The sequence below is a fragment of the Chelon labrosus genome (genome assembly GCF_963514085.1).
Source record: "Chelon labrosus genome assembly, chromosome: 1".
Taxonomy (NCBI): domain Eukaryota; kingdom Metazoa; phylum Chordata; class Actinopteri; order Mugiliformes; family Mugilidae; genus Chelon; species Chelon labrosus.
The window spans coordinates 12,875,472-13,018,992 of NC_140337.1; the positions used below are offsets into that span (position 1 = coordinate 12,875,472).

General features: G+C 41.9%; 7 protein-coding genes across 10 annotated transcripts; 5 read left to right on the plus strand and 2 right to left on the minus strand.

Annotated features, from left to right (window-relative positions):
- Positions 1 to 205: 205 nt before the first annotated feature.
- mfsd8 (major facilitator superfamily domain containing 8) lies at positions 206 to 4,982 on the plus strand. Its single transcript, XM_084545033.1, has 12 exons — positions 206 to 765; positions 994 to 1,076; positions 1,299 to 1,342; positions 1,573 to 1,813; positions 1,902 to 2,015; positions 2,132 to 2,276; positions 2,542 to 2,600; positions 2,842 to 2,953; positions 3,027 to 3,161; positions 3,241 to 3,344; positions 3,517 to 3,743; positions 3,824 to 4,982. Exons 1-12 carry the CDS (start codon positions 710 to 712, stop codon positions 4,028 to 4,030), a joined length of 1,527 nt encoding a protein of 508 aa, XP_084401159.1. The 5' UTR covers positions 206 to 709; the 3' UTR covers positions 4,031 to 4,982.
- A 50-nt stretch (positions 4,983 to 5,032) lies between these two features.
- Positions 5,033 to 12,370, plus strand: LOC311488359 (uncharacterized protein). 3 transcript variants are annotated; one of them, XM_084545007.1, is made up of 18 exons: positions 5,033 to 5,256; positions 5,433 to 5,455; positions 6,497 to 6,563; positions 6,667 to 6,818; positions 6,910 to 6,990; positions 7,072 to 7,140; positions 7,229 to 7,414; positions 7,528 to 7,695; positions 7,851 to 7,914; positions 8,006 to 8,096; positions 8,182 to 8,323; positions 8,796 to 8,900; positions 8,981 to 9,080; positions 9,204 to 9,429; positions 9,970 to 10,044; positions 10,140 to 10,242; positions 10,446 to 10,556; positions 11,322 to 12,370. In XM_084545007.1, the coding sequence occupies exons 1-18, from the start codon at positions 5,232 to 5,234 to the stop codon at positions 11,337 to 11,339; spliced, it is 1,806 nt and encodes a 601-aa protein (XP_084401133.1). In that variant the 5' UTR covers positions 5,033 to 5,231; the 3' UTR covers positions 11,340 to 12,370. The 3 variants fall into 3 exon arrangements, with proteins under 3 accessions (XP_084401133.1, XP_084401131.1, XP_084401132.1); XM_084545005.1 differs by having other exon boundaries at positions 5,035 to 5,256; positions 10,446 to 10,561; XM_084545006.1 differs by lacking the exon at positions 5,433 to 5,455 and having other exon boundaries at positions 5,035 to 5,256; positions 10,446 to 10,561.
- A 4,978-nt stretch (positions 12,371 to 17,348) lies between these two features.
- Positions 17,349 to 54,961, minus strand: LOC311493734 (zeta-sarcoglycan-like; the record flags this gene model as incomplete). The annotated part of the gene is made up of 8 exons (XM_084552509.1): positions 17,349 to 17,810; positions 19,113 to 19,236; positions 28,063 to 28,135; positions 28,323 to 28,445; positions 29,544 to 29,631; positions 38,872 to 38,973; positions 45,048 to 45,242; positions 54,923 to 54,961. 8 exons carry the CDS (start codon positions 54,959 to 54,961, stop codon positions 17,619 to 17,621), a joined length of 936 nt encoding a protein of 311 aa, XP_084408635.1. The 3' UTR covers positions 17,349 to 17,618.
- A 2,750-nt stretch (positions 54,962 to 57,711) lies between these two features.
- On the plus strand, positions 57,712 to 59,724 carry dctn6 (dynactin subunit 6; the record flags this gene model as incomplete). The annotated part of the gene is made up of 7 exons (XM_084541550.1): positions 57,712 to 57,746; positions 57,989 to 58,053; positions 58,166 to 58,271; positions 58,361 to 58,449; positions 58,795 to 58,842; positions 59,043 to 59,185; positions 59,298 to 59,724. The coding sequence occupies 7 exons, from the start codon at positions 57,712 to 57,714 to the stop codon at positions 59,394 to 59,396; spliced, it is 585 nt and encodes a 194-aa protein (XP_084397676.1). The 3' UTR covers positions 59,397 to 59,724.
- An 8,790-nt stretch (positions 59,725 to 68,514) lies between these two features.
- On the plus strand, positions 68,515 to 102,800 carry rbpms (RNA binding protein, mRNA processing factor). 2 transcript variants are annotated; one of them, XM_084562873.1, is made up of 8 exons: positions 68,515 to 68,900; positions 82,560 to 82,637; positions 83,346 to 83,384; positions 86,168 to 86,230; positions 89,301 to 89,451; positions 91,312 to 91,439; positions 93,455 to 93,524; positions 102,679 to 102,800. In XM_084562873.1, exons 1-7 carry the CDS (start codon positions 68,838 to 68,840, stop codon positions 93,515 to 93,517), a joined length of 585 nt encoding a protein of 194 aa, XP_084418999.1. In that variant the 5' UTR covers positions 68,515 to 68,837; the 3' UTR covers positions 93,518 to 93,524; positions 102,679 to 102,800. The 2 variants fall into 2 exon arrangements, with proteins under 2 accessions (XP_084418999.1, XP_084419000.1); XM_084562874.1 differs by having other exon boundaries at positions 93,455 to 93,518; positions 102,679 to 102,784.
- Positions 102,801 to 112,232: 9,432 nt separating this feature from the next.
- Positions 112,233 to 114,256, minus strand: LOC311493995 (fatty acid-binding protein, intestinal-like). The gene is made up of 4 exons (XM_084552824.1): positions 114,160 to 114,256; positions 113,679 to 113,851; positions 113,293 to 113,400; positions 112,233 to 113,180 (listed from the first exon to the last, which is right to left on the minus strand). Exons 1-4 carry the CDS (start codon positions 114,224 to 114,226, stop codon positions 113,130 to 113,132), a joined length of 399 nt encoding a protein of 132 aa, XP_084408950.1. The 5' UTR covers positions 114,227 to 114,256; the 3' UTR covers positions 112,233 to 113,129.
- A 27,092-nt stretch (positions 114,257 to 141,348) lies between these two features.
- LOC311493860 (doublesex- and mab-3-related transcription factor A1-like) lies at positions 141,349 to 142,926 on the plus strand (the record flags this gene model as incomplete). Its single annotated transcript, XM_084552647.1, has 2 exons — positions 141,349 to 141,829; positions 142,046 to 142,926. 2 exons carry the CDS (start codon positions 141,349 to 141,351, stop codon positions 142,831 to 142,833), a joined length of 1,269 nt encoding a protein of 422 aa, XP_084408773.1. The 3' UTR covers positions 142,834 to 142,926.
- Positions 142,927 to 143,521: the final 595 nt, after the last annotated feature.

Sequence of the window (143,521 nt, forward strand, 5' to 3'; positions counted from 1 at the left end):
ATAATAATAATAATGTTTATTATTATAACAAGATAAATACATTTTATTATTATAAAATTTAACATAAATTGGTCAACGCTTTTGAATAAACTGTGTTTGTGTTTTTGTGGTCTCACGTGAGACCACTGTGTAGCTAACGTCTGCAGTTGCCCGGATGTTTAGGATAACGGCTTCAAAATAAGTGCGAGAGTTGATGACGGTAATAAGAGAAATGAACAAGAGAGACTTAAAACTGTCCTGTTTTCTTGTGATACAATAAACATTTATTGCATGTTCAACCCATGAAAACTCATCAACGAAAACCATAAAAACGGTTTACAATCATCTGAAAATGACCTTATTTTGAAAGCCGAAACAGGAAGCTGTCATTTTGCTACCATTTGATTTGATGTTCAGGTCTACCGCTCTCTCTGGTGTCATAGTCCAAGTTTGTGAGCTTTTGTGGCGCACCGTCATTTATGTACTTCTCCGTCGGTTTGAAATGACCCCGCTCACCGTGGTGGCTGGGAGTAGCTGGGCTAGCTTTCATGGCAGAATGTGAAAATGTTGGTTTGCGTTGCTAACGTCCGTTGTTACTACGGCTAGCCTCCCGGAGCTGCTCGGTTAGCGTTAGCAGTGTAGTTCACTGACCCTCGGCTACATGGCGACTTAGCAGCACCGCGCTGCGTCCTCAAAGTGTCCGTTTAGCTGGGTTACTGTTGTTGTTAAAATGTCTCACACTGACTGTGACGATACCACCCCGCTGCTCAGGGACGATGCAAGCAGGTAAGAGTTCAACAGTGAGGGACAAATTAGGGAGACAGACATTAGGTGGGGTCAACATTCAACAGGGAGCTTTGCAAATGTAATTGTTTACCAAACCGGTTGCACGACGAGTACCAGCCTTGTACTGTGTGTTGACTATTCATTATGCAAGCCAGCAGAGTCACACTGTTGTGGTGACATGTCAGCTGTTCACCAATAACCTGCTCTGTCTTCTTGACCTGTGAGCAGTGATGGCTCGGAGGATGGGGACTGCAGAAGCCGGTGGAGGTCCATCAGAGTCATGTACTTCACCATGTTCCTCAGCAGCGTAGGTGAGGACACCCACAACTCACAGTGACTTTAACACATGCCTCAGACCTAAATGTGCTTTCAACAGGCTGTGTGAGTGTGAAGTTGGCTTAATTATTATCATTAAAGTGACTTAAGCATTTATCAGCATCAAATCACAACTGAAACACTTCCAGTGGTCCTCTTTACATGTTCACGGTCTTTTTCAAACACGTGAGCTTTCTATGTTTTATGTGTCCTCTCAGGTTTCACTATTGTCATCACATCACTGTGGCCCTATTTGCAAAAGGTACGTATTTCTGAGTTAAAGGTTGTTCAGTTATACAAATTAAGTTCTGTTTACGTCTTTAAAAAGGCAGCTGTTGCAGAATAAACAGGAAGTGAAAGAAGGCAGAGAATATATTTCAGTGACTTCGGGGGTTGCGTGTCAGATTTGATCGCATGCATCAGTAGTGTCGAGCTCGGTTAGCTGCGGGGTCTTCTGCAGGACGTGTCTTCCTGACTGTGACTTTCTCACAGATCGACGCAAACGCCGATGCCAGCTTCCTGGGATGGGTGGTGGCGGCCTACAGCGTCGGGCAGATGGTGGCCTCGCCGATGTTTGGCTTGTGGTCTAATTACCGGCCGCGCAGGGAGCCGCTGGTGTGCTCCATCTTCTTCAACCTGTCGGCCAACATCTACTACGCCTACGCGTACCTGCCCAAGAACAATAACAAGTTCCACATCCTCATGGCCAGAGCCTTTGTGGGCTTTGGAGCAGGTGATTTGTGAGAGACGCATAAATGACTATAAACACTAGATCCCTGTTTCATGTCACACTAACATAAGATTTGGTGTGTTGACGACAGGTAATGTTGCAGTGGTGAGGTCCTATGTTGCTGGAGCGACATCACTGAAGGAGAGGACCAGCGCGATGGCCAACATGAGCGCCTGTCAGGCCCTGGGTTTCATCCTTGGCCCAGGTAAACACTCAGTACATAGAACAAAAGCTGCAAGTGTAGTCAGATATGTGTAAATCAACACTGTGGAAAGACTTTTGTATTTCATTTAGAGCATTCTTTCTGTCTTTGTGTGTCAGCTCTGCAGGCTTGTCTGTCGTTCATCGGGGAGAACGGCGTGACGGTGAAGGTCATAGACCTGCAGCTCAACATGTACACCTCCCCGGCTTTACTGGCTGCAGTTTTCGGCCTCATCAACATCCTGCTTGTTGTGCTGGTGTTGAAGTAAGCGTACACAATGAGCACCAAACCAGTTATAGATCACTGAACGTAGCTGTCATTGTCATCGTCTTCATCATGACTTAAGAGACAGAGGTACAATATTTACATAGAAACAGGTTTCTGTTATTCTTCCATTTGCTTTCAATGTAAATCTTTACCTGAAGTTAATATGAGGCTTCTGGTATCTAGTTAAACAGAGCAGGGACATCTGCTCAGCTGGGCTCAAAAATTTAGTCTAAAATGTATTTGTTTTGACCTTTGACACCAGAGAACATCGTGTTGATGATCATGGAAGACACATTCAATCCATTAACTACACATCAGAAGGTATGTATTGTCATTATTGTTTAGGTAGATGTTATACTATAACTACTAGTGACATACTGAAGATAATTGATAAAAAATTGGACTCAAAATGATCTCATTCTAAGTGACATTAGTTCAACAGGAGAGACACCTAAACTTATATTATCGCTGGTCCAAATAATCAGTCGAGATAAATTTGGAAATGTTTTTGTTTAGTCTCACTGGTTCAGGTTCATGATTTCCTTCCCTTTCCTTCCTGTAGATAGAGTTGCTATTATTGAAGAAAGCGAGGAGGAACCAATCGACCAGGTGGCCGTCCTGACTTCCAACGTCCTTTTCTTCATCGTTATGTTCATCTTTGCCGTCTTTGAGACGTAAGTGTAAAACTGCTGTGGCAGCCAAGTTAGACTCTGTTACGTAAGTTTTAAATTGTATGTTTTGGTCCAGGATCGCCACCCCCCTGACCATGGACATGTTCTCCTGGACGAGGGAACAGGCCGTGCTCTACAACGGCATCATTCTCTGCTGCATTGGCTTCGAGTCAATCCTGGTGTTTCTGGTTGTGAAAGTGGCCGCTCAAAGGTAGCCTCCCTTGTGCAATTAAATCAAACAGTATTTCCCTGAGTTAGTCTAGTCAGCAGTAACGTTTATTTCCTTTCAGGTTCGGGGATCGCCCTGTGCTGCTGGCAGGCTTGGCTATTATATTCTGTGGCTTCTTCATCCTGCTTCCGTGGGGAAATCATTACCCTAAAATCCAGTGGGCAGGTATTGATTGCAAATATTAGTCCGTTTCAAGCTGAGATTGGTTATTGTCACAGTCGTATGCCACTTTTGATTAAAGCAATAGAGCGCTGAGATGTCAAACATGTGGCTGAGTATTCAAATATCTGCTCTGATCTTCTCTCACACACTTAACGTTTTCTTTTTAAAATTACAGACCTGAAAAACAACTCGTTGGTCAGTCAGGTGTCTGCAGCCGTGATAGCTTCCAACAGCTCTCTGGAGCCAACAGGGTGCCCGTATGAACAGACCTGGTGTCAGTATACTCCTGCCATACACCTAGCCCAGTACATCTCGTCTGACTTCCTCATCGGCGTGGGATACCCAGCATGCAACGTGATGTCCTACACTCTCTATTCTAAAATCATTGGACCCAAACCTCAGGTAGGAAAACTGTGAACTGATCTAAATAAGTTACTTTATGTTGCGATTTAAAAAGACAATTAAAGTGGTGATTTCTTCAGGGCGTGTACATGGGCTGGTTGACGGCCTCAGGGAGTGGGGCGCGGACACTGGGGCCAGTCTTTGTGTCCCAGGTCTACACCATCCTGGGACCTCGTTGGGCCTTCAGTCTCATCTGCGGCATGGTAATAGGAGCCCTCATCATCCTCACCTCAACCTACCACAGACTCATAGCCTTTTCTGTACGACATGGAAGGACTGTAGAATAACTTTTTTTGTTCGTTTTTTTTGGGGGCACCAATGCTGGCTATGACGACAGCCTTTCGCTGCTGTTACTGACGTTAAACTGTAAGCGATAAGCCTTTAAAAGTTTCTGACTCAGGGTTTATGACCTTTTAAACTCTATAGCAGAGAGATAAGGCCGGGTTATTTCTCATGACTTGACCAAAGATGGCCACGCCGCGAGTTGCAAGGGAGCTTACTACTGCAACTACACCTTCGCTCGCTCGTGAAAAAACAAGAAGGTTCATCAATATCTCTGTGCCATGATTTATAGATGGTAAGAAATGTGTCTCAGGAGGTAAACAGACATGAGTAGTACAAATGAAACATTTCCCCAATTAAGTATTTTTCACAATAGGGAAATATTGATCCTATTTTTCTGATTACTGCTAACGGTTTTACTTGTAGTTGTTTAAAACTACTGAAATGATTTGAAAGTGTCGTCTGGATGTGTGTATGCTAACAATTAACTGCGTGATAAAGGTTTAATGTGATCTTATGTTCTGAATTTTTTACTAATTAAAGTTGCATTATCTTTTACAATTGTTTACATTCAACAATTTCATGATGGTATAAGCTGCGCGTTCATGTATCATGGGCAAAGATATGATAAAAGGTTATGTAAGCAACATGATTTTGTTGATCCAGACTAAACATGTACCAGCAATACAAGACAAAAGATAAAAACAATACTGTGTAAGCTTTGAAATATGTATAATACTTATTATACATTTATTATATGAATGTATGATACAAACGGTGTTGATGGATGTTTTTAAATACAAACTGCTGTTTTACTGGTTTAAATAAAATAAATGAACAATAAATAGACGACTCATTTGATAGTGAACACATCTACAACATTTTATGATATGAAACGAAAACTGAAGTCGTGAGTTTCCATCAAGTATTTTCACAGAGCAGCTGTGCGCCCATGTGTCCAGCAGGGGGCGCGGTGGAGCGGCTTTAATAGTGGGGTCAGAGTGCGCATGCGTTCACCGTGAGGCAACTTCCGTGTGTCACTGTAGCGTCATGCACGCGATAACTAGAGTAGTTGAGAGTGCGCGCGAACATGTAGACAGCAAACGGTAGACGCTGCGAGTATTAGCGATATATTTATGCAATTTATGTGTAATTAACCCCAGATTAAGAGTATATAAAGGCGTGGACGGGTGTGTATTACTAAACATGGATCTATATAATGAAGAGACGGGTGAGGACATGTTTTTTTTTGTCGCTTTTAAAAAGTTAGTTGCTAGTTTAGCTAACAGGCTAGCTTGTTTATATCAGTCTGAGGCGTCTCTGATGACGGATAAACCAGCGGCTTAACATTTTAACTCGACGCTGAAGCAGCTGTACTTAAGACGGTTTGTTTGTCTCCTTTTCCAGAGTTCCCAGATATCAACGCGGTCGTAAGTATCCCCGCTGCTACTTTTGTAAACAAAGGCTGGAGTATTATGTAAGCGCCCACATGTGGACTCCTCTGGGGGTGCGATAAAAGTTGCCGACATGGATATGGGATGCATCGGTCAGAGCAGAGACTGACCTCCACGTAGCGCCGCAGCTGTTTCTGCAACGTGTACTTATAAGGGACTAATCAAGTAATGCGACTTAAAGTGGTGACTTCCTGTTTACATCCGGCACTCATCAGTGCTCTAATAGTGTTCAGTTTCTTCTCCCGGAAAAACGAGTTAAAACACTAAACACAGTGCTAGCTGCTAGCTATGCTACAACCACGTTCACATTGCTGACAGTGGACTCAGTTGTGACACAGCGAGATAGTGAATCAGCAGTGTGGGCACTGAGAAGTTTATGTGGTGTTTGTTTAGCGTGACATTGTTTCCACTGGCAGTAACCGTCTTTCCGCTGACTTGCACGTCGCAGCCTTCCTCGGCTACCTCCCACTTGAGCCACCTGTGCTTGCGGTTGTCACGGCTCGGTGACTTGTGCGCAACAGGAAGAGCAAACGACTGAACGGCTTGCACAGCATGACTAAACAGTATATGTAATCAGAACCTCATTTAATTCAGTTGCATGATTGCGTAACTCCGTTTGTGCAACCTCGGAAAAAAAAGCATTAACTTTTATTGTTTTGCTCATTGTCTAGTTGTGTTTTTCCTTGTCTGCCTAATAATGTCACTGCTGATGACATACTTTGCAGTTGTTACTGTCACGCTGCGTCAGTCCAGAGACTCCAAAGCTTTCTGTCCACAGCGGAAAGTGAAACTTAAGGCTGTCCATTGTTGTCTCACTGTAACTTGGGCAGAGCCGATACTGGCAACGACACACAGCTTCAAGTAGTCGTGGGAACACGGCTGATTGTTTTTCTTATGCTCACACTTGGAGCCTGAATGTAGTTGAACGCGTCAAGGCTGAGGACGCTGAGCTTATCTCATGGTTGGATGAATTCCTCTTTTACTTCATCTCTCTCTCTCTTTCTCTCTCTTGTTCAGCGAAGGGTTGTGGATATGTTTGACAGACGTCCCAATATTCAAAGGATAATACAATGTGGCCTTCTCGGTAAGGGGACATCACACAACAACGCGTCTACAGCACATTTACTGAGGAACTCAGCTTATGAGGTTAGTTGTGCAAATGTGTTAAATCTCATTCTTCTCAACAGGTATTGATTACACTAATGAGGGCGCAGAGGCAGATGTTTATGACAGCTGGGCACGTGGTGGTGGGTCCCTTTATCAGCCTCCGCTGCGCCACTACACCGCTGTTCGCGACCCTTCTTGTCCAGGATCTATAAGATTTGTGCCACAAGGGAACGTGAGTTCACGTTTGTTGTTTTATCGATGACTCGGGTTTTGGTGCGAGGCGTTCAAGCGGCTGATGTTTCTGTTTGTTTTCGCTCCCACAGGATACTGAGAGGCAGGTAAAATTAATACAAGAATCTGTAAAAACCAAAGAAAAGTCTGAGAAGAAGCGGATTAAGAAGCAGGTACGTCCTCCTTCCTCTGACACGAGCCGCTTTGCGTGCGAGCTCGCGTGAATGAAGGTTTTATCGTGTGCGTCCCAACAGAAACAGAAGCAGAGAAAAGAGCTTGAGAAGATGAAGAAGGGAAAACAGAAGCCTATAAAAAGTGAAGAGGTGATGATTCCTCGTGCAGCACCTTTAAATCGAGACGGGGGGGAGAAAAAATAGCCTTTTAACAGGTTTTGTTGTATTTGTTTTTCAGGGAAAAGACGATGCAAAGCAGTCTGAAGCAGAGGAGAGTAAATCAGTTACTGATCACGACAAAGACGATAAGAATTCCAGTGTTAAACCCTCGGCCTCAGCTAAAGATACAGACACCAGTGACAGTAGTGAACATGAGTCCAGTGATGAAGAGGATGACAACCAGAACGACTCCAACGACTCTGAGGTACGTTTATGTTGCACGCATTAAATGTCACCATGTCCACTTTGTAAGCGAGACGCAGATGGACGTCTGGCATCGCTGCTTTATTGTGTGTCTCCGCCTGGCATGTTTTTAAGGAGCTGGATATGACGAGTACTTTCGTAAGCAAAGCTGCTCAAATAGCCAAACGTAAATTGGAGCAGAGGCCCAAAGCTGAGAAGAAGGAGAAGAAGAAGAACCCAAGTAAAGAACAACGTAAAACTGTCCCAGAGAAACCTAATGAAGAGGAGGAGGTTGAAAAAAGGGTGAGCTGTCTTGAATAGAGGTCAGATTCAAAATGGATGAAGGCTTTTCCAGTGACTGCATGTTGTTGACCATAATCTTGTTAAAAAGAATGTTGGATCTTGTCGTCTTAGTTTCTTAAATAAAGTTGCTAATTAGTTTTTGTCTCTTGATACAGGATGTTGTCACCCGTAGCAGCCCGACCTTTGAAGATAATGTAAAAACAAGTACTGAGCTTGCAAGTAAGTTTTGTCCCTAGATGCTCTTAGTAGTAGATTAATTTTTCATATAGCTCTTGAAATCTTAACTGATAATCTCCCTTTCTGTTTTTAGACATTGGCAATAAGTTTGCAAGTGCTGGAGACTTTAATATGGCTGTTAAATATTTCACGGACGCTATTAAGTTCAACCCTACAGAATTTAAGTAAGAACGCGTTTCTCGACTTCGTTTAAAGCGAATTTGCACCATCGCTGGCTTTCGTACGTTTGAGCTGTTTTTCTCTTTCCAGGTTATTTGGCAATCGTTCCTTCTGCTTTGAAAGGCTGCAACAGTACGACAAGGCGCTGATCGACGCAGAGTTGTCCATCGGCATATGTCCAGGCTGGGTTAAAGGACTGTTTAGGAAGGGCAGAGCTCTGGCTGGTCTAAAGGTGAGGTGTTGTAGAAGCAGTGAGTCGTGTGGCACAGAAGACAGAATGATGTAAACTTATACAGCAGTATATGAGTTCAGTATCATGTGAAAGACTTGAGCTGAAGGAGGCATTCGTGTAATACCCTGAAGTCAAATTGTGAATGTTTACGTGTTGAATTTGCACAGCTAGACTGATTTGGATCTATTAATAGTCTCCGTATGACCGAGCTTTCATCAGTGTTGTACACGTGAACAAGTGACTACCGAGTTGAAGTCCTTTTTTTTTTTAGCAATGACATGTGTTCAGGTCGCTGTGACCCTGCTCAGTCTGGCTTTGGCCACTGAAATACTTTCCTCGGGGTCACATTATCCCAGCATGTGACTTCCTGATGCAGTGAACATTAATAGCTGGGCTGATGACTCTTGAACCAAAACTGTGAATAAGTCTAAACTTTTGATTCAGGATGCTGACAGCGATCTTCTTCTTTCAGAGGTATGAAGAGGCTGTTCAGGCCTTCAGGGAAGTCCTCAAACTGGACAGCACATGTGCAGAAGCTGCCCAGGAACTGATGCGGGTGCAAATAATACAACTGATGGTGTGTACCGTAAGAGACGTTGATGAAAAGTGACAATGATCTTTCACTGAAAGTTCCTACCTTTGTGTTTTGTTTTTCAGGTTTATGGTTTCACACGGGAGCAGAGCTCAAATGCTTTAATTATTCATGGGACTGTTAAAAAAGCTTTAGAGGTTTTGTCTAATTTAAACCGTCAACCAGGTGAGTGTCTCTCTGAAAACAACACGCACTTCATTTAACTTTCAAAGCACGCAAATGTTTTCTTGTCGGTGTGTTCTGTTCATTTAATGCTAATCCAATTTAAATACTTGTCTTTGTCTCTAGGAGCTGCCGTCCCATCAGTTCAGGTAGCAAATGTGACCGGGGTGTCTCCAGTCCTCTCAGCCAACGCTGTCCCAGGAGGCGCTGCTGCTGCTGCTGCTGCTTCACCCAGAAAAACCCTCCTGAGTACCCCCTTAGGCCCAGTCCCCAATATGCCCAACGGTCCGAGTCGGCCGAAGCCCCTTTATACTCAGCCCATGAAGAACAGCAATTACAACAATCAGCCACCGTGAGTGTTTGCTCCGTGACACTGACTAAGAGAAGAGAAAAGACTGGATTTTGTCCAATTTACGATCGTGTGAAGTTTATCTGAAGTTAATGAGGCTGCACCGGACTGAGGAAGACAAATGTAGTGAACGTTAAGTCGTCTGAAGTTTAGTCGTTAAGCACAAGGCTTGCTCATTCTGCTGTTATCCCTACACTGTAGCTCCAAGTAAATACATTATGGAGAAGCATAAACATGTACTGAAACTCCTCCTCCTTCATTTCTCTGTTAGACCTTTGTAATATTTTTTTATCTTAGTAGATCAGTATAGTTTGAATTACTATACTTTACTGATAGTCAATTAAAAAGATAATCATCATCAATTCTTTTAATTACGTGCTCAACAGACTATTGGTATTGCTTCACTTTTTATTAGACGGCATTTTCCCACAGAACAGAAATCATTAGACGCTATTGTGCCGTTCACTGACTGTGTGATGAACGATGGTGGTTTTATGTACAAGATTCATTTTAGTTTTAACGGTTCCTTGTTTCTTTTAACAGGGAGCTGTTTCCAGTGTGGGTGGGCAACTTGAATGCTCCAGTAACAGAGTCTGTGATCGCCAACTTGTTTAACAAGTGAGAGACCTGTCGTGTGGTGCAACGTCTGAGGTTCGTTTTCTGAGTTATTCATCATCCAGGTAATGAACTCCCTCTTGTCTCTTGTCCTGCAGGGTTGGGGTTGTCTATAGTGTCAAAGTCCTGATCGAGAGGCGTTGTGCCTTCGTGAACTTTACAAAACAAGAGCATTGCGATGAAGCAATCCGCCGCTTTAATGTAAGTACGCCCTGAACTTTGGGCCTTATGTCAATCACAATATTGACATGGCCTTCTTAAATCTGTTGTGCTGTTTAAACAGTGTCATTTTCCTGACCTCTTGTGGACAGTTGTACTATATATCCAAATCAACTTGTTGCTTCTCCCAGTCATTTTGTTTTTCTTTCTCCTCCTTTAAAACTATTCTTTGTTCACTTTTTCAGGGCTTCCAGCTGAACGGCATTGAGATCGTGGTGAGATACCCAGACAGGGTTCCTCAGGGCATGGGCATTTCAAAGTCTGCCCAGCTAGCTGATGGCCCCCAGGATGAAAATGTGAGGTTAGTGAGTTAAAGTGTTCCTTTTTATCTTTGTAATAACTATAAACTTGCAGCTAGGATATTATTAGCTGAGTTTAGCATAAAGGGAACAGCTAGGAAGTAACTATTCACTAATGCACTGCTACAAAATATTATTTACAATAAAACCAAACATGATCTTGCTAGTTGTTTCCCTCTGTCTCAAGTCTTTATGGGAAATCTGTCTAAACACAAAGACGAGGGACAAGTGAGTGCAGTTAACAGGTGTAGTTGTTACTCATTGTGTGGATTAATGTGAGGCTCTATTTTCACTCTTTGAATCTGTTTCAGTTATGGAAATCTAAGTTATCACTAGAAACATGTAAATGAACCAGAAACTTCTGACATCAGTTTCAGTTTCAAACTAGCGTGGCGGTGGTATTGTCACTATGGCAACATATCCCGTACAGAGGCACACTTTAATGCTGACTAATCATGAAGCTCACAATCCGCCCTCGCTCGTTAGCCAAGCAGGTAGCAAGAGCAGCCGTGTTGAGCTCGTCTTGGAGTCCGTTCACTGTGATGAGATCTGGTAGCACAATTTGAAAAAGGTTTCCTCGGATTTTAAATTGAACCCTGTAACACTGAATTGAGCTTTTGCTGAGCTTTTCATATTTGTTACAGAGCTGGAGCAGTGAGGTTCTAACATTTTTCTTGGAGACTGTGATTTGTGGTGCTGTTAAACTGCACTCAGGGCTGTTGTCCGACCTGTTTGTTTTACATTTAATCTTCTTGCTTACAGACAAAGCGAGTACGTTGACGGGAGGAACGCCGCTGGAGTCCGGAGGTTTGTCCCCCCTAACAAATACGTCCCTGGACGTAAAGGCAACTACTGAGAGGAGCCGGGAAGCCTCGCTTTGACAGTTGTCGTCAATAAAAAAAAAAGCAGAATTTGTATTCAATCCAGGATAATCAGTGTTACCTGCACACCCCTGAGGATTTGTTTCCTGAAGTAATACCTATACTAGCTGGACCACACAGACCTTTTTGGTTATTTTTAAGGAATGTATCAGTCAGTGAAGGTGACTCACACAGATTTAATATTATATTATTTTATATTATCTGACCAAAGATTATAACTGAAGTGATCAGGTGTTATATAAGCTGACGATCCCAGGTGCCACAGGCTTTCAGGGCTGGAGGACCAGGGTCACAAGTATAGTATTTTTAAATGTCGGCATAAAGGAATCCAAAAGAGAGCATGGCTTGTGTTTACAGCACTGCAGAGTAGCCTTAACCGCTGAGATCCTGTCTTCAAAACACAGGAAGTCTTGCGCTAGCTATTATATTATGTTTGTTCAGTTATTGTCTCATAGTATACGCAATGGTCACCAAAATCAAGTGTTAAACCTGCTCCAAAAAAAAAACGGCAGTCCATATTTTAATTATTATTACTATTTTACAGTTCATATGGGCCGAAAAGCAGAAACCATCGCTGGTATATGTTTTAGTAATGTGAATCTTAAATATAAGTGCCTCACACGTACGTTTTATATTATCTATATATTCATTTATTCAGATAAAGCTACTTTTAATACATTTGAATCCAGCCCTGCTATGATCACTTCTTATAACCCTCTATAATACGGCGACATGTCCTCGCATCATGACTGTTTATCTGCTGGTGGCTCGTTTTCTTCCACAATACAACTTTATTACTCTTTTTTTTAATTTTTTTTTTCTCCATCTGTTTATCGGTTTATCACGAGCTGGCACATTTTATGTTTATTCAGATGCACTCATCAATTATGTAGTTCCTCATTTAAAATTAAAGACTCTTTCATACCCTGACCACGGTCTGGTGACTCTGTGCTAAGTGTAAAGTAGCGGTCCGTCTCCTCATCTGCATTTATCACAAAAAGGACACACGGCAGCGCTTTATAATATTTAGACTCGAGTACAAGTTGATATCTAAAAACAACCTGGTTGTGATAATCGGACACTTCATAACTTTGAGCTGTTAATCAGTTTACTCAGTACTGGATGATGCACCTTGTTGAGCATATTTCCTCCAGTAGGTGGCAGCACAAGCACAGTGTTGGATCCGCAGTGAGAAGTCAATCACAAATCATTCCTGGATGGTCGACACTTTCCGTCAGCACAAACTCCTAATGCATTAGATTTTATCCACATACCATTATGATGGATGGAGATAAAGTCCCAAACTGCAAACTTCTTCTGCAGCACCTGGAACAACAGCACAAGCAATTTTAACGTTATATATTCGCTGTAACACGATGTACGCGGTTTGTTCAGCTTAAAAAAAAACAGCAGCTCTGATAAATACACAGCAAGTTTTTGTAAATGCCATTGACATTTCCGTGCAGCTTCAGTTATGAAGTTCACTTTGATACGTGGGCGACTGAACATGCAGCAGTCTGTACTTGCTCTTACCGTTGAGCTTTTAACGTGCCTGATAATGCCAAATACTTTTCGTGAAAGCACAGGAGGAAAAACGTTAAACGCTTGTAAAGATAAGCTGCATCCAATACTTTTGTACCCTCGGCATCTTAAAGCTTACCTGTTTGTACAGAGCTTGATCAGCCACGAGGCAGCGTGTGGACTGAGGCCGATTCTGAAGTATAAAAGCCAAACACAAACATCTGATCGCCTCATCTCACCAACATGTTCAGTCTTAACCCCAAATGAGGGCCTGAAGGCTTGGTGTTGTTTTATTCACATGAATCATTTCAGGGACAGGATCTAAAACTGGCAATTGTGGGAAAGATTTGCACCGAAGCGCAGGTCGAAGATAAAAACGGCGCATTTTCTGGATGAGGTCCAATGAGCCATTCATCCTCTACGTATGATCTGAGCCACAGAGCATCATGTCAAACTCGTAGGAAGCTGTGCTTCAACTCTTCGAGCGCTTTCGATGCTTATTCGAGCTCCGGCCCGAGCTTTATTCCAGGAATCGGGAGCGAATGCCCTCCACATTCAGCTTTTAGGCTGATATGCATATGAAGGCGTGAATTCAAAAGCAGCCAAAAAAGAACTGTGAGGTCTTAAGCATCTGGCGCCCGCTGGAACCCGAATGAATGTTTCAGCACGATCAGAAATGCAAAATGGAAGGTCTTTAGCCGGCAGCAATAACACTCAGCTCCCTAATGTGAACTGATTATTGCATCTCTGCAGGTTTACACCACGTTTCACCTGTCATCCTTCTCTCTTCATGTGAGGGTTGTGTCTTCTTACCAGTGTAGCAGAGTGAATTATTAGTTTGGAGATGTACAGGCCCAACCTACAAGCCATGCAAATATGTGTTAATTATGTTCTTTGACAAGGCAAACAAGTCGCTCGAAATACCTGCTGCTGCTGCTGCTGCTGCTGAGCCAACCTGCGCAGCAGCTACAGAGGTCCTTGCGACACCGACCCGTTTTTGTGACGGTAACTTTGGGCTTAATTAGAGCCAGAAAACCTGTAACACGCACCCAGCTGTGACCGTGTGGCAGCGGGCTATGATAATAACGCTTCTTAACTCTTTAAGCACTCTCCTCAGGCCTCTTCTGCTCAGACTGCCCGTGGCTAAGGAAAAGCCTCTCTGCCAGGTGAGCTCCTGAGGCATTTGTGTAAAACGCGCATAAACGTTACAGGGAAAGAGGGGATAATAAGCAGGTGACACAGCTGTAGAAAGAAGAACGGCTGAGTTTCTTCTTTTCTTTTTCTCCAGGCTGTAATATTCACATGTCCTACTACTCTCAGTTTGGAAGAATAACACTCAGACTGGCCTCTTCATAAACACTATTGATTCATATTACTTTTTGAGTAGTGAAAACTCATTCCACCTTGAATTTATAATCGCTTTCAGCCGCTTTATTGGAATCGTTTTTTCAATAAAGCTGCAGCTCTCTTCTCGTGTTGCGTCCGCTCCGCGTACAGTAATGGTTTAACTTTGCTACGCAGCGCCAACGCTTCAACAGCCAGCACCTATTATGGTAATCACTTTATGGCTCCTGAGCCTCCAATGTCAATATTAGACGGGCTTCAACATCTTCTATTATAATAACTAAATATTGCTGGGTTTTCTAATGTTGGTCAAACAGAGCGAGTTGTTTAAATATTGGCTGCGGGGACTGTTAATGTTAAGAATGCCAATCTGTGGCTACTGTGTCTATATAAAAAAAAGTTTGCCCCTTTTATTGCTTTTATAAACAGAATCACGGTCAATGTAGTTTGGTTTTATTGACAAGAATTTATTAAAAAAAAAAAAAAAAACATACCGTGAAAGTGAAAACAGACTTCTACAAAGTAATGTCAGCCAGTTAAAGATATATAATGTAAAAGATTCACCTCCTTTAAAGTGACTGACCTAATTCAGTGGATGTAATAAATTGGTGTTCATGGCTAAAATTTCACCATGAAGACCAAAAAAAAAAAAAAAAACATCCTGAGGAACTCTTGAGGAAAGGTTATTTAAAATGTTTAATCATCATTAAGAAATGGAAGACGCATGGGACGCGTGCAAATCTGCCTCAGACCGTCAGGCCGTCCTCACATCCTGAGTGAGCGTGCAGGGGAAAGACGCCTATGATGACTACTCTGAAGGAGTTAAAAGCTTCATCGACTGAGATGGGAGAGACTTTAATTAATTGGCATTACCTTGTCGACATCTGTTTTCCCTTTGACGTGGAAGGACGAGTTCTTGTCAACAACCCTAATTATTCTGACCGTTATTCCATTTATAAAAGCAGCAAAAATTGACAACATGTGCAGCAAATGATGCATTTTTGTGTCAGCTGATGTGTGCGTGTAGTTCTATGAAAGTTTTTCTGAGCTTTATCACCTCGGTCAAACACTGCAAGAAAACCTGATTAACGTCCAGTTTCATGCATCAGCCATCCCTTGTGCCTCCGTAACAGTTGTGACTCATCAGAGAATGGACGTGGGTCTTCTGAGGGTGTCCTGTGGTGTCTGGCAACAGGATGTTGTTAGTGGGGGCCTTTGGGTCCTATGGGTTGAGGGGAGGGGCCTCTGTGGATCAGGCTTGTTCCAGTGCATCCCACAGATACTTGATCAGTTTAGGATCTAGTGAATCTGGAGGCCAGGTCAACACCTTGTGCTGTTCTTCATTTATTTTTATTTTTTTTAGTTGTTCCCAAAGCGTTTTTGTGTGTGTGCCTGTGTCAAGGAGTGTCATTGCTATGGGGTGGGAGGTACCTGGTCTGGTCTAGGTGGATGCTACATGTCTAAGTAACATCCACATGAATGCCAGGTCCAAAAGTTTCCCAGCAGAACATTGAATTGTCACAAGATGGTCAATGATATTTACTTCTCCTGTCAGTGGTCATAATGTTACGCCTGATTGGTGTATGTTACCGACATATATTTTTACTGACTGAGGCAGGCTGTCTGTGCAGCAGTGAAGGAAAGGACTGTTGTGATGACATACTGGGTGCAGACTTTCTTGGGGCTTGCGTCATATGAGGAATGACGCACATTACAAACATTAAACTAAATAATCTATACCTTAATTCATGTGATAACCTAGCGGCTATATTTTCAACCTCAATCACAGTGTGCATAAAAAAAAAAAATCAGCACAGTGCCGCTTAAGTTAAACAGAGTGAGTGGGTTTCCTGCAGGGCTGTTGGAGCGCCATCATGGCTCTTACCAAAGCAGCTGCTCTCTGCCGGAGGCCGATGGGTGGTTGATGACGGGGAGGCGGGGCGGAGCGGAGCTTCGGGCTCCTCACTCCAGCGGGCCTGCTGACACATGGCCGGCCGCCCGCCTCGCTCTCCGCCGCAGTGCCAAGGTCAGCCAGCCTCTCATGTCAGGCTCCACGGTGAGCCGCCGCCGCCGTCTCTGCCGCTTCAGAGAGCACACACTGAGCGGAGGTTGACACGGGAGAGTTACCAGCGAGGCAATTAAAGGAGAACTTTTAGTGCGCAGAGAGCGTTAAAACAAACAGGCACGAGATCAAGAATCTACTGTGATCATTTCCTGCGAGATTATCCTCTTATGAGACACAACATGTACTCTTGATCTTAAGAATACTGAAAGGTAAATTAAGTAGCTGTTCAGTTCACAAGTTTAATGGAAAGAAGTGTTTGATACTAAGGCGTGAATAAGGGCTAGTGGCCAGAGAGGAGAACACTCAAGGTGGGGGGTTCGGTCATGAAAAAAGGAAAGAGAGGATGTTAATTGGGATTGGGTGTGGGTAAGGAAGGAGGATGGATGAGAGTGAGGGATGGAAGGGCATCCTTTAGAGAATGAAGACAAACTGGAGTTAACTGGGTATGAGTGCGCTTGACGGGAATTGGGGGATGGTTGAGGCGCTTCCGAAACCTTAGTTAGCTCCATATCTCCAGCTTGAAGTTACTATATGTAATGTAAAAATGCAGAGTAGCTACTGAATGGACCCTCTGAGGACAAATTCATCATTGTGTAGCATCAGCACCATAAAGAATAAAAGGTATAGTTACCTTAGGTTTAGAGTCTCCACTCGAACCCTCCAGTCAATATGTCACAACACACAATCAAGCTCAAAGTGCGCTGTGTGCCACATAAAAACAGGTTTAATTTCAAACTCTTAACATAAAAAAACAACATATCTATTAATGTAACTCAAAGAAAATCTGTATTTTTGGGGTAAAAACAATTGTGCTTCCTTTACTTTCTGCCATCACAGCTGACCCCCCAACAGTTTCAATATGACACCATTTAAAGCTGAAGGCACCTGATTTTCATCTGTTCCCGTCTAACGCGACGACCGCGTGTCTGCAATAAACCTAGAGTAGAAAAATAAAAGTTGTGTCCTCTGACTCTAATAAGGTAGTGGAAATTCTCCTGTACACGTGATATTCCTGATTTCAGACAGCTCGCCGTGACTCTCCCTTCCTCAGACACCGTCAGTGGAAGAGTCCTGACCTCCATTAATCCACCGCAGGCAGCAGCTTGCTTCTGGACGCAGAGAGCGAAGCGTCTAAGTACCAGCTCTCAGCGCATTTCCACTTCCTGTCATATAAAGGGTCCCTTCTGAGACACTCCAGCTCCGGAGCAGGTGTGCAAAACGTCCTCGCTCGCAGACACTGCTCCCAGGTCAGCTCCAGAGGCAGATGTTGCTCATGGCCTGGCAGGTGGAGCTGGTCTCTGCAGGAGAGAGGTAGATCTTGCCGCTGGGGCAAACACACACCTCGTACACCGCCTGTTCCTGGGAGGCCTCACTGGGAGACGGCGCGTATGTGCCAAGCGGGAGGTTTCCAAGATGAATGCTGTTGGCGTCTAAGAGTATCTGGAGGGAGAAACATCAGAGACATGCTGGAAGTCGTTCAAATGCTGGCGTCAGAGGCGCCCTGAAGTGATGCATCACCAACTGGAACTGACAAATGACTTTGATGCAATCTGAAAATACGGTGTGAGAGGTGAGGTGAAATACAGCAGCACAGATGTGGCGAGTTAGGACAAGCAAAGGTGTTTTTAGAAGACAGTTTTAGCCACACTATGACGTCAACTTTATATAAAGATGAACAAACACTGGCGTCATTCAAGTTTCCTGAAAAGCAGTTTTAAAGCTAAGTTGGCTGGACGTCGCCATCTTGGCAGAGCCCGACTCCACCTAGCTCCTGGCTAATTTGAAAATGGTCAAAGAGGTAGCGCGTAAATGGAAGAAACTACAAACCACGACTGCCACGCCCTTAACTATGTATAACCTTAATACAGTTTAAATTTAAATGCGAACTTTGTGAGCCAACCCCCAAGTGGCCAGTTGAGGAACTGCAGCTGTTTTTGCCCGTCTTCAATCAACTACTAGCATCGTCATCAGATTAAAATTAATATTTGTCCATTTTTATGACCAAAATATTGATCAGACTCAGCCGCACTTTGTCTTTAGTGTGTGTGAAGAAGCAAAAGACACTAAAACGCACAGCGAAGCATGATACGCATTATAGCTGCCGAACGTGGAGGATTTCAAATTTCAAAACCATAATTTATGAGAAGGGAAACGCAGCCAACACATTTGTTAGACCACACCGGTATACACCATATGCTTTGTGAGAAACTGTGAATTTAAATGTTCCATAAGGAAGGAGGTTGCTAAGAAATGCCAAGAACAAACGTCTCGCGCTGCACGCCACCTCCAGAGATGTAAAATAAACTTGAATTACTGCCTCGCTGTTGTTTCCTTTGCCAGTGAGTCAAGCTGCAGTTTCATCCAGGCTCCTATAGTAGCATACTGTGTGTAGAGGAGACTTTGAAGGATGTTGGTAAAAGTGGCTCCGCAGAAATTTTGAAGCCACGGTGAGGCTGATTTTCATCATCCCTTCATTTTTATCTTATCCTTTGTCACAATTATTGTATGAATACCTGAGTTGTGGCCAGTGACATGAGTCCAAGTGAACGTTTGAGCCAAGTTCAAAAAAATTCCCTGAAAGCATTCGTGATATCTCGCTCACAAAAAATTAAATCGGAAAAAATAATAAAAATAAAACATTATGCCCCTGGCAATAATCCGTCGCCAGCACAGTGGCATAAATATGCAATAACAAAGATACCAGTAAAAAAAGGCAGAGAAGAGTAACTGTTCCATCCTCACCTCTCCCTCTGTGGACTCCAGCTGTAGGTCCTTGCGACCGTTGACCTTCAGCGTGCCCTTGGCAGCGTTCACCTCCACGCCTCTGGGAGCCTCCATGGTCAGCGTTCGCGTCGGAGACTCCAGCCTGACAGGAAAATAAAATCTGAGAGATTCAGCAGATGAACCCATTGATTTATTCTGCTTATACTGTCAGGACGCTTACATTATTAAAACGTTGCCGTTCAGTTTAATTTAACAGCTGAGGATACGGGATTCACTCAAGGTTACATTGATTGTTATTCAGTCCACAGTTTACGATCTTTGTGTAATTACTTGTTTAGGGCCGGTTGATGGAATTCACTCATAATATTTGTTTCATAACAAACCAAAGGCAGCGATGCAATTAAAAATGCATTGAGAATATCTAATATTTAAACAAAACAAACCAGTTTATTGATATTTGAGGTTAACCCGTGCTGCATAGGTGTGATACTGCCGTTAGCCACGGCGATGACTTTTCCACCTGTGGAATATTAAAGCCGCTGCTCAGGTTTAAGTAGCTCCCCTCATTATTCTGCAGCAGCATGGCCATCTTAAACTGCCCATTATTGTATCAGCTGATTTTGACCTTCAGCAACACTGAGGCTAATGCAATTTGCATTTTCCTCCCGTCGACTATTTGTTTACACAGGGAAAGATAAGTGTGGCAGCCAATCAATGTGGAATTTGTTTTCATAACTCATAACCGTTTCAAATGGATTTTCTCCGCCACCCCCCCATCTTCCCCAAATCTGTTTTCAATGAATTTAAATGGAAGACTTTAAGGCGCCGCCTTTAAATCGCTTAAATCTCCATACCCTGAAAGTGACACACATTTCGGATTATGCATAACTGAAATAAGAGGGAAAAGCAAATGAATTTCATCTGCATTTGAAAAGCCTGTCAGGAGACGCAGTTTGAAGAGAATCTGTGAAATGTGCCTTTGACCTGTTTGTGCTCTAGACCTGTAGTAATAAATAAGCTTTCTTTTTTTTCCCTCCCTCCAACAGTGATCACATTATGCCTGGGATCAACACACACTGTTAGGACGTGTTTGTTATGTATTTTGCTTATTTTTAGTTCCACACATTTTATTCTGATCCAAGAAGGCATTCGATGATTTATAAGTGAAAATAAATCAGATTAATTATGTAAAAAAAAAAAAAAAAACATCTCCCGTAGCAACACCACACGCACATTGCATCTCCTGGGCCGCAGCGTTTCATTAGAAGAATCTTTGTCCGAGTGCTTCGCATGTTTTAAGAATTATTTCCCAAGAATCCACTGATTATCCTCGGCTTGGACGGAGCACTCATTAAAAGGCCCATTTAAAACTCTCGGCTCTGAGCTGTGCAGCGGGAACTCAGTAATATATGATGCATGTGTGTGTGATATTTGCACTCCATTCAAAGCCGTTCTATCATCACCGCTGCACACACACAGACTGGGGAATTGTGCCAGAAGACAAAGTGCCCAATTTCCATGAGTGCTTGTTTGAGACACAGTCCAGAATAAAGCATTAAATGAATTAAATTAAATTAAAAATGCCTCTTGGGTTTTGTAACCATTGCAGACTGCTTCCATTTTCATGTATGCTTGCGGTCAACAGAGGAATGAAGTCACATTTCACTTAAGCAGTAACCACTAATGAAAGAAATATCATTTAAAATGCACCGATGGCTAGTCGGAACTATCTTACACATGTTAAATTACACAATTTTAACCCAGATATTAATGATTATTCTACTAAATACGATATTCTGATCCACTGAATATGCTAGTTTTAAAAGCTTTAAAATGATACAGCAAGTAAAATAAGTATTGAACAGGTCGCCATTTTTCTCAGTAAATATATTTCTAAAGGTGCTACTGACTTGAAACTGATGTCGGTAATAACCCATGCAGCCCACACATGCAAAGAAACCAACCCATAAATTAAGTTACATGTTAAAAAATGGAATGACACAAGGAAAAAGTATTGAAAGCATGAAGAAATGGAGCCAAGTCAGCCAGCTGAAATCTATCAGCACATTGGCATGAGTATGTCCTTTGAGTATACAACGTAATCCTGCCCCTTGTCAGTGCAAATTAATATCAGCTGGTTCAGTTCCAACTGATGGCCTATAAAAAGGTGTCTCATTGCCAAGGTGTCACACAAGAAACATCTCATGATTGGTAAAACCAAAGAGCTCTCTCAAGACCTTTGCAACCTTATTGTTGCAAAACATACTGATGACGTTGGTTACGGAAGGATTTCTAAGCTTCTGAATGTTCCAGCGAGCACTGCTGGGGCTATAATCCGGAAGCGGAGACAACACAATTTCACCATAAACCGGCCACGACCAGGTGCTCCTCGCAAGATTTCTGACAGAGGAGTTAAAAGAATTATGGGAAGAGTTGTCCAAGAGCCAAGGACTACTTGTGGAGAGCTTCAGAAAGACCTGGAATTAGCAGGTACAATTGAAAGTAATGCACTCAACAGCCATGGCCTGTATGCACACTCACCACGCAGGACTCTTTGCTGCACAACATTTAGACAAGCCTGTGGAATACTGGGAGAATATAGTCTGGTCAGATGAGAGCAAAATTGAACTCTTTGGATGCCATAAGGCACATCATGTTTGGAGGTCAAATGGTTCTGCACATCACCCCAAAAACACCATACCAACAGTGAAATTTGGAGGTGGGAACATCGTGGTGTGAGGATGTCCTTCAGCATACGACACTGGCAAATGTCATATAACTGAAGGAAGGATGAATGGAAAAATGTACCGAGACATTCTTGATAAAAATCTGCTGCCGTCTGCCAGGATGATGAAGATGAAAGGAGGGTGGACATCTCAACAAGACAATGATCCCAAACACGCAGCCAAGGAAACTCTCACTTGGTTTCAGAGAAAGAAAATAAAGCTGCTAGAATGGCCCAGCCGATCACCTGACTTGAATCCAATAGAAAATCTATGGAAAGACCTAAAGATCAGAGTTGGTAGAAGAGGCCCACGGAACCTTAAAGATTTCAAGACCGTTTAAGCGGAAGAATGGGCCAAAATCACAGTATGAAGATCTTAATAACATCCATGGAAGGGTCCTGAAGGAAGTAGGCTGTTATGGATTTAAGGACATTTGAGGCTGATCTGACGCAGAGCTTTGTTCCTGTAACTGTACGCTAGCTTGTAGACAAGTGTTAGGAACTGTACATGTTCTGTCGACTTACTATCACTTGATTACACAGTCACTGTTAGCCTGCCATTTGAGAGGCATACTTATTTAACTCTAGCTACATTTCCATCCAAATGTGACACAGATTTTCACCAATCCTTTGAGTATACAAGGCAAATCCACTAAAGTTTTGAGGATATCGCAAAACAGCAGGAGGCTTTAATGTGTCTATGCAGAAGAGGAGGAAATCATTAGACGAGTCTGGACACCAAAATGAGTTTTGTTTTGTTTTAAAATGTCGCAATGCCCTAAAACTTTCAGACCATTAGGCGGACTGATGAGGCCATCAGTTACCTGAAAGAATGCTTCACGCTCCTCCGTACCAGAGCTTGTTGTATCCAGGATATTTCAGGGCTCCCGGTTCCATCTACACAACAATAATATGGAAAGCCCTAACAGGAGATAACTTATGTGGTATTTGCAGTCATAAAGGCTGTTTATGACAGGCTCTCCCATTCTCTGAGAAACCTGACCGAGCTTTTTTACTGCATTCGAGCTGACCTTTACATCCACAGAAAGGTCACCGTATCGCAGCGCTATGGAGGAAAAAGCCGCTCTGGACCTAATGTGCTGATGACCGCAGATGATGCCAGAGTGGAAGAGCATGGTTTGAACACTGCACATCTGCTCTGTTTGCTGAGTGGATTCCAAAGGTGAAAGTCAAGTATATTTTTATAGGTCAATATCACATACAGTGTTCCAATGGGCTTTACAGACCAACAGCAGCACTGGCTTTATGATACTATGTGAGACGATACGAGACAAGACGAAACGATGCGATGTAATAAACAGGCCCTTTCAGATGAACTTATACACTGTGGCATCTTACCCATAAGTTAAAAACTAAAGCTATTAATTTCATCTGCGTAACTGCGTTGGTAAATACCACACTATTGCATATTTACTGTTCATATGCCACATGGTTGTACCACCTATACAAAGGCACAACATACATGATAGTTATCATCATCAGCTTCTTCAGTCTTCTGTCAAAGACACATTATCAGCACTACGCATTTAGCAATTTGATGGCATGAGAAAGAAGGACTCAAAACATGTAAATATTTCTAAAACATACTTATCACCAAGGATCTTACTTGCCAATCTGACAGGGTCTGAACCTAAATTTAAACCAATTATTTCCACTGTATGTGGCTGTGTTGTTTTCAGTAGACCAGACATTTCTGTGATGGTGAAACACGAGCGTCGCAATGACAAAGAAACAATATTTCTCTGCCGCCGCCAAAACAAGGGGGGGAAATGTGCTCCTGACCGGTGCTAAGTGGGACCAAGAAGAGCTGTTTTGCTCCGCCTTTATCTTCGTAATGAACCTGTCACTCTTGTGTGGACACAGCTGCTGCAGAGACTCAACTGGGAGGTCAAACATACTCTAAACCCGAAGCCAAAGGAGTAGAAAGTTGCATAGAAAATAAAATGAAAAGCTTTTTATTTGCTCTCCGATGCTGGGCCTGGATATACACCATGTGATGTCTGCGCCATGAGCAACCAGAGCACCTTCAAATCCTCTGCTGCTTACTGTCAGGCTTGTCTCACCACATATTCCTATGTGGCTCTAAGCAGCAGTTTACACCCTCCAAATGCTGGAAAAAGTTTATTCTTGCCACGGCTGAGACCTGGAGACTTTCTTGTCTAACTTCCATCTGTCCTCCATAGATGTCAGAAGAATAGACACGGTCTCCCAGAGTATACAAAACTAGATGACAGAAGTATCACACTGAAATCTGCTTTACCAGGAATAACATCACAGCCTTTATCGCACAGGCTCTGTGCCTTTTCCGATAGATTTGATACGTGTGCATTAGGAATTAGAAGCTTTTTTTGTCAGAATGAAATACAAAATTATGTAACTGACATAAATATTATCATATTCAGGTCTGTCATTTCTGGTTGCAAGCTGCTGCTCGTGCTCGTCAGATTAAGTAGGTAGGTTGCTGAGGAATCAAGGCACAGATGCTCAGAGCCAAATTTTCTGCAATTATCCGTCTTGATTCTTCTTCAAACTTGGCCCCAGACGGTATTTTGAGAAAGGAACTGAACTGAACTGAGCTGCAAAGGTCACGGTGAGGTGAAGGAGCTGATCAGAGCCTTACAAGAGCTATGACAAAAGGTAATGAAGCTGTGAGCCCAGAGCAAGACATGACAAGCTGACACGTCCCTCCAGCCGGACAAGCTCCACTTTATAACTGCACTGCTCTTGTTTGTTGTTGAGAGACTTCAACGTCATGAGTTCTCCTCTTGATAATAGACTGTGTAGAAAAGATGGAAGTAACAACTGTGACCCATTGGTTTGTGGGCTATTGTTTTGAAGCCTTCATTTTGGCATGTGACAGTCAATTATTCTTTTTCTGGAGCCAGAAGTAACAAGGCCAAACCTAAAGGTTGGTTGTATAGTTGTTGCACAGACTAGTTGATTAGTTAACTTCAATGTTGTGCAATGACGCTTTAAGCAGGAAGTTGACTAGTCACCGATCACATTACAATGACAACATGGACGCCTCCGAGAAGACAGGTGAGGAACCCAGTGGGTCATTGCAGCAAACTAGGTTTAGGTTTGCATTTACTTGGTGTTGATATAGTACCTCTTATTTTTGTTCAAGGTTTTTAAAGTTATGTTAATTTTCCTGCAGGCATCAGAAAGGTTTATCTTTCCTTGTAGTGTATTTGTTTTTCCTGAAGTTAGTGCAAGCAAGTCTTACAATTACTTACATGATACTGCCTTAAAAATGTATGAATATTGAGCACTATGCAGGTATCTGCAAGAAGAAAACAAGAATATATGCTGTCTAGTATCATAATCCATGTAGAGTTTGTCTTCTGGGAATAACCCATTCAGAGTACCCCAATGTTCGAATGCCACAACTACAAGAGATGATTGAGGCAAACATGAATGAAATCCTGTAAACACTAAAACATTTATAAGTCACAAATAATATGGAGTTATTGAACTCATTATAGTGAATTATTTAGAGGTGGCATGACAATGAGAAGCAATGATAGACTTGAGCGCCTGTGTACACTGAGAGGAGAGCAGGTGCTTCAAAGAGCAGGAAGATCTCAGGTGGGTTTCTTTGATTTTGTATCCGCTCTGTTGATCTCCCAGATTACTGTTGGCTTGCAGAGAAATAAAAACACTTCACGAACAGAGCGATCTTTCTATAGAGGGGGAAAAGAAGGGCGACGTGGACGCAAGCCAAGCCACGTCGTATTCATCCAGAAAGGTTTGCTGATAGGTGGCACACAATTTGCAAGGAGGGTTGAACTTGTCATGGGGAGAAATGTATTACTATACTACTGATGTAAAGGCTGAGAGCTGCATACATAAACAATGCAAAAGCAACTTGAACACAAATGAAACAATCAGATATTTGAATCCATTGGATGTAATATTGGAAAGGTGGAAATTAATGTGTACACCTTTGTGTTTGAATTTTTTCTTTCATGGATAGCCATTCTTCTCTGATGCTGTCGCCCTAATTATACAGTATGATGTCATCATACTAGATGGGAAATTGGATGTAGTACACGTGTAATCAATCAGTAGCCCGGTTCATAATTTATGGTGAGGGGGTGTTAATGTCAAATCAAATTAAATGGAGGTACAGACTAAGAACTATGCATCTTTATCAATGTCACCACTACAGATCTGGCATGGTCTGAGGGCTGGGTTATTCTAGGAAACAATAGCTGGTCTAAATGAATGCAGCTCCATTGACTGTGAAAGCCACAAATTCATCATTCGTAACTGGAAAACAGCACGTCCAATGGATGACTGTAACTTTTCTGAAAATGAAATGGCATCACTTCTTTTGAAAAAAGCGAAAAATATCTATATTGACATTACTACTACTTTTATACTACATTTCTACAGTGAAGATATAAAAGTCTGTGAAGTAGTAATAATGTGGTAAAAGTGACAAGCCCAGACAACATACTTCCAATTTATGTATTTGACTTGCAAAATTAGTTTACTAATTTAAGGTTTATTTCTTAAAGGTACACTAGTGAAAACAGAAACAGTCCTGCACTAACTTCATTAGCTGGAGGAGCCATTTTCACTATTCACCTGAGTGGCGCTGTGGGGGATAGTGGAAGGACATTTAAGGTGCCCACTAATTGATTCAGGTGTGGCGCACAGGAAGTCTTTTGTTTTTGACTGCAGGCTGGCGGGAGATATTTTGAGTTCTTTGTTAGACCTTTTGTATGTTTTTTTTTTTGTTTACAAATTGTTAAATGGATTGACATATCCAAAAATATTTTTGCCTACAAGAGTATTCTTGCGAAGTCACAGGAACAAAAAAGGAACAAAGAAGAACCTAACAGCCGTGAGTGCATAACGAAGCAAAGTTGCGTCACCATTAGTGTTATAATGTTCAGGTTATGTGGCCATTCAGCTACATGATCATCTACAAATCACAGCCTCCAAATGAAAACATGGTCGAATCAACAGCTCTCAGTAATTTTAAACAAATGCTGAATACCATAACCGTCATGAAGCTAAGATTTAGTGCAGGACTGTAAATCAGAATGCATTTGTTTTCACTAGTGTACCTAATAAACTGGCAAGTGAGTATATAATGTTTGTACGGCTTTCCTAGCAATATGCCAGCACAGTAATGCTATTTACTTTGCTAACACAGACAATTAAGACAATGAATTATAATATAAAACTATTTTAGGTTGGATTTACATTGTTGGTAACCCACACGGTTAGGTTTTCTCTATTTTTCTAATGGTACTGTATGACTCGGTACACAAAAATCTTTCATATGTTTGTTTGGATAGAAAATCAGGTTTAGATAAAAGAAGTTATTTATTTAGTCCTGATGGTACAGTTTGTACATCTGCTTGTTTGGAAATATCTTGGCTTCTTTATCCATGAAGAAAAGAAGCCAAGTCATTCTGAAACAATCTGAAGACACAAACAAAATCAACAACTCGGATAATTTTTTTTTTTCATGAAATAGGCTTTTAAAATAAAATAACATAAGAGTCCTTTTCAAGTAAACGCCACGTTGCTGTTGTTGTTTTTCGGTTTTCTCCAGCTAAGGTTTTGACCACATTGCAGATGGTCACCCCTGAGCTGAGCCTGTGTGTGTGTGTGTGTGCGAGTGCCCTGTGAGTGTGTGTGAGCGTGTGCTTTAAAGTGAAACTCATCAGTATTCATCTCACTGTGGAGGAATTAGCTGCCAGAACACTGCTTTTTCTGCCAACTTTGATCCCAGCTCTCCTTTCAGGACCAGTAAGGTGGACAACAAACCGCACTCGTTATAGCTCACTAATGGAGCGACGCAGGGCTCAGAGCCTCGGGCAGAGTGCAGTGGGGATCACATGCACGAGGGAGTCTTAAGACGTGGCTCAACCTCACCCACTTTCTCCATGCCTTCTCGGTGCTTTCATCAATTCCTGACTGCTTTAGAGAATAACCAATTAGATCACCCCTGGGCTGTGAAATTAATATAATGGTCAAATCTAGTTTTAAATTTGTGTGATAACACGGCGTCAAGTAGGTGCTTGAGTCGACAAGAAGGAGCTTAGGGTAATGATACTGGTGAATAATAGTTTCTATCGACTTTGAAATGACAGGGAACATTTATCATTGTTATTTAAAGATCTTCATTTTAATTTAACAGGATATGAACACATGACATTAAGCTTTAATGAATTTCTGTAAAGTCACTGAATATGAACTTACTTCAGGTCTTCAGAAGCCCTCACCCGGATCAGGGGAGTTTCTACTGAATGTCCAAACATGGCGCCTTCCGAGCCTGCCGATGAAATTCAGTTTTATGATTCAGCCAAAAATGTTGTTTACCCCAAAATACTTTTTAAGTTAAGAACTGAAATCTGTCCAAGTAGTTTAGTCTTAGGAGGAAAAAAACTGGCAAATGTCAAAAGTCAATCCTTATCAGCAGAGAAACGTAAGTATTTGCAAGACATAGCAGGACACCTCACCTGTGACTGTGAACTTCTCTGTTGTCATGATGACCTCCTCCTCATCTGCAGTAAACAGAAGTCTGCCGCCGTCTCTGCTTCGCACCTCCAGCCTCTGACACTGAGCCTCCACAGCCTCGGGTCCTGCAAAAAGAGATGTAAACGTTGGATCTGCAGCAAGGTGCTGGAAATTAATCTGCAAGGTAACAATTTGCATTCATTTGGCTTTACCGCAATGTTCAATATTTTACTAAGACTATGTTTCTGTTTGACAACTAAAAGGTATTAGAAAATAAATTTCCACCTAAAAAGTGATTTTAGTCTGCAGTGCTAACACTTTTTGAAAACAGCGCTGTTAAATAGAGGTTGCTCTATTTGTTTCTGGGCTTGTAAATCAGCTTTGGGAAGCTCCGTTTGGGAATGTACGACTACGGGCAATCTGAAACACTTTGTGAAGTGCTTGCTCTGCAAATGAAAGGCGCCCAACAAAGCTGGATCAGCCATGCTTTTAGAACGAATGAGGACAAATCAGTAATCTGTTCCGCTAGTAAGGAATATTAATTCCTGCTCTCCAGACTTTGGTGTTTTTCCAGATGTGCAGGCACAAATTTCCAACACCTCCCTTTCTCGCACTCCCTTTCATTAATCCACGGGCTGCGGCGGCTGGGGAATTTAATTATTCTCGCCAAGTTTTCATCTCATTTCAGACAAAATGCGCTTTCTACAAAAGCAGGGACCAATTTTGGGAGGAAGGTCAAGCGTGACCAAAAAGTGTCATATCGCCAGTCTTGTCAAATCAGCATCAGCTCTCAACTTATGTTGCCTAAGATCAATAGCTATTAATGTTAATAAGCAGGTCATTTGCTTTCCAGTGGTCATTAATCATGTAAATGACTTTGGTAATTTGGACTGACTGATGGTTGAACCTGATGATAATAAAAAGAATCCATTGGCCTTTCAATAAGTGTGCTAAAGGTTAGTGTCTGAAGGAAACTACAAAGAGTGGAGCGCTGAGACAATTAAGGAGTATTTAAAGATGAACTGATGTGCTAATCTTGATTAAAGTCATTAATCTGGTAATTTTGACAGCCAGGGTCAAATTAATCTAAGATCAGCTTTTTAATAAGCTACACATACACAAACGACACTGCAGAACGACACTCTGTGCCGCTCGGCTACACCTCACACTGCAGGTTATTCCTATCAGCTCTAAGGGGAAAGCGGAAAGCACTGGAAACTCACCCACGGTCAGCTGACCGGTTAGCTGGCCTTGGCTGTTTCTGGCGTTCAGCGTTACGTTCTTTTCTGACCGCAAGACCAACAAGCTGTCCTAGGGGAAGCGGGAATGGAGGGCGGAAGAGACATAAAGAGAAAGCAAGAGAAGGGAAAAGGAAATGTTGTTTGAAACGGTTTAAATCACATTGACATGGGATAAAGTCTTTGGTTTTTCATAACTGTCCTTGTGTCAGTGTTGAAGTTGTAAGGAAGGAGGGAAAGAAGAAAGTTATTCTTTAAATCCACACACAGCAGCCTTGAGACAAAGTTACTGCCTTGTCTTGTCAAGATCACTTTTAAAGAAGATTGTAGTCGACATTTAGAAATGAAGATCTTTCCTGGATATTACCACTGAATTAAAGAAAATTAAGGCTAGAGTGGAACAAATTTAAACTTAATTATCCAATGATGAGTACTGAAGTGAAGCCAGAGTGGTTAGTAGGGTGGCTCAATATGTGTCTTCAGCACCAGTGACAAATGTAGGTGTGTCCAATTCTGTCACACTGCTGACATTTTAACTGTAGACCTGGCAGTTTTGCATTTTGCAAGTTTATGACTGCTTGACATTTGAATGTTGCGTGCGTCGCTGTGTGCATGCCAAAAAGGCTTTGACTCCGTGAATCCGTTTTTACCTCACTTGACTAAAATTGGTCGGTTTCTTTTTCACATACCTATCTATCACATTGTGGATGACTTCTCACCAAAATGATGACATCAACTGTGACGATGCCTCTCTTCGTGCTTCACCAAAATACTGCACTGCGCGACTGTTTTGTTGTTGATAATGTGAGATGAAAAGTCATGAGAGTCAAGAGACATGTGGTTAAACTGTATGATTTGAACTGGTTCTTGAGAACAAAATTAGGCTCTCAGAAGGGTTAGCGGTCTAATTTCATTGTGTAAAATTACTAAGGATAACCTAGAAAAGCTTGGTGTCTAGTGCTGCCTTCACATGGTGATGTGTTTATCGTGTTCACAAGAAAATTTCCACATAAACGCTCCCGTCTTGTGGTATTCTGAACATTTTAGGTGGAAATTGTTGCTAAGGTAAAACTTTCTGAGTTGTGATGTCTTCTAGTTGTATAGCGTATTCTGCGTAATTTTATATGTCCGAGACAAGTGTTGACATCACCAAAGGACCCCTCATTTCATTGTGCCTTTGGATTTTTTCCTACATTAAGTTAACCAGTCATTAGCTTGCTAAACTGATAGCCTTGGCGTCTTAGAGATGGTTAGTTGCCCAGCAGCAGTTGCCCCACCAAGATTCAGCATAAGACAATTGACCTTTGGCTAAGCCCCGCCCCCCTTGGTTACTGTTGCTACGTCCGACATTCTCTTCTGGGCTGTGGTTTTCTGGTTATCTATAAGTTATCTATTAGGCTCTGGGATCAATATCAAGGAGCAACACTGTTCATGCAAAGCTGGGTACGTCTCTATTCACTTCTATAATCGTTATTACGAAGCAAACGGACTAACGTTACGCACGTATAACGTTGTATTTCTTCAGCGTGTGCTAGCGTATCAACAACTATGCAACTTAAGCTGTAACGGTGATGTTTTGGTTAGCTCCACAGGGTTTTGCGCGCACATCATTGGGCTTATCCATACCCTGGATGCTGGATATATACCGACAGTATAGCCTGCCGAGACCGAAAATATGAGACGCCTGCGTTAAAGTCAATGGAGCGCTGTGGAAAAAGTGTCGGACCCCTGTGGGAGCTCTCTTGGCTGTGATTGGTCAATCTACATTCTAGGGCGGGGCTTAGCCAAAGGTCAATTGGAACCCTAGGCTGTAAACTCATGTATGTCGAAGCTGCTTTAATTGATACATGGGCATTTGCAGGCAGCGTAACAAGGCGTAAAAACACTGACTTAGTATCTTAAACCTTTCACAGCGAACTGCTAGCAGTAAGTAGTCATTGGGTTTACAAATCGGTAGAGACAGATTGAAATCAGCATTCATTTGGAGCTGTGTTATACAAGTCTATTACTCTCTTTTTATCTCTGTTTTGGTCTACTTCACCTCCTGAGAAACTCTTGAGGTGATAAATGCTCTGTTGTGTTTGCAAGCTAATCGCACGTTGCTTGTGTTTAGCAGCTATGTATTTTTTTTCTAATGAAATCCGCAGCTTGCTTGAGCTGGAAAAAAGCGCCGATGGGAGCGGTGAAGTAAATCAATACAATTATGAGCTGTAAAAACTCAAAGAATGAGATGGAAGCTGCGTAGGACTGAGGAACACACGTAACACATGGCCATCTGACTACTGTTATATAAAAACAGAAAATATAGCAGCTTTAACAAAGTCAATTAAAGGGAATATACTTTTATTTGTCTTGGTCGTTCCCTTGTGTAGTCGTGTCTTGTATTATTTTGAAAGTGCAGCTTTGCCTCTACCATTTTTTCCTTCTTTGATCGCTTGCTCCATTCATTTCACTTGTGTCTTGTAAGCCCACTAGACATTGTCCATTGTCTTTTGAAAGTTCATCTGTGAAATTCTCCGTGTTCCTCCATAGCATGCTTTATCTATGTTCTATGTGCAGCTTTCTTCCATTGTTTGTTTGCCTTGAAGACGCAACGACGCATCACAGCAACATACTTTAACGATTTGCGTGGAATATGTCGACACGTTGCATTATTTATGTTCATCCCTAACAATGGCCATGCTGCAAAATCACCAAAACGTGGGAATTCTTTTCAGAAAGTCTGACATGAGTCATATTTTCCTAAAGTTAGACTCACATTTACATCACTTCTACTGATGATGCACACAGTTGCTGATTTAAACTACTGGTCCTGTTATATCTCACAGTGTACTTATGTACTTACAATTGTCTTTTTGTAAATACAAGTGACATTTACAAGCATTTAGTTTAGTGTCTCAGGAAATAATTAGGCTGTGCTACAGTCTAATAGGTTTCTCTAAACAGGTGCAAATTATTCTATGAAGGTAGCGCAGGGTGTGTGACTTTGCAGAGGTCACTTGGTTTATTTTCATTCCCTGCTTTGCTCATTTCCATTATTAATGCTCATCATGAACAGAAGTTTACTGGCATCATGAAGAAATTGAAGTTCTTCATCTGAAGCATCCCTTTAAAGAGTTGATAGGTCTTAAACTGCTTCCTGCGGGGCCACCGCTGAGACGTTGTTGCTCGCCTCTACACTTCCCTGGGATCACATAAAAGCCCTTTCAGTCGGCGCGCCCGTTGTAGAAGGTCGAGTGCAGATCAGAGTGAATGCACGTAAATGGAGGCTGTTGTTGTAGGTGCACTGGGCCCCATCAGACTGAAAAATTACCATGGATGCTGTAAGGCAAAAGACGCTTCCCTGCATGCAATGAATAACATCACAGCCACCAGCGAGAGCACGGCGCGCTGCTTCGATAAAATAGTCGAAAACAAAGCAGCCTTATATGATGCTGCTATCTCTCTGTGAGTGAGCAAAATACAATTCAGATGTTTAAGGCCGAGATAAAGAGGGTTTAACTCTAATCCTAAACAAATATTTGCATAAATATGTTTAAATTTTAATTATATTTGAATGTTGTGCCGGCAGCTAATTTGCATAGCGAGCTGAACAAGAAAATATAATGAAGAAAAAAACATTGTGCATTAAAAAGGAATGCTTATTATGTTTTAATTTCCTCAATCATGCAGCGGGGGAGGCACCACCTGTTTCAGAACATGTTTGCAGGCATATTTAATATTTTTACTATTAAAAAGTTCCCTGTATTTCAGTGTAATGCTGTTAACCAAATCAAAGCGGCTCCGGCAAACTCTGGCGAAGGCTCGGCAGTTTAAAATGTCAGCGTTCGGATGGCTTAAGCCGTCTTTTGCAGACTTTAATTCAGAAAGAGTGCTGACAATTATCTCTCTCGTGCTTATCAAATGCAAGTAGGTGAGGTAGAGAGAAGTTTCACTCCAATAAAGATACACCTGCATCTGCTGCTATTTATAGATCAGTCAGGCTCCCCGGAGATGATAACGAGAGCCAACAGTCTGAAAAGCAGAGATTTGATTAACTGTATGTGGGCACCGTGTTGCCTGATACCACGCTGTTTTTTAGATAGCACTTCAGCTTTTAAATTTAAAGCAAAGATACACTCTCAGAGTTTCCACGTCATTTTAAATGACAAATTATGCTTTCTGACGTCTTTAGGGTTCAATGTTGACACCTCTCACTCCTCCCGTAAAAATAATGGCTTCGTCCCAATTTAAAACGTTGCGTTCATTGCCGATTTAATGGTAATTTGGTCGTATTGATTGCGGAAAATGACTGTTAAATAAAGCAGCAGATTTTGAGTGCTCACACGTCCAGAGACAGAGCAGCTGACCTCTGTTGTTCCTGCTGGGGAGAAAGTCTGCAACGTTAAAAGAAGCCTTAAATGGACAGTATTATTTATTTCACTTTAGAAACAGAGACCTTTATTTGCAGATTTGCATCCCTGCTTACTACCTTTCTTCATTCCAGTCATTCAACAATGAAATCAGCTCTTGTAGTTCCCAACATAAATAAAAATTCTTGCGTCTCCATCATCTTCACATCCCAAAAAAAGAGTAATTAGAGTGGACTGAGCACTGCGAATAAGACATCACTGTTGCTTGACAAATCTAATTTGACTTGAGTTTGCCCTAAAGCGGCAGCAGACATTATTAGGCTAATGCATGTGGAAAACAGAAACATTTCCAAGATAAATCACCAAAGCCAAGACTTCTCTTCTTTGTGCGTTCCTTTCAGATGCTGGAAGCAAATTAATTTATTACTTTAACAAGATGAAATACGATTTTTACAAGAAGAATCTGAATCGTTTAACTCTTAACCAAAACAGAAGCACAGGAATGGATGCACAACCAAGCTAGCATTGTTTCAAAGAAATGTTAATTTTCCTTTAAAAAAAAAATCTTTGGAGTTGTACCAATCAACCAATCATTTTCCAGCTTTGCCAAAACCATAATATTCCCCATATGTCTCCAACAGCCACACTAAATGGACACAAACGAGATGTTTGGGTTTCAACAAGCCTTTAGTAGATAGAAGTTTCTATATGAGGAAAGTGACGGGGGTAAGAAATGCCTGCTCAGACGTTTGGTTTCACAAACACTTTAAGTTATGGCTGTAATGTTCCTCTGGCAGGTAAAATTTCATGTGTGACGCAGGCTTCAAAAAAGCCTGAAATTACAGCTGCTTTGTTGCTTTGAGACAGGTAAAAAAAAAATCTGATTTCTCATGCCTGAAATTACAGCAGCACTGTGACTTTCAGAGGAGTAATTGGAGCTGTTGTGTGTCAATCGTATGCTTGATGTTTCAAACACAACTGCATTTCAAATGTTTGATATCAAGGACGTCCTGCAGAATTGTTTTCACTGTCCCTGCATGGTCTTATGTTTGCTATAACAGTTCAATTTGGCATGTGTTATGCCATCTGTAACTCCTGACAGGTGGGCGATTGGGTGAACAGATAGATTGGACAGACAGACATGTATTGAGGAAGCCCTCGGGGCAAGAAAAAATAATAGATAGAGAATATTCCATCCGTCCATCTGCCTGTCAGCCTTGACAGACAGCTCAACTGAAAGCTGCAGCAGCAACCAGCCAATGTTAGTCTCACATTTTGGAACAATCATAACACCGCGTGTCAGCAGTCTAATTTGCACTTACGGTATGCCACACAATGCCCATAATTTTGGAAGTGAAAAGCAACAATGGGCTCTAATTTTCAAGAGTTAGAAATCAACTCTGCACCAGAAATTTTCCTTGCCAGAGACACACTGTTGCCGAATAAGAAGTGTGACATGATCACACACGGCGGTGCACAGAAGGTGGGAAATGTGAAGCATCAGTAACGAGCCACTGAACCCTACACTTTGCCACAACAGTGCAGGAGACACAGGATATGGTCTACATATAGTACAGTGCATGTTTACTACTAAAAATATATATATATATTTTCATCTTATATAAATGACAACTTTCAGTCATTTTGGGTTCCAACTAATTCATTCATTCATTCATCTTCTATAACCGCTTATTCCTGTTAAGGGTCGCGGGGTCTGATGGAGCCTATCCCAGCTGTCATCAGGCGAGAGGCGGGGTACACCCTGGACAGGTCTCCAGTCTATCGCAGGGCTAACGCAGAGAGACAGACAACCATTCACACTCACAAGCACACCTACGGCCAATTTAGAATCACCACTTAACCTAACCAGCATGTCTTTCGACGGTGGGAGGAAGCTGGAATAAACGGAGAGAACCCACGCAGACACAGGGAGAACATGCAAACTCCACACAGAAAGGCCCAGTCGGCCCATCGATTCGAACCCGGGACCTTCTCGCTGTGAGGCATCAGTGCTAACCACCTCGTCACTGTGCCGCCCGGGTTCCAACTAATCTCAAGTGAAATATTTGATTCTAAGTTATGTTGTTATTTTTGAGGTTATTTCTGTCCTTTCCTGTTTTATTTTGAAAGTTATTTGTTGTGTCATGCTCTACTTCCTGTCTTTCCTTCTTCTGTGATTGTCTGATTATTTCCACATGTTCCCTTTTGTTTCCCTCATTGTCAGTTCACCTGCTTACACTCCTTTGTGTCCCTTCTTGTGTTTTTTCCTTTTTTTCTTTAGATTTTTGGTCAAATTTTCCTTGTTGCTTTTTTGGTCTGATTTTTTTGGACTTCTGCCTTCCTGGACTCTGCAGCCATCGTAAGTTTATTAAAGTTAATTTTTGTTATCCATCACGTTCAGTGTCTGGTGTCCTGACGGAGTCGATGGCTATATGAACATGGACACTAGTATTCCACTTACAATTAAAATAATAGTCTCATAGACTCACTGACATGACCGGAAGGTATTTTCAACCTGATTGAGAAGGGTGGTGGAAACCACTGATAAATAATGTTGTCTAGTAGCCATGCAAACACTTTTCTCTCTAGGTGAAAAATCTTTATGTTTTCCTCAAGTGGGGTAAACATTGGGTGACATGTTTCTGAGAGGGACAGAAAAATGGCAACAGCTAAAGAGTTGTTAAAAATAAATGTTTAAGGCGACATTAAAAATGTGCACTCATCTTTGTCTTTAAAATTCAATGTTGTCAATAAAGTTGGGGAAACTCTGAACACACTGAACAGATTTCAGCAAGCAGAACTAGTTTGCGAACCTACTTTGTTTTGGGGCATGTAAACACGTATATCTTATCAGGTCATTTTATTTAGTGTTTATGTGAATAGTTAAATTGGAATTATATCTTTTGGGGTGTTTGGTGTTGGACGGGTAGTATATACAGTGGGTTTATCCAAGCTTTTTACTCAAACAGCTACGTGCAGCTGTGGAGAGTTGCCAGAATGAATTAAAAACGGTAAATACATGAGCCGTGAAACCAAAAAGCTAAAAAAATAAAATAAAATAAAAAGTTAATATAATAAATGGCTATATAGAGGGCAAATTACTTGAATGTGTAATAAAACATTTCAGAATTTCAAGTTCACTCAGAAATTAATGCGACTTATGATGAGATTTACCTTTATAGCATATTTATCTTACATTTTTAAGATTTTTTAATATGTATTTCTATTGATTTATGAATTATTTCCAGGTTGACATAGCTTATAATCTTTGGTTTGACGATTAATTGTGCATTTTCTTCCATTTACTATTTATTGTGAGTATTTAATTGTTGACCTGGATAAATGGTGGCAGCATTTACCTGAATGTAAAGGGAATAAATAAATTTGGCCAAATGGTAACAGTGAAAGAATAATGTATTTGATCATTTCACTAGCAAACGCATCTGCAGACGTTTGACACATTCAACAAATGCATTTTTTGTTTTTGTTGTATGTGGCTAAACTAAATGTGCAAAGTTAAAAGCTCTCATTTCACAACATGCTACTTGGAGCGCTGATTTAAGGGACTACTTAGCTTTTAATTTGCTGCCAGCTACTCAAGCCAAAAACAGTGCGGGAGTATTTCCACATGGCGTTCACAGATTATGGCTTCAGTTATTGATTAAAATTCAAAGCACTGACTGATCCGTGAAAAATAAAACCCAAGCTGCAGCGAGTTCAGCAGCTGCGACTTTAAAACAATCATACTACATTTTGAGATACTTTAGGTGCACTACTGATTTCACTGCTGCTTCCTGGTAATGGCTTATTGATCAGTGGTGGTTATCTGACTGATGAACAGCGCGGTGCACTGTTGTGTAAACTCCATAACCATAATCCCTGCTCTCTCGGTGCTTGACATATTTCCTCAGGTGAGAAATATTGAGTGACCCATCGAGATTTTTTTGTCCTGCAAATATCTCTGGTGCCGGTAGATAAGAGGGCCACAGCACAGCTCTGTCTGTAAAACAAGACAGTAAAAATGTCTGCAGGTGGTATTGCAGCGGGGAGTGAAATATCGCCTTTGTCCAATGTTCAGCTTGGGCTTCTGCTGTGGCCTTGAGGGGTTTTCTATTGCTAAGCATGCAATTGTTACATTTAAATCAACGTTTAGATCCAACTAGGACATCAAAAAGGCAAGAGTGGCCAATTCCAAGTTGATTCTCAATCTGGTGTGTCAAATTGGACCCACTGTCGAGCCACTTCCTCCATGGACATCCCTCAAAAATCGAATTTACATGGAACACTAGCTTCCAGTGCTTGAAATTGCTTTCTGCACCATGCCTAATCATTGAAAAGGGGATGATCCAACTGAGTGTCTGTGATTCGTGTGGGAGAAGGAAATTTGGATCAACTTTGTGCTGGAGCTGTGTTGGTTAATCTACTAAACATCAAAGCAGAAAGAAGGGAGGGAGGAAGTGCGAGGGGGGGAATTTATCGTGTGGGCTTGATTGGAAATCCAGCAGGGAGACTCTGGTCCCCCTGTAATCGTCTGTAATCTCCTGTAGGTTGCAAGAGGCCTGAGAGGAGCCGAGAGGCAGCCTATTACCCATCTACTGCCGATGGGAGGCCCTGATAGTGCACTGTTGGAGGACGACAGGAAATGAGGAAGTGGTGGTGGAGGAGGAGAAGGAGGAGGAGGAGCATCACACAGAAAGAGTTGAGTAAACTCTTATCCAGGTACAAATATAATCTAACAAAGTATTGTTGAGTCTGAGGAAAGTTGGCCTTTGTTGTTGATTAATTGATCATAACTTCCTCAACACTGAACAATCAATATCCGCATGCAAGCTTTGGAGAGATCTTTCTCCCCAAAAGCTTTTCACATGTGTTTCAGTCGATGATGGTTATTCCTAGTTCGTGATTGTATTGATCACTGAGGCATCTTGAAGTTGGTGAGAAAATTAAAGGGAGCAACTTACCCTCCGGGACTGGATCTCATTCACATACAGAGGCAGCAGAAACTCGCTGATTCCCTCCAGGCGTATCCCATCCTGGTTTAGTTGGAGGTTTCCCATTCCAACCTGAAACACAATCATGATCATCAGCCATTATTGTAATCAGGCGCGCCAATTTTCCTGATTTGACTGAACGGATTCCCAAACGTATGAAAAAAAAAAAAAAATATTGAATCCCCGCTGTGGCTGAACTGAATTGGAGAGAGCAGGAGCCGCTGCGCGCCAGACAGGCCAGCGGACAGGCAGCGGCGCTGATTGACAGGGAAGAAGTAGGACATGACATCGAGGTGACAATGCCACAGACACTCAGCGGTGTCGGGGTGACAGGCTGCATGCAGTGGGAGGAAAACTGACGAGGACCAGGCTAATGTGGCAGCTGTGGATGTGAATGTTGAGAAGATTCTTGGAAATGACAGGGGAATTAATCAGATTTGCATGAGTTGGCTTAGGACTGATGTGAACATTATCATATTGATTATCATTACTGGCAGTGATAATAGTAGTAGTTGTAATAGCATTTTTAACGGGGAGATAAAACAGCATGAGAGGAAAAATTAGCAGCCTAATGGTGACGGCACTATAAAGACAGTGAGAAGACATAGTATAAGGATTATGCTGTATATGCACAGGTCCGTGTATTAGGTATACTGATACAGCCTAATGCAATACAACAGAAATGGCTATAAGATCAAAGTACGTGGTGGGATTGTACTGGAGTGTAAAATATTCACGGTTGCTGCTGTTAGCTGTCTTGCCTCCATGTTATTTCTAGACCCTCTTAGCCAGCAGTTGTGGAGGCTATGGTTTCATAATGCAACAGGGACTTTCACAGTTACATGTATAAATGCTAAATGCTACCAATCCATGAGAAAAACAGAGATGCCTTGTTTGCTATTTGTGGATAGGATGGCCAACATGACTGTCACAGGGCAGAACTGCTCGTGTACTGTTGGGTAGGTGGCAAATCAATATTTGAATATGTTGTTATGTACGAACACATGTAGGTATTTTTACCAACAGTGGCAGGGCTGAACTGCCACTGTGGTTGTGCACACAGCCAAATCCAGGCAACATTTTTCAAAATGTATTAGTGGTTTGGGGAAAGGAATAAAAACCTCTCCGGGATTGTGTACTAGATATTGTGAGTGGCTATTACAAGTACCTCCCACCCAATTTTCTGTTTTTAACAATAGTTTACCCAAGTAATCATTTGTCTAACCGGAAGTACATCAACAAGGGCAACCATGGGTAGGTTCCCTTTGGTTGGTGGGTCAGCAACCAATAAAAGGCCAACGGAGGGGCAATTTCACAACTCAAGCAAATTTAGACCTTTGTTTTTTAATCACTTGGCAAGTCACAGTAGGAAATGCAAAGGTGTGATTGATTACATTGAAATTTACAACGTTCAGAGTCTAGCTATTGTACAATGTTGGCTCACCCTCACTGCTCATGGGACACTTGATGGAACCAAGCCATCATTCATTTGTTTCACTTGTGCTTTTCCTGCTATGAGAAGTCAAACAGTCTACTTACAGAGTCCATTAAATGGGGACACTTTCTAGAAAGCGTACATATTTAGACAGGACCTCATGCAGCTATTGCGTGTGCCTATAATCAAATAGAAAGCTGGGATGGGACAGACAGGAGAAAAAAAAAAATCAGGAGAGGAGGAGGTGGATTTGGCACTTTTGTATGTCAGGAGACAGACTTTAAAGTACTGTGCTGATGTAGTGGGTGTGAAGAGTTCACTACAGGCTGCAGTCAGCCAGAGTAGGTTGTACCAGTTCTAACGTGCTGAAGTCCTAGGATAACATAGTGGGGGAAAAAAGAAATGTGATGTTCCAGAGGTGGAGGACTTTGTTTTGTCAGTTTTAAAAAAGAAGTGTAAGGCCAACAAAACAACACCTGAACTTCCCTGTTCCCCTAAGAAGCAAGAAGTGGTTTAGGAGTTGTTTTGTGAAAGCCTTGTCATCTGTAACTTCACAACGCTGCAAAGTGTTACGTTATGAGCCAGTGCGCAGGATGAGGTGTCAAAGATCGAGCAGATACGGATCAGGTTTAATACTTCATCTCGGCAAAAATGAACAAAATGAAAAACGACCCACAAGCTTTTCAGATGAGGGAAGTCAAAAAGGATCGAGTCATGTCTCTTCTTGCATCTACCTTTTCGCTTGGGAAATGTCTAAAGTGTGTATTTTAATTGGTGGAGGCAGCATTTCAAGTACATTAATAAGAATGTCATTAATTACATTTACATTACAAAAGTTATTTGGGTTCTACTCTGCTCTTATTCTTTAAGCCATGCACATATAAGTAGAGACAGATTTGTACATATAAAGGTCATTTCACTAGTTATAGATCAAGGCTAATATTAACCAAATATTAACCTAAAAGCAGTTTTGTTTCAGCTAGACAAGGTATATGAAGTTACAAGAATATAAAACTGAGGGCTTTAAGACTTAATTTGGGTATTTGCTAGACAGGGATTAGGTAGTGCTGAGATGCTTTTAGATGCACTATGTGAGGGCACAAGACAGCCTTTTTGGAATTTAACCTATACTAAGAAATATTCACTCACTGGACACCTTCCTAGGTACACCTCTTCAACTGCTTGACTGCAACTTGAATATCTGATCTGAGAGTCGCACGGCAGAAACTCGTGCCTTTTAGACACACAGACATGGTCAAGACAACCTGATGAAGTTCAAAATGAGCACCAGAACGGGGAAGAAAAATGATTTAAGTGACTTTGAACATGATATGTTTGTTGGTGCCCGGCAGTCTAGTCTGAGTACTTCTGAAACTGCTGATCTATTGGGAATTTCACGTACAATCATGTACTTACAGAGAATTATCTGAAAAAGAGAAAATATCCAGTGTTCGGCAGACGAAAATGCCTTGGGGATGCCATAGGTCAGGGAAAAATGTGGCCTGGTCTGATGAGTCTAGATTTCTGCAGTGACATTCAGGTGGTAGGGTAAGAATGATGTGGTGGTGTGTGGGCACGCTTTGGGCCAAACTGAGTACCACTGATCACTGTTTAAAGTGCCGAAGCCTACCAGAGCATTGTTATTGATAATGTCCGTCACTTTATGACCACTGTGTACCTATCCTCTGATGATTACTACCGGCAGGATAACGTGCCATGTCACAGAGCTAAACTTGAACATAACTATGAGTTTACTGTACTAAAATGTCCTCCAGTCACAAGATCTCAATCCAACAGAGCACCTTTTGGATGTGGTGGAACAAAAAGATTGACATCGTGTATGTGCTGCTCACAAATCTGTAGCAAATGCACAGTGCTGTTATGTCAATATGCACCAGGCAGTCTAAGGAATGTTTCAGCACCTTGTTGAATCCATGCCATCAATAATTAAGGCAATTCTATAAAGCTAGTCTAACCCAGTACCAGCAAGTGGATCCTAATACGGTGCCCAGTGAGTTTAAGTGAATTTGGCTTGACTTTCTGTCTTTTGTTAGCCTACTGTATTTATAGAAATAATTGCTGCTTTGAGAGAAACTTTTTACAATCAATGCTTGGTGCAGTGTGCGTCATCAGATTTTTTTGTGTTATGTCCTCATATAGATGTTAACACACCTGTCTTGCCAGGAATGGTGAGATGGTGACTTTTGATGGGGCAGAAACCCAAGTGTGCGATAGCTGGCAATCTTCTTTATCCTAGTTTAATGTCTGCAGACATTAATAATAAGATAAGAGTCCAAAACCATTTAAAATGTTTCTTAGGAGCGACACTAAACTAGAGAGTCGTTCTCCAGTAGCCTTTTCATATCGGTAAATGTTTATCAGTGACAAGCTATAGCTGAAAACCTATTATTATACCAATAAAATGGGGTGTAGTTGGTTTTCTTGTATAGAGTGAGTCCGGAGAGATTGGGAGCTGCGAGGGGCATTTTCTGAAGCAACGGCAGTGATAAGGTCTTTTACTCATGACACAGACTGATGGGAGGCAAAAGAGTAGAGGAGTGATAGCAGTAGTCAGGAGGCTTGTCCGTCGCACAGAGGGGGGGTGTGCTGCCGTCGGGAGTTTGTTTGGCAAATGGCAAATTGTGTGCATTGTCCCTGAAAATGTCGCAGGAGCCCCACAGCATCTGTGCGTAAGGTTTTGTTTGAGATGAACACATTCTGTGTCAGCCGGCCCTGCTGCAAAGTCTTTTCTAACTGCAGAACAGACAATGCACAGGACATGAGAGATGATGCCTCTAACACATTGCAAATGGCTCTACATGAATACATCCTTTCACTAGACCTTTGTATTAAGGTTAAACAAAGAAAGTGAGAAAGAAAGAAAACTATCTTTCATTGACCTATACATTGTAAACGTTACTAGACAACGTTGGAAAAAGTAAACTATTAAAAGTAATAAGACTGACATCAATATTGGGAGTCATTGGGAATCATTTTCTTTGGTTGTAGATTGTTTTATGTTTTCATTTTCATCATTCTGTATATATTAGAACATGCTTTTTACAGGGGAGACACATTTGTCTTTTCTGGCATAATTTCTTTGATGTTTTATAGACAAATAATAAATTAACTGAAATAAATATTCGGGGGAAAGTGATAATACAAAAAAATCATTACGTCTAACCCTATTAGTTTCAGTAGAGCTCTTCCTACGCTGAATATTTGCAGTGACATAAAAATGGAAACATTTTCAACAGAATGGGAAAAGCTTGACTACACAACTGAAAATAAAGGGCAGTTATTCTGACATTTTTTTGTGAACATGTTGCAGATGAATATTAATCTTAAACGCCAACTCTCCCAACAACCCCAAAGTATAATACAACTGTAAGAAAGAGGAAGTTAACCCTTCGGAAGTACGTTTTTCTGGATGAATTGGTCATAAAATGTGATCGGATATTCCCTAATCGCAATGTCCTTATGGTAATAAGGCACAAACGATCTCAATCTTGTGTTTATTGGACACACCTATTAAATATTGACAGTGCTTAATAAGTGGTCGAACCTCCTTTGGCAGCAATAACCTCAAACAAGCACTTCTTGTAGCTTCAGATTAGGGCAGCACAGCTTTAATGAGGAAGTTTTGGACCACTTGTCCCGTTTGAGCTCAACCACAGTCTCGGGATGTCTAGTGTCAGTGGCTGTCTTGATGTTATTCTTCACCATCTCTATCTGGTGCAGATACAAAATGAGTTTAGTATTTCTCTGACTGGGACACTTCAAAAGGTGTATTTTTTGTTTGAAGTCTTTCTGTAGAAGATTTTTGTTGATGTCTAGGGTCAGTGCCCTGCTGCGTCTCTAAATTATACCGAGCTTCAGCTGGCAGACAGCCACTCTGACATCTATCCTGTAGGATGACGGGTCAATGTGGGAATTCATTTTCCCCTGGATGATGGCAGCTCGTCCAAACCCGGAGGCGAAGAAGCCCGAAATCATGAGGCCATGATGTTCCCTCCAGCAGCATGCAGTGTCCTATTTCCCATCAGTTCATAAAACATTTTGCCATTAGTGTTGTGGCCAAGCGGCAACCTCCTGGGCTGAAAAATGAAGCCAATGCAGAAGTGGCCACTTGAGGTTGGCTCCAAAAGGGAGTCAGTCCTCATAGAACACCATGTTAAAATGCCCAACATTTCCCACATAGAGACAACGGCGCGGGTGTGAATTTTATATTCTAACTTGTTTGTATTATACAGGCCTTAAAGTTTTGCTTAATTAAGGGTGTGGTCACTTTGAGTGACAGGTGGGTGCATCTGACAGCCTCACCTTCGCTTAAACTCCACCTCTTTGTCCATTTTTGGCTTTGAGTCGAAAGGTTTGCAAATATAAAGCCCATTATTGTGGCATGTCAAGCTCCTGAATTATCCTCATACCTCAGATGTTGATGTTTACAACATGGTAACATGTAAGGTCTCTGTCTGATTACCCAATGTGGAGACTGTTGAGGGTTAGGGTTTGGATTAACAATTTAAATCAGCACCATCACACTGCATTAACCTGTGAAGTTTACTGCCAAATGAAATTTAATTATTTTCACTTAAGAAATCAGCAAATCGTGTCATTTGCACCGGAGTGTAAGAACGTTTGCATGGAACTCTAACCTTTCCAGCTCTATTATAATAGCTCAATTTGGACAATGCTGTGCTGTACTCACCACTGAGAAATTCATGACCTTTATGATCCAGACAGTGAGGGCCAGGTTAACTATCATGGTGACCAGGAGCAGCAGCAGGAAGAAATAGAGGCATCTTTTCCTCCAGCCATAAAGACCCACTGGGTACACAGCTTCACAGCCTGGTCGCTGGAGGTGCAGGGACTGGGACGCAAGGATAAACTGCTCCTGGGTAATCTGGAAAACAAATACGCAGAGCGACCTTTATGTTAGCCGGCTGTCAGGGATGTATTCACTCCACACACAGGCAATCACATATTGTAAGTGGATATTGCCTCGCAAACACAACTCTAGGCTGCAGCACGGCTGTGTTAGTTCACAAGGTTGTTTTTTTTTTTAGAAGTGGTGCTACTACATTCAGAATGAATGGTGAAAGCATGGCATAAATGTCAGCTGGGGAGTTGCTACAGCTTGAAACATCCATGCCTGGTAATTATATGGAGTGAGAAGGCGGCGTTTTGAGCTGTAACACGCAATTCTGTTGTTTTACTTGTGTAATGCATACCTGGAAAACAGCAATTTAGAAATTCAACCAGTAGCGGAGTAATCAATCAAGCTCTGTGCCTAAAAGACAGGGTCATTTAGGTGGCTTTATTTTATTAAAAGAGAAACCACATAAGAGTGCCCATTCGTAGGAGGGGACGCCTTTCATTCGGCTCCAGGAGAGGGGGATCATCCGTCAAGATTCATCGATTACAAGTTAACAATCAGTTGAAGGAATAACGTGCCCAGAAGAGAAAAAGCTCCTAAATAGCACACATTTATTTAAGTCAATGAACATAAGTCTGCAGCCAAATCTAGATACTAATGAGCTAATCATAGTGATTAATAGAAGGTGCTGTCGGGGGGGGAAGGGGGGGGGGGGGGAGGTCCTTGACATTTCTGCTTGTGTTTATGTTCTTTACAATGAGAAGTCATTTGTTTGATTCTAATAACATGTCACGGCTTTGTTTGTGATGCTAATTACGTGTTGACTTTTTGTCCTCGCTGTGCTTAAAAAAAGAAAGTCACCATGAGTGACAGCTTCTTGTGGCTGAGTTGTTTACCGCTCCCCTCAGGTTGAGGTCTTTCGAAAGCTGCTGTCAATCAACCTTTCACGGGGAAATATCTTGCATGTAGTGTGCAGTTGATTTTATGGAGCTGCATCCAGAAGACAATGTGAAAATGATTGAGGATGTCTTTACTGCAGGCATCGCTCATTATATAATGTGTTTTTTGTTTTTTTTTCCACTCAACAATAATTTACCTTTGGCTAAGCCCCGCCCTAGAATGTAGATTGACCAATCACAGCCAAGAGAGCTCCCACAGGGGTCCGACACTTTTTCACAGCGCTCCATTGACTTTAACGCAGGCGTCTCATATTTTCGGTCTCGGCAGGCTATACTGTCGGTATATATCCAGCATCCAGGGTATGGATAAGCCCAATGATGTGCGCGCAAAACCCTGTGGAGCTAACCAAAACATCACCGTTACAGCTTAAGTTGCATAGTTGTTGATACGCTAGCACACGCTGAAGAAATACAACGTTATACGTGCGTAACGTTAGTCCGTTTGCTTCGTAATAACGATTATAGAAGTGAATAGAGACGTATCCAGCTTTGCATGAACAGTGTTGCTCCTTGATATTGATACCAGAGCCTTATAGATAACCAGAAAACCACAGCCCAGAAGAGAATGTCGGACGTAGCAACAGTAACCAAGGGGGGCGGGGCTTAGCCAAAGGTCAATTGGTACAAGATCAAGCTGGATACAAAGGGTCAATTTAGTGCAAAATGTTCTCCACTCTGGCTGCGTAAATAAGTGCCTGCCAGCCACCAAGACGCTTCTATGTGGGAGCTCTGATCTCAGATCAGAGATGATGTTTGTCAAGTGCGGTTGTCCAGATGAGGGCGAGCGGTTGCTGTTTTCCTGCAGATCGTGTCCGCGGGCTGACGGCGTGAAACTCCTCATCACAAGTTGCAAGGCTGGCTGAGCTCTAAACTGTTCCGCTCAGCTGTAGTTGGAATGATTTCATACCAAGCTGGCCATCCCATCACTCCCTCACAGAAAAAGCACCTGCTCATACAAACCGAGATAAAAATGTCCAGCGGCGACACAGTGTTTAAAGTCCAATTATGTCGAGAAGTTTTCAAAGATCCTCCCACTTCCACTGGTTTCATTTATCATGGCTGTGTAAACACTTTAATTGCGTGACACACACATCCGTGACTGACACACCTGTGAGCAGTTTTCCCCAGAGGAAGCCTTGGACGTGTGATGCATGAATAACTCAAGTCATGCCACACATGCTTTATTCACACTGTCGTTAGCACAATGATGGCAGGCATCATTAGATTATGTTTGGGGGTTTTTTTTCCTGACAGCCTCTCATTAACTATGCAAGAAAGGACTCGACAAGCTGAAGAATTTTTCCAGGAGGAACTAAACTAATTAACCGAGGTTAAAAGATGTAGTAAGAGCAAATACTGTATATGTCTCAGTCTGGGTATCATCGTAGTTAACGGGCTTAAAGACGGAGCAAAACTACAGAACATCTGTTTTAACAGTCAGGACACAAAATCGCAGACTGTGAAGGTATTGTGTTGTTGCAACAGATCAATATCTCTTACAAGGGTGAGCGGTTGATGAATTCTAGTCATTATGAAGCCAGAGACACTCAAGTTGTTTTTGTAAAATTGTGTAGCAGTATGTGATGTGATGGTAAAAGGCTGGTGCAAGAAACAGAGATTACAGCCTTCAGGCTGCCTGCGGATTTGTAGGCATACCTGCATTTTCAGTCATTTATCAAATGCGAACTCCTTCACTTTGTGGATGATCATTTAGAAGAAGAACGCAGTGTAGTAAAGCCCAAGGTGACACATGATCTAATTTGAATGCTACCTCTGGCTGTGAGGAAAATGGGTGGTTTTCACATTAGCATTTTAGAAACAAAACGATCATTAATTAGAGAAAATCACAGTCGGTGTCGGCTCTAGATCCTTCTGTTAAACGCTGACAGTCAAAATATGACTATGAAGTCTATATCTACAAGGTATTTTCAAGAAACATATTACACAAAACCACCAAAATATTTCAACTCTCTCGATTACCATTACATTTCCCCATCACCGACATTGGCTGAGTTTACATGGACACTAGTGTTTCACCAATAATCGTAATAATAACTGGATCAGAATAAAAATAACCACCTCAATCAGAACAGGTTCATCCAGAAGTAATCTATACATTACTTCTCATCCCGTGCCTTGCGTGGGTTAAACATCAGGTGATGTTGCATGTTTCCAGGAAGGTCAGAAACAGGGTGGTAGCACAACAGATGATGAATGAAGCAGGAACTGATGTGTGTTGAAAATGTGGAGCCATCTAGGTCATCTTCTTCTCTTGAATGAATTCAGTGTTATCTATAAATTTGAGGAAAAAAAACCTTCTCCTTCTTCTGTTATATTTAAAACAGACTGGACCCCCCTTAGCAGCAAAAGCACTTGAAGCATGTCAAAAAATAATCTATCCTGATTGATGTTTTTGGGCTATGTGAACACACATACCTTATCGGATTGTTTTATTTAGTGCCAGACTGCTGGAATAACTAGAATGACTTCTGTGATTATATTGGAGACTGGACACTCTTTATACAAGAGGGATAATAACGCAGGACGCCGCAATGCAAGTGGCGTTTAATAAACCCTAAAGCTTCCGAACAACTTAATCCACTCTTTAAGTGACTGCTTCTCTGGATGAACAGTTTAGGTCGCAACTGCCAGCGGTGGCAGATGTCTCACAAATAGATGTTGTGACTTTGCAGCAAATACAAATGACCCATATCGCTGGCCTAGAAATGTCAGCGATTCCAATTTACCCAGCGACACAGCTGAGGGACGAGCCCGCGATGAGAGGCGCTTACACACTCGCTGAATATAAACTCTGGCTGCTGTGTCAGACAACTTTCCGTGGCGTTGGAAGATGCCTTTCAACTTATAGTAAGACCATAAACTAAGCCATTACTCAAGATTATCATCAGTCGCTGACATCCTTACAATAAACTGGTATCTGGGAAACTGTATAAACATTGATAACAAAAAGAAAAACTGTTTCAAACCAATCTTTTAGCCTACAGGAACAGCCCTGCTGGACAGATTCAGTCTATTTTCAATCCACTGTTGCTAGGGGAAACTTCAGCACTTGTAATTTCTATGGCAACCTAGTGTTCCCAACGCTTGCGGATTCCTGTGATTTCTTTGCAAGAGTTTTAATGCATATATTACCCGGGCTTCCTAAAGCTTGGGTATTCATAGAGCGAATGGAGCAGTGCATAGCGGCTGGCGTTTTGTTAATCTGTCACTTCAGCATGCCGGTCACAGCTGACTCTCACAAACACGCTGGACCGGACTGACGGAGATGTCCAACTGCAGCAGGCGGGAGACACTACTGACTTTAATCAAACAAAATTATTGATTATGCTAAACTACGTCTGTTTATGTCAGTTTTAGAAGATCTGCCAAATAACTATTTATAGTATTATGAAGCAATGCACTATACAATTAATGACTTTGCACTTTTACTGCAGCAAGAAAAGGAGATAATCCTAAGAATAAGAAATGAAGCAGCTGTCAGTTAAAGGTCAAGGAGGGGACAGATGGACACTTAAAGTTGGCAACTATGGTATAATTATGGGCCAATTATGCAACTGTACAAATAAATTGGCTATTTTTTATTTTTTTTTTTGGGGGGGGGTTGTTTTGTTTGGGTATTTTGTAATACGTTTTGTCATTTTATGAATTAACTGCTCTGCCCGTTTTAAAAATACAGCTTGGTGATGTTGGACCACATCGTGGACGTTCTTGTGGCACTGATTTCCGTCTCATCATTAAACAAGCCAGTGACTAAATGACAGGCTGCCGTTGCCCTGGTTGTGAAAAACACTATTCATTCGTTAATCAAATTTTAGACCAGCACCGACCATTTGGTAGCATGTGTTATCCTCACCTGCTTGTTCATTTAGAGCAGGGGTGTCAAACTCATTTTAGTTCAGGGGCAACCCAGTTTGATGTCAAGGGGGCCAGACCAATGACACAATAGCGTATTTACCTATAAATAACGACAACTCCAAATGTTTCCCTTTGTTTTAGTGCAAAGAAGAACATTATGAAAATGTTTGCATTTAATGACTGGACACTTCTTAAGAAAAAGAAATGCAATTTCTGTTTAGTTCTAGGTCTCAGCGTTGCGTTATGTCCACAACTTTTACTAAATCTGTGTGAGCCCTAGGAATAGCAATTACTTTTATTGAAAAAATTGCAGTTAATGTCTTCAGTGTAATTTTCGCAATTCCCAAATTCATCCCGCGGGCCAGATTAGACCCTCTGGCGGGCCAGTTTTTGCCCCCGGGCCGTATGTTTGACACGTATGATTTAGAGGCTTCAAGTGTCAAACAGCTAGTCAACGTGTCTTTATAGCTAATTGCTTATCAAATACCTCAAGTTGACTTAAATCGAAGAAGAGTAGCCTATAGACTGTAATGTTTCAGTATCATTATATTTTCACCGTAATTAAGAGGATAAGGCAAATGCAGATATATTAAGACTGAATAAATATTTGGTCCACTAAAATCATACAATAGTCACAAGACTACTATTGACTGTAATGTAGGTTGGTTCTTAAATAAAGAACTATGAACATAGAATAATAATAACGTTGCTGGTCTGACAGTGGCCGGTAGGACATGTCACACACTAAAAAGGGACTGAGAGTTTTAGTCTACTCTCGGTGAGAAAAGGAAAAAAAATAAAAAATCAAAAAGGTCTCATCTCATGCCAGGCAGAAAGAAATGTCAGCTGGAGTGCTGAATGAAGCCAAGAGTTGGTGAGTCATTTATCACCCTGTATCTTGTATCTGGAATACCGGCTGTCAAATGCAAATGCTCCATTATCATCTTCAACAAAAAAATAAAAAATATAAAATGGAGGTATTCAGTAGCATCAGGAGGAGTCAAACACCATAAGCTTGTCAGGAAGTTCTGAATCTGTGAAGCAGATTTGTTGCTTTTCATCTAAAACGTCCCTACATCCTGTTACATGCTGCGCAGCTCAAAACTTTTTAAGATGAATGGCGCAGCTTCAAAGCAAAGGGCAAATCTGCCTATAAGTAAAATATACTCATGTGTTTTAATAAGTCGTGATTAACACTTATTGACTTAAAGGGGAACTCCGGCGCAAAATGAACCTGGGGTTAATAACACATGTGTACCGAGTTCGACCGTTCTCTGGTATTTGTTTTCATGTATTTGTTTTGTTAGTCAAATGTGACCAGTTTTCTTGCAAACCGCTATTTAGCGTATAACGCTAGCCTTCGGGGCACACCGACACATAAAAAGAAATCGCTATTTCTATACCACTAACAAGGCTCACAATATCACCACACTTACACGGTAGCATAACTAGGGTCTCTACATGTAAACCGAAGCATTGAGAACTTTGCAAGTATACAGGCAGTTTATTAAAAAAGGAATACAGTACCGTTCGCGTCCGGCTCGCATATCCAAGCGGGCGCCATCTTGGGGAAACTGAACACTCTTCGTTCAGTGCTCTCAGTGCTTTCTTCCGGCAACAGACAGTTCAGTTTCCCCAAGATGGTGCCCGCCTGGATATGCGAGCCGGACGCGAACGGTACTGTATTCCTTTTTTAATAAACTGCCTGTATACTTGCAAAGTTCTCAATGCTTCGGTTTACATGTAGAGACCCTAGTTATGCTACCGTGTAAGTGTGGTGATATTGTGAGCCTTGTTAGTGGTATAGAAATAGCGATTTCTTTTTATGTGTCGGTGTGCCCCGAAGGCTAGCGTTATACGCTAAATAGCGGTTTGCAAGAAAACTGGTCACATTTGACTAACAAAACAAATACATGAAAACAAATACCAGAGAACGGTCGAACTCGGTACACATGTGTTATTAACCCCAGGTTCATTTTGCGCCGGAGTTCCCCTTTAATGTTGACAAGAGCCATGTAAATGTGTATTAGAAGTGTCGGACCATATGCTAATATGCTAATTTGTACATTTTTGCTTATACTATTTTTATTTTATTTTACTAAATTTTATTTTACTTATTTTTATTTCTATTTTATTTAATCTTTTTTTTTATCTGAGGTTCTTAAGAGTGTTTTTTACGTACAACTAAGCTACTGTGACCAAGCAATTTCCCTTGTGGATGAATAAAGTTTATCTAAGTCGGACTAAATATTTTAAAGTATCACTTTGTAGAGGGGAGGTTTTCCTCTTCACTCATAATTGCTGGACTGTAAAATGTCCTCTTATCCTGAAAGTCTTGAGTGTTCGCAATCTGGATCCTAGAAGTTGTTAAAACTGATCTATCTGTGTAAACGTATCAAAAAATATGTTCAACAGCGCTCAAGAAGACAAATGATCGACTGATTATCACAAACAGATGGGTCTGAAATCTACTCAGATGGTTTTACCATCTACACCATCTTGTTACATGCCGTTTCTATTCATAGAAACTAAACACCTACGCACTAACTTGCTATTCTAAGGTGCAATAAGCCGTAACAACTGCTATCTCTGTGGATCATGCACTGGAAAGATCCTGGTGGATTTGTTGCACTACCATATTTATCTTTGTCTATGATGCTTCATCAATCCTGTTTAAGTTTGTGCTGAGTTCTGACTCTGTCACTTTGCTTCAAGGGGGGAGGATGGGGATCCTCAGAGCTTTGACTGCAGTCCCTACATCTGGATCCAGCCAAGGCCAGCAATTACCCAGCAGTCCCTTTCTACTGCCAGCGTGCCCTATCTTCGCCAATTAGCGTAGGGGGTGATATTCTACATGCTGCTTTGATCAAACTGTGATGTGCTGCAGAGGCAGCAAAATACAGCTGAGGAGCCCCTAATGAAAGAAAATGAGACGTTATTAATGCTTGATAAAGTTAATCAGCAAATCGGCGAGCACTCTCTCACTCAGCGGCGCCACTGGAGTCCCACAAGGCTGCCTCAGCTGGAGGTAAGAAAACATTTGAGATGCACTAATGACTGCAAAGCCCGTGCTCATCCATCCTGCATATGAACGCCGCGCGATCGCTGAGGCAGCAGAGAGGAAAATAGATGGACACAATCACACTCCGAGTCTGACATACAGTACTAAAGCACCTATTTATTTAGGGTCCGTGGGCTTTTTCTCTTCTGACAGAAAGTCCAATCAAAGAGACGAAGAACACACGCAACTGTATACGGGGAAGCCAATTATGCCGCTCAATGTGCAACTCAGCGCATTGACGTTACCATTTCACATTTTGTTGATGTGACAATCAGGCTAGCGGGTGAGGGTGCCGCTGTCAATAGCCATTCCACTTACACGTGAAATCCAATTTTTGTGGCTCCTTCATCTCTGGCGGAGCTACAATAGCGGCGGGCTTTGTCAATGGCTTCATCTTCGGCAGTCAGGTTGCCCTTTCCGGGTGGATGGACGGGCTGTGCGCTTCCTTCTACTCAAAGCAACAAGGTACTGTAAGCAGGGGAAAGGCGGGGATCAAAGATCTCCAATAAGTCGGGGCCGCAAGAAAAGGTCGCAGCTGTTCAATCAGAGCACGCGGCCAACAAGACTGAACATCACAAGCTGTTTGAAGAAGGTTTTCAGAGAGAATCTTTTTTTTTTTCGCTGCTGCACGCAGCTCTGCTTTTGATGACACTTTCATGAAGAAATATTTGTCTGCACAAAAGTGCACAACAAACCTCGCTGGCATTTTTTATTTTTTTTTTGCACCTCTGACCTTTGCATCTTTTATTAAAGTCAAGGGCTGCTCTGAAGTCCCGAACGCTCGCAGCTTCCGCCGGGCTCCGTGCGCGGCGGTGACGATCACGGCTCTGGCAAGAGGGAAGAGGACGACAAACTGCTGATGTAAACAGACAGACACTTCTCCTCGGTAAACTAGCTTTCCTTGCTAATCCCCAGCAAATCCTTGGAGAGCCAACGGGGCCATTTTGGACAGCACCCCACAGGCGTAATTTGCATTCATCAGTCGAGTGCACAGAGGAAGTGCCAGGCTGAACAAACAAAAAAATAATGTCACAAAGCCCCCCCCTCTACAAAGCCTCTGTTTTAATTAGATAAGACTCAATCACCTTCCCGGAATTAAACAAATGAAAACTTGAAGTGAGAAGTGCCGGGGTCGGCTCGGAGCCAGTGTGAGCCGGTGTGATTTCTTGACCACTAAGCTGCGTGTAGTGGGCCAACACATGAACTTGAGTACAAACACTAGCCCTGCTGTGTGGCTTTTCCAACACTTTTTTATTTTATTTTTTTTGGTCCTTTTTATTCTTTGCGCTGCAGCACAGCACAGAAGAGGAGATGCACATACTGTACCCAGAGGTTACCGCTCCTCTCCAAGACAGGAATGATAATGAGAAAGCATGCAGGCAGAATATTCATAGGCTGTCACATTACTGTGATTCTTGAAAAGGAGAATGCATACAATATGAGGGGCAGCGTGTAAGAGGGATATGTGAGGGACTCCAGACAGCTCTTCGTGAAGTGTTGGTCAGTTCTTATTAATCTCATTCCTGCCTGGAGAGAGAAGCAGGCAGTTTCCATTCATCTTTAATTAGATGGGTTTTTCAAATGGGAAGCCGAAGGGGGTTGCACCTGTTGCAGACGGGACTCATGAGTTAGTTAGGAGTGCTGGATAAAACGAAATAGCTGCATGAATGCATTGACAAATATTTACACATGTTCTCCTATCAAGCAGCTGGTTTCGATATTAAACTATTAGCAATTCCACCTGTCAGTTTCAATTAAATGTACATAAAACAGACTTTTAAAAAAAAAAAAATAATAATAATTTAGCTTACCTTGAGGGTCTCTATGTCCAGAGTAGCAGACTGCTCCATGTTACAGTCTCATGTCTCTCAGTTACATATTTCCACAAAGTTGACACAAGCTAATAAAAGCACGAGCTTCAGCTCTGCAGCGCTTGCTAGCTGTACTTCTCCACTCTCAATCACAAGAAGAAGAAGAAGAAGAAGAAGAAAGCTGATATCCACTCTTTTAGGAAAGTTAATATTATTATTTTTTTTTTTACCTAACTAGCTAACAGTACTTATTTTTATATTTAAGCTGTAATATTTACAGCAGGTAGAGCTCAAACGGGCGGAGGTCTAGTTAAGGTCCGTGGGATCAGAGGCTCCGTCCGCCGCTCACTTTCCCACCGTTGGCTCTCCTTCAAAACTCAACCGCCGTCACAGCAGACACAACGGCTGGAGGCATTTCCGGTGTTGAATTTCAAAATAAGAGTGAGAACTTCAGAAAACATTTATTATATACACTTTTATTTTTAAAGGCTGCACGAGACACAAATGTATTTCCACATTATTATTATTATTATTATTATTATTATTATTATTATTATTATTATTATTATTATTATTGTTGTTGTTGTTGTTGTTGTTGTTGTTATTGTGATAATAGACAGATAGATAGATAGATAGATAGATAGATAGATAGATAGTTTCTTTATTAATCCCAAACTGGGAAATTTCTCTGTTGCAGCAGCAATGTACAGGCATTCAACCATACATAAATATAACAAAAGCTAAAATCAACAATAAAAATAAAATAAGTATACACAATATTAACAAGATTATAAGATAAGTGAATAAGTGAATATTAAAGGTGAATATTAAAAAGAAATGTTAAATTAGATTGCAATGAGGTGTACTGGATATAGGTATAAGATTAAAAATTTACAGCCATTTACCCAAAACAAACATGTGCAAATGTGCAAGAAAAAAACAAAAGTCCAGAGTGTCATCTGTCACACACAGTTGAGGAGTTGTACAGACTGATGGCTTGGGGCAGGAAAGATTTCCTGTAGCGTTCTTTGAGACAACGAAGTTGTCTGAGCCTTCTGGAGAAGGTGCTCCGTTGTCTGTCTGTTGTGTGGTGGAGAGGGTGGTCAGGGTTATCCATGATTGGTAACAGTTTGTTCAGAGTCCTCCTCTCCACCACTGATTCAAAAGTGCAATATAATGATAATAATAATGATAATAGCAGTAGTATTACTTATATTAGTAGTATTATTCATATTACTTATTATATAATTTGTTTTAGAAGAATATTTCTTTGTCCGTCTTCACTATTCATTTATTTATTTAAAACCTCGAGTAAACAAGCAATCCCTTTTTCAGTGGTGCCGATAAAATCATAGCCATGAATGACTGTTGCATTTTTACTAAGTTTATCAAAGCATACCAAGCAATAAAATATATCATTATCGGTACCAGTCCTGCTTAAACAATACAATAGATCTAAAGTACAAAATTAGACTTCCAGCTATTAACTGGCCCATCATGTTATTACAGTATGATTTTGTTGTGGTGGACGTTTCATCTGATTTGTGCTGGGTAGCTAAATCTAAAACATGAAAGGATTCCTATTAGTGAATGTAAAATCCTAATTACTTTCTACTAGATGTGAGATAAAAACATGCAACATTTCCTCTCAGCCCACCACTAAATATCCTGTGTATAAACAATGCAAACTAATCATGTGTCAAAATTCAAGAATATGACAAATTGTCTTTATACCAGACAGGTGCAACCAAATTATTAGAAGCCCAGAACAGATGACACCTTAAAAAACATATTTAATTTGAGATGTTTTTCCCTCAACTGCAAACTAGACTTATTATTGTGAAAAGGCGAGGCTATCCAATTTCCGGTTAGTTCGCAGTGAACTGTGTCTCACTTAACAGAAGTCATATCCCCACTTTAAAGGCAGGAATTTGTGTTATTCAAAACGAGCTTCGTGCTTGGAAAACTGACGAACACATCATGCAGCAAACGAAATGTACTTCTCTTACATAACATCAGTACCAAACAGCAGTATCAAACGCCTATGCAGAAATAAATAATAATAATAATAATAAACAGACATTGTATCTGCAGCTGTGAGGATCCTCGTGTCGTAAATTAGCATGCAACTCGATGGGGAATCCTCACAATTGTGGAGTTTTCTTCCAATCAGTGACAACAGCATCATACATTTAACCGGCTAACTCTGCAGACGTGTGGGTTCCCATTCGCTGGTAATTGATGCACCCTGCAGGAGGCACAGCGACAATGCAGTAAGACCGAGACGTACAGTGTAATTAGCGTGATCGTTCATTTGTGAAAACACCAAGTCAGCGGATTCCGAGAAGTCATTAAACTGGTCTTAAAAACTTGCATACTCGCAAACAAATATATACAGTTATGTTACGGTTAAGCTTTGGTTTTGCTCGGTTTGACTCCCCGGTTCCATCTGAAGCTACAGCAATTGCTTAAATGAATCAATGTTTAGTTTTCTATTTATTCATCTTTTTATATGTTTTATTTAATTAGCTTAACGTTGGGACGTCATAAAAATAAATGTACTAATTAAATATCTTAAAAAAAAACAGAATAATACGTCTAAAATAACTATGTAAATCTTTGTTTATGAATATTAATAACAACATAATTATGTTACAGCAGTCGCTGCAGTGTCTTTAAATAGCCAGTAGGGGGCAGCAAAGTTCCAGCCAGACAAACACAATCGAGCTCGAGCGCCGACTCTAAAGGCATAATAGTCAATTGTCGATCAGTTAATTCGCTCAGCAAGGATGTCAGACGCGAAGCAAATAATGGCGCAGAAAAGGTAGCTATCATATTTATCTAACTAATCGTTAAGCATTTATATAATAGGCTTATTTTTTTAACAGTAATTGCTGCAAGTAATTAAAATGTCGTTTTTATTTTCTAATGAACACATGACTGATGGCGGCGCCTGTATTTACAGTGTTGATAGATATCGAGATGTTGTAATTTCTTATTAACAGCTTATCCTTGCTTTCGTGTTGCTTTAATATGAATTATTCACCGTGATCTGTAACGTTGCAGCGCCAAAATAGCAGCAGGAGCTGTTGTTTGTGTTGAAAGCGAAATAAGAGGCGATGTGACCATTGGTGAGTCGTTAATATTTAAAATCACAAACACACAAACGTCATTGATCGGTTTTATTCTTCTAATTTGTGAGAAAAAAAAAATAAAAATAAAATAAATCTTCTGTTTGCACAGGTGCTAGGACAGTTGTCCACCCCAAAGCACGGATCATAGCAGATGCAGGTCCTATAATTATAGGAGAGGGTAATCTAATAGAGGAGCAGGCGCTTATTATTAATAGGTAGGTGTCCTGTGTGTTCAGTACCATTCATTTCCCTTTGTGATCAGTTCAGCGTCATTGTCATCTTGTCTTGTCTGTGTTGTCTGCAGTTATCCAGAGAACATAATGCCAGACTCGGAGGGAGTTGAGCCAAAGACCATGATAATTGGGACTAACAATGTGTTTGAAGTGGGATGTGGTATCCTTTGCAATTCCAACAACAATAGCAGATTTTAGCTCATTTCAGATGTATCACATATACCCTAGCAATATATTAAATTGTCTGTAGAACAAAACAATACCAGAGACGGCAATTTAGAGTTTGCCCAGCAGAGGGCACTAGCACGTTTGTTAGTACTGCTCAATGATCTTGGTTACAGATTTTTTAATTAAATAAGCCTCACCAAAACATTTAATATTGTGTATTTCTTGGGATGTCAGCCAGTATATAATATATATGGATCTGTCTATGGTTTGTGGTAGCTTTTAATTGTTTGTTAATCTGCTATTTCATTGGTTGAAATCCTTAATAATTCTACCACAGTGTCTCAAGCTTTGAAAATTGGAGACAACAATGTGATTGAGTCCAAGGGTAAGTACTGAATTCATGTTAGAGGTGAGGAACATGAGTAAATATCACCGTTTACATTACAGTAGATTTTTTGGGAAAGTGCATTGATCAAACATTAAACAGATGTCAACAGTGGCAAATAAACACAGTATAAAATCTTGTGTTATAGCCAGATGTTGCTCTCCATGATGAAGACGTGTTTTTCTAATCTTAAATCCCAGCTGATCTCGGGAGAAACGTGATCCTGACAAGTGGCTGCATCGTCGGCGCGTGCTGCCAGGTCAACACGTGCGAGGTCGTGCCAGAGAACACGGTCGTGTACGGTTCCAACTGCATCAGGCGCGTGCAGAGCGAAAAGCCACAGGTCAGTACCTCCTCGCTGGCGCTCGCGTGTGTCCGTGAGGTTTGTTGGCTCGTGTGCAAACTGTTTAACCAGGGATGGATTTGTTTTTTTTGTTTTTTGATCAATCCTGTAGCCTCAAACTCTGCAACTCGACTTCCTGATGAAGATTCTGCCCAACTACCACCACCTGAAGAAGACGGTGAAAGGCAACAGCACACCTGTGAGGAACTAACATAGATCTGGATACAGAAGAATTAAAAACCTTTGCAGTCCACAGCACCTCAAGGTCTCACATTTCCCTCAACATACACTTGTCTTACACTACAATGAATACCTCTCCCACTAAAAATGACTACTTTTGCTCTTTTTTTTTTTTTGCTTTTGCATCACTACTAAGAAATATTTTGCACCTTCAACAGTTAATGCTGCCAAATTATTTTAAAGTTTTGCAATCATCTATATTTATAAATGTTCCAATAAAAAATATATAAAAGATTCCATTCAAGTTTGTTCATGTTATAATCTGTGGCCAGCAGGAGGAGCTATTGAGCAACTCTGTATGGTTCACTCTACTGACTTTCTTTCATCAGATGATAAAAAAAATCATATAATTAGAGTGCTATTTATTAATAATACAACTAAAAATAACTATGTCATGTTTTGGTGTTAAAAATACTCATAAATAAAACAGTTCTGTGCAAAAAATACTCCCACTAAAGTTTATTTATCACTTCAAAAGTGTTAGTGATTAATATCTGCGATAGCTATGGGCGCGGCCATCCCCCTCTTGGATTCAGTGGGTTGCCAGTCCTGTGCCCTCCCTTCAGGGTTTGGCAAATTGGTGCTGTGGGTACAGTGGGAATTCCAAATAGAGCACGGTTCATTGTAATTGGCATGGGTGCGGTTTCAACTTGCATTTCTTCCTCAGGATGGGTCTGGATACTGTCTGGGTATCCCCTCCTCATATCTTAAGCCCCCTGGGTGGTGCTCCGATCTGGACTGCAGGCTCACGGATTTGGATGAGTGTGTGCGTTTGTGTGTGTGGTGGTAGTGGTGGTGGTGGTGGTGGGGGGGGGGTCATTAGAGCACAACTGCCTGAAACACCTGACATGAAAAGTTCAGATGTCACCGTTTACAGTTGCTTCCTTTAAGCTCTTGTAGCTGTTAAACAAACCCAAGGCTGCCGCAGCTCCTGCTCTTCAGAGTTTAAAGGCTTTGTGTCGCGCTCAGTGGGCAGGGCGCCGCGCGGCACGGCAGCTCCCCGTAGGAGGCCCGCAGCTGGTGTCGCGCACTGCCAATACTCATTTGAACATGTCACGGTGGAGTCCCACGAGGAGTCCACATCAACCAGGGGCTAATTATTTCAGCAGCGGAGTGCAGCCGGGGCCACGTCTAGGCTCCTTTCCGTTCTCACTTCTTCAGTTTTGTTTTGTTTTTTTCCCACCACCATCATTTTTATTTTGGGGTGTTGCCAAAGCGTCAGTTTACTTTAATGTGACAAGGAAGACAGATGCTGCGCACAGTTGCACGGATGTGCAGAGTGACAAGGACCTCATGGGGGGCTAGTGTGGCCTCTTAATCTGCGGAGGGTTTTTTAAACAGGCGAAATGACTATGATGATAGCAACTCATGGCAGGAATTTGAGAGGAAGTTCAAATGCTGTTCTATATTTGGAAGCAGTTATTTATACCTCTCCCTTACTGTACTGAAACTAAATTATCAGGCTCCCACTCGTTTGTTAAAAAAGCCTTTTGTGCATCACAGTGGTATTTGCTTTTCTTTTCATATGATTACCTTAAGTCAATATCAGGACTTAGCTACAATATGCAGCATTCTCTGAAGAGTCAACAATATCCTTTCATAAACAAAGACAGAGGCATGAGATCTTTGTTTGGAATGCAGAACTGGATACAGACGAGTTTGCCTTTTACAGAAAAAGAATAAATGATACTCTTCAGTGTGCACATACAGCTGAAGTCTTGGTGTGGTCCTCTGCAGTCAGTCATGTTCAAACAGGCCACCAGTTGCTTTGGAAGGATAAAGGCTTTCTGACAGCTGACCTTTGCATCCAGGTCCACTCCACCTTTGAAAACTGAAATGTGACCTATAGGCCGCAGTGATTTCCACTGCAATCCCACAGAAATAATTAATTTCATCACGACGGGGACCCTGAACCACCGGATGTCGTGCCTTTTCAGCCATGTTAGCAGCATGGCTCTGTGGATGTCAGCCGCTTGGTCCACCATTTTGGTCCACAGTGAAATATTTCAGTAACAGTGAGATGGATTGCCATGAAAATGGGTACGGACATCTGTGATGTCCCTGACGTTTAGTCCAGCACCACCACAAGGTTCACATTTAAGGTTTTGTCATGCAAGTATTCTTTTAGTTACTTTTATGACCTATTTTCATCTTGCACCATCACTGAGTAAAAATTTCTCTTCATCCAGTATTTTATTGTATGATGACAAACACTTTGCACTTCATAGTTGGTGCTAATTAGCAGATGTTAGTATGCTAATATGCTAAAGTAACACAGACTACAAACATGTTAGCATGTTGATGCCATTTACACCATTTTATTTATCACGTGTAAAATAATGAAGTAAACTTGTTTATGGCAGCTGGGATAGGTTATGACAACAGACATACTCAGTTGCCCTTCACTGTTGGTAATAATTAGCAAACGGTATGCTAATATCCGAAACCAGCACAAACTGCCTGGGCCCAGCTGAAGTCTTGGTGTGGTCCGTTGTCGTCACAGACACGTTAGCATGATGGCAGCACGGTGGCACAGTGGTGGAGCTGCCACAGTGTTGTTGGCCAATTGTATAATGACAAAGCGCTTCACCTTTACCTCATGATGATGTTGGCATTTACATGCTATTTGCATAATTTTACTTTATATTAATATCTGGCAGTGAAAATACTTACAGTTTAATAACTTTAATACAGACTTCAAGTAAACCATCTGGAAGCTGAGCTAGTTTACGTCTCAGTTGCACTTTATGGTTGGTGCTAATTAGCAAACGTTAACATGCTAATATGATAAACTAGCACAAACAGCCGTTGGCCATACAGTCTATGGCACAAGCATCTAAACATTGTCGTTGCTAGCAAGATGATGTTAGCGTTTACATGCTATTTGCATTATTTTTCTTTAAATGAATAGCTGGTACTGAAATTATAACTTTAATCTTCTCACTTTATAACAGACAAAATTACAGACTATATAAAGTAGTTAAATTAAGTAAACCATCTATATGTATGGAAGCCGAGCTAGTTTATGTCTCGGCTGCACTTTATGGTTGGTGCTAATTAGCAGTGTAGGTATGCTAACATGCTGAATTGGCACAAACTGGTGTCGCAAACATTTTAGCGTGTGGATATATTTACATGCTGTTCACACCATGGTGGTGGTAATATCTGGTTGTAATGTTATGAGTTTAATTACTTTGTACCAGAATAAAAATGAGAGTAGATTTATTTTGCCTGTAACTAAAGGTCAGTACACAGAGTAAGTACGTAGCAGTTCAGCAGCTCAAAGCAAACTGCAGAAAGCAAATGAACTGTTTATTTACATGCACATTGTTCAGTAAAGATTAAAGGCAGTGGGAAAGACAAAGACTTCGGGTTTTAGTTTAACCTTTATTGGCTTCAGTGCACAACAAAAGAGTATGTATAACTTTACGTACTTCCCTTTGACCTGCTTCAAGTCATTTTAGGACCACTCAACAGCAGTCAAAGGGAACATTACAGAGCATTACGTAGACCTGTGTCAACATTTGGGGACTTGAGCCAGAGAGACATACTTAACACGCCCTCTGCGCTATGCTCAGCCCTTCCTCTACTCACTGAACCATAAACGCCACAGACTTGTGGTCACCAGCAGGTCTGTCCATGTAGGAAAGAGACAGAAAGGTGGTTGGACGAATTGGGTTTTTATTGTTCCTAGTCCAGAATCGACTCAACAAAAGCAAAATGATAAAATCTTTCAAAACCTCTCCCTCATCAGTTCGGAGTTTCTAGCCTTCTTAACTTTAAATGACCTTAGACTGTGGGTAGACATGTGACGCTCTTGAGGGATTGTTTCTCTGAAGCTTGTATTTTGCACTGCAGGTGTTTGACATGTGATTGACAGAAAGCAGAGCGTAACTTTGTGTGCGCACTTGTGTCATACCAATAAAACAAGTTAGTAACTTAAGGCTTTGATGCGCCAGTCTTCCCAGCGTAACGGCTCCACATGAACAGCCTAAATGTTTCCTCTAAAATGGCTGTAGTGGCCATTAAAGCAAATGGCGACATGGCTGTACAGACAACTTAAAATGACCAAAAGGATAAACAACTTGTGCATTTATTTTCATGCTGCACCGAGTAAACAGAGCTTTGGGTGTAAAAGAAGCCACCGAAAAAGACTGAGCAAACTGAAACAAAGCACCAGAGCTCTCGCGGCTAATTAGAACAGGTCAGTCTGACCACAAATTACTCATTAGTGATTTTAGAGGAAGATCAAAGGGCACTAAGCATAAGGGAGGAATACTGTGTATCAGTAAGTCAAAGGAATGGAATGGCCTGGCTCCAAGCCCGCTGAGAGCCACTTACCCCACATCACTCAAAAGGGTGAAGTTATGTTGCTCTGCCAAACACCGAGCTGCTGTCAAGTTTGTGGACCGGCTTCCTTGTTTTTACAGAGGACCTCTGGATGGATTACAACATTGTTCTCCCTCTCTTTATTACTTTTGTTGGAAAAGCAGTCATTAGGAGTTTGCTTTGCTTCTGAGTCATAGGAATGCACAAAGAAAAAGAAAAAAAAAAGCAGAGTGTTAAAGAGGAAGAGATCATCTGATGCATACTGAGCTGATTGTAAGAACCACAGGAGTCCTTCCTCGGGGATCCACCGCTGCTCAATACATCGACGATGTGTCATGATAGATTCTTGTTTTGGTCTTCATGTCAAGCTGGCCTTTTAGCTATGAGTCAGTGATCCACAAGATGGTGTCGGATAATCTGATTCACGTCTCAATTTTCAGTCCTGCCGTTGTTGGTGAACTGCCTGTTGGCAAGATACGCGCTTCTTAAAGCATTTTAGGAAATAAATAACGTTAGGATAAATATGGAGCAGGTTAGGTTAGTTTAGAAATTAAGGCCGGAAACAGGGGAAACAGCCAGCTGGTGTCTGTGGAAAGGAAACAAAATCCATGTTAAGTGTAAAAACAAGGTGTCACGAGAGGTATGTGTGGACTATGGCTTGACTGCAATCAGGATACTTCATAGCAGCATAGCAGTGCTACTATGACAAGGAGATTTTCAAAAGGCTTTTACACTTTAAGGATTTAAGGCTGGTTTATGCTTCCACAAAGGAATATACACAGAGCCTATGCCATAGTCCATCCACCATTGTAAGCATTTAGACTTGTGTGCTGGTTTGTCGGCATTGCTCTGTAATTACTACGCTAAAGAGCTAATCAGTGAGTTTATATGTGTCCTTCACACAATGTCGACTGGAACTGAGCGGCTCATCACTCACTTGACCACTAGATCACAGCTCCCCTCTGGCCAAAATATCAGAAAATAGTAATATATTGAGGGGCGAAACAATACTGAATCCACAGTAGCAGATATTTGTTTGCATGTATAATTTAACATCAATAAAATTTTCCTGCAAGACTAATTTGAAAGTGTTTTGTACCTTTACTGAAGTCTTCCCATCCCAGATGCTGGAAACCATCTACGTGGTCATATTATATTACACTAAAATGCAATATAACCTGCAAATAAGTGAGCTTTATAGGTCTGATTATTTCAGCTTCGGCCACAGCCAGGCTAGCTAATCTTTATGCTAAACCAACCTGCTGACTGTAGCTTCACATTCAGCATGCAGATGTGAGAGTGGTGTAGATCTTTAATGCATGGTTGGCTTTCTGTTTCTGTTAACTCTAAGACAGCAACGCTTCTCCAAGCAGCATAGCTGACATTGTTGGTTAAAATAGCGGTCCCTCAGATAACACGGAGATATCTTCATGTAAGGCTGGACCATGTCAAAGCTTGCTGACATGTTACCCAGGACACCGTGACCAGACCGTCTCCTAGCTGCTCCTCTTCCTCCATCACCCCCTCTGTGTGTGTGTTTGTGTGTGTGTGGGGGGGGGGCACCCTCCACCCTCCCACTCCAAGCATCAGACCACACAGCTCAGCACTGAGACCTGTCAAACACAGCTGGGACATCTCCCCCTTCTCTCCCCCCCAACTCCACCACTCCCCCTTCCTACCTCCCCTCCCCCTTCTTGCTCCCCAGACTCCAGCAGGAAGCTTTGATACAGGGGTGTTGAGCAGCAAGGGGAACATTTCCATTTTTATCTGCTTCGAAGACTCAGAGCCCTCCTCCCTCTCTCATCATCCCGAAACTGGTTCTCATCAGCATAAAAGACTCTGCAACGTCCCTTCCTCACCGTGCATGCTTCGGATGCGGTGTAATTGATATAGACATGATCAGGGAGAGGAAAGGGCCACAATCCGTGAAGACCGATCCGTGACGACTTTGCTTTTTTGTCTGCTGTTTGGTTTTTGCTTTTGAGGTGCAAGTTCAGCAGAAACGACCGGCTCTGTTGTCTGCACCGGCTGTCACGCAAGGCGAGCGACTGTCCTGTGCAATAAGTGTCATCCAACATATAGTCAAAGTCTCCACTGCCGAGCTACTGTCAGCTCTTGAACTTTTCAACGCGGAACTCAAAGTGAGGCGGTTGCTCAAAATAAATGTTTTGAAACGGGGGGGCGTTCAAGGCTGCCTCGTCACCTGATCGCTGCTTTTAAGGCCGATTTGCACCTGCGCTGTAGACCGTAACAGTCGTGCCAGCGAAGTTTTTAGCGTTTTCTCGCCTCCACTGTTGTTGACACATTGCTTCCACAGCCCCAGGGTCTGGTCGTTTCCTCATACAAGGGTCATAAATCAAACAGTCTTGGGTAAGCTCACAGTGGATAAGTGCAACTTATCATATCCCGGTCTTGAGCAATTTACAGGTGGTGTCTCCAGTACGTCTTGACATATGCAACCTGCACTGTTCAGTGTAAATCAAGATGGAAACAAGCTGTCCCTGTGACGTCTCAGAAGAACTATTCCCCCTTAAAACCACAAAATGCTGCCTTTGGAATGATAAACTAAGAGCCACATGAAATGTATTAAACAGTCAGGTTGATGATTGTCTGTGTCTCCTGCTTGGTGTCCTCTTTACAGATGATGACTTGTGCTGAGTGCTGCATTTCAAGGGGTTGAGGCAAGGGGAAAAAGAGTAAATACTCCTGAGTGTGCATGCCTAATGAGTGACAAGCCATCTTGTGATTCCATGTTTATGACGGAAACTTATGGTATGTAATGCAGCTTAGTTAAAGGTTAAACAGTCAGACAGGCGGTAAGTATGTAAAAAAATGAGCATGTTTCTTCTCAAAATGCACTCTAACCTCTAACCTACCCTTGGGTGTGATTTTGAGTGTGAAGAGTTGTCTGTAGGTGTCGGGCCTGTGATTGACTGGAACCTCTCGTCGAGTGTCAGCTGCAATAAGTGGGTATGAGTGTGGAGAATCATGCAGCAACAAAGGACCAAAGTAAAATATAAGATCATTAATGACACTCAGGTCTGGTCATTTTAATTTTCACAGAAGGTTTGGGGACCCGAGGGCAGGTCAGGTCAGGGCAGGTCAACAACTTCGGAAACAAATACATATGGACTCTTCAATGGGCTGATTCCAGTACTTTAAATTAATGTCAAAGTGAAGGTGGTTGTTTGATGCATATGTGGTAGATACGCTCATGAAATCAATGTAGACCCAGTGTGTTTGAAGGAATAGTTTGTGGTTTCCACTTTATGCCAGGTTTTATGCTAAGGCAGGCTAACTAGCTGCTAGCTTCAACTTCATATTAGACACTGTTGGACTAAACCGTTCTGGGGGTTGAACTAAATTCGCAATACCATCAACAAGAGTGCTGAAGTGAAGTAATACCTTCTAACATTTAGTTTTGTGCAACAGACAATAAACATAACAACCCTAGACATTACCGCTGCCTTCAAAATGGGTGTTCACAAGTTGTTCTCTTTATAATTTTTAAATGACTCTAAGGAAAATTGCCTTTCTTTTTTGTTATGGCTTTAAGTTACCCCGTTGTTAGCTTGTTAAACTGTTAGCTTAGGCAACAGTTGACTTGCAACAGGGTTCTCATTACTTACAGCTGATGTTACTACTACAGTTCCATTTGAAGGTAGCAAATGAAAAAGCTCCCGTGGTCTGAAAATACCCATAAACTTTATTTTACGGTAGACATTTTGACTCGTCATGAGTCGTAAAACTACTGATTACTACTTATTACACAAAGCAATCGGCGTATATGACCCATGTTGTAACCAAGAACTCATAGAACTCCATTTGAAGGTATGAAAAAGTTCCTGTGGTCTGAACAGACTTTATTTTACGGCGGACATTTTGACCCGTCGTGGTAGTAAAACTACAGGTGAGGCAAAGTTCTTTGGCTCAGTTCCATGAACTGTCCAAGTAAGCCATGAAAGCGAGACGCACCGCCTGAAAAGAGCCTGAAAGTGGCTCAACTGAGTGGATTTCAGTCGTCGCTAATGTTACCGTGCGGTGCCCTGGAACCCGTGAGTTCTCGTTACGTTCATGGTTACGACGTGGGAAGTCGTGGGTCCACAAAATTCTTGACCTTTGGTAATATCTACATTTTCCTCCGACATGTCTGATACACTGACTTACCATTGACTTCCGCCAATTCTCAGAAAATGCCATCAAATGCGTCACGAGTCGTGAACTTGTAAAATTTTCAGTCACGAGGTTTGTGAATACCACCAGAGGGGGCAGTATGGAGTTCACTCGTGAGCACAGTAGTTCGCGAACATACTTCTAGCCAGACTTCTGAACTTTGGCTCTTACTCTTAATTAGCTAAACGCAACAAAAAAGATTTAAATAATAAAAAAAAAATAGGCGTCTCTTTGCACATTGTGTAGATTATATTAAAGCTGTAATTAATAAGGCAGTTGCTAAGAATAAGAATATAAGCCACCACATGGGAAAAATATTGCAGGAATGTTGCAGGGACTAAAATAACATTCAGCTGGTCCATAAGGTGAGTGGTACTGATTTTCCACTGTGGCTCTCTTGCAGCACTTGATAAATCGAGATAAAGCCGAGCAGACGGTGCATGCATGCATCCCACCCTCTACCCCACCCTAAACCCCTCCCTCCTTCATCCTCCTCCCTCCTCCTCCTCCTCCCTCACGCACGCGGAGATGGGGAGAGAAGTTTGCCTGCGGCGCGGTCCACTGAACATTTACTGTATTTCATTTGGGGAACAGCAACAAGAGCCGGCGGAGAAGCTTTTCCAGGGAATGCCGAGGAATATCTGACGACATCTGCAACGCCGCCGACAACCTTCCTGTTCTCCGTTAAGAGAAAAACAAAAACACAGACCGAACCCTCCCTCCCTCCCACTCCATCATTGATGTCGGTAAAGTAGTGGGAAGCTCGGGTCAGTAGGACAGCGGCCGCACGCGGACTGTTCGTCTGCTTTTAATTTGTGGGACCCGGGGAAGAAGAGGAGCGAGGACGGAGACGAAGAGGAAGAACGGGAAGAGCAGTCCAAGTGAAAGTGAGAAAAGAGTCTGCCTCAGAATGAATAGCAACAAAATCGAGAAGGAAAACGAGCAGAGTGAATTCACCAACCACGAAGAGGAGGTATGTATACCTGCTTGCGTTTGGTTTCTAACACTTGACCCCGAAGCGACATCCTAATAAACCGATTCCTTGCTAACGTCGTCATGCCAACGGCGACTTTTTTAGCCTTTTTTCTTTTTTTAGTTTCGTTTTATGTCATAAAAGTTTCAAGTAGTGCGCGCACACCATTATGGTTCACACGCGAAGCTTGTGGCGCGGCGTTTTACTTTTTTTGTTAAATCTATTTTTGACGCTCGCACTTTCGCCAAAACATTAGGTACACTTGTGAAAACTAAAAACGTCCCAAATATAACCAGTCGTGCACTAAATCCCTCCTCATACATTTATGTTATAATGTTCAGTTTGTTTTCAAACTGCGTAAGAGAGGTGGTAAGTCAACTCTGTGGTCATTTTGGAGGATGTAGTTTCATGGAGCTGTTAAACTTGATTAAATTAAATAAAGTGTTGCTGTTATTTAAGCCTAGCTGACTAAAACGGGGTTGCCAGAATAACAGAAACACGTATAATTTTAAACCAATGCAGGATACAGTAACCTTCACAAGGCTATGCTTTCGTGCAGGACTGTTATATTAGAGTGCATTTGTTTTCCCTATTGTACCCAATGAAATGGCAAGAGGCTGTATATGCCTCTGTATAAGGCATTTCCTTCTCCTTAAACACTTCCCTGAAAGTATGAACAAAGCAGGAGCACTGATGAGTCACTAACAAGCAGTTCAATGAATAACTTTGAAGCTATGTGTCTGTGTTAAGGCATCGCTGGTTATGGCTCACTGTAAAATAAAAGCGAGACTCCGCATAGCACTGTAGTAAAGGGAATACTGAGCCAGGGCGAATTAGTTTTCACCGAAGCTGAGGGAGCAATTGAAGTTCAAACTACTGCTGCTGCAACATGTAGGCAATAACTCTTTTGTAACACAGACCCGCGTGCAGTACTGCAGTACGAAGGCTGCGGGTTAATTACATCTAAACATGCCTTAGCCCATTAATGTTGAAAATGTATTCCCTCTCAGTCAAGCTGGGTAGTAGTGGCCCCAGTTTCTCCGTCTTCAAGTCTGTAAACATTGCACAATCTCGCTCAACAATATTTTTTTTTCCGTAAATGTGTTTCTCCTTTGAGTTAATTTCTCTGGCGCTGATGCATCTCTCTATTCGAGGCGACAGGCGTGTTATTCCAGAGCTGCACACGCATCCGCAGCCGAGTGATGTAGAGAAAGGTATATCAGATTATATCAGTTATTTCTCTTGGAGCGATTTGATCAAGGCTCGGTGTAGCGTTCGTCACTTTTGTAACTGAATAGTCAAACATACCCGGCCTGATGTGATACCATATTTGGTCCACTGTTGAGGTTACTATGGACGCAGGGAGTTACTGCAGCACCACGGAGGTGAGGCACAGAAGTGATTCACTTCAGAAGCTTCACTCACGTCTTATGACCATGTTCTCACAGTGCGAAGAGAAGTAGTGTTTCAGAGCCTGTGTGATCAATACGTTATTGTCGTGATCGAATGATTGATTCAAAGGAAGTTTAACCTCTATAAGGAGAAGTTCTCAGAGCGAAAAAGCCAATATGTTGAATAAAAAGTCATGCAAAACTCAGAAAACTATTTAATTTGTGCATTAATCGATAAACAACCAGTGTGTTTTCAAAAAGTTCTTATAATCTTAACCCAAAAGTATTTAATTTCCACTTTTCGGCTGATGCTCTACTCATCATGGCATCTTCAATAGTAGTCAATGGTCTAGGCTAAATAACAGAAACACTGGTTTTAAATTCAGTCCACTACTACTACATCCTCCAAAATGATTATCCAGTTAAATGACCACCCATCTAATGGTGTTTCACATAAACTGAACAGTAAAACGGTAATGGAGTGAGATTTACTGCAGGACTTTTATATTCGTTATATTAATTCATTTTCACTCGCGTACCTAATGAACAGGCAAGTTAGCGTACACACGATGATGCTATGTTGGTTTCTCATTGTCAGACAAGTCCACGATGAAAACAATCCTTAGCTGCAGCCGTATTTTCGGCCGTAACATGTTTGATATTCTATGATGTCCGCGAGCTGAGGGACTAGATGAGATTGTGTCTGTGTAAAAGGCAGACATGGAGGCAACGGAGAGTAATGGCCAGATGAATCTAATGGTTGTGGAAATCTTTGGAAGCCGTCCAGACTGGCAGGGACTTAAATGTACTCGGGTGAATTAATCCAAGGTTAGACAGAACCACTTTATCTTCTGCGTAATGGTGTGTGTTGTAGTGCGGGGCGGGGCGGGGGGGGGCGGGGACGGGGGGAGCAGCAAGATTTTTGGGGGAGCCTGTGTCGCGTGCACGTTCACACTTTTGCAGGCAGGTGTGAACGCTCCCAACTTCTTGTGCATGACTTCCACTTTTCCCTGGTGACTGATAGAGTTTAAAGCTGTTTGAGTACAGGACAGTATAAATTTAAGCGTTTTACCGTTTAAGTCTTTCTTTTTGACACATTCCCAAAGTTCATCAAACTGTAAAAAATAAGCTTTATGCTCAACAGCACCAAAGCAACCATAAACTATGACCTTATGAGAGCCAAAGTTTAACAGCCTCACTGGTATGACTCTCACATGCTGAACAACCGTGCCCCCCCTCCACCCCCCCTCCCTAGCACAGCATAGTAAGCAACTCAATGGATCACTGATTCGCACCAGTAAAGCACCGTAGCGAGCTTGGCTTCTCATGCCTGCTTCATTGCTCAACCTCACACGCCATCGTCAGTGTACACTAAACGCTTAATGTTTATCTTCCGTGCACCGGCGCTCACCAAACATGGTCCTGCTGCAGACAAGGTATGCTAGGTTTCAGCCCCTGCAGCGTCTAATCTCGGGAGCCGCTTTGATAAGCTTTATTATCAGGTGTTCTGGATGCTTTCACATGTCGTGGCACTCACCGGCCTCTGATGTGGTCGCGGTGACACGCCGGTGCTTTTTCACGTGGCGAATGTCAAAGATAGGTTTCGAACCAGGTCCTCGTTTTCAGGCCTTGTATGGACAGCGGACACCTGAAAGTGGACGTCACCTAAAGATGCTTTAAATGTTCCGAGGACTGAATCAGACACAAAAGTGTTTCCGTTATCTCACCCGCCCCACTAACCAAAAGGGGTTTGCCAAAATAATATAAACGGTACAAGACAATACAATTCAAAAGTACCACAAACCACAGTCTCCAACATGAAAACATGGCTCTTCCAGTTATTTTAAACAAACGTCAAATACCATTACCTTCATAAAGCAAAGATTTAATGCAAACCTGTTTATACTGAAATGTATTTATGGTCGCTAGTGTACCTAATTACCGAAAAGCGAGTGTACGTAAGAGTTTCGTTTGACTAATTTCAGATGTGTTTGTGTTATCAGTAAGGCAACACATCATGACAAAGTGCCAGCTCTGAAGGAGCAAACCGAGTTCACCAAACGTTAACCATATCAATATGTCATTTACTTGTTTTAACGTCAGAATGATTAGTTGACTTATTGACTAACCAGTTAGCCGACTGAAAGGAATTTAATTAATTTAAAGGCTACACTGAAAGAATACGTTTTAAAGGAAAAGTACAAAAAAGTGGAAGGGTTTGGTGTTTAATCCCGACGAAGACAAAACTTCAGCTGCAGCTTTAATTTTTAAAGTAAAAATGACCAATTTTGGTTAAGTCTTAGCTTCTGCAGTGGGCCAGTTAGCTTATTTTGGCTGTATTACACACAGTGAAATGTATATATTTGATTTGGACTCCACCTTGGAAAGCCGATGGACATCGCTCCACTGTATTTAGTAGAGATTTGAGAGGTAGAGGGAAACGATTTGCAAGACAGGTTGTGAGTATATGGTATGCATTGTAGCTAACGAAGTCACCCCTGCTATGCTTGACCTTTCACCTCTTTGCCGTCTGTCCCCCCTCGAGCTAACTTGTGTTTACTTAAACCTGCCCAAACCTCTCCAACGTTGGAGGTCCGCACTTAATTTTTTTTGACAAATGACCAAACACGGAGTAAATGCGCTTTCGTCGGTTTCTCCACAGGATGAACTTGAAATCGTAGTTTACGGCGAAACAAAACTGTCTTTCCTTGGATGTAACAGTCGGCAGGAGTGCAAGCCTCATCAGGCATTTGTTGATTCTTGTTCCTAGCTGACCATAAACATGTAAGTGGATCTTTACTAGCGCCCCAAAGAGAAACAGAATATCACTCAAGTCGGGTTCAGCAAATGCGGCGTATCTCCCCGGGGTGTAATTGGATTGTGCTTGGCCTGCTCTGGGTATCCACCAGGTCCTTTTCAAATAGCAGGTCATGTGGCCAGCGTGACCTTTTCCAATGAAGAGACATTGGCGGGGAGCTACGCTGCTGGAGGAGCAGGGCTGAGCGGAGGGAGGCCGGTGCCACTCTGTCAGCGCAGCGGCGTGGGCATGTGTGTGGTCCGAACGTGTGCATGTATCTTATGAAAAGGGCACGGAGATATATTAACTGTCTGTGACATGAAACGTTACCAGAGGGGAGCACACGGGGTAAAGCGACCATCGCGGGGTAAAAGGGAGAACACACAAGGAATCTGACATATTATTAGAAGACAAAACATTTACTGCAGATTAAAATAATAAACCACACACATATATATATATATTTAGAAATATACTTTAACATACACAATAAAACGCCTCTGTACAGGCTCACACGAGCAGTAAAACCCTGCTCCATCTCTCCATCTGATAGGTTGGAGTTTATTTATAAAGGCACCAGGGGAATTGTCATCTTATCTTAGCCATTTGTCAGCTGTGCGACAAGAGGTATTTGAAAAGACAACAACAAGGCTCAGCGTCAGGAACGTCTGGCAGAGCAGTCTGCAGAGCTGATGTGAGAAGAAAAGAGAAAAGTGAAGAGATAAATAATCGCGCCGTGTATTTATATGTAGCTGTTGAAGCTGACCTGTAGTCAGGAGAAATATGGTGCTTCTTTTCCCTTAGAAGACCTCAGCTGTCAAGATGACGTTTTCTTTGTAATGAATACGACAACAGAAGGAAGTGTGAGCTTTTTTTTTTTTTTTTTTTTCCTTACGCGGTGTCAGCCATTTTGACGTGCTTTGTCACACACTGTCTGTGCACTTATTCTGTCACCTCTCCTAAATGTTGCTTACTCATAAGCTATAATTATCCACCTTACAGTGTACAGTATCTCTGCTTCTCTTTACACCTGCCCTCACCCTCCTTCTCTGTTCTGTGCAGGTTTTTCCGCCTGTAATTCTCTAATTCGTCTAATTTCTCGCCTCTGCACCACCAATGCACCCACCCCCCCTTCCTTCCTTTCCTATGTGCCACCCTTTTTCACCCCTCTGTCCGTCTTTATCTCGTTTCCTCCCACTTTCCCTCCCTCCGCCCCGGCGCTGTTAAGAATGTGCCACCCTTCTTCCCCCTCTTCCCTATCTCTCCCTTCTTTTCCTGCTCCATCTCTCACGCACCCAATTTAGCAGACCTTATCCCTTATCGGCCCCATAGGTTGAAAGCGTGACCCTGAGATCTCCGAACACGAGGACCGTTTATGGTCATGGGAAGAGCCTTAAAGACGGGGGGGCTAGCCGGGCAGAGCAGCAACGGGGGCGAACTTGTCTGATCATCCAACTGTGTGCCTTTTTGGCTGGCCAGCAAAAGTTAGCCGTCCAAGGTCAACCCTCTCAAGGTTAGCTCAGAAAAATGACCAACTCAAAACTAGATGCATCTTTAGCCGGGGCCTAGATTTATTAACTAATTGGATCTAATTGTCATGTTGTCTATTGCAGGCTGTAGTAATAGTAATACCTTTCCTAGAAAAGAAGCTTGCTATGAATTCAGGATTTTTTTCTTCTTCTCAGAGTGGCTATAAATAATTTATTAGTTGGGCAGAAATTGAATCTGCACCTGCACTGATACTTAATCATGTAATTTTGCTGGTTCCAGCTTCTAAAATGTGAGTATTAATTGCTATTTTGTCATATATGCTCGTAAACTAAATATGTTTGTGTTGATGGGATAAATAAAAACAAAAAAACACTTCATCTCTGAAAAATGATTATTTATGATTGAAATAAAATAATTATAGATAATGAAATAAGTAGGGATGCAACAGATTGATAGCGATGTTTAAAATTAGCTGATGCCTGGTGCGTTCATTTGGTGGGCTGGTTTTTGTTGTTGATTATTGCATCTTTGTGCCAGGGAGACAAATAGTAATTATGAATATGACAGAATCGTTCAGATTTATGTAACCAACTTTACATTTAACCTGATTTTGTGTATAGTAACAGTTTCAAAAGCCCTTTTTAGCCGATATACGAGCACCTTCAGTACTTACATAGCTCAGCTAAGGTCAGTTTTGTGAAACTCAGGCCACATACAGTCAACACAATATTTAGCCAGCTTAAAGTTGATGCAAGGTCGGCCACGGTCATCGTTGAATGTCATTTATTTGCCGACAGACGCCAATGGCAAATATCAAATATCAAATGCACATTAATATTGCCCATTGATTTGTAGCAGCCCTAGAAATCAGATACGTGTCTTGTCTTCAGATGGCTACGTCCGCTATGCTAAACCTGCTACTAAGGCACATACTGTACCTCAGATACATTCAAGCACATGATCAAGCTTTAAAGTGAGAAAATGCGCCTTAAGTTCTTGACAGTTTCCTTGTTAAAACGGTGACTCTGCTAAAAGACGATAGCCTTGTGCTCTGAGGATAAACTGCTACAAATACCGTCATTGATTCCAGATGGAAATGTGGGAACTTTTAAGTGGCATCACTGACAAACCAACAGCTGTATCATATAAAGGAAACAACATGTTGGCAGCAAAGATTTCTTAACGGTGACGCCAGAGGATGACTCTTTTTTTTTTTTTTTTTTTCTCCTCCACTTGGCCCAGTCTCTTTAACCCTCTGCCCACCCAACCACAGCACCTAAGGTTTAAGGTGTCCACTTGGCCAAGCGGCAACAAAGGCAGAACAGGAAAAGGCTGAAGAGGAGATTAAATCTCATTAATGAGCACTTTGGAATTTTAAGTCCATTCACGGAGGCTCATCTGATAACACAAAAGGAGGAAGAGAGCAAGCGGGTATGAGCGATTCTGATGAACGGTAAGCCGACAGCCGACGAGTCAAACTGATGCGTGTCTGACAGTCTGTGAATGAGCCGCCCTTCTCTTTCGCACGTCATCCGAACGGCACCTCGAGGTCAAAAATGGCCGACGAGAACGAGAGAGTGCATATGTGTGATCAAGAGAACAGATTAATCCTTTTCTGAGTAACCCTGAAAGCAAGTGTAACTGCCGTGGAGAGAGGAAGAAAAGAGCAAGAGAAGGAAAAACAGTGGAGTCGGGCCCCTGCTTGCCTTTCCTAGGTCATTTGTTTTAAATGTCTTTTAAAGGTTAACCTGTTGGAACATTTACAGACCCTTACTGAGCTGTGATTGTTAGGCCAAAGCTCTTGTGGGACGAAGAGGAAAAACAAAGAAAGTCTCCACTCGAGAGTTCAGTCGTGATGTTTGGAGTGTGCTCAACCTCGCAGTTTGACCCCTGACCTACAATAAAACCCGGGCCTAACCTCTGACCTCTGACCCCGATGTGAAACTTAACCCGTCGAACCCCGGCGATTAACAGACAAACAGAATCATCCATTTATGGTCGTTTGACACCTCTCAGGCCTGCACTCCATCACTCCTCACCTTCTCCGACATTGAAGATGAAGAAAAAAAAAAAAAGTTGCGAGGATGGTGAAGAGTGATGTCAACACAGAGCAGCGACAACTCAGGGACTGTTTTTAATAACTCAACTGACGCAAGAAAAGTCAACTCGCCCTGAGCTCACATGGGTTTATGGGTAAGACTTTGATTTGAGCTCGGGCACAGAGAACGAGGACTTGCGTGGATTTGAAAGCAGCTAGGTGCAATGGAAGATTTCTTCTGAGCCTTTTTGATTTCATGTGCAGGTTGCTACTGTAGTCTCTCTTCAAGGTTAGAGCGGTGTCCTCCCACATCTGGCTCGAAGGACCTCGATTCTGGCTGTCGGACACGCAGGCGCACACACAGGGAGGGAGGAAGAAGCACTGTAATCTTCTCACATCGTCCCAAGGTCGCGTCCCTCATTTCAGCTGGAATGAACGGTCAAAAAAAGCTCTCAATTAAAGTCGGAGCAAATATGCAGGAGAGTCACACAGTGCAGACGATTATAACGAGGCATTTCAGGTAATGGGTGTGACGAATTTAGCAAACACAAGCTGAATAGAGATGACACATGAATAAAATAGTGGGGTCGTTTAATTAGACAAATGTGACTGGCTGACAAATTGAAGTCTTTGCAGGGGAAAATTACAATTATAAAAGTTTTGAACGGATTTCTGGTCAGTTATGGTTCCAGCTATTAAACAGCCGTGTTTTGATTTCAGTAATTAAATCTTCTTTTAATTTTGTGTAAAGGCTGTTTGGTGGAAGGTTGGACTCTTGTTTGGGTCAAAGTTAGCAAAAAAAATAAGAATAATTCTGTTTCTGACTTTCTTTTTTAATCACCAGATGCTACCCAGTAGAAACTGAAAAGAAAACTGTCACCCTTTGTCTTTTAAAGGACTTGGATCTTAATTTTTGTTTTTGATGGTTGTCTCTCATCACCAAACAAGTTGAACAAACTTTACATTCAGTTTTGCTTCCAATTAAATTTGAGTAAACTAGTTTTTGCAATCTGTTTTGTTGTCTGAATGAAAACTAGTAGAGTGCTCCAGTAGGGCAGAAAAGATTATATAATAAGCTTATTGAGTAAAACATATTTTGAAGATAGATTAATTATCTCAGCAGTTATTTCTCTTGCTCCCGCTGTAGGTACTTCCTGCTTTCGTTTCATTTAGGAAATATATTAATATGTAGTAGTGTGCAAAGGCTTTACCCACTAAAATTACAGTGCCTTCAAAAACTCTTGAAGACATTATCCAGGTCAGGTACTTAACAGACTTGCTTTTGTGGTTTTAGTCAGTCTTGGTTACCTCTGTTGCTTCCTGTGTTGGCTAATTGACTCTGTGATGTTGAGATCATCGCTCTGTTGTGGCGATATCACCAAGATGGAGTTGTGCGATAGATAAGAATCGAAAGCGTCTCATATTTCTGCACAGTGCTGTGTGTACAAAGATATACGTATATCTTTGGGGTTTGGACTGCCACATAAAATAATAAACTCGAAGATGTCAACACGGGCTTTGGGAATGTTCTCTCAAAGAGAATCAGTTAATATTAAGATAAAGATGTTGAAAGTAAATATTAGCTCCCAGATCTCAATTATCACTAAATATGTGAATTTATGTCCAAGCTTGCAAAAATAAGATCCAAGTTAAATACATTTCGCCTTCATTTGAGTAGCGAGCACAGTACTCATCACCCTTCCTTCTCCAGCCTTACGCTGGCACAAGGAAACCTGCAAGGTGCAATGATACAGTATCAATAGGGTTATGACCTACACCGGTGCTTGTGGAGTCAAGGATCTCTGATTAGAGGTGCACAGATCCTCAGGGACTTGCTGCACAAGTGGCCTTAATAGGATCTGATGTTTTTGGCCGGAGGCTCTGTAGTCCTCTGTGCTCGGCTAAGGCGTTGCCAGGGAACTGCACTGGTACGCCGGCTGTGAAGTGCTCAGCTGGCTTGTGGTAGGTAGGCACTGCTGTTTTTGATCGAAGCCTGCCTGCATGTTAGTGTGTGAGCACGCCATAAACGGTCAATGATTCAAAGGCTCGAACCAGGCCACTCAGCACTATGGAAATGTAGGTATGTGACTCACGAGGAACCAATAAAAGAAACCCAATAAAACAGTGGCACGGGGTTTGTCTTTACCTTTTACGCATCTGCAGAATCTGCTCAACCTCTGGCTCGACCTTCACTTTAGTTTAATGCATCGTGAAACTTTGACGTCTCACTTCGCCTGCAGGCTGCTACTTTACAACTCCCCGACTTTTCAAGCTAGTCTGATAGCAACATAAATATAGAGTGATATTGTAATCAACAGCAGATGTCTGCGGGAGAGAGCTGTTGACACATTTGCCTGTGAATCATCCGGTATCCAGCGCATGCAGTCTGATCCACACCGGACACAGAAAACGATCATATATCACAACAGCTGACGTCAGGAAGTCTCAGGAATGAGTTCTGAGACGGCCAGCAATGTCCTGTTGTTATGAGTGTTTAGAGGACTCATTGTGGTGTGCTTCTCGCAACTTGTGCAGCACATCCAGCCCCCCAGGTGTCTAATAACCTTACGACCAAAGATAGGAGCTAAATCAAACTGGAGATCTCAGAGAGTTTGGCAAAGGAAGGTTGGATGACTGTGATTTTCTTGCCAGCCTTGTAGCTAAAGAAAAATTCCTGCGTTCAGTTCTGGCCTTTCGTCACGAAAAATAAAACCACAAGTCTTAAGAGTGACATAAATCGTCCAACAGCGCTGTGTGAGCACAGCGTCTAACATCAGATCCTTTGCCTCGGCTGATTTTGGCATCTTTGTGTGGTCATGTGCACCTTCAACAAGAATTATGTTCTTGTTGAAGCTGCGCTGACACCGAAAACAAAACCAGTCCGTCCCTGATAGATATTTCAAACCGAAAGCTTTGGTGTCTTTCTCGTGCCCGTCTGCATCTCCTTCTTAGATGTTTTAGTCTTTTTTTAGAGCACTTTTTACGCCTCATTATTAGCTTTATCAGCCTCAGCAGCTGTCAGCGGCTGCCCTTGCTCGTGTCTGATTGATACCATCCTGTCTTGACTCTTTGTTCCCGAGTAACTCCATATAAGGAGACCCTCAATAGAGTTTATTTAAACAGATCTGCCGGAGACAGAGCGTACCGACGGCCCTGCAGGGTACTTCTCGGATAAGATAAGATAAGATAAGATTGAAGGTGAGAAAGTCGTGGGGGGGGGGGGGGGGGTTATTTTTTGGCTGGATTGAGGGTCTGGCACTTGCCGGCTATTGCTCCCGCAGTTGCTAAGCTCCTTTGTTTGTGTGTTGCCCTGCCTTTGGCTTCAGCGGTGCGCATCAGGTTACATGTGGGAATGAGGTGTAGTGTTAGTTCAGCAGTTCCTTTGTCCCCCGAGTTGTGAATCCACTATCTAATACATGTAGGAGCTTTGAATCTACTCTGTGTAATTGCATACCTAAGGTTTTATCCTAAATTCAGCCTCAAATAGAATCAGATCATTGAATAAATGATTGAATTACACAGTAGTATGGCAGTGTGAATGATGTTCAGCTGGATGGAAGTCGTGTTGGATGCTATTGTTTGATTTTGATTTTGTCTCCAGTGCACTGAAGCAGTTTTATTTTCCTGTGCCAAGCCAACGTTAATTAGGTAGAGGGTAGAAGGGTTATGGAGGATAAATGTGAATGTTCCAAAAATTATATATTTTTTTATAAATAAATAAATAAATGTTAGTTTACAAAAACTAAATCCTGTTTTAATTTGCTTCTGTGTTTAATTTGGTATTAATTTGCCAATTTATAAATCTTTCCATTAAATTATTTATTAGTTGCATCCCTTTCATTATTCATTATTTCCCTAACATTTATTCATTTCTGTCTATTTTGTTTTATTTTATTATTGTTTTTTAAAAAAATTTTTTTAACTTTCTTTTATGCATCTCTGCTTCATTGTGGCTATTACTCAAAGTTCACGGGTTCACCGTTTGGCCTGCTGGTTGATCGACATCAGAACCAGGACAAAAATGCCGACTGGCAGTCAGGAGTTCACTCGACAATACAGTACAAATATTGCTTTTGTTGCTTTTAATGGCATATGCAATTTATTTATAGCTTTATTTTCGATTATGTCAGTTTTGGTCCTAGAAGTTGTGATTGGTGGCTCCTTAGATCTTAACATTTGAAGTATTTGTATTCCTCAATATTTGACCCAGTTTTCTTTGTAGCTCTTTATTGGAAAAGGGGGATTTTCTTTTGCTTTTGTTGTTCTGTAAATGTTTAGAGGGATTGAACTGAAAAAGTAAACGTGTGTTAATAGTAGACACATGTTGTGGTCAGTGTAGTTTATAGTTAAAAAAAAAACTACCTTGCTAAAAACTCCTTCCTGAAATGACCCTACATTAATGATACATTTAACAAAATGTCTTGTTCCACCGCCTCCAAAATGTAAAGACACCAGCATTCATGAGCTTTGACAGGAACGGCTCAGCACCTGTGTCTCGTAGTGCAGCTATGTCGGTGTTTACTGAATGTTGGCACGGTGCTAATGGATCCGCACGTGTTGAGAGAGGCGCTGCTGTTCACACAGGCCTTTCTAGACGGCCACGTTGCTAGTTAAAATTAAAGAGTGGCACTGCTATTGCTGAAAAAATGTAGAGAGGTGACAGCTCACACCGACCGCTAAGGCCAGTGTACTCAGTCTGTACCGTTTATTTATTTTGTTATTGCGCAACTAATAAGAACATACATACCAGTCTCATATCTCTGTGCAGTATAAAGCTGGAGCCAGCAGCCTGTTAGCATAACATCATAGTGCATGCATGAGGTTCTAACTCCTTATAACACCCTTGTTTGTTTGTTTTTTTAAACAAGATATAGTCTATTAATCAAAGAGTTTCAGATGTTTTTAAATGGACCTTAAGACGAAGTCCGATTACCTGTTTCCAGTCTTAATGCTAAGCTAACTGGCTGCTTTCTGGAGCTTCTACAGATATGAAAGTGGTATAAATCGTCTTGTCTAGCACCCAGAAATGAACCTTACAAGTGTAAATCAACGTGTTTCACACAGTATTCTCCCCCCAGTTTTCAAACCAATATTTCAATACGTCTCACCCCTCTCAGCACATTCAGTACGCCAGGTGATCACCAAACCCACCCACTTGCAGCTGGTATCTCTTACTCTAATGGTGTCTGCCTGCTTTTCATCACCTTATTTTTCCAAGTTTCGGAACTGAGGGAATTTCTGCAGTTTGTGTTATAAAAGTAGAGGTAAACAGAGATTTCACGTTAAAAGCCTTAACCTGTTATGTAAATTTTCCTTTCTTCCTTTCGACAACAACAACAACAGCAGAGTTTTATCCGGAGTGCTCACGCTGCATTCATCATCTAGTCATCAGCGCAGTAAATACCACAGCGCAATAATAACAACTTTCTGAGAGAGCGCTCACAGAGCCGTTCGTGTGTTTCTCCCTGTGTGGTTTAGCACCTTCTCTGACTCGGTATGGACCACAACAGTTACATTTTCCCTTTAGTCTGATGTAGCCGAACATATACATCAGAGTTCCCCGGCAATGCCAGCTCGAGTTGCAAGTTGAAAAGTTCAAATGTAAAACGGAGGCCGGAGCTGCAGTAGGGAGGGTTGCAGTAAAACACGGCGAGTTGTAGATTACACGGGAGAACACAATGCAGTAACTGTACAAAGGAGGAGTGCGCGTGTGTGTGTGTGTGCGATAGGGTGTGCGGGCGTGTTTGCAGAGCTGAAAGACATCCATATCTGTGTTTGAAAAGTCTGTGTTTAAGTGTAAAGCCAACCCAGGCAACTATTTAACTCATGTTCATTGTCCTCTTGCTCACAACCTCATCTGTTACTGTCAGAAAGGCGCTGTGGCTATTTATATCTGGTGGAGGTTAATGAAAAATACATGATCTCTTTCTTGTCGTCCTCAGGTCCGAACGCTATTTGTCAGTGGCCTACCGCTGGATATTAAACCACGGGAGCTCTATCTCCTCTTCAGACCATTTAAGGTATGTTTGTATGTTTTAAACGGACGGGCTGCAGCTATTCTTAGCAGCCTTCTTTCCAGCAGTCAATGGGACCTCCATTAATGGTGATGAAATAAACGGCAATGGAAACTCTCCCGCGAGGTTCAAGTGTCTGTGTTCCTAAAGCCGAGGTTCAATCAAATCTTGATCCACGGAAAGCTTGTGTGTGTGTGTCTCATGGAAAAATGGCTCGATGCCTGCGATAGAAAAACAAAGCTATTTGCCTCACTTCAGATGCCCCACTTTGTCGCGAGCACAGAGAGTCCCGGAGTCGATCTTGCGAGATGGTGCAAGCTTTTTGGACCGCCGCCACGCAATAATGCACCTTAATGGGGCGGCGGCAGCGGCGTTTAAGTGAATAACGAGACATTTGCTGTGCATTTAATCCCTCACTTAGACAATACACATGGTATGTGCTCTGAGTAAATGCCTTAAATTATGAGTGTTGAAAGCAGTAAATCTTGATTAATCAGGTAAGACGCAACCATCCACTCCATATGGTCTTGATAAGAGCTCCGTGACCCGTGAAAGGGCCGAGCTTAGTCGGTCGTGACCCTGTAAGTGGTATGCTGCATTTTTTCCCCACAAAAAAATACACTTCTCAGTGTTTTGAGAATACTAAAAATATCTTGTTGCATATAGTTATTTCATTATAGATATATTAAAGCTTTTGTTTTCTTTTTCTTCCAGGGCTACGAAGGCTCCTTGATAAAGCTCACTTCTAAACAGGTATGCTGCTGAACACACTGAGCGATGTGTTTCCACTCAGAGTCACCCCTGAATGATGCCAGTCAGTCTTTCATCGTGCTTTTACTACTTTGCATTACGCACTTCTTGCTCATCAACACCTTTCAGTTTTGTTTTTTCTTTTACCTTCCTTTCACTATTTCTTCCCGCACTCATCGGCCTGTTGACTATGAAGGATTAGCAACCCCACTGGCAGGAAAATACCTTTTTGTAATAATAAAACAAAAACAGAAATTTAGCGGGGAGGGGGGTGGTGGAGGGAAGGAAGGGAAGAAAGTGTTGCACCAACTTGCCTTTGGCAGTCAGGTACGGCGCTTGTAGTCGCAGACAGTCAACTCTGTTGGGATATTCTGGGATGGGAGGAGAGGTGGGGAGAGAATTCTGAGGTGTCGAAGCGAGCGTTTTGACAAGAGCAGTACTGATGGTTGAGTTTTTTGCCTCCAGGGGTGCGGGACTGAAAATGAGCTCAGCTGGCAGGTGTCCACGTCCAGAGTTAAGCAATTTAGCTGTATGTCAGTGTACTTATTACCACATTACGCTGTTTCCCATAAAGGCATGACATGCTCATTAGAAGGGTTTAGGGCGATTTAGATCGGATGTGCTGAGTATAATACCTTTAAAACTGAGAACAAAGGAAAGCTGCTTTTTTTTTTTTCTTCTTCTTTCGAGGTAGTGAAACGCCTTCAGAACAAGTAAAGTCCCGCTTAAAGGTCTAGGATTTCTCCTTGTTTTTATTTCATTGTGTTTGCATGCTGTTGGAAGCATTCAAAAGATAATTAGCTGCCATTCTTATGTTCTTTTAATAGATTTAGGTTGAGTTGAGGCAGTAGCAGCCTTCGGACAAAACATTTCTGGGGACTCACTGGGGAACTCCCCATGAAACTTCCTTAAGAGGTGTTTTGCAGTTTTTTTTTTTTCCTGCTTTTGCACCACCAACAGGAACGCTGAAATTACATAATAGCTGGCTGAGGGTTGGTATAGCAATGTTGCAAAGACTGGATAAACCTGAACTATGCTGTTGGTCCAGGTCTCGGTGTTTCCTTCCAGTTTTTCAAGCTCTGATCCGTCGAGATCTGTTGTTTTTTTACGGTTAGATTTTTAATGGTGGCAGCCAGTGCTGCTTTCTTGTGATCAATCCAATCGAGTTCCAACTATGAGATTCAAGAAATGCCTGAGTGCAGACGCACAGAGAAGTGGAGTTCCTCCTCCAGCAGTCACAGGAGTTATGGTCCGAAGGCGTCTGATATTTTCAGCATGAGCTCTGCACTAATATTATTGTTCATTGGCTATTTTTTTCCACTGCAAACCTGTGTTGAGTTGTTTTTAGTGAAGTAGCCTCATTGCCAGTCATTGTCTTAATCACTTCAGTGTTTAGTCTATAAAATGTCAGAACACGGTGCAGTGCCGTCCTCGGATATCTTTTCAGATTTGTCCGACCAGCCACCGAACATCCTGTAATCCTGTCACTGGAGCAGCTACAAACAGCATATTTGCCTTTTATGTTTAAGATACGTTGAACTTTACTTAACCTGCCCGCATTATTGCGAGTTTCGAAATCTAAAAAAATGTGGTCCGTGCAGGTCTTTATCAGTTTGCCTCGCCTGCTTAATGAAAAGGTGAGACGCTCTGTAACTGCTTGTGCACGCCGTCACCTTCCCCCATAATCGCCATCTTCAACATGAGAATTATTAGCAGCAGCAGTCAGGTTTCGCAAAGTGCAGCCGGGGCTTTGTTTTGAGCGACTAACAGCGACGACGGTGGCAACATAAATCAATCGATCTCCGCCTCTCTTCCAGTCCGAGAACTCGCAACCATCTCCTTATATAGCAACAGCCAGATCTCAGACCCTTTCTATTTATATTCCTGTTACGCTTCCTTCTCCTGACGTCTTCGCTTAGTCCTTCTTTCTTTTCTCTCTCCCCCCCCCCCCTCCTCCTCTTCCTCCCCCTCCTCCTCCTCCCCCCTCCTTCTTTCACTCCACTTATTCAAAATTCCCATAACCCTGCACTGCTTTTCCAGATCACACGCAGCAGTGTGACCCCATGGGAGCGCCATGTTTAGAGATTTTGTTTTCTGCTCGCTCCCACCTTTTCCCAGCATCCCCATCCACACATACATAAAAAAAAAAATATAAAAAAAAAAAGTGGTGCATATCCGCAGTGAGTTAGAAATCTGACAGACACTTTTGTTTTGTTTTTTCTCATCTTTACTCTTCTGGTACTGGCTCTAAAGTCATGTCACCAGAATATAAAACAAGCAGAGGTAAAAACAGATGTAAATGCCTAAAAAACTATTTCTACCTCTGACCTCACTTTCTTTCATTCCCACCTTTAACCTCTAAATTCCCTCCTGTTTGTCTTCGTCTTCTTCTTTTTTTTTTCCTTCTTTCTTTTCAGCCTTTTCTCCCCCTCTCTGCCTCTCTCACACTAACTCTTACATGCACTTTCTTGCTCTCACATTGCCCGTATTTGGGCAAAGGGGGAGCTGAAGGATGAACTCTCTGTGTACAATGTAAGCGTCCAGCCTTCATTTCTCTTCTCCCTCTCTCTCTCTTTCTCTCTCTCTCTGTCGCAACGGTTTTATAAACACAGCAGAAGGAAGAGAGAGAGAGAGAGAGAGAGAGACAGGAGGGGGGCTGGGGAAGAAAATAAAGAAATATATATATAAAAAAACAACATGTCTTTGTCACTCAGACAGAAATGCCGACTCAGTTTTCTGCCTTAAACCATGTTTCTTTCTTTTGTTCTGTCTTCTTGTCTCCCCAGCCAGTGGGGTTTGTCAGCTTTGACAGCCGATCAGAGGCGGAGGCTGCTAAGAATGCCTTGAACGTAAGTGTCATGCCCTCTCCGTGCTCCTCTCAAGCTCCAGCTCAGCGCCAGCGTATTCTTCTGATAACTCGAAATCGCATCTTTCTGCCGTCGGTGCGAAGCGCATTTGACGCCAGGGAAGCCCAGACATTTTCAATCGCGTGCAGAAGAGAGGCAGCGAAGGGCGAGCGTATCACGACGACCCCAAAAAACGCCGCGAATGTTTCTGTTTGAGTAAATAAAGCCTTCTTCTTTAAGCTTTGCCAGAGATCCTGCAAGGTCGGGAGGAAATTAGCTCCTTTTCCACATATAAATAGAAGATATTGATCTAGGGTTTAATTTTAATCTCTCTTATTTCAGACTGTAGCTCAGTAGAAAGCCTTGATGAGGCAGACTCAAATATAAAACAGAGCCCGTCCTCGCAGGGTTTTATTCAGCTCTCTTGAAACAAAGTACACTCAGACAGTAATGAACTCCAGCTCTCACACACCTCTATATTTTCCCAGTGTTTTTTTCACTCCAGATATACACCATCTTCCGCTGCTTCTCAAGTCTCGGTCGATCTCTTTGTCGCAGAGATAATCACGGTTATCACCCTCCTAGAGTGGGACCGTGGCAACGCGAGCAGACTCTTGTCAACTGCCTGATGTGGAGATACTGGTGCGCATCAAAGGCAGAGCGGAAGAGAGTTGAAGAAAGGATAGAAATTATCATCTTATTATGAGCCAACAACAGCAAAAGTGTTTCCATAGAACCAGTCGGTGGGGCCGAGAGTTGAACAGTGCTCTTGTTTTTCGAGGGAAAAGCTGCGTCCCGGGGGTCGTATGGAGATAAGCCAGATTTTTCAAACATCTATCTGCATATTGAAATATGGGAAAGGCAGAGAATAACTTGGGGGAGTGAGGGGATTTGTTTCCCATCGGCTGAAATATTTCCTGTAAAGCACGTGCACGTGCGGCCTCTTAAAGAACACATGCGTCTTTCAGCGACACAATTACAGTAGTATCGGCTGTCCTAAAACATGCAGAGGAAGCTAAAAAAGACAGAGACATTCAAAACGGTTCACACAGAGGTGTGCGCTGAGCCCTCATTACACCCATGTACCTTATTATACCTCTGCAGCCTCTGCTGGTAGAAGCTACCAGTGCGCTGAGCCAAGGCAATCCTAGTTAATTCCCTCCTCTTCATGAGAAGAGCCATCCCTCGCTTGTTTCGGCTCAGCTTTGCCCGAGCCTGCAGGGACGAGCCGAGAAGCCCGTCCTCACAGCTTCTCGCTCTTTTTGCCGCAGAGAACTTCACTCCTCTCGACTGTGCTGATCTGGCCTTTGCCCTGACCTTACTGTATTTCCTGCAGACAATCCCAACAAGGTCAATTAGGGAGCGGTTATAGTCGCTGGTAAAAATTCTTCCTAACCGTGTTTCTTCCGGTCCAAGTAAATAACTAGCAGCTTTGTTTTAGGACAAAGAAGTCTTTACTTTTATGCCACATTCCTTATTTTTTCTCAGGCGAAAGTAAGGAGAGGAGTTATTTGGTGTAGATCTGAGAGAAAATAATAAGAAACCTTACAATTTGTGTTGTCATGAGCGTAAGCATGTCTGAGGGCTTTTAGCGGCAGCATCTCAAGTATTTGGCTCACTTTAAGTTGTTGATGTTTGCCGTATGTGATTGTGAGCGGAGGACTTGATGTCACGATATTAAGTTACAGTTACAGAGTTCAGTGGGGGAAGCATAGCGCGGGCCTTGCGGCTTCTCTGCCCGCGTTTTAGCAGACACCATACGCCAGCCAGGTTTATGTCATCAGTTTCTGATTTTCAGTTTGCACGTGTCGCCCGTCACAGCCGGACCAGAATAACACCGTAATTCACGGTGAGCCGTTTACAGCGTGCTTCGGAGTCTTAAGCAAATGAACATGCCGTCTCACCGCCAAGATTTCGGCAGTAAATTCTGTAATGAAATTCTGAAAGATGAAAAAGTATACGGAGTGACACTTTCAGATATCAGCGAGGTCCCTTTGGACATCTGAACAATTCACAACAAGGCTGGAAGTGCAGCAGTGGAAGATGTGCAAGATATCAAACTATGCTGTGGTCTAAATTAGTCTGCCTCCTCACCACTTCAAGGCACAAGACACCAAGTCTGTCAGTCGCTCTCTCTCTATTATTTATAACAACGCCACACTCTTCAATGGCGAGCAAAAATTATTTGTTTTGTCAGCCTGTGTCAGGCACGGTTGCCAAAGCAAAGCATTACTGGTCTAATTTTTAACATCATTAAGAGTCATCATGTGGTGAACCATAATCTCGCTCAACAAAGACACCTCCCAGAGCGCTGGCTTGGAGCAGCCTCCCCGGAAAACAAACTACATCTAGGAACTCTATAAACAGCTTGTCTGCACTCATTTCACAAGTGAGAAAAACACGTCCAGCATCGAAATTAATTATCAAATGAAACAACCGAAGCTTAAGGCAAACTGCCAGGGTTCAAACACGAAACGATGTCGCGAGCGTCTTCGAGTTTCTTTCTGGAGCCAATTGATTTCTTGCCACAAAAATCCTCCAGTTGAAGGGGTGACATTGATCAGTTGTTGCAAGGTTTTAAAAAAGTCTGATGATGACAGTTCCTGCGGAGAGGTCTGGCCTGTTGACGGCTTCCAAGGCCATTAATGAAAATATGTAATTGTTCTGGACAAATTACAAGGCTATGAACATAAAAACTTTATGACAGGGTTCAGCTGCAGACTCTTCCGGAACATTTGTCAAAAATTTTACCGTTTATAAATCTGAGCAGCCAGTTATTAGTGAAGGATTACGCTTTGCAGGAACCTCACCTATCTTTGAGACTCCTCTGTTTCAAGTGGTCAGAAATACTTGTCAATACAACAGTATTCAGACTTCGATTGTTTGTTGATGACACACACCTTTACAGCTAAGAATTTTATTCCATCTCACAAATGAAATACCTGATATTTACCTTTTTTAGCTTTGTCCAATTACATAATCTCTACCAATGCACACTATTCTGATTAGCATGGGCTTAATCTTTCTAGGAAAACAAAATTTTTGCTAACAGATCTTTTCCGGTTGATCCCAGGGTGTCCGTTTTGATCCGGAGATCCCCCAGACTCTGCGGCTGGAGTTCGCCAAGGCCAACACCAAGATGGCCAAAAACAAGCTGGTTGGCACCCCCAACCCTCCTCCCTCCCAGCAGAGCCCCGGGCCACAGTTCATTAGCAGGGACCCATGTGAGTACACCCAATGTTCGTCCGCCCGTCTCTAAGCTCGTCGCACTTTTACTTTTTCTTTTTCCTCTCGCTTTCTTTGGCTTCACTGGACTGGAAACCGCGTTTTGTCCTGGGATTATTTGTCATTTTTTTTATGCTTTAGTCGTAGCTATAAATGGGGATAGGCGCGCCTGTTAAAACTAGTAGTAGCAGATTTTTTTTTTATGTTAACAGTGTTTGGTTTGTTCTTCCGTGAAACATTTTCATTCCGTTTTTCTTTGAGGCGTATTAACAAAAGTGACTCCTGTCCAAACATTCATGCAGATACTCGGTTAACTTGTTTATAGATCTCCTCCCAAAAAGACACACGGCCCCTGCCAGATTAATGATTCATTAACAGTGCATGTTCTTTGTTCACGTCCATTGCTCCAATAATTTTGACTCAAGGCCTTTAAGTACCAGGCGTGTATGGACTTTGCTAATGCACCTCTGTACCTTTTTTTTCCATTTAGTTAAATATTTTGCTAGGAGTTCGCAAGAATCAGTCATTGATAGTTAAACATAGGCCAGCTGTGGTAGCACATTCTTCCTGAATGACCAAACTGCTCTTATCTTGGACATTTTTTTTTTTTTTTGCCAGAGAAAGGGTGTGTACTTGAGGGCCCAGAGGAAAATGGAAGGAAACGATTAATGAAACCATGACGTAATCACCAGGAGAGAAATTGCTGTCATTTCCTGATAAGAGATGTTTAAATCTGCCATTTTTCTGATCATGCTTTGATAAAAAATTACCAAGAGAGCACAGGGAAATACCCCTTAAACTAGTACAGCTATGGGATGGTTCTTCTCTACAGAACTGCTCAGCACTCTCTCTTCACTCGTGCACAATGTTTTTTATTCACTGTCACTTTGCACCTAGTGAGTAAATCATTAAGTCTGAGATGGTTTCCTCGCGTTTTCTCCTAAAGTACAGGATGTGATTATTAGAGTGGAACTGCTTGTTCTTAACCTTTGTTGCCGTGCCTGTGAAGCTTTCCATTCTCACATGGTGCAAATGTTGTTTGCAGTGGCAAAGGTGCCATGTTTAACATTAAATTCTTAGTCGTTTGCGAAGCAGCGAGTCATTAATTGCAGTCAGTGGTAGACAAAGGCAAGCTTCTCATTTCCAGCTGCTGCAGCCGTACCTAAAGAGCTGAAGAAGCTAATGTTCGTCCTTAGAGTGTGACTTCTGACATACCTCTATACCTGATGCTACATAACAGCCAGAAGACACTGTGTTAAACGCGGAGGCTAAATCTGTGAGATTGAAGCTTACAGAAATAACCAATCATTCATTCAACGCAACTAATATGTTTGGCAAATGCGAGGATGTGATATTTATTGCTGCTGGCTCGCGTCGTTTGGTTGGAGTGTAAACGTAATTTGTAGCCCCATAAACTGATATTCAGTTCACGGTTTGTTCTTTTCCTTTCGAAGCAATGCTTTTTTTTTATACGAATGTAGGTATTAAGATAGCAGACAGACAGTTTGTTCCGAGCAGATTAAATCATGTTTTTAGTTTTTGGAAGAGCTACAAGGAGAAGAGCATCCCTCTCAGCGTGTCATTCTTGCTGAAGTTCAATTCAAACTTCTTCAACATGTGGAACGACTCAAAGCTTTACAGGCTGTAACTGAATGAAGTTTGTTTAAATAGTTTGGGGTTCTGTTGAGCCGGTCAGACATAAAACAAGAGGAAACGACTTCAGATGGTTCCTTCTTCCCCACCGTTGCGCACCTCCTCAATCACCACCATCACCGCCACCTCCACCCCTGTCTCTCTAGCCACCCACCCATCCACTTGCCACTCTCCTCACTCCACTCCTCCTCTTCTTCTTTCCACAGATGAGCTCACAGTGCCTGCTCTATATCCCAGCAGCCCAGACGTGTGGGCGTCATACCCACTGTACCCGGCGGAGCTGTCGCCGGCCCTTCCACCCGCTTTCACCTACCCCTCCTCGCTCCACGCTCAGGTAACCTGCAGACCCCACGTCCCGCCCCCTCCCCCCCACCACCATCATCACCCCTCACCTACTCCTGAGCCCGTCGCACCGACATCTGCTGCTGTCAGCCCTGAAATCACTCTCTGCTCCATCCCACTGATGCACCTCAGAGCACACACCACCCAGCCACCTTGTCATTTTGCAGATTTACAGAAGTACAGATTTGCTCCGAGGCGTAAGCACAGTCACGGGGAAATGAAATATCTAGTAGTTAAATTTCTTTTGAAGGCACATGGGTAAACCTGTTTTCTTACAGCGGGCACATTTTTAAATTTTTTTAATATCTCAATGCTGCGTTTATTTTTCCGTTGTGTTCAAGTTCAAGTACAGCCACTTATAAAACACTGCTCAGTCATGTTTATCTGCTTTGACCGCTTACAACAAGAGCGGGAATAGTTGAATTTCGACACTGATAGTGAAATTAGGCCGTTTATTAATATTTAATTTAAAGTCCATCTTTGCAGACGTGTAATGTTTTTTTTTACCCTCCTCTTGAGAGGAGCTGCTGCCCGTTTTCCACGAGCTTCCAGGAATCAAATAAAACTAATCTCAACTGTTCACCGTGCCGTTAAACTTAATATTTCCTTTCAGCAGAAGCTGAATTGCAAACAAAATAATAATTTGAACTTGTTTGGGAACATCTGTACAGCTGCAAACTCCTGTTTGAAACCAGTTTGAAAAGATTGCATCATCATTTTACGGTTATATACCTCTTTAATTACATCCCTCCTTTTCAACCAACCATGATCCAGTTTATCGAGGTCTTCTAATCTGCACAGCTCCGCTGAGAGTTCACATGGGGGTTCATTATCGATCTCTTTAAATTCTTCTCATGAAGCCAGTTTGGTGCAGGCCGACCCTCGTACAGTCTCGGTATTAAATGTACTCTTTCTCAATGTCGATTGGTTTACGGGCTTGTGTTGATCACTGAGCAGTTCTCAGTGTTTAAACACAAAATGTCGCAGTCGCGCATTCATGTAATACCTCGTATCTCTGCTTTAGAATATATTTCCACATATAATGCAGATACTGAGGTTATTTCAGTTTAAAGACCCCCCCTAGCAAAGGCACTACCCGAAGCTTAGATGATGTCAGAATTTGAAATGAGCGCAGGTCGAATCCGCATAGCTGGCATTTTTTCCAGATGCATCAGATATGTGCGCTCACACTGACGCACTCAAAGAGAATCTGGCTACGTGAATTGAGTCAGGGTTTGTGTGTAAGGGAAGCATTTGACGGCATCTTTTGACCTTGAGGAGATACTCATGTGAGGCATACAAATGACAAAAAAGTCCTGCAGCGCACATGCGAAGCTAAATGATCAAATCAACATCTAAATAAGATGTGTCTAAGAAGAGGTCACCTCTGTCTGGTTAATGGGCGGCTGTCATCTTTAGTGGTCAAAGAAAACCATGAAATGATTAGCAGAGTGCTGTTTGCTTCCGTTTATTTACGTGTTTCTTGTGTCGAACAGTGCTAAGGAGGCCCCGGTCCGCTCTAAGTGGTCAGCTCCGATTGGGTGAATATGCACCATAGCTTTTTATTGGATGCGTAAATTAGTATACTCCCCCGAGTGCAGGATGAGTCATCGGCATTTTAAAAGAGTGCGAGACATTAAAAACACTTAAAAGTCAAATTTAATTTCATGTGGAGCCTCAAATGGCGGCAAATTAGTAAACTGTAAAAGTAGATCTGCAACATACACAGATGTCAGGTGTCAGCTGTGTGTGAAGGAACTATAAAAATGGCCGACAGTTCTTTGTTAGCTCTGGATGCAGCCAGGCTAGCTGTTTCGCTTTGCTCCCAGTTTTTATTTTAGACTGTACAAATGTGAAAGTTGTATCAGCCTTTGAATCATTGCTAACCAAGTAAATAAATATTTCTTATTCCATAAAACCAAATATAGTCATTTAGTCCAGCCCGATTCTCCAGTAAACTGAATTTCATATTAAAATTAATGTTGTGTTAATATCATGTATGTTTAGATTCGTTGGCTCCCACCTGCAGATGGAACTCCTCAGGGATGGAAGTCCAGGCAGTTCTGCTGAAGTATGTGTGAGTAACAACACACACACACACATAATGCTCTTTTTCCTGCTATGTCCAGAAAGTGTACAGTGGGTTGAATATACTGTAGTAAATGTTATGACACTTTGTATAAACAGGACCAAATATATTCCTAAACACGTTTTCGGGGATATCGCAGCGCGTTACTCCATTGCGCTTTCCCTGTGCATCAACTTGTTGCCCTCTTTTTGCCCCCAAACCTCACATGAAAAACCTCCATCCAGCTAACTGTCAAACTAACCCGCTAATTAGCCCCGCTCCTTCTCGTTCACCTCAAACCCATACGTACAAGTCGCTAACACATAACATTAGCCCGTTAGAAGGAAATGTGGGACTGTGAAGCCCGGCCGGTCAATGGAACCTACACCCACTCCCCGCACAACACCGTAAGACATGAAAGGTGCGATCTAAAGGGGAACTCCATTATTTTCTCAGCTCAGGTTACAGGGTACAGAGGGTCGACTTTTCTCATTGATGTTGTGGTTGATCTCTGGCATCAAACGCAGCGAGTCAAACGGAATATGCAATGAGAGCCAATGCCGACGTTTTAATAAAGCAGACTGACAAGCCCTCTGCAAATATGATTAAAATGCTAATACCAGCTGCTTTGATAGGTAGCGTTAATATAGCTAGTGGTGAAAGTCACTCTGTACTTGAGTACAGACACTTTACTTGAGTATCACGGATTTGTGCTGCTTCTTCCTTCAGCTCCGCAGAATTAAATAATGGACGTTTTACTTTTTGACAGCTGTTATTTGTAGTCTTTAATTGTGTTGCCTGGGCTTCTTTTACCTTGCAAGTCAGCTGGATTCTTGCAAGATTTGTGAGATGACGTGACAATTCGTCCTGCCAGGCTTCAAGGTGATGATGGTCACTTGAACGAGTTCCATTTTAATGAGCAGATTTTTGTTACAAAGATGCCAAGAATCATCTATTGACATGCTACCTGCATAGCTAACTGACTTCTTGCTAACTTTAAAAAGCTCCTCAGACTCTGGCTTGCTGTGTTTCCTCTTTGGCTCTCTCCTACTGCGTCATATGGTGTATTAGTCGGAGTGGTAACTTAGTCTGTAGTAGAGTCTTGGTAGCCAAGTATTTTTACGAAAGCTCTTTCCAAGTAGTTTTCATGGATAACTTCCCACGTGGTTCTGCGTAACGTCCCGTCCACATATGAAGCAATTTGATCGTCGCCCGTTGCTTTGTAGCCGACAGTTGGTCACTTGTGGACATCACAGACTCCAGGTGTATCTCTTGTATATTTCCCACCCCAAATGTTCCTAGTATATTCCTAGTGTATACATGCCGTCACCACTCTCCATTTGAAAAGAATATGCCATCAATGACATTGTCCTTCCATCTCTGTTCACCTGACAGTCCAAGCCCACTTGGAACTAATGTCCTGGACGTTGTTTCTTGCTGTAAATATTTCTGTTTGCATCATTTGTCAATCATCTTATCGTTGCCTCAAAGTTAAGATTAGTTCAACTTACTACCTTCCCACGTCACCAATGGCTTCATTGCCGTCCTTGAATTGCAGTAAAATTCCACAGTTTCTTGCTGCCACATCCTTGCGAGTCTCTTCCTGTGTGTACTCCCCTTAAATAGCTGACATTCAATGCTTCTTTACGTCTTATCCAGGTCATGGCATGTCTCACTATTTAGCTGAACTTGATTAAGTTTCACCCCTCATCCAAAAGGCGTCTTAATCTCTAAACAGACTTGTAGGAGAATGTTTAATCTCTTATGAGGTTGTTCTAGCATGGCGCACTTGTTCTTATCAGAATATAAGTCTGGCAACACGCCATTGGGATTTCATTATGGGGCATGTTTCAACCTATACGGAGAAAAAAAATACCTCTCCATGCAATTGAATCGTGTCACAACCAATCAGAGCAACTTTGTTTTGATCAAATTCAGCTCCACGCACTCAGATAGCATGTATAAGTTTGTAGTTGTCCGTCACCACATAACGCATTCATGATCTTTGTGACTCCAGACCAACATTTCACCACAAAATTTTGTGTGTGGGGGGAAGTTCGGGGATAGCTTCCAGGCTAAGGTTGTTGAGATCAGTTGCCCATTTTTGACAACAGCAACGCCCCCTGGCAATCACTGACATTATCGTCTTATGATGTTGTAACCAGATGTGTTAGCCAGGACTATGCCTGTTCAATATTCATTCCTTTTAAAAGCTGTTTCAGTCTAACTCTTGAATTACAGTAGATATCTCGCCCTGCTACTAATAGCTAATTACTAACTTTATCAATGTGCCATGCGGACGGTTCGAAAATCACAACAGGGATTCCTCTTCTGGGATTTTGGAAAACAAAATCACCATTTCACATTGAAATGTTTATTCATTACAATTACACAAGCTGGGTTTTATTGAGAATCAGAGGAAATGATTGGCTCCACAGATCTGCCTCGTGGAAGGATGTCTGATATTTATTGTACTTGCATGTGAGGGGAAGTTTGTTATTTCAGCATGCGCTCAAGCATTGCCATAATAAACACCGAATATTGTTCTATAATATTGTTGGAACCATACAGCAGATATTAGGACTTGTTTGTCATTTTGTCAAAGCCTGGCAGGATGAAATACATTTTTTAATTTAAAACGCGCTTTTTTTTTTTTTTTGGAGGGGGGGCATTTCCGCATTATGACAAAGTACACAGTGGAGAATTATAAAAAAAAGGATGGGGACCGAGAGAGGTGGAGGATCGAAAAGGTCGTAAATGTGGAATATGCACCGTGAACAGCGGAGGTACCTGGATACTGCCGGAAGGGCCGTTTTTATGAATCTTTATTAAAAATAAAAAAATGATTGGCATGGGGCTTTCTTTAAAAGAAATTACAGATGAATTAACTTTTAGTGGAGCTGCAGACGGAGCGGTCGGCTTCTAATAAGTGCTCTGATAGGTACATGAGTCAGCTGTAGCCACACATGAGCTGCGCAGCACGTGTGCTTCACTCTCCGGGTTGAGACAAACTGAACGCTGTTGTGCTTGCAGAAAAACAAAACCACAAAGCACAACAAATCCCTTGCTAGTGTGTGTATTTGTGTTGGCTGACTGTCTGTGTATGTGTGTGTGTGTGTGTGTGTGCGCACGCGGCGCCAGTCACACTGTCACCACTACCCTCCCTGCAATGTCTCGGGACGGGAAGGAACATGTTCTCCCAGCCCCTTGGGGATTCACTGTGGAGTGGGTGGGTGGGTGGGTGGGTGTCGGTGGTAGCAAGTAGGCTAACATTCATCAAGCTGTTGATTGGTGCTAGTCCTCCAATGTGACCTTCTAATCTTCACCATAACTTTGCTTGCTCTATTTCTAGATTATTTCATCTATTGATGTTTTCGGGATCTTGTTTCCGTCAGGGGGGGTAAAGGAGGAAGGGAGTGGAGGTGGGAGGGGCTTGGAGGAAATAATTACTCCTCTATCATACCAGGAGGAAGTCATTTGGTCGGTCAGGCTGCCCCAGTGGATATTAGCCCCTCAGCGAAACAACAACATCCCCACATCCGGCTAGCAGCGGAGGGTGAAGGGAAGCCGAGACATCCAGTCAGAATGCTGTGATAATTACAGGCGCCTGCATCAGAAATACACATATGCAACACACTCAAATTATGCACTGTACGGCATTGGTACACGCCCAAACACAAGACCTCACACACAAAACAAAAGGTTGAACTCGTCTAAATTAGAAATGAATATGCGTCTGTAATTTCTGCAGAACAAATGAGGAGAAACATACTTTGTTAACGCCACTTGCGACAAATTACGCCTAAATAAGCAGCTTTTCTTTCCAGAAACTGTGCCCCTTTACACTGAAAAACCACAGACCTTTCTGTGAACAAGTTTCTTTGAAACTCCTCTCTGCCTAGAAATGGTTCACCCTGCGGCCTATGCGATTTACCACACCTTTATTGTAGTGAATGGATGCAGGAATCTCAAGAGATTGTCATCTGTATAAATGAAATAATAATGTAATACGTTGTTTTCCACTTTCGAAAACACACTCGAAAACCATGTGACGATGTGCATGTCTCTGTAAAACCCTGAAGCACAGCTCACCGAGGGGATGCCAGTAACTTCCTTCAAATGAGAGACTAACATGCACTTGCTTGCCAGTCCATTAGGTACACTAGTGAAAATGAATGTATTCTGATATAATAGGCTTAGCTTCATGAAGGTTCTGCTTTTGTTTAAAATAACCCAGAGTTGATTCAACTGTTGAATTGTGTTATACTGACACACTTACATCTTTAACAGCACCACAAACTATATTGTCCAAAATGATCGTACAACTGAATTACCACCTTTCTTACACTGTTTCAACAGTCATGATTCGGGCTTTACTGCAGGACTGTTGTATTAGAGTGCATTCATTTTCAATAGTGTACCTAATGACCTGGCAATTGAGTGTTTATACTGTATATACCAGGGTCTAATGCAGAATTTATTGTTAATTAAAATAGATTATTTTACAATAGGACGTTTCCGTCCCAGCGTCCGTAAACATACTAACTTAATGTAGATTTCTTTACTTAAAGGCTAATATTTCATGTTGCTTTAGTAAAATTGAGCGACACACTATCTGCTTTGGAAGCCCCCCAGCAAACTCATTGTTGAGTTAACCTTCCTGCTTGGTTTGTCCTCAACATTTTGCAGCTTTGCAAACAAACATTTCATCTCCACCAGGCCTTGTGACTTTGGCCCCTTCATGTCTGTTAAATGGATACAGTCAGATCAACAAGCCACAGTTACTTGATGCCTCGGAGCAAACTGTGACGACACTTATTTGTGCAATCCGCCGCACAAAACACTTGTGAAACACTTGGAGACATTTTTAAAAACAACAAGAATAAACTTGAACTGAGGCTACGGGGAGAGAGAAGATGCCTGAGTTGCACCACTGTTGTACAGTTCGTCTGAAACTGATGATTCACGCGTATTCAAAAAAAGGAGTTATTGTTAATGTCGGAGGCGGCTGGTAACGCTTAATTGCCACAGTGGGAACTGAATGAAGGTCACAGCTTCGCGGCCCAGAGAGGGAGAGAGGCTTGTGGTCGGCCAGTGGTTGTCTTGGCATCTGACGAACATGGACCACTCATGGTCAGAGTATGCGGGTGGCTTTAGGAAGTGTAACCACGGGAGACTTGAATGTGTATGTGTGAACAGCTGAAAGTGAGGTAGTGTGTTTAGCCATGACTCGTAATGAGTTGTCCTTATCACCTGGCAGCCTACCTCTCTAGGGAAGAGCCATTTTAAAAAGTCTGTCTACAGCCGTGCCTCTTCTTATAACAGGTAGCTACACTCTTTTTTAAAAGCACATTATAATGTAAGTTTTTCTTTATGTAACACCCCAGGAAGCTTAGTCATTCAGTCTTTGTCTGGGCTGACTTTATTTTGACGCCCCTGCCCTGGCACAGGACTAGCTCCAAAGACAACCTAATAGTGGGCATTAATGCTTAGTGAACTGGAGGGAAAGGTAATCCGGATTTTCCATCTGACAAGACATGGCGGGGGGGGGAGCGTAGTGGGTGTGAACCCCTATCATGCGCGCGTGTGTGTGACCCTGACCGAGGCGAACATGCTTGTCCGTGTGTGCATGTAGTCTGGCCGCCTGCCCTGAGGAGCTTTTTTGGCCGATAGCCTGACAAAACCAACGGTTCCTGTGCGGCCCTGGACTTACTCCCACTGGAGGAGGGCTGAGGGCCAGCTGGGGCCCTATCTAATAAGGAAGGGGGGACTTTATTCCTTCGCCCCCTGCTGACACACACACATGCAGCGTAGCCGCGCTGTAGCACCGGATCTCAGGAGCTAGATACATGTCAGCAGCTGCATTCATCACCACCCAGCTCCAGCAGCTATTGCTGGTATGTGAGAATCACAGTCAAGGCCTAAAGGCTTTTTCTCGGATTAAAGGGGCTTCAGAGAGGGGTCTTTTTCGTGGCACAGGTAGACATCTTAAGGGAGAGCTTTGGGTGTGTTTGCAAACTGTAGCTCCATAAGTATATATTGACTACACGCTGTTGCGAATCATTTTGCAATGGACGCTGCAAGGGTTATGTTTTCATCCTACGTTTCCAGGTTTACATTCCTTTTCTTAGAGCACGAAAATCATTTTTTAAGTTTGTGCTGTGGAATCGCAACAGACCTTTTCCTTTACATATTACAAAAATTTGCCCCAAAGATGACTTATTTAGGTATTTTAGGTAAATAGTCAGCAACACAAATCATTTTACTCTGACTTCTCACTGGTCTACTGACCACCTATGTGGCTGTTGATAGGTTAGACCAGTGTTTTTCAACCTTTCTTGAGCCAAGGTACATTTTTTTCATTGAAAAAATCACAAGGCACACCACCAACCGAAAATGATAAAAAAATGAAACTCTGACAAGAATGACTTTATATTGTTAATATAGGAATCAATCTTGAATAGGAATCAAATAAACACAAAGAAAAAATCTTATATATATAAACACAGACAGATATATACACAGACACTTGACAATGGCATATTATTTGCAGATAATAATTAATTCGTTTTCAAAAAATGTTTTTAGACCAATTAGGTGAAATTGGATAATTTCCCACGGCACACCTGACGATCTCTCACGGCACGCTAGTGTGCCGCGGCACAGTGGTTGAAAAACACTGGGTTAGACAACATTGAAAACCTGTAGTAGAGCGCATTAAGACTTGTAACTGCGATTCTTAAAAAAAACGTGAAAAAAATTTACAGTCAATAAGCGGAGAAAATAAACATGTAGAAAAACTGAAAACTGGTGAAAGGACAAGTAACTTTTGCCTGCCAAAGTTAGCATGGCTGCTAATGTTAGCAGACATTGGAAAAGTTCCAGTCACGTGCCCATGTTCCCTCTAGACTCCTTTAGTACAGTTTTCAATGTTTTTCTATGGGATTGTACCCCCACAGGGCCACTGTTAACAAATGGTCAATTGTTTATTTTGTCAAAAAAACTCCATCAGAATCCATTTTTCTGTCAGAGAATTTATTTTTAGAGCCTGGAACCAGCTGGTTGTTGGATTTTTTTGCTTTGTCCTACTCATTTACAGAACAAGCTTAATGATCACACGGACAGGAACATTTGCTACGTGGAAACTGGTTAGAAATAATAATAAAAAGAATCAGACAACCCACACATTCATGAGAAAGCGAGTCACCTCCCACATTCTCAAACACCGCTTGTTTGCCTATCTCACATTATGTGCCTGGGCTGAGTTACTGGATGTAACACATTAAGCCCGCAAATCACTAAACCTTTTTCCTAATCCGCGCGGACGTGTTCAATGATCAACCCAATCTTTAGCCTCGGCACCTCAGCCAGAACAAATAGGGTGATCTGGAAGTATGCGTCGCATCAGTTTAGCCGAGCGGCTGTACGACGCATCGATTCCCTCATCCCTGATTGAACGCGCAATGGGGCATTAGCTAGGCCAGCCGTGCCCCTTCAGAAACCCACTGTTGTCTGAACGGTTAACAGTCCCTACTCTCCTCTCTGTCTGCAGCAGTCTGTCTGTCTGTCTGTCTCTTCCTTTCTCTGAAGGTCATGTTTGCTTTACTAATTGTTTATTGTTCCAAAGAGTTTCTTCCTCCCCCATGAACCCGAGTTACCACGGTCTCCAAGAGCTATCTATTTTTGGTGACACATCTGGAGTGGAGGGGGGTTGGCTGGAGGGTTGACCTTTCCTTTTGGTCTGCTGCTGGTGTGGTATGTGTGCGTAGTGGTGTATCAAGAGGGTGGGGGGGGGGGGGGGTCGTGGGAGATATGGTTGTTAGGCAGAAGCTTAACATTAAGACATCCTGTGTCACATATAAACTCTTCTGAGTTTGAAAGATTGCGAATATTGTCATTTTTAAAGGGACAGTACGCGGATTGCCTTTGTCCGAGGGAGAGAAAACAGTCGAATGATGTCGTCCGTGGGTCTGGAAGAGCTTTGAGGAGAAAATTACTTTTGAGTAATCTGAGCATGGGCTTGGAGTGAACATATTTTACCAGAAAGCCAGCCTTACAAACAAAGATGAGAGGGAGCTTCCAATGAAAGACTATTACGTTCACATTGCTGGAAGTGTAGCTTCCTGTGTTTATGGAACGTGTTGTATATTAGGGAATAAAAGTCAAGATATCTGTGTGATGTAATGGAAAGACATTAGTGCATTCCCGGAGTACTTCTTCCATATTAAACTTGGCTGTCGTGTTGTCCCAATGGAAGAGCTTTAAATCCCTGTCTGGTTTGAGGACAGTTTGGAAAGGGGCTTGGAAGAAAGTGGCAGTGTCCTTCTTGACGTCACAGCTTAAACGAATGGCCTAAAAAATAAAAAAAATTATTTGTTTGTCTTTTGTGTGCGTGTTATAGGTGAGTCACAGTTTTAATAGATTTGTTCTTTTGTCTTCATGAACTCAAGACAAAAGCTGGTGTTTTTTATTGAACTTGTGTAAAATCTAACGGACAAGAAAAACAACAAAAAGCAGCACTTAGGAGGAGTTTAAATGTGCACTCCTCTGTGCTGGCACTGCTTCTGGCTCTATGGTTCATAATTGTGATGAGTTGTTTTCGGCATCTTTACAAACCCAGTGCCGTGTGAGTATCATGTCACTCGTGTATTAAATGCCAAAGCTTCATCGGTGTATGAGTTAGGAGTTTGCTGCTTTGTTAGTTGTGGTTTTGGAGCTGGTAGACACATTTTTCCCATTCCACTGCATTCTTTAGTTTTCTCAGGTGCTGCCATGGGTTTGTCATGCTGCTGTGTTTGGTTTGATTTTACTTTCTATAAACTTATACTCAGCCCGGCGCTCTGTTCAATGTCAGACTTTGCAAAACTGAACCATTTCCACATCACAGAAGGAACCTAACTTTCTTTATTTTGTATGTTTGTCTTCAGTGACTGAACGTAAACAACAGAGGGAGAAATAATCTCAATTTTGCTCTTTTTTTTCTTCACATTTTTCAAAAACAAAAATGAATTCTATTTATATATGGCCCAGCCGTACACACAACATTCAAAAATCCTAAACATGTGCCGAAATGTCCACGAACTTGAATTAAAACCTCACTAGAACAGCTTGAGCAGTATCACTGATCAGTTCTGTCCAGTAAAACTCTCCTCTGCGTCCGCAGGTTCCTGATGTGTGATGGTGGCCGTGGCCGGCTGTGACGGGGCGTTGCTGACTGCCTCTCGTGTCCTATTAGAAACTAGGAGGACTGACCTGACCCCGGCCCTCGGAGCAGCGCACCGTCGGTGAGTTCACGGCTAGGAATTCACGACCATTGATCCCAACAGGCGAGGGCAAAAAAAGGTGTAGATCGCGCCTGGCCAACAAAGCGGCGTGCCTCTCCCCTCTGGCACAGCGTCCGGTTTGAAAGTGTAGATTTGCGGGAAAAGGTGCGAAAGTCTGAGCGAGGGAGAGAGAGAGAGTGTATCACACTGCCAAAGACATCTGCTGGAGTGAACATAACGGCACCGAGCCGTATTGACACCATGTCAGCTTTCATCTGTGCATGTTTGAGCTTTTTGCCCAACAGATAGTGTTTTGAAAACAAACCCAGAATCGCGGTATTACATATTTGTGGCATGTACGTGTGTGTGTGTGTGTGTGTGTGTGTGTGTGTGTGGTCTTGGCCTCAGAACGGCAAGTGTGAGTAATTGAGGAGAAAACAAGGAACATGTTTTTCATGTGTCTACCTTTGTGAGATTTTATTACTCTATGAGAACGTGTCGCGCAAACGTTCCACATGGTCCCCCTGTGTTTTCATTAGTGTACAAGGTTCATGTGCAGTGACCATGGCAACCTCACCCCCTTATTTCTTTGTGTCTCCCAGGCAGCAGCAGCCTCATGGGCCTCAGGACATACTAGACCCCAGCCTCCATCACACATCGAGCCCCCTCACCCTCCCCCAAAGTCCCTCCAAGTCTTTTTATTTTATTTTTTTTTTTATATATATATATATACTGTTACATATTTGAGCTTTACAGGCAGCGCTTTGGCTACACCTCCTCTGACACCTCCGTGAAAGGTACCCCGGCGTGCAAGGCAAAGGCGCACATGCCCTTTGTGTACCGACTGACTGCGTCGCCTGTTCAGCAGGTCTCTTTGCATTCTGTGTATGCAAGTGTAGAGACAGACCACCAAAGGAGCGCAAAACGCGTATTATGCAGCCACTTTGCAAGGCCAGACGTATGGAAGTGTGGCTAAAGTGCTACTTGGTAATGTTATTATATGACTATAATTATTACTTTTCTGTATATCATTCATATTAATGTTATTATGATTATTAAATACATGTCAAAGCATGACTTTGCAAAAAAAAAAAAAGAAAGGAAAAAAAACAATGCTGTACATTTTTAGATATTTTAAAGAAATACAAAAAGGTATTTTTGTAATCAAGACAATGTTTGAGACGTTTTGATTGGTTTAATGTCAAGTGTGTGAGGAACTTTCTTTTTGTTTTTTTTTGTTTTTTTTTTGTGCCATTATAAGATGATAAGTCGCCCTGCTATACCAAAGCAGCCCTGTCTTTTCTACATGCTGTGTGGATTTTCGGTTTGCTCATGTTTCTTTTGTGTGGCGTTCAACACAGGAGTCCTTTGTGTGGTCAACTGCGCAGTGACAAAACACACCTGATCCAGCTCATTATTTTGCGGTCGGAGGTAATCGGATGTGTTGAAAAAATAAAAAGTTTAAAAAAAAAAAAAAAAGAGGCATTGACAGGAATAAGCCATCGCCGGTGAAGGTAGAGTGACCCCAGAGACGGCAATACATGGCAAACTGAGCCCTGCTATTATTAGGATTTCGCTCCTTCTTTGTGTAGCAGGAGGACAGCGACGCAGTATAGAGAAACAAAAAGACCAAAGGCATTTTTATTTTACACTGGAGAGCTATTTAGGCTAGTGGAATTATTCCATTTTTTGACTGCTTTGTAGTCCTCAGCCTGATTTCTTATGAAGTATGACAATATTTTTGCTGCATGTCCCCTTTTGGTGTCACTCCAAAGAGCCACTCTGCATCTGAAAGCATATCCGCTAAGCAATTTGTCTCTTTTGTCTATTTTAGGGAGCCAAAGTGATTCAACCTGCTTTTCTAAAGTCGGAATTTACATACAAATAATTGGAGTGTTTTAAACGAAAGAAAAAAACAAAAAACTCTTTTGTAATCTCGTGTCTTTCTGGGACTGCAATAATGTCTTTGCTGTATGACATATCATCCACTGATCATATTTCTGTGACACGTCGACGCCAAACACTCTCAAAAACAGCGATTCTTCTGCTGTTCTGATAAGGTTAGGTCACATTTCACACGGATGTGACAATCAGAAACTGAAATACTGTAAGAAAAACAACGCTCCCTGTGATGTTTAGCCCAGGTGTGTACAATCATATTGGACTGGTTAATACAGTAGTCAGTGTTTGTAATGAATAACGATAATATGCATCATATATACCTGATTTTCTGAAGCGGTTTTTGCTTTGAAAGACATTTTTTTAAGCCGAGTGTGGCACCAAATTTATTAGAACAAGTATTTATAAAATGTGTGTGCGCGTGTGTGTGTTTTTTTATGGGTATTGTCTTTTTAAAGTTCATAGAAGATGCCCATTATATAATTCATTGTAAGTATTATTGTTCAATTGTATATTCATTTGGTAATTTTTCTAGAGCGTCTTCTTTTGTTTTTGTTTCGTATGTGTCCTTTCGGGCCATACTGTATGTGATATGTGAATACGGTTTTACCTACATAATTCACTGTGAAATGAAATCCAGAGGAAAAAAAAAGAAAAGAAAAAAAGAACAAATGGATCTTTTTGTGTTTTGCCAGCGGTACGGTACAGAAGTTCCTGGAATATGAATATGATGATCCCTCCTTTCTGTCAATGAAAAAATATTCCTTTACTTGTTTCAGTATACCGTGTGTGTAGCTGTGTGTTCTGTGCATGTTCACGGCATGTGTGTTCTTTTCTTTTTCTCAATGCATACAGTACTGTTGATATTTATGTACTTTAGCCGCTGTGAGGAGAAACTGTATTTCGGTGAATTGCAGAGGTTTCTTTGAAACATAAAAAAAAAAAAAAAAAAAAAAAGCATAAGGGTGATTACAATGAGTTTTTATGAAAATGTTAAATGAAGACATTTCAGGCCATCAGCCATTAAAGATTGACATCATCCCCGCTGTCATGACTACATTATTTACACTTTGCAAACATGTAATATTTGAAATATGGAGTCCTGAGTCTGACAAAATGCAGTAAAATATCCAATAAGTCAAAATATAACAAAACCAGCAATTATGTTGTTGGGTAAAGTGGCATTCTTTAATATTAACGTTTAAATATGCAGTATAACTCACAAAATTTTACAGAATGCCATATATATTTTTTATTATTATGTAAAAAGTGCAAAAATGCTGTATAAAGTTCCTCGTAATGTAATCACTTTAAGCAGAAAAGTATGAATGCTAAATCATCAGGAAATGGCTAATGAGCTAGCTAAATATAGCTATATTGTTGTTGCAGTGCGAGTGGAACACTTCCTGCTTCACAATAAAAGCGTTAAACTAGAAAAGCACTAACTTTTATTATGAAGTCGTCACAGGAAATGCAGTGTGTTTTCTTAGTGCACTTAGCGGCCATTTTTTTTTAAAAAAATGTTGTTTTGGACAGGGAGAGTTTGAAATGTTGCAGGGAGTAAAGGAACACGAAGGAGCAACTAAAGTGAGCTCATCATCACAAGGATGCCTCCTTTTGGTCATAAAAACTTAAACTACTCTAAAAATCTTTGGAAAACACACAACTGGCAAGTGAATATTGCAACGTGTTAGAAACAGTAGAACATGTCATTCAGGTATGTAGTCGGTACCAACCTCAAAGACGGATGTTAAAAGAAAAACTGGAAGAACAACAGATCAGATTGGAGCAGGTCAGTATTTAAATATTTGGAAAAAAAAACTGGGCTAAGCAATAGAATTTAAAAAAATGTTATGATCCACACTCCAGTTCAGAAGGTGGCGGTAATGCACCCTAAGTTGTTTGCCAACCGCCCTAAAACAAGAAGAAGAAGAAGAACTAGCGTGAGCTGTTAGATGAAGAGCTGCAGGCCACAGGTTGCCCATCTCCAACTTCAATGCCAGGTAACAAGCTCCTTCCACTGGGCCATGCAGTTTTCAGACTCGAGCCATGTGCAGGATTCAATCAGATCACAGTTTGTAAAAGAATGATGAAAAACTCAACTTTACTAAAACTTTACTGTGAGCAGTAGCACTTAAACCGCATTCGTTGTTACAGCAAAACACCAGGTAAACAAGGTCAGAAATCCTCAAGAGAGCCACGTTAGATCAACAAAATGGGAGGTAAGATTAATAAGCTTTATACGTTCATTTAACCTTCAGTCATTGAAGCATATGTGTGAGAGAGATATTAGTGGACTACCTTTTTAAAATCATGCAGTAGCTAAAGCCTTTTTGCCTGCAAGCTAACAATCAAAAAGCTAGCTCACTGGCTAACAACAAGAAAGCTAGTAGTACATATCTTTATAAATATCAATAAACGTAAAAAAAAAAATAATGATATTTCGATTGGGGTTCGAGTCCATGTTAGTTAGGATAAATTCTATATAAAGTTACTTGAATATAATACTACAGTGGTGAGGTAAACCTTTAAGTGGTGCCTAGCTAACCTCGTTAGCATTAGCTTGCCAGCTAAATTGCATCAGCTACTTTGCTACAGCCATGCAGTAAATGGATAATGAGCTTTTGTGGGCTGCGTGGTGTAATTTCATGACATGATATGACTTCTGTGCTAGCTAGCTGAGTGACTCTGTTTGTTAGCAGTTTATATTAAGACTAGATTCAATTTAGAAGTTGCCTTTTTTTTTTTTTTTTTTTTTATCCGCACAGAAATCCACCTGCATGCAGCTACATCTCCTCTTCCTCTCTCACACTTGTCATTGGATAACACCTCCCCCACAATCCCACAATCACAGGAGACCATCAAAACATGATGTGGGATCCTATAAAGTGGTTTGTGTACCAGGGGAGCTGGAGACCTCTCCCTGCCCTCTATAAGAATAGCTGCCGGACCCAGGGGCTGGTCACTCCTGGGACAGAGGCCGCAGCCAATTTAGTTTCCTTTCGTCTGTCTCCGCTCTCTTCTGTCTGTTCAGTCACACCAGGTGGCACACAGCAGCTTCTCACATGACACACACTCGTCGTCCGTGCCCGGGGGTGTTCATGCAAGGTGTCAGAGTGGAGTAAAGTGGGGGATAAAAGTGCTTGTGTGTGCAAGGGTGCATATTCATCCGAGTGCGTGCATGCGCACACCCGACTGGCGACGCTCTGTAATGGTGTTATTCCCTCTGACAAGTCCATTAAAGAGGTGTTTCAGACCCCTTTCACTCATCCTGCTCCAGCTGCAGAATGTCAGAGAAATGTCCTTTCTGAAGAGGGTCTGTATTTTCAATACGCTGAACAGTCAAAACCAGAGTTAAATTAATAATCTTCTACATCTTGTGCTTGGATCTACCCGTTACTGGGACACCCAGCACCTGGATTTTGTTTTCTTTTGTGTATCAGCGATATCACTTGGCTCACTGCAGTGAAACATTGACCAAACAAAACACAGAGAGTCAGTAGTTTTACGGTGCGTTAAAGGTGCATCAATTCCATCAGCTCCCAAATTCCCTCGCTAACTAAGCTAGAGATGGGTTGCGGTCTGCTGAAGGTTAAGGCCAGCGTGCTAACACACCAAACCAACATGAAAGACTAAAGCCAACTGGGACGTCACCTGTGTCTGGACCAAAAAGTTGCACTTCAACACACCACACAGACTATGTCCAAAGGGCAACTTGTTATACACCTTCATAAAAGGTAATAGCAGTCTATAACTGTCATTGAAAAGGGGAAACCATAAAAACAAGGTTAACTGGTAGGCTAGGAAGGAAGGAGCTACAAACTTTCTCACGAAGCACTGCCCTCTTCAATTTCTTGTTTAGTTACTTTTGCCACAAGCTGATAAGTCATTGAGATTCAACATGCTGAATTGGCTGAAATGCCATCGGCAGGGGCCCGACTAGTGCCATCAGTGCCGGACACACTGCAAATGTTAAGGCCATAATACTGGCGAATAGCAAGATAAGTGTTCAGCGTTCAGGCTATGCACTTGGGGCTGATGCACAGCGGTGTGGCCCAGTTGGCATCCTTCGAGGAATTACTTGCAGATATGGGGGTGTTTGCTGTCACTCCCAAATTCCGCTGATGTGCAGATTTTCCTTACAAAGACTGCAAGAATCGTGCCAACTTACATACAGTAGCTTCTCAGACTGCAGCTTGTTGTGTTTCCTCTTCTGCACTCTACGTCATATGGTTTGTTGATGTGACTGGCTGAATTTTAGCCCGTGATAGATCGTGATGGACAGGCAGTTTATTCAATCACCCGCCAAGTATTCTTTGAAAGCGCCTTTTCTGAACAGTTACCAAGGATAACTTCCCAAATGGGCCAATCTGGTGTGTTAGTATAAGCTGCAGGAATTTGGATCACAAATCAAAGTAAGACAGTTTTAAATATGACAATCAGTTGTGGGTTGTTTGTTTTTTTCTGGCAATTTTGTGAAATTTTGTGAGATGACAGGCTGCTTGAGAGATGCCAAGCTGGCCTTCTTTCTGTTGAACTGCTAGAGTGGTGATATTAGCTAGCTTGATCGTGTGTCGTTGCCCATGCTTGGCTGTGGCAGCAAGGTTGTTGATTAAGATTGCTGTTTTGTGTTGAGATGGTGAATTTTTGTTTGTTGTATGAACAATTGATAGACTTTAGTGCCCTTCACCACCTGTACTTAAGGCGCTTTTCGAGTACTGCGGGACCTAGATGCCGTAACTTACGCACGTAGTCGCTGGTACGAGCTATTTATACTTGTGCGCTCGTCAGTCTGGCTCGCTCTGTAACAACGCCACCCAAACGCTAGTTGGCGCTGTGTCTTTTTTGCCAGTCAGGTTAATTTTTGTTTCTACTTCCTGCTTCACAGTCAACAACGGCGACCGAAACATTCGCCGAACATGAGTCATGCGAATGTTTCTATCGCCGAACATCCTCAGTTAACCTCTCCTCGATGTGTTCCATCTTCATTGATTCAGAACAATCAATTCAAAAACTGCTGAGATGGAGAAGCAGCAGTTCAGAAATACTAAAGCGGAAACACGCAACAACCAAGCGGACCAATCACAGCTCTTGTGCTCTGCATCGCCATGGTGCATAGTTACATTTCTGGGGAGGGTCTGTGCACTGTCTGCGTAGGGGTTTGCGCTGTTGCCGTAGCTTCTACTTCAACGCAAAAGTCTAAACCGTGTATTGGGACCCGACAGTTAATACGCCAAAAACCTGTAGTTACAGCTAGTGGCCACGATGGCTGCTCTAATGTTGCTTTAAAAAAGTGGATGTTCCCATGTTGTTACCCAGCATGGCTAGAAAGCATACAAGCATAATTTTGCACAGAAGAAATAAGAGTTCTCTTCACAGAACGGCATTTTAATAAAGCTGCTATGTAAAAGCAGGCGTCTCCCTGTATTCCCTGTCTCTTTCCACTGTTAACTATCTAATGAAGCCTAGCATATAAAAAGATGAAAAGTACTTAAAGGAGAAAGTTTCAAATTCCTAGTTGTTCCTGTAATCCTTATGACCTCTTAGATCAGGATCGCACCATCTTGCTTTTCACATAATCACGCATTCAAATACACAAGTCCCATCTGAACATACCGTGGCCTGAATCCTAAACTCAGATACAGCATTCAGCACTGACTAACTACTGAGTCATCCTTCAACGCCTGGCTTATGTCTCTGCAAAGGCCTGCACAGTCATTGTCTGAACGGTGACTGGCCAGAATGGGGCTGCATCTTCTTAGAAGCATTGCCCAACCAAAACAAAAAAGACAGGCTCTGAAACCCTTTACCATTCTGTTGGTGTCTTTGTGATCATCACTCTTTCAGTGAAGCTGGCGACGTCTTCAGAATGAGTCAGTGAATTTGATTTCGCAGCAGGAGGAGGGGCGGGGCGAGAAGCGGCGTCTTCCTGCACTGTCCTTTCTGCGCTCACCTTGTCTTTTCTCTGTCCAGCTCTCGCCCCCCCCTCCCCCCCTTGGGTGGGCCCCAGCGCCCTCGGCCTCGCAGCAATCCAAACACTGAAGGCTGACTCTCCCACGACTTTCCTGCTTCCCACTCTTTTCATGCTGCTACAAATGACTCGCCTTGATTCCAGATAAGTACAGGCCGGTATTATTTTAATAATTTGAGATGAGATCCAATAAATTTGCAGGTGTGTGTGTGTCTGTGCAACTAGGGTGTGTGTCATATGATAACTTGACTGAGGATGACATCATGCACTAAAGACCAGACCTCTACAGCGCTACCCTCTGGTTATGTAAAGACCTTGCAGCATTCATCTATAGTGCATGACTCAATTCGCTGAATAAATGCAGAAAGATTATTTACTCTAGTAAAAGCGGCAGTACCGCAATGTAAAAATATATTTTTCCGAAACATTTTAATTCTATTTAACGATATTTACCAATACTTTAAGTTTAAAATCTAAATGTATAGTTGGATGAAGTCTTTTGTCATATTTTTAAATCAGATCATGTTTGACTAATATCTGTGACACAAATGTGTCTACGAACGTTGCTAATTTCAGGAAAGAGAGCATGAAAATCATTCTGTGCACCTAAACGCAAAGAAAGGAGGCCCACCAACCCACTTTTTCCTCTCTCTAAAATCTGTTCAGCCCTCCGGCGTCTGAAGGATCTCAGGGGACTTCCCTCCCTGTGGTGAGTTCGGGGGAAAACCGGTGTTCAAAGCGGCCCCTGCCTCTGCCAGATTAGCCTTGTGCGTGGCAGGCTTTTACCTCCATGAAAGAGGGTGCCACTCAGGGCTCAGTGGGGAGCTGAGATCGATTGACGCCAGGCCTCATCTCCGGCAGTCCGGATCTGGGTGTCTGCAGAGATGATAATACCTTTACTGTTTATTAGATATGGTGGTACTTGGCCCACGGCTGACCTCGGTAGAGTTAAGAAACATGATATGAGACTTTATGAAGTGAAGTTTGTTTAAGGAAGTCTAGTTCTGACCTCTTAACACTAGCACTTTATCATAAACGATATTAAGATCATCCCTAGTGAATTGCAGAAGGTAGCTTGGACATCAGTGCAGAATTAAACACACCAGTCAGATCACTCTTTAAATAAAATTAGATTTTAACTAGGCAGCAAAAGCTCTCCACTAAGAATCAGCTTTATGTACTTCTTGTCTTATTGCTGCTGGTCCAAAAGAGTTTAAATTTACTATATCTGATGTGCATAGTGGAACTGTAAAAGAAAAGTAAGCATATGTTGCCCTCTTGTGGTCCAAATGGCTCGTTGCACATATTCTTTCCCCTGTATGCCTGAAAGCAAACATGGCATTTCACTACTCAATGAACTGCATTGTTCACTGTATTATTACAAACCCATCATGTGATAAGCCTTCCTTTCCCTAGGGTAGGTAGGCCAACACATGACAGCAGGAGACTGTCTCCATGAGATCACACTACAGTCAGGTTGCGGCAATGCAACATTTAGTTTGTAACCGTTCCCTTTAAAAAGCGCGATTATGAACTTATGATGGCAATAAAATACCGTGATGTGATCTTTGTGCCTGACTGTGATAACAGTTGTTTGAGATAAAACCAGCAGGGCTTTTGTAGACTTTAATCTAATCATGTTGGCTTTTGTGATTCTATTTATCAGGTTGCATTCATTTAATAACAACAGTAGGCACAAGTGACACATGAAAGTTGCTTTATTTGAAAAGACAATACAATATACGAGAATCCTTAGTGCAAACTGACTTGTTTCCAAACTGTCTAAAGACACTGAATATGGTTCATGTTGTGGGGGATAATCATTGAGATGCTTTAGTCAGGGACTGCTATTGTTTTCAGGCATATGCAGACAGTCTGTGAATGAGAAGGCACTGTAAACAGCATTTCAAAAAATTTCAAGAGTAACATGTTTTTCAGAAACCTAGCACCTGTTACTCTGGAGAATCCACAAAGATGTGAGCTGCTGAACTATCTTGTACAAGTGAGAAAGTCCCTGGGCCATCTCTTGAAACACACGCTGCCGTTGAATGTTACAGACAATAATTCATTTCCCAACTGTCTAATGACACGCAACTATTTATAGACTGTATATGCTAAACATATAGAGAGTTTCCCAACTGTCTTGATGACACCCAACTGTATATATACAGTATATATAGCTTTTAGTTCTCTTGAGTATACAGAGAGTGTAGTTTGTGGTTTGATTGGCTTGTTCCCTGCTTCAAATTTAAAGAGAAACATCTTCAGCTGTCCTATGTGAGTGGTCCACTCGTTCTGACTTGTCAACACCTTTCTAGCAGCCCAGCACAGTGCCGATGAATCTTCTCTAAACTTTGTAAAATGCCAACATTTTGAGGTATACGTAATAAAATCTCACTCAACTGAGCCTATTTTTTTAGGGGAAAAAAAGTCATGTTGTGTTGCATATATAAAAATAAAATATGAACTTCAGATATCAGATTATTGCTTCTTGAAAATCCTTTTAGCATCCACTCCTTCGTAGCTGTAACTCTGCAGGGAAAAAGACAAAGGTGTTGATAGTTTGTGGAGACATTTACTCAGATAAAAACACATGGCACTGGAGGTAAGTTAAGGACTGATGAGACATATCGGGGTGACTGACCTGCACAAGCTCTCCACCCACCAGAGCTCTAGTGGTGGTCAGGATCTTGCCGTTATCTTTCCTGTTGAATTTGCCTTTCAGCACGTCCCCCTCCATCTCCCAAGTGCCCTGGTTAAAAATATACAGTTGCACTGTTTAATTCTCTTCTTGTGCTATTATACATTTAGTATACACTACATTCACTGTAGAGTAATTATTCACTGGAGCTGCTCCATTGCTTTCAGCTGCAGCTTTAGTTGGCTTGGTTTCCACTGTTCTCATTAGCAGCGAACCCATCAATCTTAAGCTAAATTTTCCTAAAGCAAACCATCACTGGCTGGATTGCAATTATGAAACAGCACCTGGACCAACTGCTGGTCCTTTAATAATATCTTTAGGGCACTCACTGAGAGTTCTGTGCCGTCAGCCATGGAGTAGTCGAACTGAACGCCCAGGGTGAAGTCGATGTCTTTGGTGCGGAAAGTGCTGGACTCCTTGATGTGAAACTTGTCCCCGGTCTGCTCGATGATGAGCTTCAGGTTGTCGTGCTCTCCCAGCTTGCGCTTCACGAGATTAACGCCTAATTAAACACAAAAACAAAAGAAATATGTCGAAGTATTTTCGCTTGAATGGAATGAAATGATCATTTGCTAAAATTGATCCTCAAAAGAAAAACCACGAAAGTTGTGTATTCACAGATTTTACTAATTTTTGTGAGTCTGCTCTGCAAATATTACACTGTGATCAAGATAAATTACCATGTCAAAGTATATGGAAACCCATGACACAACAGTTAAATACATAGATCATAAGTCCAGACGTTGCAGAGTTATTGCATGACTTGAGTCACCCATAAACACACCCGTTCTCACTCACTCACTCACTCACCTATGTGCTCCATGAACTTGTCATAATTCTCATTACGGTCGACCTTCCAGGTTCCGTTAAACGCCATGGCTGCAGGGTTGTCGGGTTGAAGGCAGCTGGTGATGAAGAACTAGCAGACCGTAGGATTGTGAATACCCACCGGCCTCCATTTATACACTCATCCCTCCCCTGTCACTATCAACCCCCACCCCCATCCCTCCCCTAGTTGGCATGGAAGATGCTCTTCTTTATCTCACTGATTATCTGCCTGCTGATGTGGCCATTTAGAGACTGTGTCAAATGTAGGGCGATTGCTGTACGACCTCGAGGATACGCTGATAAATAAAGTAAGGGCAACTCCCATCAGTGAATCTGGCTCGGTTAAACACTGTGGCACTGTTCTGCAGGAGAGAGGGAAAAAAGAGTGAGCTGTTTGTGTGGTTGCCCATGGCAGTCACCCAACTGAGCCCCCTTTATGTTGCTCAGTCTTTTCATTGTCACTCTTGTTTGTGCCTGGCATGGAAATTACTTTCTATTGCACAATGACAACCCAACCAAGCATTTGTAATGACGTAGTCCACCCAGAGGAAAACATACATAAAACTATACATTTTCTAGGGTTTGCAAAGTGTCAACACTTTAATTCATGTGTAATTTTTTTATCACAATCTGTTCAGTTTTAGATTTTGTGATGCATTTAAGTGTCATAGGCTCTTAGCAGATGAAAGCAGATCAGTTTGAAACTTGCCAGCATTACTTTTTGCCAATATCATGTCTATCAGGTCTTCATAAGTGGTTCGATGGAGTCTTTGGGATGCTAGCTGTGAAGATACTTTATCACTCATTTAGGACTTCTTACATCAGTTCTTTGACAATTTGAGATATACATATGCTGATACCTTCTTGCAGAGATATGCACATGTGGTAGCTGCAACCAGAACATTGTTGGCCTAGCTTGGCATTAAGCCTGGAAAAAGGGGGAAACCATTTGGCCTGGCTCTTTCCAAAGGTAACAAAATACATCTGTTAGCATGTCTTACTTGTGTAGTCCATGCACAAATACAAAGAAACTGAATAAAGACGATAAGGTGTCAATATTTGAACATTAGAATGATTATTGGGAGTTTTCCCTGTTCTGTTCTGTTCTGATTGTTTGTGCTGAGCTAAGCTAAGCTAACTGGTTGGATGGTGGTATTTTAATATTTACAGTATGGTTCAAAAAAGGCAACTGGACTTGTCAACAAGTCCAGTTGCCTTTTTTGAACCTTTTTTTGGATATACCATGACTTGGATGACTGAGAACCTTCACAGACAATATTTACAGTACAAACACGAGAATGGTATCAATCTTTCCATCTGATGCTGTCTTCAAGGGGCATTGTGTTTACTGTGATCACAAGCTGTTACATGTGCACAAAGTGGAAATTATCAGAAAGATCAGAATTCACAAGCTGTGACATGTTGGGTAGTATATGGTAATTTAGTGGTAAAGCCTTTGTTTTGCAAATATTTCAGAAAAATGTTGGTAGTCCCAACGGCCCATCTTTTCACCGCGACTTTCCTATATTACGAGACCTGGTGTCAGCGGCGTTCTCACTGTTTTGGTTGATGTTATCACTTGAACACCAAGCATTTTTTGTATACAAAACTTTTTGAAGGTACCATCAATCTTAGCAATGGGGCCTGAACGCTTGAAAGCTCCAGAAAAAAAGTTATAAAGAAGCCATGAGTTGTTTTTTTTTAAAGTAGTGGAACTTTCCTTCTTACCAGCACATATTACTGGAAATAAAAGGATTTTCATATCAAAAACAAATTCATGTAAATGAATGGATGCCAAACGCAGAGTCATAGCAACATGGGATAGAGCGAGTCGTTAGAGTAGTTGCCATGCAGCTCACACCCTTGGACAATAGGGCACTATAGCCGCATTCTTCAGTGGAAAAGCTGTGTCCTCAGAGCTGGGCTGTTAAATTATCAACACCACAGGAATACTGAATACATTGTTCCCCACTCAAGAAGCCCTCTCTCTCACCTTGACATGCCACTGCCATTTAACAATGAGCTGGCTAAATCTAATATGTAAGCACAACAGAAAAGCACCTACAGGTGATGATAACAATACGGATCATATTTTCATCTCGCCTCCCCAGTCTTGACTTTTCCGTATTCATTACAAGCTGCTTGGGATGCATTTGGGATTGAAGCTGTAGGATTCACAGAAGAGTGAGAGTAGTTTGTCTAACACAGCATGACGAATGTTGTTGTTAATGAAAGATGGTTGGAGGATAACTCTACGGGGGAAATCGCATCTCTGGGTTCAATTTATGTGATTAATGGGCTTTCTGTGTTCAGTAACATTGCCAGCCACGGAAAAGAAAACTGGTGATGCTGTCAGTGGCGCTGCAATACAGATGCATAAACAGTGAAATAATGTAGTTAGTGCGTCCTCAAGTGTGTTTAAATAAGCCAGCAGGGCTGCGAATGCAACTGACACAGTCTTTAAATGCAAAAAGTATTTGTTAATGTTGACTTTATGAAACTTTTAAAGTCAGGCGTGCTGCAATGTTGGAGCATTGTGGATAGAAATTAATCTTGTTCCAAAAATCCAAATTGACAGTATTACATGTATAAATCTGCTAAATCATAAAAGCCACAGGCCTGTACACTTTTAAAGTTGATCGCTAAGAGCTCAGATTTGGCGTCTTTGGCGGCACCTGTGGCGACAAGTGGTAAGTTCAGGTGTAACCTCCGATATACCCAAACAACGTCTCTTGTGTGAAAACGTTTAGTCAGTTGAACATTCGCTCCTTTAGCTGGGCTGAACGCTACAGGAGTTTTGGGCCAAATTATATCATCATTCAGGTGGAGAAGTCTGGTTCGGACAAGGTTATCTGCTATTGTAAAGGATCTATAAATCAGCTCTTAACCTCCCGAATCACTCGCAGAGACATTGAGGCCACCTCTGTTAATGTAAAAGGATTTAACATATGGATGATTACATCTGTGCTTTCACAATAACCAATGAGAGAAACAAGTCTACAAGGACACAGAGCAGCTGACGGTGTTGTCGAGTAACGGTAAACATTATGGCCTTTAAGGTGAGCTGGAGATACCATACTGCTGTTGACAGATATTAAAACAGTTTTTTATCTCACAGCAAAGTATGACAAAGTTACAGCAAGTTGCTTTGATTACATCTGCTTCACTGTGAGCTTATGAGGTGGTGCATTCATTGCTTCCTGATCTGTAAATTATAATCTATCCTGCAGTATGTGCCGTAATATGTGCAATTACGTGACTAAATGGAAGAATATCTGTGAAGTTTCTCGTTAAGTATGTGATGCAACCTCATTTCAAAATCAAAAAGTCTCAGGAAGATGACTGCTTCACTTTCAACAATGACTGACACTCTTTGGGTGTCATACTACGGCGCGTAGTTACATTTCTGGAGAGGTGCACGCCATTTACGGCACTAGGGTCTGCGTAGGTGTCAGCGTAGAAGTCTAAATCACCTATAAGTGTGATTGTTGCTTTGTGTCTCCACAGACACCCTGTTCCTTCATTCATTCCTCTTCTATACCCGCTTATTCCTGTTAAGGGTCACGGGGGTCTGCTGGAGCCTATCCCAGGTGTCATCGGGCGAGAGGCGGGGGTACACCCTGGACAGGTCGCCGGTCCATCGCAGGGCTAACACAGAGAGACAGACAACACACCCTGTTCCAATTACTGCAAATGCACAGCTTTCATACATATAATTTCATTAGCTGGTCATATGCTCAGTCACCATTTTGTTATCCTTATCTTATCTGGCAGCAGATGGTCACTAAGCAGATATTTATCAAATGAAAATCTTCCAAATTGCCCCTTTAATTACATATTACAACACATATTCTTTAATAGTTCTGTAGTCTTTGATGAGCTGTTTTATTAATCGATTTAAAGCCAGCTGCCGGTTGTGTAACTTAACATTGATAAAATAAAGAACTTTTTGATTAATGTCGGCGAGTACAAATGCCATTAAAAGGTAATGATAGTACAGTGAATCCGAGTAATGCCTGATTGTAGCACTGCCTCCTCTCATCTAATCATTTTTACTGCCTTCAATAAAAGTCAGTTCGTACTTTGACTTTTGATTGAGCTCACCTGATAAAATTTGACCAGTGGATTGGTGTTATGATGCCGGTCCAAAGTGGAAAACAACTCAATTATGAAAGATGTAATAACAGCTACGTACACCCATCCCCTAAGACTTTCACCGTTACTTTATGATCTGCATGTTGAGATGGCTCACTCCGCCTCAAGGGTTGATTTCACACTTTATGGCACGCACTTGTATAACTCTCACTGATGACTCCCTTTTCAAACATATAATTGGGTGAGTGACAGGTTTTCCATACTGCTGTACCCCGGTGGTCTCTCGCTACTATTAACATCCCATCTAAAAATATTCTTATGCAGTTTAATTGATCATTAAAGCAGGCTGACACACAGGAATTGAAAGCCACTGTATTATATCCGTCTGTATAAACTAATCAATGACTAATGTGATAGTAGAGTTAGTCATTTAAACCTCTGAAAATAGATTGTAAGCAATTATCTCTAACAATATATTTATGAGCTGAGAAGCATCAATGAAAGTTATTCTTAAAAAAAAGAGTTAAACCCTCAAGAACTCTGTAATGTGCTTCTTTAGTACTGTTTTAGGAAGCATGTGTATATTGAGCCTCCTTATCATTACAAATAATGACATGTATGCACTGTTCTGAATTAACTTTTTTGTGAAACTATTTTTTAACGTGTTTACATATAATTGGATAAGCATACTTTTATTTCATATATGTGTGTGTGTGTGTGTGTGTGGCAGTAAACAGACACTCATTAGGTGAAACAATGGCTGCAGATAGTGTCACTGTAGTAGTGGGAGGTCCCCTGCTTGATAGGTAGAGATCGCTCAAAGATGCAAGTCCCCTCTTTTCTTTTTCTTCAAAAAAGATTAAAAGGCACATTTGAAGTAATAATATGGTAAAAGGCCTTTAAAGTAAATTTTCTGTGTAATTGTTTTTGTTTAAAAATGCCCAGAAACCCAAGTCCCCTGTTAGTCAATGAAGAATGACAGTCCACTGTTAGCCTGCTTCACATGTAGGGGTGTGTGTGTGTGTGTGTTAAAGACAAGTTTCTCCAGTGTCCATTAGATGTTGCATTTGTCTTTAACTCCTGTGGACATTTATCTGCATCGTGCTGCTTTGACCAGAAACCTCAGTGATGCAGTACTCCATCTAGTGGACCCCTGATGCAGCTGCTGTTTGCACATCACTTCCTGGTTTGGAAACTGACAGATATGCTCAGGTTCATTCACACTGCAAAAACTGCCCAACAAATATTGAGGTTTAACCTTTCAGGAACTGCACATTTTGGGGACTGATCCCTCTTGGCTGAACTATTTGCATTATTTAATGCTAGATGTTCTTGACTCCTAGTTTTTAAAGCCGTACTTCAGGGTAAATCTCGGTTGGTCTTTCATGTAGTTTTTCCAGCCAAAAGCTTACCAGTCCTAGCAGTTGCAAAAGAAAAGCCCTGGATGCATACATACTGTAAGGAAAAAAAAAAAACAATCCCAGCCTAAATATATCGTAGAGACTCTGGAGAGTAAGTGAAAGTCAATATTATTGAGGCTCAGCAATGAGGCAATATTTGAATTTCAAATGAGCCTCAGACAGAGGAGAAAGCAAGCATTCAGTCACCCAGACAAGGGTGTCCACGATGAAGCGGGCGTGTGACGTGGCGCTGACAAATAGCCAGGACATTATGCTGAAAGAGAAACGCTGTTTCTCAGAGGGGAAATGGGATAATTGATCCAAATTAGGAAAGAGTGACCCGAAGCACTTTGCGAGGGCCAGTGTCGGGCAGAAAGTGAGTAGTGTTAATGCATCTTCTCAACCTCGCCATCCTGCATGTGGAAGTGTAATGATTTTTGCAGCCAAATGAAGGCATTCATGTGGCGAGAGTGAAATGCTTTCAATTGAGGAGCAGATACTTTGAAAGTTTGAATGTTTTACTGTAATCCTTTCCCAAAACTTAATGAAAAATCTAGTACTCAGTATATATACATACATATCTACTGTATATGAATTGCTAATAGCTTTTCCCCTATCTCCCCTATTCAGGGCTTCACCCTTCCATATTTATTTTCCTGCGTTGACGGTGCGTTCCCACTCTGAGTGGGGGATTACACGCCTGGCTTGGCCTACATCCTCGCAGCCTCTGCCGAGACCGGCGCTGCCACCCACCTCAGCAGGTCCCCGGCTGCTCCCGGGCTACCAGCATGACTCGTGCGTGGGGTTTCGCAAGTGATCCAGGACCAGGCGCCACGCAGTGCCACCCCTCTGGTAGGCCTACACGCAGCACACGCACAGAGGAGAATGACAGAGTTGCACAACAGTTTTTCAAAATTAGCTGCAGTGCGCTCTTTAACTCGCCATGCCGCACTGCTACTCTTGGTCTTAAAGTGGCTGGAAAGTAAATTAAGACAATAAAACCAGACTGCAGAACAGGCACGCCACTGTGCAGCAGACAGGCCAATGGGTTCATCCTTTTGAGAATATAAATCCTCTCTTCATAAAAAAACAAATGTCAGATCAGGTTGCACGTTTAATTGTCTGCAAGAGAGATTTTTGATCCATAGATGGTGCTAAAGAGAATGTACACGGGTTCCCAATAAAATATAGGATTCAGTTTCAGAATCAAAGTTTCCCAAACTCATTCCTTCACAGGTTTAGTTGGCTAAAATCTCTCTGCACTCATTCTCATGAGGATTCTTGAAGCTAATTTTAGACTGGGTTCATTATGGAGCAGCATTAACGAGACGTTACATAAATATGTTCCTACATGGGCTTTGCGGATTCATAAATACAGTAAATAGTAGTGGTTATGTTGCGTATCTCGGTGGGGGAGGACCAGCTGACCTTATCACATAAGATGCAGCGGTGGGTTTTGTAATTATCTCCAGTAATGGCGCTGTAAAAATCTACAGCGGCAGCAGCGTGTCTATAAATGACATCCCCCATAAGACCTAAAAGTGGGAGCTGCTACTGTAAGGCTGTACAGACGTGCTACTTTATGTATGGGGTTTGTATGTTGGCGGCCGACTGAGATTATTTCTAATTTAAATTAAAGGCCGTCTCATGCTGTGTGCTCTGACAAGTGTGTCCTAATTAAAAAAAAGTTAGCCCAAACTGCAAAGCTTCTGTGTCTCTCTACATCAGGGGTCCTTCAAAATGGCAGAAGTCACGTTGTACTACCTAAAAAAAAAAAAAAAGGTCCCCGAGTTCAGCAATAAATGTAAAACATGACGCCATAATTCCCACACTCCTGCCTGATTGAAGAGACGTTAATTACAATCATCTCGTCTCCTTTGGTTGATTTTAATTTGCACTCGGTGCATTTGACCCAATTTTGTTTTAATGAAGCTGGCATTTTCAGTAAAGTTCAGGCGCCTGAGATGTTTCGGCGGAGACAACTTTCTGCTTCGAGGCCGGCGCATTGGATTTTGTATCGTTCGCCGCATTACTGTGTTTTAATTGTCAGACGATTCTAAATGTCACCCCCCCGCTTTTGTGCTTCCCGTGACGAGTTAACACCTCCTCTTCCTCGGCAGATGTGACCGTATTAATTACGAGCATATGGGCAAACAAACAGAGGCTTGTTCGTAATGTGTGTGACCCTGGTGCAAACCTCCAACCCATGCTGTTTAAGTGCTTAATTGTCATCAATAGCCACTTGTTAGCAAATCCTCCACAATTACTCTTCCACAGGGTATAAGGTGACTGTCCTCCAGGATTGTGTAAGTAATATTCTGTGACTAACATCTTCATTCTCACAAGTTTCTCTAATGCTCTCGTAGTACTTCCCACCTAATCTTGACGTTTCCTCTCCTCTCCTTCGCCGCTAAGGGTTTTTGTGCTGAGAGGACGAACCCTAAGCTCTTAATTGCAGGTGGTGTGTGTGTACTCTTTCCCCAATCCCGGTTCCTTTTGTTCGCAGAGCAGTGGGAGTAACAAAGGTTCCTTTTTTTTTTACTCCCTGCCTTGACTCTCAGAAGTAGTACGGGGATGAAGAAAGGATTAAGTCAACATTTCTCATGACCTCTGAGGCCTGGGGTTGAAGGGGAAGCCGACGCGGCGCTGACAATAGGCAGAGGTGTGAATGTGTTGGTACGATTTTATCGTCTGCAAAAAAAGTGGCTGAAAGATTAAATAGAAATCGAAACAATTTCACTGATACCCCCCATCCATTATCATTTATCTTTCCCGAACCTAATGGTGCTCTTAATGTTCAGACATTTCCTCAAAACCCTAATCAAGTGGTAATATAATTCTGAACGGTGCTGCTCTGAAAATCTCTCCCACTGAGACTGAATGACTCATACTGCACGGTCGCAGGCTGCTACAGTTAACTGTTGTTGTTCATTTGTTTCCCATTACAGAAGCTCCATTTTGGCTAATTAGTCTTGACAGTAACTTTTCCCTGCGGTGTTGATTAGATCTAATTAATGACTGCAGGCAAGATGGAGGACTCGTGCCCTTAAGGAGCCATTTTCATACATCGATGGGTAATTGACGCTATTCTTCTTCTTCTTTTTATTTTTTGGACACAAAGGCAAAATTAAAACTTTTTAATCTGTATTCTCTCTATGCATTCACAGTGGCGCTTCAATTTGAGCTTTTGGTCTATTGATTTTATGCAATCTTGTGCCACTGTAGTCAAGTTTAAACAAAGTGCCGGTTCCCCCCAGCCTCACTTAAATGCATGAATATGAAGCAGGCTACACAAGAAAAACAGCAAACACAAGCAAACTTTCTTACGATTAATCAAATGTAAATGGGAATAGGAAATGGATGACTGCGAGGTCGCAGTGTTGCGAAATGACTTTATAAGACAACAGAACTTTTAGTTGGACTTTTTGCCAGTGAGATTTCTTGCATCATACAATCACAATCTTTCCGATGTAACTCATCCACAGCTGCCTGCCACCTCCCATCAGTCCAGTGAACACGGAGTGGAGAGCTTAAGGGGATTAGATCTGAAGTGAATGTCTCACAGGAAAACAACCATGCCAAACTATGCATGTTGCAGGGGAGCAGATCGCCTGCACGATCTGATTAACAGTGTGAAAATGTTCCTTATCTGTGATTACTTGAAACCTCCATACAAATGCACCAAGAAGGAGAGAGAGAGCGAGAACGGAGATTAGATGATTATGGTGAAGATGGATTTCTTCACGTAATGTACAAGATCTGCTGACAAGATGCCTCTTCAGCCTGTCAGTTGTATAAGATTCAGATTCAGAAAACTTTATTTGTCCCCAAGAGGGTGATTTAAGTCCCATGTGAGCAGCATGATGTGGAAAACAAGAAATATAAGAATGCACAATATATACAAAAAAAAAAAAGTGGTTTGACTGTTAATATATGTGCTATTTGTGTATAGATTATTTTTTGGTCATAGTTTTTTAGAATTTTTTAGAATTGTTTATTGTTTATTTGGATCCCCATTAGCTGCAGCAGAACTGCAGCTATTCTTCCTGGGGTCCGACTTGTGTGAAGATTGCACAAGTTCCTTCCATCACGTCACAGGACACCTCATGCGAAAAAATCATGTCTCCACAACATGAAAAAAACAAAACAAAACACATACACACACACACAATATGTTTCTTACACTAATAAAATCTTAATATAAAAATATTAATAAGTGCAGCTTTAAGTTTTAAATTATTTTGGTTAATTTCAAGTAAAATGTAGATATGTATTCTTAGTGGTGACAGACCAACAGAAAACCTATACAAACTGTCTTAGTTTTTGTTTTACAACACCACAATTAATTGTTTTAGTGCACTTTGTCACAGGCAACAGTTTTAAGTTAAAAAAATAAAAAAATAAATAATACCGCACCAAGCGATAAATAGGATTAGAAACAAGACAGTGAACAATGTTTTGCATTTTGCATTTAAACAGCCAAATATTTCCTTCAGGAGTTGATAGAAACCTAAAACCACCAAAAGGAAAATGAGTACTGGACCAAAATTTGACACATATTTCTGCTTGAAGCAAAATAACTGACTGTGACCAAATTTACTTATCCTATCTTATTCCAAGCTTAGATAAGATCAGATAGGCTAGCTAAAAGACCTAGCCACCTAGTTGCGTATATTACTTTTTTTTTTTATCTTTATAAGATAACGGTAGCATGGAAGCCAGACAAACGTCCCCACCCACACATTTCTAGTTGCAGAAGGCTGGTCTGGAACCACTCCATTGGAAACTGATTATGCTCTACGCCGACGTAGTCATTATCTGAATGCTGTGGAGTTGAATTTGTTTACAAATAAATGGTTGTTGGACTATGCATGCAGAGATTTTTTTTTTTCTCCCTATCGGTTAAAACACATAAAGAAATCTTAGGGGTGTGTTACGTCCGATGTTACCCCCTAACCCTATTTTGATAAGAATTAAGTCAGGCTATGTCAGGTTAAGATAATAATATTTGCTCTGACCCCTGTCTTTGTTTTAGAAGATAGTTGCCAAAATCTGTTCTGAGACATAGCCAGCAGCCAGTTTAGCTTAGCTTAGCCGAAGACCTAGCTTACAATGTATATTAGCTCAACCTAGCTAGCTAGGTATTTTAACCTGGTGAATATTGTGGGGCATTTAGCATTTAAAAAGCCAGGCACACCCCACTGACATGCATTTCTACTTTAAACTAAATAATTGCCTGTAACCTTGACCAAAATATCTATTAGCTAAGCTAACTGGCTGCTGACTGTAGTTTATATTTAGCAGACAGATGTTGTCTTGTCAATGTGAATCATTTCCTTAAGCACATTTAAAAAATGTCGACCCAGTTTCAATATTACAACTTCCAACTTCCCCTTTACCCTCATTAAAAGCAGCCACTATGCTGGCACAAGTCATAACCCAGAGCAGAGTACAGTATATTCACCAGGCCCTTGGCTTTAATACGACATGCAGTCTGTACTGACTGCATGGTTGGGCAGAGACATGGGGGTTCCCAGTGAGCATTGCAGGGGCAATGGGGTTGGTGTGTCTCCAAGTCCCTGATGTTTATCTGGAGATACTCTGGAGTCTGATCGCTGACTCTCCTGCTTCCATCACCACCTGCTTGCAGAAATCCAAATAATTACCTGCGTGCTAATGTGGGTGGTGGTCCTTATCTGCAACCAGTTGCAGTGAAGCATGATGGAATCGCTGCCACTGCTCATGGCATTGCTCATTTCTTCCATGATGATAAGGGGACGGAAGCTCATTAAGGAGATGAATTCATTAAACGAACAGAAAGCTGTGTTGCATATTATTTATTCGCTGCTGTTTTAATTCTTTGAGAAACAATGCATTTGTGTGTCTGATTCGGTTTTATCTTTACTTGCATCAAATACCATCAGGAAAAAATAGATAATTTAAATATATGTTCTTGTTGAAACTTCATGGGCCTGACTTGACAAGTTGACCATTTAGATCTTGACGATTAAGTAAAAGACAAACAAATTGACTTGTTGAGAAGAGTGCTGCATTCATCCGTCACTATAAGCTTGTTGACAGAACACATGTACTGGTGAGTAATGGTCTGTAAATTCCTATATCTTTCGGATTCATTTTGAGCGGCAAGTTGTGATTGTAGGAGATAGTTTGTGGTTTATTACAATCCAGCAGTGTTTCATTCGTCATCTTTGTCATTTTCTGTCACATTCAAGGTCCACAGAGGATGAATCCTCATATACTTGCATCTTCCTAGTGCATAATCACCTGTAACTACAAATATTTGTGTTTTTGTTGCCTTAAAACTTCTATACCTACACAAAGAATAGGTCCTCATCCGTGTAACCTGCCATGTCTCTGCACCACACTTCTACAGTAGCCTAGAATAGACAAACTAAACGCTGGCGCTAGAAATGGACTGTTTAGCTGCTGATTTCAGTCTTCGCCCTCACCAGTAGATGTCACCATATCATGCTCAATGTTCCTTTATGTTAAAATTCAAAACAAAACAAAAAATCATTAGCTTCAGCTGTGCTTTGTGTTTGATGCTAACTAGCAAAGTTAGCATGCTTATACCCTAACATACAAATTGGCACCTAATGGCGACTGGGTTTTAGTTTTAGTCTTTCAACGACCATACGTATTTGTTTTAGTCAAACTTTAGTCATTTGTTTTTGTTACTTTTCGGTATTATGCTCTCGTTTTTTGCATTCTGGGGTTCTGCTCAAATAGCAGAAGTGTTACCTCAGTTAACTTGTATTTCCCCTGAAGAGCAGCAGCAGCTCTCTCAGAAGGTGACTCATTCCCTGGTTCACGAAAATACTGTTTACTGTCTGTGTTATTTCTTGAGAAGGAGATTCATGTGATATAAACACAGAAGATAGCCAACTAAAATTGATCTTAACGCTGCATCCACTCTACCGACATTAGCTTATCTTTTAATAAACGTTGCCAGGCTGCCTGCATGTTGACAGATAGACTCGCCGCTGAATAAGACTTTGCATTAACACACCAATATGTCCATTTGGCCGAGCTTAACCTTTTATATTAACTGTTTATTATGTCTTTTTATTTTATAAACACCCATTTTTGGCTTAGTTTTTGTTGATAAAATTAACATCGTAGCGCTCTCCCTGGAGACACGTTGCATCTACTGTGAATCTAGCTAGAGCTCACATTTGCTTGGCTGTTGTTTGTCCTTGTAAACAACTTTAAACACTGCACTAATAATCAAATAATGAAAGAGTATACCCACTGAGGGAACTGAGTGTCCTTGGTTTGACTGACTGACAGGAGCCCCGCTCAGTTCTGGCAGATCAGGCTGCTCCTGAGGTATCTCTCCACCTGTTAAAATCCTGCTCCTCCTTCCACTCTAAATTCACAGCGTGAAACGCATACAAGTGAGCAGGACTCCCCGGCCCTCAACAATGCCCGCCATTCCTCGAACACAGGGGAAACATTTGGGGATTACGGCGTTAGTTTTTCAGAGTCAATCACCTAGAAAATAGAGCCCCTGAATGGGTGCCCAAACCAATATACGGCCACTTAGGCACGGAGGGCCGACCAAAGAACACAGCCAGGTGGAAGGAATACAGGCATGCTGGGAGCTGAGAGTGTGAATTAAGACTTGTCTACGGATAAAAAAAAGAAAAGAAGTGGAACAACCTTTCTCACGTTTCTTCTCCCAATAGCTGTCAAACTGGCATGAGTCAGTTGTTGCTCGGATATGCTGGGGCACAGAGAGAGAAAAAAAAGAAATGGTAGTGGGTGATTTGCTTGAGATTATTCTCGTTGTACTGCAGAATAATTCATTTCACCACATTGTGATGTAAAAAAAAAAAAAAGAAAAACGATATGATTTACTCCACACACACACACACACACACACACACACACTCGCACACTGTTAATGCTGATGAGCGTACTTTCGGAATTGCTCGCACAAAGTTTTATCTGCCGTCGCTGTTCTTGCGACTGTGAATTATTCATGAGGCTGGAAATCGCTTGAGCATGTGTCGCCTGCAAATTCTTCAAATCGCATTTGTACACCCGCTGCCAAGTCATGACATCGCACATATTGAGATGGATGGCACTTATTCTTCATCAGTGTTCAGCGGAATTTATTCATGAAATGACTGAGGACCTCGAGTGCACGAATGCTTAACATATATATTGACCTATACGGAATATTTAGAAGAAGTGCTGCAGTCCGAGGTATAAAGTAGAACCCTGAGTGTTTATGTTTGAACTGGATTCGAATTGAGATTATTTTAGTGTTGTTATCACATTGCCTCTATTGACACTCCAGTACACTCCTTAATTTGGGGAATGTGCTGCACTCTGACTCCCACACTTCACTTCACACCATTTAATAAACATGTGCATGACAAAATCTGATTACCTGGGGCAGTTCACTCCTAAATCTTACCTGCCTGTGGCATGTTGGAATTTCAACTTTAATATCCATTTTTTTCCCTTGTGACTAGAGAGCCTGGGTAAAATGTCCAGAACAGATCTATACATTAATGCAATTAATGTGGTCGCGTCTACCGATGGTGAAGCTTATCAAAGAGAGGTTGACAAATTTCTTGGTGTTAATATTAAAGGGTCACAATCTAGTCTCGAAGGCTTTACGTGGACAGTATTTCTTCAGCCCAGTTCTTCCTGATCAGATATTCCAGACTCAACTGTTTACTCGGCTGCTGAGTAAAATAATCTGATAAGATGTATGTGTTTACATGCCTTTTATTTTTTTGCACAAAGTGGTACTGCTTTCTGTGGAGCATTAAGACTGCAAGAAATGTAAGAGGAAAAAGGAAGATTTCCTCTTTATTGACAACATGGAATGCATTCAGTAGAAGAAGACAGACTCTTGTCCACACCAATTCTGCTTTTGTTTGTCTTTTCAAACACTTGTTACACTGACATGTTGCTCTGCTGCCCACACGTTTCTGTCGCATCCGGAAATGTTCACCCCACGTTGAGCCAACATGCGCTGAAAGATTCTGCTCCACCCGGAGAGAAAAGATCACATCAAACGTTTGCACGATTATTAGGCGCAAATATTTTGGAACTATCAAAAGTTTGTGCCATCTCTCTCAATCTGTTTGACAGTTCCTTCCTATTGGACCAGTCTGTTCTGACTGAAGTGGTTACATGAGGATTTCTTATTCTGACTGGGCTATTAATCTGATTGTCAGCGTAAAACTAGCGTCTATATAGACCTAGCTGCTGCTAGCTACACGTTTCGCTATACTAGTTTGTATGGCATTCTATTTTTTTCTCCTTCAGCATATACTTGTGTCATAGTTTTGTTTTTTTACACATTCTTACTTCTGCATATATTGTGAATATTTTCTTATTTAAAGATGCAATTATAATTTACATTATGTTTACTGTTAAAAGTGTGTGACCTAATCTTTTCCCTTATAGCTTTACCTATTGGATATTCGACTCTGGATAGTGAATAAAAAGCCCACTGTATGCAGAAACATGATGTTCTTGAATTTCACCTAAGGTGTTAAATGAAGCATGATAATTACGGCCTATATTTAATCATTGATGTGTTAAAACCAAGAGAGCATTCCCAAGAATATAAATGATTAAAAAATATTGTAAGAAGTGAAAGAATTCAAACCAGGAGTTTTGTGATTACTAAAAACAGCATTTGATGAAAGATGATGAGAACACCTCAAGCAATGGTGAAAGTGTGTTTAACGCTTTCTAATGAAAGGTATCACAGTCTGGATTCAGAAGTTAGACAGACAAATAAACTGTAGCTCTTAACAGCAATGTGCTATTACCTGAAAATTCACCTGCGTTTTTCTCAGTGGGCTCCCTTTAACAAATAGGTGTTTCTTCCCCTGACAGAATCCCACTTTGATGTTTTCCCCTGTTGTGTTTTGCTTTTGTCGGGGGCGGACGGCCCGTCTTTATGCCGTGCTAGCAGGGTAGCGCGGCTTCAGAAGCCTTTTTCCAACCACTATTTTCATGCTTTAAAGCTTTCATCTCATTTGCTGCTCGAGGAAGTGTCATGCTGCTGTTGAGTGGGGCGTTGTTTTGTTGGAAGGGGCGGCCTCAGCTTGTCTCCCTCACTGGGGGGTTAAAGCACCCCTGCTTGCTATAGGAAACCAGGCCGGCCTTAATAAGACAAAGTCCCTCCATTGATTTGACAAAATAGTATTTAGAATTAGATGTTGCAGCACAAGCAAGTCACAGCTGGGGTAAAAACAATTCTCTCGTCGGGGGGCGGTCATCCCTTTGACGACTCTCGTACCCCCCGCCTACCTGAGAGGATCAAAGCCATGTCTTGAGGGAAACGGAGACAAATTTGTCAAATTTCGGGAACTAAATCCTTCTATTCAGAGGGGAAAGAGGAAACAAGCATTAGCGTCTTAGCTTAATAGGCTAAAGGCTAATTACGATAATTCTTCCTATTAGATAGACTGTTGTTTGATCATTTGAAATAAATGATGAAAGAGCTAAAACTATGATGAAAATGAGTTGACTTCAAGGCCCACTGACAGTTTTTTGCTGTTGTTCAAGAACTTTCAAGCACATTTGACAATCTTCTTCGACAGATGTTTGTCTAGCAGAATTTATTTTGTTGATGTTTCATCTTTTTCTGGTCAGGCTTGAACAAACCGCATCCTCTAAAGTACGGCTGAAAGTTCAAAAATAAAAGCATTTTCAGTTTAAAATTTCCTCTTGAAAGGTTGACCTTTGAGCACTTGGCTACAATAAAGTGATTTTCACAACCTAAAATTAACTTTCATTCCAGGTTAAGTAGCTATAGAACAAAACTACTTAAAAGGTGACGAACTGAGGTCTTCCATTAAAACAAACACTTCTTAAAAAAATAAATAAATACAGGCTAGTATGAAGTTAATCACTTGTCAAAGAGCTCATTATTACAGGCGAGGGGACAGGCTTGACAAGATGCAGACAAAAGCGACACAACGGAGGACCTTCAGATTCAATGAGCTGCTCAGAAGGCGCTCGGGTGACATCAGAGGCCTTCTAAGCTGTCCTTTGTATCCTTTCCTCGAATGCCTCGGCTCCGGGACCTTCCCCCTCGTTCTCACCAGCAGGTTGTTTTCTCGTCCTCTCATTAATCCCTGATCCCAAAATTACGAGCTCCTCCAAACACCTCATCTTTCCGCGCCGTGGCCGCGTGTCAAGAAAAAGACATGCCAATGTTCTGGTAACTGGCTCCTAAAAATGTGAGGATTGAGTTCGCTAGCAACAATGTGCAGAGACCAGATTGTTGTTTTGTGTTTGTGCCTTAAGTGGCTAATTGGGGAATACGTATATTTAAACTACTTCTACTAACATGCAATGAAAATGATTGCGTCTTGCTTTATGTCTGATTGCGCTGCTCATTGGTGTTGGGCCGTTTTTTACCATTTTGCATGATTGCATGCGTGTACTGAATTGTTTATGAGACCATTTGATTTGTTCAGTCAGTATGTTGCTGCTTCTTGTTGCTCTGCATAATATTGCTCTGTATCTGGGTTTCTTTACTCGTCACCTAACTGGCTTTGAAATTTGAAAGCTGAAAATTAGCCAAGTGGCTAACAATGTCACAAATACAGAAAAGTTGATGTATGTGCAATGTCCTCATGAATACAGAAATTGGATGATAGTCTGGAGGACGCTTCCCCTGCCCATAACATTTTTCACATGGAAAAGTTGGTTTGGAGTCAGAGTGGAGTGGGAACTATTTGTACCCTGGCATAGATGTGGCAGGCCAATCAGATCATTTGGATGGGCTTCCCGCAGTGAGGACAGAAAAGAAACCGCAACGTTGTCATACACATCATCTGGGAACTATTGACTTGATTTTATTGACAACAAAATGACTCATATTGGTTGTGGGACTATAAAAATGGGTGCCGGAGTATTTTTTCCACTGTATCTGTTTAAACATCATGTCCTCCCCATAAGGAAATCCAAATGGCGATTTACCACACTCTGACGTTCTGACAAAAATTGAGTCTGGCTGTTCCAGGCTAGATAAATGATTCGGGAGTATTTATATGGCTTAGTACCAGGTAAAGTAAAGCTGATGAAAATCCAGTCCTGCTTTTAAGTTACTCTGCTGTGTTGCATCTGTCTTGCATTATTTTGTCGTACCGGCAAAATCCACAGGTTTCCTCCAGAAAGGTTGAGATGGCAAATGTTGCAAGTCACACTGGATGTTGTTAATTCATGTCAAGTTATTGACGTTGGGACACAATCAAACTTAGCTGCTGTATGTTTACAGGCATTTTGTTTTTATCTGGACAGGAAGCGGGAGAGATCCTCCAGCTAGGAGTTGCCTTGTAGATGCTCCAGTTACTATATGTGCTATGTAGTGCAAGCACACCACAGAACACCACTATACCATCACAAGTGAACTGTTTCTGTTGCCCTAGCAACTCTGACTAATATGTCATCTCTGTAGTGTCTAATGTCAATTTCAGATGAGCATTCCCTGAGTTAAAGTCAGTCATCCAAGTCAGTATATCCAGACAACCGGCTGAAACAAGGGCTTCTGGACTTTTATGGTTTCTTGAAGACACATCTAAATAGCTTCTTAAGTTATAAACCACTACTACTGGAGAAATGCTGTTTTAATAGGAACGTCCTTGATCCTGTTTTCCTTCCCCATTGAATGGTACTCTAACAACCCATTATTGGCGCAACTGGAGATCAAAACAGGCCCAAGTCATGCGACTTTCGGACGTGCAACACCCTTAGATGTTCCTATTAAAACCCTGTTTTAACACTCGTGTTTCAGAGCTGAAGAAGCCTCTTAGATGAATGGTGAGATGTCTTCAAGAAACTCTACAGCTTGTTTTTTTGGATATACCCAGATAAAGTTGCATTGATGTCAGTCAATAACATAAATTAACACCAATGTGCCTGAATTTAGGATGGTCCACTGTCGCATAATGTAGAGAAAATTAACTTTAAAACTTTAAAAATAACTTGCAAACAAATGACTTCATAAGCATAACCAAAAGTGACTTTTATCAAAGCTTTCTGTATTTTCTAAACAATTTCACAACTTCAGGTAAGGTGGAGTACTTTCTCACACCTTCTAAAGCTCCATGAGGAGGATCTTGACAAAATGCGGACGATGGCGATGATAAGCTGTGTGTGCAATTCAGGGCATCACGATCAGATAAATTCCCTTAAGCCTGTGAACTTATGGTTGCAGTTCTTAGGATCTAAAGCCCGCATTGATGTTGGGACTCCAGTTGTACAATTATACAACATCTAAACTGATAAAAGATCCCATTTATCTTCAGTTTTGTAGATGGTGAACGAGTAAGATCTTCAAAAAGTTCCCCCCAAAGATCAGCGGAGTCCCCCATTTGGAAATGTTTTCGAAAAAGGGTGCTTTGTTCACACCTGTGGTCAGCTCTTTATTTTGTATTTTTTCCCCTTTATCAGCGTAATCTGCATGCAGCCAGCATTTTGCAGTCTATAGTTGTGAATAGAGTGCAGTGTGTATTGTTATCAGTTCCTCTGTCTCTGTACCTGACTGGCTGTGGTTCCCCCGGTGGCTTTGAACCATGACCAGGTGCCGGTCCGTGTACATGCACGTTGCTGTGGTTTGGTGCCAAATGTGAAGGAAACATTCGTATTTGAAATGTGAATCAGGTTAACTCTATGTCTTGCCATGCATGTACAATACCACAAAAGCAGTTTCTGGTTTCTTTTCAAGGTTTGTGGAGTATTTTGACTGCTGTTTAATTGCCAGTGAATTAGCTCAATGTGCAAAAAAAATGGCTTAAATTGACATTTTATTTTGACAAATTGGCGATGTGATTACAAAGATGTGTGAAATACTAAATGTTTGACTGGACACCAAAAAGGAAAGCCTGTTTTGTAACATCCTCGGTAAATGCTATTCCCTGAAAGCCTCTTTTACAGCCTTCCCTTTTAAAGCCTACCCAACTGAGCCAATTTTAGCAATGCTCTTTACCAAGAGCCGAGCGTTATCTTTGCTCCGGAAGTGGACAGATACCTGGAAAAACCTGTGCGCGGTCTCGTGGGAGTTTGTGAAACGGTGACGAGATGAATTTGACAAGGAAGACGATGACACAGAGGACAAATCAGAAACGTTTCAACCTGCTCCACATACCGTTTGAAAGGGTGTGTTTTATCACAAATGAGGAACCTAAAGAAACCTAAGTTGCCTTTGAATGACACAAAAAGAAATGACACTCAAGCGTGACACTATTTCAAGAGCTGCTCCGAGACGGTGTTGGAATACTTAGGATTTTGGCGATGCCGTGTAGACTCCAGCTTCTGTTTTCGCTTATTGATATTACCTGTTGACAACATATCATTAAAATATTTCTTATTAACGTCATTGCTTGATTCATTCGTTCATCTAGTAAGAAAATTGTCCAACAGCCATACAAATTGAAGGTTTGATAAAAAGAAAGTCTTAAAGTCATAAAGATAAAAACCCTGGAAATACATAAATTTCCAGGCACTTATTTATTTTATGACGCACATGAAGTGTAACATTTTGGGCCCCAGCATACGTGCCTTCCTGCACCTCCATTTGTCCGAGTGCCAGGTAAGGTCATGTACTGTGGGAATAAAGATAATGCGCAGCAAGAGACAGATAAAAATAAATAACATGAGACGAAAATAAAGAAGGCATTGTGATCTCTGTGTTCATCTGTAACAGATTTATCACGTCTCAGTGGTTTCCTTTTGAGAAACGGACAGAGTTCATGTGAAACACGGTGTTCCGGGCATGCCGGGGGTAGAGGCGGCAGCGCAGTGCTCGCTCATTGTCTCAAAATCCCTGCAACAAAGTTTGAAAACTGGTTCTGCTGCAACTGTTTAGTTCTCAGAAAACATAATTTGAGGAAAAGTCTTAATTCTCAGAAAATCACAACATAACATTGGTCATACAGTTTATACTGTACCATGCACACAAACCCAACTTCCAAATGCTTCCTCCTCTCCGACGGTTTCATGTTTCCTTTAATCTCTGTAGCAACTCGCATCTGATCTGTTTGCAGATGCCAGTTGCTATCAGAGACAATGTTTAACAATTTCCAAGCTGTTATTGTCTGTCACTGAAAGCTTAGAAGATTTTCCCATAACACCCTGGCAGAGATGTACAGCGCTGATGTCTCTGCCTGTGCCCTGCATTCATCTGATAGCACACTCACCTTAGTCTTTATGCTTCACCTCCCCCTTTCCTTGTTTGTCATTTTTTTTTGCAACGGTCTCCTGCACTTTTAAAACGGTCACTGCAATCTGGACATGTCTAAGATTGCTTCAGCGTGACCTGGTTTTGCAACATTGAAACACTTAACAATCATAGGTCTGTGAGAAGTGACGTACTGCAGTAACAACGCACATTTAATACTTATCTCATTTGTTTGTTTTAAGCTTGCATGCAAAATATTTCTTTTTAAAGTTCCCATAATCAATGATGGCCTCCTGCTCCTGGGAACTCCTCAGAGAATATTTCTGTTAACCATATGGAGAGTTTTAGCGTCTTTTAGCCCATTGTTTTGGCAGCTATGCGCTGCAAATAAAGCAATCCATATCTTCTCCTTTCTGCTAACGTCAGATTTGCTGCTCTGAGAGGATTTTAACTCCTACTCTGATCTTAAAGAAATCCGAAGACCCTCACAGCTGGAAGAAATCCCTTGTGCAAACAGAAATTAACCAGAATCCTTTCCCATTAGGACTGTGACAGATCTTTTCACTCAGGACGAGGTAAACAAGGCGTTGGAGGTCTGACTCTGAGTCTGCACACAGGCCAGAATTCTTTTAAACTAACGATTATACAAATCCAGTTTATAAATATCAGTAAGCCTCGGTGTTCAAAACCTGCACGGAGATTTTAAAGTGTTCGTATTTGATTAACAGAGTTCTTTCCCACGCATCGTCTGCGTGTCCATATCCTTGTTGATGTCTTCGTCAACGTTCTATCAGGTGTCACGTTTTTATGAAACACACTTAGAAACCAGAGTCTTTAAATCCCTCCCTCAGTGCTCATCTGCCACTGAGTTATGCATTGTTAAAAGGCTCCCCTTGCAAGTGTAGCATTGAACAAGGAAGCTTCGTTGACAGGAAACAAACAGAGAGCGTGGCCAGAGTAAGCACGAGCAATGAGGAAATCTCTGGGGTTCAATCCTAACCTGTTTGTGAAGGCGCCATTCACTGGCACCTGACCAGAACCTTTCAAGCTACTAATGTTCCCTAAAACCCTGCAACACACACACGCACGCACACATGCACACACTTATTAGTGCATAAAGGGATACACAAGCACACTGAGGGTGCGCCTGTATGTAAAAGTGAACCTGCATTTCCTTATGGATGCGCCATGTTGATGCAGATGTAATATGCATGATTAAAAACATAGACGCGGGTGCACACACATCCCACCCACCCACTCCCACACACAAACACACCCACACACACACCCATACACACCCACACACTCATGAGCAAACTTGACTGTCTTTGGTCCGCCATTGTTCCCTGGCGCTGAGGCATTGCTGGGCTAAGTGAGGGGCCCTGATGGATACCTACCCGACTCAGACCACCAATAAAGGTGTGAGAGGAGGAGTAAATGGAGGAATATTGAATAGGGGGCTTGAAGATGGCAGAAGATAGCGGAATACAGAGTCCAAGGGAGAGGCGGGGAATTGGAAAAATAGTCCATTGTCCCATGTATTCAGATGCACAGGTGTGTGTATTAGTGTAATATGGATGCTTCCCTTTCTCTGCCTGTGCTGTGAAATGAGACACCAGATATGGGACAGGACACCAAAACTTTGTTGTATGAGGTGTGACACAGAGATTGGCAAATAGTATTATTATAATCTTTTGGAATAAATCTAAAAAAAGTGAACCAGGACTGCGGGCAAAGTCACTGGTTTAATAGTTTTGCCGTGACAGCTGATTGATGATAGGCTACTGATTTCATTTCTGTATGCTACAAAGGTACACCGAGTTAAGCTAACCCAATATAAGCTAATCTGTAGCTTAGCTCTGTTAAAACAAAACCTTGTGTTTTTATAGTGAATGTGATTTCTGTTTTCTAGGCCGGGCACATGCGGTGTCTCTCCATAAGAATAGAGAATCTAGCAGGAGTAAGTTAAGCTTTGGACAGGGACAGGCTAGTACTTTCCTGCTACTCACTGGCTTTCCGTTAAGCTAGGTTAACAACTTGCTAGTTCCTACCAGCTGTAGAGTGGTATCAAGGTCTTTACCTAACTTCAAGAAAGTAGCTGAATGTATGTTTTTTTTTAAGTTCATGTCAGAAATATTTCTAAAATTTGAACCTGTGTGCTTATATGGAAAGTTGTGCATACAAAATGCTTGCCATTCCAGCTCTAACATAACACATCTAAAGTTGTTAGAACACTGCTGCTAGGCAACTGTTGGTGTCTCGACACAACAAGGCGAACAATTTAGCGTATACTGGAAATGTAAAGGAATAATGAAAAGCCAAGGCTGTTGGTTTTCTTAGACATTATTACAAAGTTATGAATAAATATAAATTATAAAAACCAACATGGCCTTAGCACATTTCACCTTATTCTTCTCTAGCTAGCTAGCTAACTAGCTAGATATAATGTTAGCTAGCTAGCTCGATATAATGTTAGCTAGCTAGCTAGCTTATGGACAGACAAAGTTATGATGATGCAACATACTTTACGGTGTGTTGTGTTTCTTACGCATCCTCAGGCTTTTACTTTAACAGTTTTGTGACACACTATGACTTTCTTTTGTTGCAACATTATTGCAAACGTCATAGGCCTATGTGTAATTCAAGTCAAGCACCATCAAAATATTATTTGTCTCTCGCCACTGACAACCAAACATATTCCTAATATAAAAGTATTATAATGACAAGTTCCATGTTTTCACACAAACTCTAGTTGTTTAGAAGTACAAAAGACCAGAATGTAGTAAAAAAGTGTTTCAAAGTAGTTTTAAGTGTAGTCACCTATGCTAATTTGATTAGCCTGATAAGTCAGACCTAGACCTGTCTACCTTCATACGACCAGTGATTGCACAACAGAAATATTTATTTTGGAACAAATCTCTACACATATATATATGTCCTTGTGAATTTTTGCACCTTGAAGTAAGCTATTAGTCTTATCTCCTTGGAGAATTGTGTCAGAGCATTTCTGTTGGATGCAGCGCAGGGAAAGGTGTAACTTGTGCCTCAGGCGTTGTAAACAGAGGCACCAAGTCCAACAGCACAGCAACAGTCAACATCCCCTGGCACCCAAATAAAAACAGAGGCCTTGAAAGCTCCACTAAAAGCAAAGTTGAACTCCGCCGAGGCCACACGCGTCACATGAAACACAAATCGGTGTTTTAGTACAACAAAGTGTGAGCAATATAAAGGGCTTCAGCGGGAAGAAAGTTACATTTATACAAACAGGAAATTACTTTTCTTTTCTTTTTTTATGTGCCCCCTAACAGCAACTTGATCGGCCTGGCCGCCATTGGTGGCCATTCACCCCGACAGCAGTGAAGTGGAGGCTACTGTGTGGCACTTTAAATGACAAGGGTGTGAAGTGACAGATGAGAGAGCAAACACTTAAAGGTCGGGACCCCGTGCAAGCTGAAAGAGAGGGGAATTTGTTGTAACTCGAGTGGTGTATTTCCAGAAACAATGCTGCAGTCTCGAAACTTAAGGCGCTGAAATGTTTCCATGTCAAGACTGAGTCATGTGATCATTTCTCAAGCGATTTAAAATGACCTGATTTGTGGATTAAGGAGACATCCGGGCAGGATCCAAGTATTCACAGAGTTACGTGGATTAAACATGACAATCTAAAATTACAGGGCACTTTACAAGATAAGCTTTGCTCTTTAATAGTGATTTCTCTTTCCTCTTACCTACTCATCTCTCCTCCCCTCCTCCCTCATCTCTCTCTGACAGCGGGAGACACAATCAGGTTTTGTGAGATGTGCGAGCAGATTAGCAGCCACCTTGCTTCAGATAAGAAGCTGCGCCGATCAAGCCTGTCCCAGGAGGAGCATGGCTGTGATGAAACACCATATCTGACAGGAGCAGATCTGTTAAGAACACAATTAAGACACTGTCTAGCCGTATCTACTCTAACTGCACTTATCCCTTGCCGATCTCCTCGCTCTACGTTGGAGATGAGGTTGAAAAATTCTGACTAAAAACCAGATCACCCATGCCAACGTGGTACTGGACTAAAGGTTTTCTATACGGCAGAGATAACAGTGGTGTAATTTAGTTTCTTGTGTATTTGATTGTGATCAAATGGTAGGACGACACAAACTAGTTGATATGATGATATGATTTTAAAGCACTTTATATAGCCAGCTTTGTAGTGGTCCTAAGATCCACAGTCTTTTGCAAAATACTTTTATAATAACAAAATATACTCACTTGCCCTTTCCTTAGGTACATTAGGAAAACAGTTGCATTCTAATATAACAAATTTAAGCTATGTTTTCATTTAGCAGTTTATAATACCATTGAATTGTGTTATTCTGACAACCCCATTTTAGTCAGTGGGCTAGGCTAAATAACAGAAATATTTACATATTACATAAATATAGATATTCAATCCAGTTTAACAGCACCACAAACTGCATTCTCCAAAAATGGTCATACAGTTGAATTACCACTTTTCTTACACTGTTTTAACATAAATTGAACTTTGTCATGATGGAGGAGTTAGTGTGGGACTGTTATATTAAGAGTAATTTCTTTTCAGGTGTACATAATGTTTTGGCAAGTGAGTTCAAGAGCTCATTACACAGTGACGCAGACATTGGCAAATGATTCTTCCAGCCGTCCGGGCTGCAACTGGTCCATATAAACCTCCTAAGTGGTCTGTGTATAGAAGCCAGGTGGGAGCAGCCTAATGTGTCTGGATAAACTCGCCGGCCACAAAATCCAAACATCGAATTCCACTTCACAGTGGATGCAATGATAAAATAAAAACAAACTGCGTGTGCGTCCACGCAGCATCTGCATCACTGGCATTTATTTATGTTTTTAGCAATCTGCGTTGACGGATGCATCCCAGGTTATCTCCCTGTCCTGCACAGCTGGAGTGAGTCTGTACCAACCCCTATCCACCCGGGCCCATAACTAGTGGAACATCTTTCCACAATTTGCAGACTCACCTCTCAAAGGCTCATTATGCTTCTTTTCTTTTTTTTTAAAAAAAATCCCTCTATATAATGAAGAGTTTTTGCTTTAGATTTTGCATAATCGCATGCAGGATTGTACAAAATATGTGTGGTTATACCTTCTCCCCATATTACAAAAGAGGGAGTTATGCTTCTGATAAGATCCATCATTCAGGCAATGACGGAACAGGCATCCGTGCGAAGAAGAAGAAAAAGTGGAGAAAAGTACCAGCAGTAGAGAAGTTTTTTTTTTTTAAATGTTATCTTCTTTTATCAGCAAGCTGAAACACCTACAAGCCTGCAAGTGTGGTAACTGCTAATGACTAACAGTTATGTCTGCAGCATATCTCAAGTCATTTTCCTTGCCTCAGACATAGCGGATCTTTCTCAAAGATGCCCTTTGGGGAATTATTATCTCCATAAAGTGCCACAAGGAGATGGATTGCTTCCAGCCACTTCTTCTTCTTCTTTAATCCACATCCATTATTCAGAGCGAGTAGAATCAGAACTGCAGGGACACCGAGAGAAGGCCCTGGGGTGTCTCGCCTATGATTAACAGCTGAGGATAACATTTATGTTAGTATTTTATTTATTTATTTTATTTTATATGTCCTGCACCTCATAGTACAGTCAGTTCATAGAGGCGTCTATTGCCACGGCTTGACTATGAGTTGCACGCACACACAAAGACTGCACGTGCAAATGCATGGCAAACAATGTTTTAGTTATGTTTCCCTTGGTGACCGACACTGCGCTTGTGTTTGCCACATTGCGCTCATGTTGTTCTTCGTGTAGTAACGGTAAGGCAATCTGGTGCTTGTAACCGGATCCCATTTGAATGGAGAGAAATGAATGAAACATGTGACAAGGTGTGATTAGTTTTCCGCCAATCTCGCTCGGTGTTTGTTGACAGATGGGCCTTTTGTCGAGGTAATTTGTTCAACAGAATAACCAGGTAGATAATTACCTGTTGCTTTTGTGCCTATTAAGGCCATTGTTGTGTTAAAAACATCCTAAATGGTGAATATTCATTGCTCAGTAGGGCAACTAAAGGGTCATTGTGTGCAGCTGACCTCAGGCAACACGGCTTGTACTGCATATTATCTTAAAAACACACAAAACCTTAATGGAAATATGAATGCAATTTTACTAAGATCCCTTTTTTAAAGTTAATTTAAAGATCATACTTCTTGTGGTCTTGGCAGGCCTAAAGTTTTCTTAAACCAAAGCTGCATATAGGCTCAGTTGCATCAGATTAGACTACTAGTCATCCGGGATGCAAATAAACATGATAGGGTATTAAGAGGCTTGAGCGGAAAGGGGTGTGACAAGGGTGTTGTATTTCATGTCAAACCACCTGGTGAGGAGGCACTTAAGGCTCGCTGGTTCAGGGTGCCAGCGCAGTAGAGAGACGCCAGCCACTCCGAGAAGGCCGAATAACCTGAATGACTGCGCGATTAACTGACAGCTTGAGAGTTTAGATCAAGCAATGGAGAGCAGGATCAGACCTCTAGGCCTGGCCGGGCCCGCCGCCAACCCGCTCGGGAGCTTGCAAGTCCCCCCTTCCCTCCTGCGCCCTCCGCCTCTCTTTCTCCGGGCTTGCAACCCCGCGCTGGAGAGGGGATACCCGCGGACCCCGAAGTGCGCCCGGTGCAGGAACCACGGCGTGGTCTCCGCGCTCAAGGGCCACAAGCGCTTCTGTCGCTGGAGAGACTGCGTGTGCGCCAAGTGCACGCTGATAGCGGAGAGGCAGCGGGTCATGGCCGCGCAGGTGGCACTGAGGAGGCAGCAGGCTCAGGAGGAGAGCGAGGCCCGGGAGCTCCGGCTCTTGTACCCCGGCGCTGGTATCGGAGGGGAAGCAGGGATGCCTCAGGGATCTCCTCTAAGCGCCGGAGTCCCAGCATCTACCAGCAGCACTCCAGCAACAGGTCCCTGCTTTGATGTGTTTGGATCAGAGAACCATAAAGATGGTGAGTGTAGATGTATTTGGAAATGATTAATTTTAGGACTCAAAAAATCTTAAGCGAGTAGATAATAAGATAAGTAAGTATTTTAATTGTATCACAGTGAAGTAACTAAAGTTTTACTAATCAGGGTTGGATTGTTTTACACACAGCTTGTTGCAGACTTGAACAGAATACTAACCTTATATTTATATATATATATTTATTTTTTCTGTGTTTTAGATGACAGAATAAGAAAGTACAACGTATATAACGGATTCATGGGTCGACAACTCTTTGAACCCCACGCCGCCCGGCTGCCCTCTCCAACTGACAAGAGGGAGATGTCTCCCAGCAAGGACAACGCCACTTCAGGCAGTGTCGACAGTGGAAGTCCATCCCCGGTCTTCGATCAGCGCTCAGACCACACGGGGAGTCCGCAGAGGTCCCTCTCCTCCTCGGACCACGAGTCAGGGAGCGAATCGGAGAAACCCAAAGACTACACGAGCCCGGAGCGCGACCCCACCGACATCATGGCCAAGATCTTCCCTCACCAGAAACGGGACACCCTGGAGTCTATGGTGAGAACGTGCAGAGGTGACATTGTCAAATCCATCGAGCTGGCGCTGAGCTCGAAAGAGAACAAAGTTGAAACCGAAAGCACGTCTCCGTCTAATCTCCCCAGCGCGCTCAGGCCTCCCGTTGGACTGCCCGGTGCGCTTGGCGCTCTGGGAAACAAGTCCGCCTTCTCCCCGCTCCACATGCCACCTGCCGCCGGGGGAGAGAGCCTGTACGGGCTTAGCCCTCGCCTCGGCGTCAGTCCCTTGCGGCTGGCTTATTCCTCTGCAAGCGGCGGGATGGCAGGCTTCATGTCACCCTACATGACATCTGGACTGATGCCGATGTTTCCACTGCGTCCTCCCTTGGACTCATACTCCTTCCCGGGCATGATCCGAGACCTGTCGTATCTTCAGAGCAAGGAGTCCCTGTGCAGTGCAGGTCTTTACACACGACTTAACAGTGAGAAATGACAAATGAATAAGGAAACAAGATATATTTTCTTTACACACTGTTGCAAACTGACTTTCAGGTTTACTTTTAAGTCGGCGTTCAAGTGCCTCCGAGCAGTTCACGCGCTCATAAAAAGACTGCAACTTGACAATGTATCCAACTTGTTTTTCATGCTGTAAAATTTGTAAATATTTTTTATTATTAATAATAAAGGTATCTTTTTACTATTTTACATGTGTTTGTAAATTTAAATTTGCCATCTATCTATCTATCTATCTATCTATCTATCTATCTGTCTGTCCATCGAAAATAATAATGAAAAGTGCTGCCATATTATATTAATAATATTTCAACGTGATGAGTGAATAGAAAACTGTAAGACTGTAGATGTTAAACTGGTGTGAATAACCAGAAAGCTGGAAAATCCCAGCATGTAAAAGTTGCAGCGTTATGAATGGAATGAATGTATGAATGGTCACAGTGTTGCGTTTAATGACTCGTTATTTTTCTTTATTTTCTTTTGAAACCACGGACAGATTGTCTCACTATCACTTGTTACATGAACTTCTTGTACAAACAAGAGCTGTTAATTAATATATAAAACACATTTAATTGAACTATCCTGAAAATGCTCACAGTCCGCTCATATTCCCCCTTTTTTTAAAAAAAAATGCCACTAAGGTCAAAATATAAACATCCACAAGCGTG

What these genes read in the sequence shown, in the direction of transcription:
- LOC311488359 (XM_084545005.1), top strand. Translation starts at nt 5,232, where the DNA reads ATGGATCTATATAATGAAGAGACGG. An exon ending in AGCCTATAAAAAGTGAAGAG is followed by an intron (nt 7,141 to 7,228) that starts GTGATGATTCCT and finishes TTTGTTTTTCAG; the next exon opens with GGAAAAGACGATGCAAAGCA. An exon ending in AACAAGTACTGAGCTTGCAA is followed by an intron (nt 7,915 to 8,005) that starts GTAAGTTTTGTC and finishes TTCTGTTTTTAG; the next exon opens with ACATTGGCAATAAGTTTGCA.
- LOC311493995 (XM_084552824.1), bottom strand. Translation starts at nt 114,226, where the DNA reads ATGGCGTTTAACGGAACCTGGAAGGTCGACCGTAATGAGAATTATGAC. An exon ending in CAAGTTCATGGAGCACATAG is followed by an intron (nt 113,852 to 114,159) that starts GTGAGTGAGTGA and finishes GTGTTTAATTAG; the next exon opens with GCGTTAATCTCGTGAAGCGC. An exon ending in CTGACGGCACAGAACTCTCA is followed by an intron (nt 113,401 to 113,678) that starts GTGAGTGCCCTA and finishes ATTTTTAACCAG; the next exon opens with GGCACTTGGGAGATGGAGGG.
- mfsd8 (XM_084545033.1), top strand. Translation starts at nt 710, where the DNA reads ATGTCTCACACTGACTGTGACGATACCACCCCGCTGCTCAGGGACGAT. An exon ending in TGTGGCCCTATTTGCAAAAG is followed by an intron (nt 1,343 to 1,572) that starts GTACGTATTTCT and finishes ACTTTCTCACAG; the next exon opens with ATCGACGCAAACGCCGATGC. An exon ending in CCCTAAAATCCAGTGGGCAG is followed by an intron (nt 3,345 to 3,516) that starts GTATTGATTGCA and finishes TTAAAATTACAG; the next exon opens with ACCTGAAAAACAACTCGTTG.
- rbpms (XM_084562873.1), top strand. Translation starts at nt 68,838, where the DNA reads ATGAATAGCAACAAAATCGAGAAGGAAAACGAGCAGAGTGAATTCACC. An exon ending in TAAAGCTCACTTCTAAACAG is followed by an intron (nt 83,385 to 86,167) that starts GTATGCTGCTGA and finishes TTGTCTCCCCAG; the next exon opens with CCAGTGGGGTTTGTCAGCTT. An exon ending in GTTCATTAGCAGGGACCCAT is followed by an intron (nt 89,452 to 91,311) that starts GTGAGTACACCC and finishes TTCTTTCCACAG; the next exon opens with ATGAGCTCACAGTGCCTGCT.